The sequence below is a fragment of the Ambystoma mexicanum genome, unplaced genomic scaffold (genome assembly GCF_040938575.1).
Source record: "Ambystoma mexicanum isolate Mex_15411 unplaced genomic scaffold, UKY_AmexF1_1 Mex_scaf48, whole genome shotgun sequence".
NCBI lineage: Eukaryota > Metazoa > Chordata > Amphibia > Caudata > Ambystomatidae > Ambystoma > Ambystoma mexicanum.
Genome location: NW_027182464.1, coordinates 980,388 through 1,124,566, shown reverse-complemented (window position 1 = coordinate 1,124,566; position 144,179 = coordinate 980,388). Strand labels below are relative to the sequence as shown.

General features: G+C 44.5%; 2 long non-coding RNA genes across 5 annotated transcripts; one reads left to right on the top strand and one right to left on the bottom strand.

Annotated features, from left to right (window-relative positions):
• Window positions 1-24,891: 24,891 nt before the first annotated feature.
• Window positions 24,892-71,737, bottom strand: LOC138560710 (uncharacterized). Of its 2 annotated transcripts, XR_011299175.1 has the most exons (6): window positions 71,375-71,737; window positions 66,544-66,724; window positions 58,371-58,489; window positions 57,477-57,711; window positions 32,106-32,241; window positions 24,892-25,115 (listed from the first exon to the last, which is right to left on the bottom strand). It is a non-coding gene; the product is annotated as an uncharacterized lncRNA (long non-coding RNA). The 2 variants fall into 2 exon arrangements; XR_011299176.1 differs by lacking the exon at window positions 66,544-66,724.
• A 51-nt stretch (window positions 71,738-71,788) lies between these two features.
• Window positions 71,789-111,302, top strand: LOC138560709 (uncharacterized). 3 transcript variants are annotated; one of them, XR_011299174.1, is made up of 5 exons: window positions 71,789-72,127; window positions 76,185-76,277; window positions 76,418-76,543; window positions 91,421-91,553; window positions 111,118-111,302. It is a non-coding gene; the product is annotated as an uncharacterized lncRNA (long non-coding RNA). The 3 variants fall into 3 exon arrangements; XR_011299173.1 differs by lacking the exon at window positions 76,418-76,543; XR_011299172.1 differs by lacking the exons at window positions 76,185-76,277; window positions 76,418-76,543.
• The last annotated feature ends 32,877 nt before the right edge of the window (window positions 111,303-144,179 follow it).

The window sequence follows — 144,179 nt, the reverse complement described above, 5'->3', positions numbered from 1 at the left end:
GAGGCATGCTATAAAATGTACCCTTGCGAGAAGGCGGATATTCTTTCCTAAGCGAAGTGCTAGAGTCAAAGTCTAAATGGAATACATTAGGCCCAACTGACATCCCTTTAATTGCTGTGAAAAAACAATGTATAATTACAATACAGTAATCAATGACTGAGGAACAGTTTTACTGGTCTTGTATGCTTAAAAAAACACCATTTGCCACTAAAGATTCTGGAAAAACCCCAGACAGAATCCTAAAGTACACTTGAAAATCAGTGCTCCATTTGTGACCAACTTTTACTGACCAAACATTTGCACTAAGTTTCTTAAAAATATTTATCTCGAGATCCTGAACCCCTTGTTAATATTTATTTAATCCTTGACTGGTCATATCTGCCTGACAAATGTCCTATTGACCACAACCAATGTTTGGCATTAGGCGTTGTGTAAAATATCTTTTGAACAGAGAAAAGAGGCTCCAAATCCTTCCGATTTTCATTTTATATTCCTAACCACTTTTTCACCAATGTAACAGGCCCCAGGTGCTTTAAAATTAACTATTTGCCATTACATGCCAAAATAATTCATAAGAGGTAGGCTCCAAAGCCCTGTTGAAGTAAATCCTACCATGTAATGACCAGCATAAATCAATATTATGTCATTGTATTTCTCCATTAAGTTAGCAACATTTAAAAAATGGATATTTCATAAAATTCAGAGAGAACAAGTCTAAAACAAAAAACTGCTTTTGCATATTCAAACAAGCTATATATAAAGACCTGATAATTACAATACATTATATAAACATAGCTATCATGCATGTCCACACAGAAAATTAACCAAATCTTCATGGGTTCCCATTTTGCAGGCATACTTTGTGCTTCCTCGTGCACAAATTCTTCATTCATTGAGAGGTGGGTAATTGTAAACGCCTTATTAGCATCAGCCTCCAGCATTCGGGGGAATCCATTTCACAGACGTCTTCTTGCCTTCTAATATGTGTGCGGAAGTCTTCATATAAAACTGAAGAGGGCAGTTTATGTGTATTTTGGACATCTGCCTCTCTCCTTATCGGACAAGTTCTTACTTTAAGAGCTATAATCACTTAATGTGCCAAATTTAGTTACGTCCCACCCCACTATCCAAATGGCAAGTGCCCTACATCCCCCCCATCCTGACCCCCCGTACCACAAGTATTTCTCTTTAGCAGGAGAGTCTGAAATCTTGCTTACACTGAAACTCAATTTCTGATTAGCAGAAAATCACTGATGCGTTTTCAAAAAATAGGTACAAAATCATAACTTGGCCGACACGTTCAATCTGAACACCTCTGATTTAGCTAATAAGGAGATACCAGGTGTACCTTGAGCGAGGAACAGGACTTTATTTAGCACCTCTACATGGCACAGCAAATTATTTTGCACCTGTACTCTTGGCACAGGAATTTATTTTGCAACCCCCTCCAGGAAATGACCGTTTGAACAACCCCAGATTTTGCTGCCATATAAAATCGTGGAACAGACCTTTGCCTTATATAATTCCGGGCACTTTTCCAATATGAATGCCCAAAACTTAAATTAAATTAAATCTTAAAAAGCCCTTGAAACCTTAAAGATGGCCTCAAAGCTGTCTTCGTAAAATGATTGACCCAGACTACCTCCTCAACTCTATATTCATTTAGAAACCAGCTACAAGGTTTCCTCAACAAAATCATTTTTTTTTATCACATTTAATTTCAAACGACAGTTCCCAAACTAGTAATTTGTGTATAGAAGGCCATGTTGAAGACCTGCCAGGGGAAAATCCAAAATAGCTGTGTCATCAGCATAAAGAGGCATGCTATAAAATGTACCCTTGAGAGAAGGCGGATATTCTTTCCTAAGCGAAGTGCTAGAGTCAAAGTCTAAATGGAATAAATTAGGGCCAACTGACATCCCTTTAATTGCTGTGAAAATACAATGTATAATTACAATACAGTGATCAATGACTGAGTAACAGGTTTACTGGTCTTGTATGCTTAAAAAAACACCATTTGCCACTAAAGATTCTGGAAAAACCCCAGACAGAATCCTAAAGTACACTTGAAAATCAGTGCTCCATTTGTGACCAACTTTTACTGACCAAACATTTGCACTACGTTTCTTAAAAATATTTATCTCGAGATCCTGAACCCCTTGTTAATATTTATTTAATCCTTGACTGGTCATATCTGCCTGACAAATGTCCTATTGACCACAACCAATGTTTGGCATTAGGCGTTGTGTAAAATATCTTTTGAACAGAGAAAAGAGGCTCCAAATCCTTCCGATTTTCATTTTATATTCCTAACCACTTTTTCACCAATGAAACAGGCCCCAGGTGCTTTAAAATTAACTATTTGCCATTACATGCCAAAATAATTCTTAAGAGGTAGGCTCCAGAGCCCTGTTGAAGTAAATCCGACCATGTAATGACCAGCATAAATCAATATTATGTCATCGTATTTCTCCATTAAGTTAGCAACATTTAAAAAATTCAGAGAGAACAAGTCTAAAACAAAAAACTGCTTTTGCATATTCAAACAAGCTATATATAAAGACCTGATAATTACAATACATTATATAAACATAGCTATCATGCATGTCCACACAGAAAATTAACCAAATCTTCATGGGTTCCCATTTTGCAGGCATACTTTGTGCTTCCTCATGCACAAATTCTTCATTCATTGAGAGGTGGGTAATTGTTAACGCCCTATTAGCATCAGCCTCCAGCATTCGGGGGAATCTATTTCACAGACGTCTTCTTGCCTTCTAATATGTGTGCGGAAGTCTTCATATAAAACTGAAGAGGGCAGCTTATGTGTATTTTGGACATCTGCCTCTCTCCTTATCGGACAAGTTCTTACTTTACGAGCTATAATCACTTAATGTGCCAAATTTAGTTACGTCCCACCCCACTATCCAAATGGCAAGTGCCCTACATCCCCACCATCCTGACCCCCCCTACCACAAGTATTTCTCTTTAGCAGAAGAGTCTGAAATCTTGCTTACACTGAAACTCAATTTCTGATTAGCAGAAAATCACTGATAAGTACAACATCTTAACTTGGCCAACACCTTCAAACTGAACACATCTGATTTAGCTAATAAGGAGATATCAAGTGTACCTTGAGCGGGGAAAAGGATTTTATTTTGCCCCTGTACATGGCACAGGAAATTATTTTGCAACCCCTCCAGGAAATGACCGTTTAAACAACCCCAGATTTTGCTGCCATATAAAATCGTGGAACAGACCTTTGCCTTATATAACTCCGGGCACTTGTCCAATATGAATGCCCCAAACTTAAAATAAATGAAATCTTAAAAAGCCCTTGAAACCTTAAAGATGGCCTTAAAGCTGTCTTCGTAAAATGATTGCCCCAGACTACCTCCTCAACTCTATATTCATTTAAAAACCAGCTACAAGGTTTCCTCAACAAAATCATTTTTGTTTTTATCACATTTAATTTCAAACGACAGTTCCCAAACTAGCAATTTGTGTATAGCAGGCCATGTTGAAGACCTGCCAGGGGAAAGTCCAAAGTAGCTGTGTCATCGGCATAAAGAGGCATGCTATAAAATGTACCCTTGCGAGAAGGCGGATATTATTTCCTAAGCGAAGTGCTAGAATCAAAGTCTAAATGGAATAAATTAGGGCCAACTGACATCCCTTTAATCGCTGTGAAAATACAATGTATAATTACAATACAGTGATCAATGACTGAGTAACAGGTTTACTGGTCTTGTATGCTTAAAAAAACACCATTTGCCACTAAAGATTCTGGAAAAACCCCAGACAGAATCCTAAAGTACACTTGAAAATCAGTGCTCCATTTGTGACCAACTTTTACTGACCAAACATTTGCACTACGTTTCTTAAAAATATTTATCTCGAGATCCTGAACCCCTTGGTAATATTTATTTAATCCTTGACTGGTCATATCTGCCTGACAAATGTCCTATTGACAACAACCAATGTTTGGCATTAGGCTTTGTGTAAAATATCTTTTGAACAGAGAAAAGAGGCTCCAAATCCTTCCGATTTTCATTTTATATTCCTAACCACTTTTTCACCAATGTAACAGGCCCCAGGTGCTTTAAAATTAACTATTTGCCATTACATGCCAAAATAATTCTTAAGAGGTAGGCTCCAAAGCCCTGTTGAAGTAAATCCGACCATGTAATGACCAGCATAAATCAATATTATGTCATCGTATTTCTCCATTAAGTTAGCAACATTTAAAAAATGTATACTTCATAAAATTCAGAGAGAACAAGTCTAAAACAAAAAACTGCTTTTGCATATTCAAACAAGCTATATATAAAGACCTGATAATTACAATACATTATATAAACATAGCTATCATGTATGTCCACACAGAAAATTAACCAAATCTTCATGGGTTCCCATTTTGCAGGCATACTTTGTGCTTCCTCGTGCACAAATTCTTCATTCATTGAGAGGTGGGTAACTGTAAACGCCCTATTAGCATCAGCCTCCAGCATTCGGGGAATCTATTTCACAGACGTCTTCTTGCCTTCTAATATGTGTGCGGAAGTCTTCATATAAAACTGAAGAGGGCAGCTTATGTGTATTTTGGACATCTGCCTCTCTCCTTATCGGACTAGTTCTTACTTTAAGAGCTATAATCACTTAATGTGCCAAATTTAGTTACGTCCCACCCCACTATCCAAATGGCAAGTGCCCTACATCCCCACCATCCTGACCCCCCGTACCACAAGTATTTCTCTTTAGCAGGAGAGTCTGAAATCTTGCTTACACTGAAACTCAATTTCTGATTAGCAGAAAATCACTGATGCGTTTTCAAAAAATAGGTACAAAATCATAACTTGGCCGACACGTTCAATCTGAACACCTCTGATTTAGCTAATAAGGAGATACCAGGTGTACCTTGAGCGAGGAACAGGACTTTATTTAGCACCTGTACATGGCACAGCAAATTATTTTGCACCTGTACTCTTGGCACAGGAATTTATTTTGCAACCCCCTCCAGGAAATGACCGTTTGAACAACCCCAGATTTTGCTGCCATATAAAATCATGGAACAGACCTTTGCCTTATATAACTCCGGGCACTTGTCCAATATGAATGCCCCAAACTTAAAATAAATTAAATCTTAAAAAGCCCTTGAAACCTTAAAGATGGCCTTCCAGCTGTCTTCGTAAAATGATTGACCGAGACTACCTCCTCATCTCTATATTCATTTAAAAACCAGCTACAAGGTTTCCTGAACAACATCATTTTTGTTTTTATCACATTTAATTTCAAACGACAGTTCCCAAACTAGTAATTTGTGTATAGCAGGCCATGTTGAAGACCTGCCAGGGGAAAGTCCAAAATAGCTGTGTCATCAGCATAAAGAGGCATGCTATAAAATGTACCCTTGCGAGAAGGCGGATATTCTTTCCTAAGCGAAGTGCTAGAGTCAAAGTCTAAATGGAATAAATTAGGGCCAACTGACATCCCTTTAATTGCTGTGAAAAAACAATGTATAATTACAATACAGTAATCAATGACTGAGGAACAGTTTTACTGGTCTTGTATGCTTAAAAAAACACCAGTTGCCACTAAAGATTCTGGAAAAACCCCAGACAGAATCCTAAAGTACACTTGAAAATCAGTGCTCCATTTGTGACCAATTTCTACTGACCAAACATTTGCACTATGTTTCTTAAAAATATTTAGCTCGAGATCCTGAACCCCCCTGGTAATGTTTATTTAATCCTTGACTGGTCATATCTGCCTGACAAATGTCCTATTGACCACAACCAATGTTTGGCATTAGGCGTTGTGTAAAATATCTTTTGAACAGAGAAAAGAGGCTCCAAATCCTTCCGATTTTCATTTTATATTCCTAACCACTTTCTCACCAATGTAACAGGCCCCAGGTGCTTTAAAACTAACTATTTGCCATTACATGCCAAAATAATTCTTAAGAGGTAGGCTCCAAAGCCCTGTTGAAGTAAATCCGACCATGTAATGACCAGCATAAATCAATATTATGTCATCGTATTTCTCCATTAAGTTAGCAACATTTAAAAAGTGGATATTTCATAAAATTCAGAGAGAACAAATCTAAAACAAAAAACTGCTTTTGCATATTCAAACAAGCTATATATAAAGACCTGATAATTACAATACATTATATAAACATAGCTATCATGCATGTCCACACAGACAATTAACCAAATCTTCATGGGTTCCCATTTTGCAGGCATACTTTGTGCTTCCTCGTGCACAAATTCTTCATTCATTGAGAGGTGGGTAATTGTAAACGCCCTATTAGCATCAGCCTCCAGCATTCGGGGGAATCTATTTCACAGACGTCTTCTTGCCTTCTAATATGTGTGCGGAAGTCTTCATATAAAACTGAAGAGGGAAGCTTATGTGTATTTTGGACATCTGCCTCTCTCCTTATCGGACAAGTTCTTACTTTAAGAGCTATAATCACTTAATGTGCCAAATTTAGTTACGTCCCACCCTGCTATCCAAATGGGCATTGCCCTACATCCCCCCATCCTGACCCCCCTTACCACAAGAATTTCTATTTAGCAGGAGAGGCCGAAATCTTGCTTACACTGAAATTCAATTTATGATTAGCAGAAAATCACTGATAAGTACAAAATCTTAACTTGGCCAACACCTTCAAACTGAACACATCTGATTTAGCTAATAAGGAGATACCAGGTGTACCTTGAGCGAGGAACAGGACTTTATTTAGCACCTCTACATGGCACAGCAAATTATTTTGCACCTGTACTCTTGGCACAGGAATTTATTTTGCAACCCCCTCCAGGAAATGACCGTTTGAACAACCACAGATTTTGCTGCCATATAAAATCATGGAACAGACGTTTGCCTTATATAACTCCGGGCACTTGTCCAATATGAATGCCCCAAACTTAAAATAAATTAAATCTTAAAAAGCCCTTGAAACCTTAAAGATGGCCTTCCAGCTGTCTTCGTAAAATGATTGACCGAGACTACCTCCTCATCTCTATATTCATTTAAAAACCAGCTACAAGGTTTCCTGAACAACATCATTTTTGTTTTTATCACATTTAATTTCAAACGACAGTTCCCAAACTAGTAATTTGTGTATAGCAGGCCATGTTGAAGACCTGCCAGGGGAAAATCCAAAATAGCTATGTCATCGGCATAAAGAGGCATGCTATAAAATGTACCCTTGCGAGAAGGCGGATATTCTTTCCTAAGCGAAGTGCTAGAGTCAAAATCTAAATGGAATACATTAGGGCCAACTGACATCCCTTTAATTGCTGTGAAAAAACAATGTATAATTACAATACAGTAATCAATGACTGAGGAACAGTTTTACTGGTCTTGTATGCTTAAAAAAACACCAGTTGCCACTAAAGATTCTGGAAAAACCCCAGACAGAATCCTAAAGTACACTTGAAAATCAGTGCTCCATTTGTGACCAACTTTTACTGACCAAACATTTGCACTACGTTTCTTAAAAATATTTATCTCGAGATCCTGAACCCCTTGTTAATATTTATTTAATCCTTGACTGGTCATATCTGCCTGACAAATGTCCTATTGACCACAACCAATGTTTGGCATTAGGCGTTGTGTAAAATATCTTTTGAACAGAGAAAAGAGGCTCCAAATCCTTCCGATTTTCATTTTATATTCCTAACCACTTTTTCACCAATGTAACAGGCCCCAGGTGCTTTAAAATTAACTATTTGCCATTACATGCCAAAATAATTCATAAGAGGTAGGCTCCAAAGCCCTGTTGAAGTGATCTGTAAATCCGACCATGTAATGACCAGCATAAATCAATATTATGTCATCGTATTTCTGCATTAAGTTAGCAACATTTAAAAATATGTATCATAAATCATAGATTCAGAGCGAACAAGTCTAAAACGAAACACTGCTTTTGCATATTCAAACAAGCTATATATAAAGACCTGATAATTACAATACATTATATAAACATAGCTATCATGCATGTCCACACAGAAAATTAACCAAGTCTTCATGGGTTCCCATTTTGCAGGCATACTTTGTGCTTCCTCGTGCACAAATTCTTCATTCATTGAGAGGTGGGTAATTGTAAACGCCCTATTAGCATCAGCCTCCAGCATTCGGGGGAATCTATTTCACAGACGTCTTCTTGCCTTCTAATATGTGTGCGGAAGTCTTCATATAAAACTGAAGAGGGAAGCTTATGTGTATTTTGGACATCTGCCTCTCTCCTTATCGGACAAGTTCTTACTTTAAGAGCTATAATCACTTAATGTGCCAAATTTAGTTACGTCCCACCCTGCTATCCAAATGGGCATTGCCCTACATCCCCCCATCCTGACCCCCCTTACCACAAGAATTTCTATTTAGCAGGAGAGGCCGAAATCTTGCTTACACTGAAATTCAATTTATGATTAGCAGAAAATCACTGATAAGTACAAAATCTTAACTTGGCCAACACCTTCAAACTGAACACATCTGATTTAGCTAATAAGGAGATACCAAGTGTACCTTGAGCGGGGAAAAGGATTTTATTTTGCACCTGTACATGGCACAGGAAATTATTTTGCAACCCCTCCAGGAAATGACCGTTTAAACAACCCCAGATTTTGCTGCCATATAAAATCGTGGAACAGACCTTTGCCTTATATAACTCCGGGCACTTGTCCAATATGAATGCCCCAAACTTAAAATAAATGAAATCTTAAAAAGCCCTTGAAACCTTAAAGATGGCCTTAAAGCTGTCTTCGTAAAATGATTGACCCAGACTACCTCCTCAACGCTATATTCATTTAAAAACCAGCTACAAGGTTTCCTCAACAAAATCATTTTTGTTTTTATCACATTTAATTTCAAACGACAGTTCCCAAACTAGCAATTTGTGTATAGCAGGCCATGTTGAAGACCTGCCAGGGGAAAATCCAAAATAGCTGTGTCATCGGCATAAAGAGGCATGCTATAAAATGTACCCTTGCGAGAAGGCGGATATTCTTTCCTAAGCGAAGTGCTAGAGTCCAAGTCTAAATGGAATAAATTAGGGCCAACTGACATCCCTTTAATTGCTGTGAAAATTCAATGTATAATTACAATACAGTGATCAATGACTGAGTAACAGGTTTACTGGTCTTGTATGCTTAAAAAAACACCATTTGCCACTAAAGATTCTGGAAAAACCCCAGACAGAATCCTAAAGTACACTTGAAAATCAGTGCTCCATTTGTGACCAACTTTTACTGACCAAACATTTGCACTACGTTTCTTAAAAATATTTAGCTCGAGATCCTGAACCCCCCTGGTAATGTTTATTTAATCCTTGACTGGTCATATCTGCCTGACAAATGTCCTATTGACAACAACCAATGTATGGCATTAGACTTAGTGTAAAATATCTTTTGAACAGAGAAAAGAGGCTCCAAATCCTTCCGATTTTCATTTTATATTCCTAACCACTTTTTCACCAATGTAACAGGCCCCAGGTGTTTTAAAATTAACTATTTGCCATTACATGCCAAAATAATTCATAAGAGGTAGGCTCCAAAGCCCTGTTGAAGTAAATACGACCATGTAATGACCAGCATAAATCAATATTATGTCATTGTATTTCTCCATTAAGTTAGCAACATTTAAAAAATTGATATTTCATAAAATTCAGAGAGAACAAGTCTAAAACAAAAAACTGCTTTTCCATATTCAAACAAGCTATATATAAAGACCTGATCATTACAATACATTATATAAACATAGCTATCATGCATGTCCACACAGAAAATTAACCAAATCTTCATGGGTTCCCATTTTGCAGGCATACTTTGTGCTTCCTCGTGCACAAATTCTTCATTCATTGAGAGGTGGGTAATTGTTAACGCCCTATTAGCATCAGCCTCCAGCATTCGGGGGAATCTATTTCACAGACGTCTTCTTGCCTTCTAATATGTGTGCGGAAGTCTTGATATAAAACTGAAGAGGGCAGCTTATGTGTATTTTGGACATCTGCCTCTCTCCTTATCGGACTAGTTCTTACTTTAAGAGCTATAATCACTTAATGTGCCAAATTTAGTTACGTCCCACCCCACTATCCAAATGGCAAGTGCCCTACATCCCCACCATCCTGACCCCCCGTACCACAAGTATTTCTCTTTAGCAGGAGAGTCTGAAATCTTGCTTACACTGAAACTCAATTTCTGATTAGCAGAAAATCACTGATGCGTTTTCAAAAAATAGGTACAAAATCATAACTTGGCCGACACGTTCAATCTGAACACCTCTGATTTAGCTAATAAGGAGATACCAGGTATACCTTGAGCGAGGAACAGGACTTTATTTAGCACCTCTACATGGCATAGCAAATTATTTTGCACCTGTACTCTTGGCACAGGAATTTATTTTGCAACCCCCTCCAGGAAATGACCGTTTGAACAACCCCAGATTTTGCTGCCATATAAAATCATGGAACAGACCTTTGCCTTATATAACTCCGGGCACTTGTCCAATATGAATGCCCCAAACTTAAAATAAATTAAATCTTAAAAAGCCCTTGAAACCTTAAAGATGGCCTTCCAGCTGTCTTCGTAAAATGATTGACCGAGACTACCTCCTCATCTCTATATTCATTTAAAAACCAGCTACAAGGTTTCCTGAACAACATCATTTTTGTTTTTATCACATTTAATTTCAAACGACAGTTCCCAAACTAGTAATTTGTGTATAGCAGGCCATGTTGAAGACCTGCCAGGGGAAAGTCCAAAATAGCTGTGTCATCAGCATAAAGAGGCATGCTATAAAATGTACCCTTGCGAGAAGGCGGATATTCTTTCCTAAGCGAAGTGCTAGAGTCAAAGTCTAAATGGAATAAATTAGGGCCAACTGACATCCCTTTAATTGCTGTGAAAAAACAATGTATAATTACAATACAGTAATCAATGACTGAGGAACAGTTTTACTGGTCTTGTATGCTTAAAAAAACACCAGTTGCCACTAAAGATTCTGGAAAAACCCCAGACAGAATCCTAAAGTACACTTGAAAATCAGTGCTCCATTTGTGACCAATTTCTACTGACCAAACATTTGCACTATGTTTCTTAAAAATATTTAGCTCGAGATCCTGAACCCCCCTGGTAATGTTTATTTAATCCTTGACTGGTCATATCTGCCTGACAAATGTCCTATTGACCACAACCAATGTTTGGCATTAGGCGTTGTGTAAAATATCTTTTGAACAGAGAAAAGAGGCTCCAAATCCTTCCGATTTTCATTTTATATTCCTAACCACTTTCTCACCAATGTAACAGGCCCCAGGTGCTTTAAAACTAACTATTTGCCATTACATGCCAAAATAATTCTTAAGAGGTAGGCTCCAAAGCCCTGTTGAAGTAAATCCGACCATGTAATGACCAGCATAAATCAATATTATGTCATCGTATTTCTCCATTAAGTTAGCACCATTTAAAAATATGCATATTTCATAAAATTCAAAGAGAACAAGTCTAAAACAAAAAACTGCTTTTGCATATTCAAACAAGCTATATATAAAGACCTGAGAATTACAATACATTATATAAACATAGCTATCATGCATGTCCACACAGAAAATTAACCAAATCTTCATGGGTTCCCATTTTGCAGGCATACTTTGTGCTTCCTCGTGCACAAATTCTTCATTCATTGAGAGGTGGGTAATTGTAAACGCCCTATTAGCATCAGCCTCCAGCATTCGGGGAATCTATTTCACAGACGTCTTCTTGCCTTCTAATATGTGTGCGGAAGTCTTCATATAAAACTGAAGGGGGCAGCTTATGTGTATTTTGGACATCTGCCTCTCTCCTTATCGGACAAGTTCTTACTTTAAGAGCTATAATCACTTAATGTGCCAAATTTAGTTACGTCCCACCCCACTATCCAAATGGCAAGTGCCCTACATCCCCATCATCCTGACCCCCCGTACCACAAGTATTTCTCTTTAGCAGGAGAGTCTGAAATCTTGCTTACACTGAAACTCAATTTCTGATTAGCAGAAAATCACTGATGCGTTTTCAAAAATAGGTACAAAATCTTAACTTGGCCGACACGTTCAATCTGAACACCTCTGATTTAGCTAATAAGGAGATACCAGGTGTACCTTGAGCGAGGAACAGGACTTTATTTAGCACCTCTACATGGCACAGCAAATTATTTTGCACATGTACTCTTGGCACAGGAATTTATTTTGCAACCCCCTCCAGGAAATGACCGTTTGAACAACCCCAGATTTTGCTGTCATATAAAATCATGGAACAGACCTTTGCCTTATATAACTCCGGGCACTTGTCCAATATGAATGCCCCAAACTTAAAATAAATTCAATCTTAAAAAGCCCTTGAAACCTTAAAGATGGCCTTCCAGCTGTCTTCGTAAAATGATTGACCCAGACTACCTCCTCAACTCTATATTCATTTAAAAACCAACCAGCTACAAGGTTTCCTGAACAACATCATTTTTGTTTTGATCACATTTAATTTCAAACGACAGTTCCCAAACTAGTAATTTGTGTATAGCAGGCCATGTTGAAGACCTGCCAGGGGAAAGTCCAAAATAGCTGTGTCATCGGCATAAAGAGGCATGCTATAAAATGTACCCTTGCGAGAAGGCGGATATTCTTTCCTAAGCGAAGTGCTAGAATCAAAGTCTAAATGGAATAAATTAGGGCCAACTGACATCCCTTTAATTGCTGTGAAAATTCAATGTATAATTACAATACAGTGATCAATGACTGAGTAACAGGTTTACTGGTCTTGCATGCTTAAAAAAACACCATTTGCCACTAACGATTCTGGAAAATCTCCAGACAGAATCCTAAAGTACACTTGAAAATCAGTGCTCCATTTGTGACCAACTTTTACTGACCAAACATTTGCACTACGTTTCTTAAAAATATTTAGCTCGAGATCCTGAACCCCCCTGGTAATGTTTATTTAATCCTTGACTGGTCATATCTGCCTGACAAATGTCTACCGACCACAACCAATGTTTGGCATTAGGCGTTGTGTAAAATATCTTTTGAACAGAGAAAAGAGGCTCCAAATCCTTCCGATTTTCATTTTATATTCCTAACCACTTTCTCACCAATGTAACAGGCCCCAGGTGCTTTAAAACTAACTACTTGGCATTACATGCCAAAATAATTCTTAAGAGGTAGGCTCCAAAGCCCTGTTGAAGTAAATCCGACCATGTAATGACCAGCATAAATCAATATTATGTCATCGTATTTCTCCATTAAGTTAGCACCATTTAAAAATATGCATATTTCATAAAATTCAAAGAGAACAAGTCTAAAACAAAAAACTGCTTTTGCATATTCAAACAAGCTATATATAAAGACCTGATAATTACAATACATTATATAAACATAGCTATCATGCATGTCCACACAGAAAATTAACCAAATCTTCATGGGTTCCCATTTTGCAGGCATACTTTGTGCTTCCTCATGCACAACTACTTCATTCATTGAGGGGTGGGTAATTGTAAACGCCTTATTAGCATCAGCCTCCAGCATTCGGGGGATCCTATTTTACAGACGTCTACTTGCCTTCTAATATGTGTGCGGAAGTCTTCATATAAAACTGAAGAGGGCAGCTTATGTGTATTTTGGACATCTGCCTCTCTCCTTATCGGACAAGTTCTTACTTTAAGAGCTATAATCACTTAATGTGCCAAATTTAGTTACGTCCCACCCCACTATCCAAATGGCAAGTGTCCTACATCCCCCCCATCCTGACCCCCCGTACCACAAGTATTTCTCTTTAGCAGGAGAGTCTGAAATCTTGCTTACACTGAAACTCAATTTCTGATTAGCAGAAAATCACTGATGCGTTTTCAAAAAATAGGTACAAAATCTTAACTTGGCCGACACGTTCAATCTGAACACCTCTGATTTAGCTAATAAGGAGATACCAGGTGTACCTTGAGCGAGGAACAGGACTTTATTTAGCACCTGTACATGGCACAGCAAATTATTTTGCACATGTACTCTTGGCACAGGAATTTATTTTGCAACCCCCTCCAGGAAATGACCGTTTGAACAACCCCAGATTTTGCTGTCATATAAAATCATGGAACAGACCTTTGCCTTATATAATTCCGGGCACTTTTCCAATATGAATGCCCCAAACTTAAATTAAATTAAATCTTAAAAAGCCCTTGAAACCTTAAAGATGGCCTTAAATCTGTCTTCGTAAAATGATTGACCCAGACTACCTCCTCAACTCTATATTCATTTAAAAACCAGCTACAAGGTTTCCTCAACAAAATCATTTTTTTTTTTATCACATTTAAATTTCAAACGACAGTTCCCAAACTAGTAATTTGTGTATAGCAGGCCATGTTGAAGACCTGCCAGGGGAAAGTCCAAAATAGCTGTGTCATCGGCATAAATAGGCATGCTATAAAATGTACCCTTGCGAGAAGGCGGATATTCTTTCCTAAGCGAAGTGCTAGAGTCAAAGTCTAAATGGAATAAATTAGGGCCAACTGACATCCCTTTAATTGCTGTGAAAATACAATGTATAATTACAATACAGTGATCAATGACTGAGTAACAGGTTTACTGGTCTTGTATGCTTAAAAAAACACCATTTGCCACTAAAGATTCTGGAAAAACCCCAGACAGAATCCTAAAGTACACTTGAAAATCAGTGCTCCATTTGTGACCAACTTTTACTGACCAAACATTTGCACTACGTTTCTTAAAAATATTTATCTCGAGATCCTGAACCCCTTGTTAATATTTATTTAATCCTTGACTGGTCATATCTGCCTGACAAATGTCCTATTGACCACAACCAATGTTTGGCATTAGGCGTTGTGTAAAATATCTTTTGAACAGAGAAAAGAGGCTCCAAATCCTTCCGATTTTCATTTTATATTCCTAACCACTTTTTCACCAATGAAACAGGCCCCAGGTGCTTTAAAATTAACTATTTGCCATTACATGCCAAAATAATTCTTAAGAGGTAGGCTCCAAAGCCCTGTTGAAGTGATCTGTAAATCCGACCATGTAATGACCAGCATAAATCAATATTATGTCATCGTATTTCTGCATTAAGTTAGCAACATTTAAAAATATGTATCATAAATCATAGATTCAGAGCGAACAAGTCTAAAACGAAACACTGCTTTTGCATATTCAAACAAGCTATATATAAAGACCTGATAATTACAATACATTATATAAACATAGCTATCATGCATGTCCACACAGAAAATTAACCAAATCTTCATGGGTTCCCATTTTGCAGGCATACTTTGTGCTTCCTCGTGCACAAATTCTTCATTCATTGAGAGGTGGGTAATTGTAAACGCCCTATTAGCATCAGCCTCCAGCATTCGGGGAATCTATTTCACAGACGTCTTCTTGCCTTCTAATATGTGTGCGGAAGTCTTCATATAAAACTGAAGAGGGCAGCTTATGTGTATTTTGGACATCTGCCTCTCTCCTTATCGGACAAGTTCTTACTTTACGAGCTATAATCACTTAATGTGCCAAATTTAGTTACGTCCCACCCCACTATCCAAATGGCAAGTGCCCTACATCCCCACCATCCTGACCCCCCCCTACCACAAGTATTTCTCTTTAGCAGGAGAGTCTGAAATCTTGCTTACACTGAAACTCAATTTCTGATTAGCAGAAAATCACTGATAAGTACAAAATCTTAACTTGGCCAACAGCTTCAAACTGAACACATCTGATTTAGCTAATAAGGAGATACCAAGTGTACCTTGAGCGGGGAAAAGGATTTTATTTTGCACCTGTACATGGCACAGGAAATTATTTTGCAACCCCTCCAGGAAATGACCGTTTAAACAACCCCAGATTTTGCTGCCATATAAAATCGTGGAACAGACCTTTGCCTTATATAACTCCGGGCACTTGTCCATTATGAATGCCCCAAACTTAAAATAAATGAAATCTTAAAAAGCCCTTGAAACCTTAAAGATGGCCTTAAAGCGGTCTTCGTAAAATGATTGACCCAGACTACCTCCTCAACTCTATATTCATTTAAAAACCAGCTACAAGGTTTCCTCAACAAAATCATTTTTGTTTTTATCACATTTAATTTCAAACGACAGTTCCCAAACTAGCAATTTGTGTATAGCAGGCCATGTTGAAGACCTGCCAGGGGAAAGTCCAAAATAGCTGTGTCATCGGCATAAAGAGGCATGCTATAAAATGTACCCTTGCGAGAAGGCGGATATTATTTCCTAAGCGAAGTGCTAGAATCAAAGTCTAAATGGAATAAATTAGGGCCAACTGACATCCCTTTAATCGCTGTGAAAATACAATGTATAATTACAATACAGTGATCAATGACTGAGTAACAGGTTTACTGGTCTTGTATGCTTAAAAAAACACCAGTTGCCACTAAAGATTCTGGAAAACACCCAGACAGAATCCTAAAGTACACTTGAAAATCAGTGCTCCATTTGTGACCAACTTTTACTGACCAAACATTTGCACTAAGTTTCTTAAAAATATTTATCTCGAGATCCTGAACCCCTTGTTAATATTTATTTAATCCTTGACTGGTCATATCTGCCTGACAAATGTCCTATTGACCACAACCAATGTTTGGCATTAGGCGTTGTGTAAAATATCTTTTGAACAGAGAAAAGAGGCTCCAAATCCTTCCGATTTTCATTTTATATTCCTAACCACTTTTTCACCAATGTAACAGGCCCCAGGTGCTTTAAAATTAACTATTTGCCATTACATGCCAAAATAATTCATAAGAGGTAGGCTCCAAAGCCCTGTTGAAGTAAATCCGACCATGTAATGACCAGCATAAATCAATATTATGTCATTGTATTTCTCCATTAAGTTAGCAACATTTAAAAAGTGGATATTTCATAAAATTCAGAGAGAACAAATCTAAAACAAAAAACTGCTTTTGCATATTCAAACAAGCTATATATAAAGACCTGATAATTACAATACATTATATAAACATAGCTATCATGCATGTCCACACAGAAAATTAACCAAATCTTCATGGGTTCCCATTTTGCAGGCATACTTTGTGCTTCCTCGTGCACAAATTCTTCATTCATTGAGAGGTGGGTAATTGTAAACGCCCTATTAGCATCAGCCTCCAGCATTCGGGGGAATCTATTTCACAGACGTCTTCTTGCCTTCTAATATGTGTGCGGAAGTCTTCATATAAAACTGAAGAGGGAAGCTTATGTGTATTTTGGACATCTGCCTCTCTCCTTATCGGACAAGTTCTTACTTTAAGAGCTATAATCACTTAATGTGCCAAATTTAGTTACGTCCCACCCTGCTATCCAAATGGGCATTGCCCTACATCCCCCCATCCTGACCCCCCTTACCACAAGAATTTCTATTTAGCAGGAGAGGCCGAAATCTTGCTTACACTGAAATTCAATTTATGATTAGCAGAAAATCACTGATAAGTACAAAATCTTAACTTGGCCAACACCTTCAAACTGAACACATCTGATTTAGCTAATAAGGAGATACCAGGTGTACCTTGAGCGAGGAACAGGACTTTATTTAGCACCTCTACATGGCACAGCAAATTATTTTGCACCTGTACTCTTGGCACAGGAATTTATTTTGCAACCCCCTCCAGGAAATGACCGTTTGAACAACCACAGATTTTGCTGCCATATAAAATCATGGAACAGACGTTTGCCTTATATAACTCCGGGCACTTGTCCAATATGAATGCCCCAAACTTAAAATAAATTAAATCTTAAAAAGCCCTTGAAACCTTAAAGATGGCCTTCCAGCTGTCTTCGTAAAATGATTGACCGAGACTACCTCCTCATCTCTATATTCATTTAAAAACCAGCTACAAGGTTTCCTGAACAACATCATTTTTGTTTTTATCACATTTAATTTCAAACGACAGTTCCCAAACTAGTAATTTGTGTATAGCAGGCCATGTTGAAGACCTGCCAGGGGAAAATCCAAAATAGCTATGTCATCGGCATAAAGAGGCATGCTATAAAATGTACCCTTGCGAGAAGGCGGATATTCTTTCCTAAGCGAAGTGCTAGAGTCAAAATCTAAATGGAATACATTAGGGCCAACTGACATCCCTTTAATTGCTGTGAAAAAACAATGTATAATTACAATACAGTAATCAATGACTGAGGAACAGTTTTACTGGTCTTGTATGCTTAAAAAAACACCAGTTGCCACTAAAGATTCTGGAAAAACCCCAGACAGAATCCTAAAGTACACTTGAAAATCAGTGCTCCATTTGTGACCAACTTTTACTGACCAAACATTTGCACTAAGTTTCTTAAAAATATTTATCTCGAGATCCTGAACCCCTTGTTAATATTTATTTAATCCTTGACTGGTCATATCTGCCTGACAAATGTCCTATTGACCACAACCAATGTTTGGCATTAGGCGTTGTGTAAAATATCTTTTGAACAGAGAAAAGAGGCTCCAAATCCTTCCGATTTTCATTTTATATTCCTAACCACTTTTTCACCAATGTTACAGGCCCCAGGTGCTTTAAAATTAACTATTTGCCATTACATGCCAAAATAATTCATAAGAGGTAGGCTCCAAAGCCCTGTTGAAGTAAATCCGACCATGTAATGACCAGCATAAATCAATATTATGTCATTGTATTTCTCCATTAAGTTAGCAACATTTAAAAAATGGATATTTCATAAAATTCAGAGAGAACAAGTCTAAAACAAAAAACTGCTTTTGCATATTCAAACAAGCTATATATAAAGACCTGATAATTACAATACATTATATAAACATAGCTATCATGCATGTCCACACAGAAAATTAACCAAATCTTCATGGGTTCCCATTTTGCAGGCATACTTTGTGCTTCCTCGTGCACAAATTCTTCATTCATTGAGAGGTGGGTAATTGTAAACGCCCTATTAGCATCAGCCTCCAGCATTCGGGGGAATCCATTTCACAGACGTCTTCTTGCCTTCTAATATGTGTGCGGAAGTCTTCATATAAAACTGAAGAGGGCAGCTTATGTGTATTTTGGACATCTGCCTCTCTCCTTATCGGACAAGTTCTTACTTTAAGAGCTATAATCACTTAATGTGCCAAATTTAGTTACGTCCCACCCCACTATCCAAATGGCAAGTGCCCTACATCCCCCCCATCCTGACCCCCCGTACCACAAGTATTTCTCTTTAGCAGGAGAGTCTGAAATCTTGCTTACACTGAAACTCAATTTCTGATTAGCAGAAAATCACTGATGCGTTTTCAAAAAATAGGTACAAAATCATAACTTGGCCGACACGTTCAATCTGAACACCTCTGATTTAGCTAATAAGGAGATACCAGGTGTACCTTGAGCGAGGAACAGGACTTTATTTAGCACCTCTACATGGCACAGCAAATTATTTTGCACCTGTACTCTTGGCACAGGAATTTATTTTGCAACCCCCTCCAGGAAATGACCGTTTGAACAACCCCAGATTTTGCTGCCATATAAAATCGTGGAACAGACCTTTGCCTTATATAATTCCGGGCACTTTTCCAATATGAATGCCCAAAACTTAAATTAAATTAAATCTTAAAAAGCCCTTGAAACCTTAAAGATGGCCTTAAAGCTGTCTTCGTAAAATGATTGACCCAGACTACCTCCTCAACTCTATATTCATTTAGAAACCAGCTACAAGGTTTCCTCAACAAAATCATTTTTTTTTATCACATTTAATTTCAAACGACAGTTCCCAAACTAGTAATTTGTGTATAGAAGGCCATGTTGAAGACCTGCCAGGGGAAAATCCAAAATAGCTGTGTCATCAGCATAAAGAGGCATGCTATAAAATGTACCCTTGAGAGAAGGCGGATATTCTTTCCTAAGCGAAGTGCTAGAGTCAAAGTCTAAATGGAATAAATTAGGGCCAACTGACATCCCTTTAATTGCTGTGAAAATACAATGTATAATTACAATACAGTGATCAATGACTGAGTAACAGGTTTACTGGTCTTGTATGCTTAAAAAAACACCATTTGCCACTAAAGATTCTGGAAAAACCCCAGACAGAATCCTAAAGTACACTTGAAAATCAGTGCTCCATTTGTGACCAACTTTTACTGACCAAACATTTGCACTACGTTTCTTAAAAATATTTATCTCGAGATCCTGAACCCCTTGTTAATATTTATTTAATCCTTGACTGGTCATATCTGCCTGACAAATGTCCTATTGACCACAACCAATGTTTGGCATTAGGCGTTGTGTAAAATATCTTTTGAACAGAGAAAAGAGGCTCCAAATCCTTCCGATTTTCATTTTATATTCCTAACCACTTTTTCACCAATGAAACAGGCCCCAGGTGCTTTAAAATTAACTATTTGCCATTACATGCCAAAATAATTCTTAAGAGGTAGGCTCCAGAGCCCTGTTGAAGTAAATCCGACCATGTAATGACCAGCATAAATCAATATTATGTCATCGTATTTCTCCATTAAGTTAGCAACATTTAAAAAATTCAGAGAGAACAAGTCTAAAACAAAAAACTGCTTTTGCATATTCAAACAAGCTATATATAAAGACCTGATAATTACAATACATTATATAAACATAGCTATCATGCATGTCCACACAGAAAATTAACCAAATCTTCATGGGTTCCCATTTTGCAGGCATACTTTGTGCTTCCTCGTGCACAAATTCTTCATTCATTGAGAGGTGGGTAATTGTAAACGCCCTATTAGCATCAGCCTCCAGCATTCGGGGGAATCCATTTCACAGACGTCTTCTTGCCTTCTAATATGTGTGCGGAAGTCTTCATATAAAACTGAAGAGGGCAGCTTATGTGTATTTTGGACATCTGCCTCTCTCCTTATCGGACAAGTTCTTACTTTAAGAGCTATAATCACTTAATGTGCCAAATTTAGTTACGTCCCACCCCACTATCCAAATGGCAAGTGCCCTACATCCCCCCCATCCTGACCCCCCGTACCACAAGTATTTCTCTTTAGCAGGAGAGTCTGAAATCTTGCTTACACTGAAACTCAATTTCTGATTAGCAGAAAATCACTGATGCGTTTTCAAAAAATAGGTACAAAATCATAACTTGGCCGACACGTTCAATCTGAACACCTCTGATTTAGCTAATAAGGAGATACCAGGTGTACCTTGAGCGAGGAACAGGACTTTATTTAGCACCTCTACATGGCACAGCAAATTATTTTGCACCTGTACTCTTGGCACAGGAATTTATTTTGCAACCCCCTCCAGGAAATGACCGTTTGAACAACCCCAGATTTTGCTGCCATATAAAATCGTGGAACAGACCTTTGCCTTATATAACTCCGGGCACTTGTCCATTATGAATGCCCCAAACTTAAAATAAATGAAATCTTAAAAAGCCCTTGAAACCTTAAAGATGGCCTTAAAGCGGTCTTCGTAAAATGATTGACCCAGACTACCTCCTCAACTCTATATTCATTTAAAAACCAGCTACAAGGTTTCCTCAACAAAATCATTTTTGTTTTTATCACATTTAATTTCAAACGACAGTTCCCAAACTAGCAATTTGTGTATAGCAGGCCATGTTGAAGACCTGCCAGGGGAAAGTCCAAAATAGCTGTGTCATCGGCATAAAGAGGCATGCTATAAAATGTACCCTTGCGAGAAGGCGGATATTATTTCCTAAGCGAAGTGCTAGAATCAAAGTCTAAATGGAATAAATTAGGGCCAACTGACATCCCTTTAATCGCTGTGAAAATACAATGTATAATTACAATACAGTGATCAATGACTGAGTAACAGGTTTACTGGTCTTGTATGCTTAAAAAAAACACCAGTTGCCACTAAAGATTCTGGAAAACACCCAGACAGAATCCTAAAGTACACTTGAAAATCAGTGCTCCATTTGTGACCAACTTTTACTGACCAAACATTTGCACTAAGTTTCTTAAAAATATTTATCTCGAGATCCTGAACCCCTTGTTAATATTTATTTAATCCTTGACTGGTCATATCTGCCTGACAAATGTCCTATTGACCACAACCAATGTTTGGCATTAGGCGTTGTGTAAAATATCTTTTGAACAGAGAAAAGAGGCTCCAAATCCTTCCGATTTTCATTTTATATTCCTAACCACTTTTTCACCAATGTAACAGGCCCCAGGTGCTTTAAAATTAACTATTTGCCATTACATGCCAAAATAATTCATAAGAGGTAGGCTCCAAAGCCCTGTTGAAGTAAATCCGACCATGTAATGACCAGCATAAATCAATATTATGTCATTGTATTTCTCCATTAAGTTAGCAACATTTAAAAAGTGGATATTTCATAAAATTCAGAGCGAACAAATCTAAAACAAAAAACTGCTTTTGCATATTCAAACAAGCTATATATAAAGACCTGATAATTACAATACATTATATAAACATAGCTATCATGCATGTCCACACAGAAAATTAACCAAATCTTCATGGGTTCCCATTTTGCAGGCATACTTTGTGCTTCCTCGTGCACAAATTCTTCATTCATTGAGAGGTGGGTAATTGTAAACGCCCTATTAGCATCAGCCTCCAGCATTCGGGGGAATCTATTTCACAGACGTCTTCTTGCCTTCTAATATGTGTGCGGAAGTCTTCATATAAAACTGAAGAGGGAAGCTTATGTGTATTTTGGACATCTGCCTCTCTCCTTATCGGACAAGTTCTTACTTTAAGAGCTATAATCACTTAATGTGCCAAATTTAGTTACGTCCCACCCTGCTATCCAAATGGGCATTGCCCTACATCCCCCCCATCCTGACCCCCCTTACCACAAGAATTTCTATTTAGCAGGAGAGGCCGAAATCTTGCTTACACTGAAATTCAATTTATGATTAGCAGAAAATCACTGATAAGTACAAAATCTTAACTTGGCCAACACCTTCAAACTGAACACATCTGATTTAGCTAATAAGGAGATACCAAGTGTACCTTGAGCGAGGAACAGGACTTTATTTAGCACCTCTACATGGCACAGCAAATTATTTTGCACATGTACTCTTGGCACAGGAATGTATTTTGCAACCCCCTCCAGGAAATGTCCGTTTCAACAACCCCAGATTTTGCTGTCATAAAATCATGGAACAGACCTTTGCCTTATATAATTCCGGGCACTTTTCGAATATGAATGCCCCAAACTTAAATTAAATTAAATCTTAAAAAGCCCTTGAAACCTTAAAGATGGCCTTAAAGCTGTCTTCGTAAAATGATTGACCCAGACTACCTCCTCAACTCTATATTCATTTAAAAACCAGCTACAAGGTTTCCTCAACAAAATCATTTTTTTTTATCACATTTAATTTCAAACGACAGTTCCCAAACTAGTAATTTGTGTATAGCAGGCCATGTTGAAGACCTGCCAGGGGAAAATCCAAAATAGCTATGTCATCGGCATAAAGAGGCATGCTATAAAATGTACCCTTGCGAGAAGGCGGATATTCTTTCCTAAGCGAAGTGCTAGAGTCAAAGTCTAAATGGAATAAATTAGGGCCAACTGACATCCCTTTAATTGCTGTGGAAAAACAATGTATAATTCCCCAATCTTGTATATCGGACAGACTCTGAGATGTCTGTGTATCACAGTTGGATAACATAATAAACCATTAGCCACCCCAATTAAAATATAAACTACCCACAAGGTGTTTCTATCAAATTAAACGCTTCCTCCAAATCGAAAAAAAACCCACAAATAATCTCCCTCCCTCAACCTTACCGTATTTCTACATTGTACTAAGCCTTCCCCTGTAACCCGCTTGGCAGTTTCAAGATATTGTTACTTTGAGCCCACTCCTTCAGTCTGAGCAACAAACCTTTGGAGAATATCTTACTGGCAACGCCCAGTAAGAGATTGGCCTATTACAGTGGGGGGGGGGGGGAGTGTCTTAGGACTACTTGTCCAAGGAGATGGCACAATGCCTGCCTCGACAAAAAGCATAAAATATTTGGTTTCTTTCAAAAATGTGGCCCTCTCTAAAGGTGCTGTTTTAAAATACTTTCTTCGTCTTTTAGCAATTTTTACATGCCCTTTTAGACATCTGTCCAGCCGTGTACACACAAATCATTCAATCATGGTTCACATCTCTTTTCGAGATTCTACATTCTGCATTGAACCATGGGGCATCCCTTTCTGTAACCTTGTCCTCCTGAACTGGGGGACAGTGTTTACCAATTGCTCTATTCCGGATAGTTCCTGAAACCCCTAGTAAAGTTTATTTAATCCTTGACTGGTCCTATCTGCCTAACAATTTCCTACTGACCCCTTGATGTCCTCATTTCCTGTTAACAACCACTTAATGTTAAAGTCAAAGGCCTACCAAATTTCCTTTACTAAAATTGAATGTGGTCTGTTAAGTATTATTAATTAAAATGTTCTATTAACATTCTTAATTTCACTACATTTCTAATTTGTGTAGCAATATTTGTCTATCAACTGAGTGCAGCTACGTCCCGCCAAAGAATGGATATTGCTCACCATTTCATTTGATATGCACATTTTGCTCATGGCGCACAAAAGGTTGGGGACCCCTGTCATTGGCCATACCCAATAGAACAAAAACATGTAGCATTTAGAAGTTAACCTACAAATTCACCATATCGACTATATAGTTATACACACAAGTGCACTTGCATCTTAAGTTTCATACAGAAGCATGGGAGCTCTAGACACACACACTTAATCTATACATGGTGTCACCACAGTAATCACTATTGAAGATGAGCATTTTACATTTCGTGGTCGATTAGTAATATCGCTTGGATTAGGGTGTAACTAGTTTACAATATGATAGTAAAATACTGCAGGTATAAATTGCTGTGGCTATAAGATGTCTTGAATCAAACAGACTCAGAATGTGTTCAACTTTTTTTTTTATTTACCAAATGCAGTTCAACGGGCATTGATGTATAGTATAAGAATGAACACAGTTTGCAAAAATACAAATACAAAAACAAAGCAACCATTCTGTGTTTCAAAAGGTGGAGCCTTCTTTCTGGCATTGCACATTTTAGTGGCAAGCTTCCTTCTCATCACTCTGCAGTCCATAGTAGGCCAACTGTTGCCCTTGCAGACAGACCTCAAATATTCTACAAAGAAAGATAGAATATATGAATATGAATATAAATGGACATTTGAATAGGCACTCAGACCCCACCCAAAGAGCCACACCCATACAAACACTCCTCCCCCACACACACTCAGCCCCTCACACAGCATCCAGTTTCCCCAGCCCACACACTCAGCACCCATGGCCCAATTCAGCAACCAGCCGCCCACACAGGTGCCTCAACTGCCCCCCACCCTTCTCCCCAATGGCCTCCCACTCATTCGCCCTAAATTCCCACGCCACTCTTCTTCCCCAACTGCTCCTCCGCCCCTCTTCTCCCACCCACACACACAATTTCCCAGCGCATGCACACACTCACCCTACACACACAGCCACACCCGACATACACAGCCCTCCCTCTCTTCTTCCCCAACACCTTCTGCCCCCGCCATCCCACCCCTCCCAACTACCTGTTAGTACACCCCCTCCCCTACAACTGCCCCACCCGTCTGCTCCCCAGACAATACCTCCCACACGTGCACACACAAGTCAGTCCCCCAACACCTAGATCCAAAACACAGTAACCAAGCCCCGATAGACACACCCCAGTAAACAAACTCATTCAGCCCTCACAGCAGACAGCACTCAGCTGCCCCCGTTCTCCATTTGTCATTCTCCGCAGCTGCCCCCCACCCTTCTCTCCAGCCCCTCTTCTCCAATTGCCTCCTTTCCCCACACCCCTCTTCATCCCCAACTATCCTATTGCTCCTCTCTCTCACACACACACAAACACACACACAAAGATGTGCACATGCAGAAACACACACGGCCCCTCAGAGCACCATTTTATGTCTTTGCCGGACGCCCACATTTAATATTCACAAAGAATTGCTGCTCCGTCTTAATGGCTCTTGAAAGGTTTCCCCTCCTTACGTGCATGCACTAACAGGTGGCACAGAGACACACACACACACACACAGCCAGCCAGCCAGCCTTGAGGCATGGGCAGTCTGTGTGGTGGGCCAGGGCCCAGCTGTCAGAGGGACCCTGCAAAGTACCAGTGTCTGCCTCAACTGCTGTGCAACTTCCATGTACGAAGCTCGCTTGAGGCCATGGTTGTCTCCCAACCTCCTGTGGCTCTCTAGAGAGACACCTGTTCCAAGCAGTCCATCAGATGCTGCAGGACTTTTAATGAATGCTCATCACTTTTTCTTCGAGCAGCGCATTAAAGCGGGGGCGATTTACAAATGACGGCCCATTTAAGAGATCATTGTTTTGGAAGAGATGTTCATAATGTTTCTGTGTTAAGAAATGCAAATAGGCATTTGCATTCTGAACGCACACACAAACCACCAGTTAGCTGCCTAAATCTACTCTCTCCTCCAGGTCAATTACTATATATGAAACAAACAGTTTTAAATTACCTACATTCTTTTTTTTTGGTAAAATCTAATGAAAATATCGCATCATATATGAATCCTGCATTTGACTAACACTTAAACACAAACAGGTAACCTTTTTCACACATTACATATAATTCGACATTTTCAAAACTCAAAGGTCATTATTTTGCATTTTGCTGAATTGCTTTCTATTATTTGTAGTCTTACAAGTCAAGAGGGGGGAATAATGCGACAAGTTTACACTTTTTTCTTAATATATTGACGTAATGATTTATATATTTGAATGGGTACCTTACTATGGCCACTGAAGGCATAAATCTTGGGGTCATCTTTGACTCCTCACTCTCCTCACACCTTGAACCTTGCCAAGAAGGCCCATTTTCAACTCTCCCTTCCCTCATCTTCCCCCCCGAAGCTCTGTCTCTAGCGCTCTGGTCCTCTCCAGGCTGGATTACTACAACAGCCTCTTCCTCAACCTGCCCCTTTCTTCACTCTGTCCTCTACGACTAATCCAGAATAGGGCTGCAAGACTTATCCTTAACCTCATGCCTAGGGACTGCATCTCTCTAGCTCTAAAATCTCTCCACTGGCTCCCGGTTGCTGCAAGGAGTAAATTCAAGACCCTTTGCATCATCCAAAAGGGTGCCTGTGGCCGGGGACCACACTACCTGCAGTTCTCTCATGAAATACTCTCCTTCCAGATCCCTTCAATCTTATCACTCCAACTCTCTGCTGGTCAAACATTTCTCCAAGCAGAGAGCTGGGGCAGATACCCCTCCTCAGCTTGCTCCCTCCTATGGAACAGTCTCTGTATCTCTCGCTGTCTTGAACCGGACAACCTTAAGTTCCATAAACAATTCAAGACCGTTCTCTTCTCCTTCCCTCGCTACCTTCTGTGCTAACCATCCCCTCTGTCGCTGAGATTGGCGGCCTGGTCCCTCATGAGTCCAATAGTATTCTGGCCTTCTGCCCAATTGGCACCAGCATCCCCCCTGCACTGCCTTCTGGGCAAATTCCGCCTGTCGGGTTGTTTGCCTCCGGCCTGAACCTGTTGGGCGGTATACCTCCACCCTTGCACTTTCTAGGGAATATTTCACTACAAATTGCTGGGTTAGAAAGGTGAGCACCTTTAATACTTGGCCAGAGTATTTAATGAAAAATGTCCTCAGGTTATTTTGTCTTTTGTCTGGTGCACTTTAAAAGTCAAGTGACCTACATTTGTATCTTTATTTTTTTAATGTACTTATTGAGCACATGTTAGGTTCCTTTACAACAAAAGGTGATTCCAGGTGCACAAGGCAAGGGGTGGGAGGGACAGGGGGAAAACAAATACAACGTTCCCACTAGGCCTTGTGACATTCGTATTTTGCAAGTGCAGTAAGAGAAAGTGCAGGGGGTAGGAGGCAGGTCAGGGAGGATGGATGGGGTAAGGGAGAGGGGGAAGTGCAGGCGGGAGGGGGAAGTGCAGGCGGGAGGGGACCCAGGGGCTGGGCAAGTGCTATAGGGAGCCCAAGAGGTCAAGTGCCTGGGGTACCAGGGGCGAGGGTCAAATAGTGCATGGACAGGGTGGACCAGACTCAGCAGGCTAGTCAAGAAAGGGTGCCCCATATGGTGGTGGCGTCGCCTTAGTGAGGTGGTCTGGTCTTGCTGTAGACCCAGATTCAATGTTTTAGAGTGAAGACTCAGTGTAAAGACACAGTGTACCAGGCCCAAGGCCTTTAGGTAATGACAGTGCAGCCATGCCCACAGCCTTTAGGCAGTGTCACAGTGCCTCGACGCCCACAGACTTGAGTGTGGGCAGGGCCATAGCTTTTAGGTAATAAAACACTGCAGAAAGCGGACAGGCCCACACCATTTACGCAATGACAATGCAGCCAGGCCCAGGCCCAGTATATGAATGAGCATTTAAAAAAGGTAATCAACACTGGAAAAATAGCCTGAGAAAGGGGTATTTCCAATAACTATGTCCACCTTTTAAACCGAACAATGTATAGTGAAATATTCCAAGGAAAACAAAACCCAAAACAGGAGACGTGTGCTTTGATGCCACTTATGTAGTCTTGTAGGTAAACATGTGCACTGGAAACCTGACAACCTGGGATGAAATCCTAGTCGCTGAACACTTGAGTGAGCAAACTTTAATGTGTGCCTCAAAGACATCCAACAGGAGCTGCATTCGCCCTCAATTGGCCCACCCCTTCTCTCCTTAACACCCCCAGTAAGAACGCTCAGTGGGTTGAGCACTCGCTGCTGCGATCTTTGTGTGATCGGCAGGTCCGATTCCCAGCAAGGCAAACTCAGTCTTTCGAGTACCAACTTCGGTTGGGTGATATTGTATGTAAATATGTTCTATGTAAAGTGCTTTGGCGAAAGGGCCATATAATAGCATCATTATTCTCCAACTGCCACCCAATGCCTTCACCCCAACTCCCTTCGTCCACTTCTACCTCAAACACCTCTCCACCTCCCTCAACTGCCCCATTTCACCCCCCAACCGCTGTTTTTCTTCCCCAACTGTCCCATCTTTATCCTCCCAAGTGCCCCCTTCTCTCACAACTGCCCCTCACTCCCTCTCCAACTGCCCTTCTCCCACCATCAGCCCCCAACCCCCACCTCCCTTCTCCCCCATCACCTACCCCATCCTCACCCAGCCCTTTTTTCCCCAAACTACCACTTTTCTCTCAACTATGACCCCACCTCCTAAATGCCCCCACCAACCCCCCCAAACAACCTCTACACCCCCTCTCCCACAATTGGCTCCCAGATCCCCTTCGCTCTCAATTGCCCCCCATGACCAATTGCTCCTTCTCCCTAAATTGCCATCCCATGCTTACTCTCCAACTGCCCCCTTCTCCCACAACTGCCCTCAACCCTACTCCCCAATTGCCCCTCTCCCTCAACTGCCCCAACCATCGCCCCAATTTCACAATCTCCCCTGCTACCCCCCATCAATAGCACCTCCTCCCTCAACTACCCCAGCCCTTCACCACATCTGCCCCTCACCCCTTTTCCCTCACACACCCACGAAGTCCCCTCCACCTCCGCTCTCTCTCTCAACTACCCCTCCATACCCAAATGCCCTGAAGTGGGAGAATGGAAGACCAGGCTCCCGTCCTTCACCTCTCGCGCTTGGCCTAGAGGGTCACGGCCCAGACACCCGCCGCGAGAAGAGTTTGTCCATTTACCAGACGACCAGGTACCCTGGTACAGGAACATACGGATGTGTCCATCTGCCTGCCCAGCAGCCCGCACTGGCCATGCCGACACCTGCGGCTCGGATCAGCTAGACTAAAATCCACACGTCGTTAGAGATGCCATGACGACCTAGACAACGGGAAGCACATCTGTACAAATATACACACTGAACATTTCCACACCAATATACACGAAGAACATACTCAGTGCTCTGACGTAGGCGACAGGCATATTCACGGACGTGCATCTTTATTATTTTTACATAGGCTTTCAGGATGCAGAAACGCAAGACGCGTCATGAACTCATCTATAACGCTTGCTCACGCTTCTCTTGAAACCCGTTACCACCATGAGAGGTATAATGGAAACACGATACTGGTCATGGAAATATATGCAATTATAACCTAAAAGCACCTATGCACCAAACGGACTATTTATGCACCAGGCCCGAGTAGGCCTCAACCAAGAGCTCCCGTGGACATTAACAAAGCAAGAGTCAGGTTGCTGATCCTGCAGAAAGAACCCGGTGGAGCAACCAGCCAAGGTCGAAATGTTGCAAACCCACATTCCAAGAACAAATCATCAAAGGCACGATGTTGCAACCTCGCACTCCGCGCCCCAACGATAAAGTCACGCCGGCAAATTAAACCAGACGCACAGTAGAAAAAACAATATTAATTGTGCAGAATTCTGCCTCTTTCACGGTCCCTCCCCACGTGACCAAGCCGAACCTGACGAGATGCCAAAACCCAGGAGAGAAAAGGCGTCTGGGTCCCTCGCTACGAGACACAGGCCGATACACTTGAAAGGATCAATGGACATCTGCTACAGTGAGAGCGGTCAGCCTTCCACCTATGAATAAATCCTCACATTGTCTGCACGTACCCATATTGAAACATTGTTGCAATCACAGGTACACCGAGAGCTGGGAACAACGGTGGTCCCAGGCTGGGAAGCTCACGAGTGCACCAATCAGAACATGGGGCTCTTATCTCAGACGTCAGTAATATTAGCCAATCCTCAGGAGTCTTCATGTAACAATTCTTATGTATCTAATTGTAGGGACAACCCAGATATACCACCTGACTACACCTTGTCCACTAATATCATTCTCTATATGTGTACTATACTAACCCTACCACTCGAGCAACCAATTAAGAGTGGCGATAGGTTTTTTGTTAACTTTCTGAAGTGACGCAAGTAGCGCGTCATAATGCAGTAAAAAGGGCCTGCGAGCCCCACGATTGTGTGTGTGTCAGGACGAACGCGTACGCTCCTTGACCCATCCCTGCCGTTTTGTCTAAATAAACAGCAGAGTCACCTTGCTCCTTGTGTGTGTCTCATACTCTATCTCATCTGGGATATACGGGAGGAGTTGGGGCCTCCCTGCCCGGAGGTCTGCGGACGGCCCGGCCGACCCCGGCAGAATTTCCCCCCCGACAGCCCCATCTCCCCCAAAAGTGGTTTCTTCCCTAGCTGCCCTGCCCCTCCAAGTGCCCCATTCTCACCCAGGTGACCATCCCTTCTCCAGACCGCCCCTTCTCTCTCCCACACAACTGCCTTCCAATCCCCTTCTCTCCCCTACCCCTTATACTGACCCATCCCCTTCTCCCTCAATTTTCTCCACAGCCCCATTCTCCCCGATTTCCCCCTTCTGCTTCAACTGCCCCTAACCCCCACCTATGGCCCTCAGTAACTACCCCACCCATTCTTCAAGTGCCCCCTTTTCACTCAAGTGCCCATGCCTATTCTCCTCCAATACGAGCCCCTTCACCACAAACTGCAACTCTCCATACCCATCTGCACCAATTCTCCCCTTCTCACCCCATCCACCCTCCATAACTGCTTGCCCTTCGCACCCAACTGCCACTCCACCACCAACTAACCCCTTCTTCGACGAAGGGCCGATAACTCCAACCCAGAAACTGTAAAGGGACTGCTATTACACCGTAGTGGAGTCCTTTTATGAACGACGAGCGGGATGCTATTTAGCAACAATATAGCCAGTTTTGCTGATCAGATTATAAATCAAGGTTATGAATGCAGTAAAACATGCCTGCCAGTGTGTGTTTAAATCTGCTTTCAGTTTTTAACCTTTATTGAGCATCTGAACAGAAAAGGCACAAGATCCCCATTGCTGCACACAGCAAGACGACCTACCCCTCAATCCCCAGAGTAAACGAGCCCTTTGTCTGCCGAAAACAGTATGCCTTACATTGATTCACATCTCTGAATTATCGCTGTAGCTCCAAAACTCCACAAGCACCCAATACCATTCCTTTGTTAACTTAAGCAAGTGAGGAAGCACACGTGGAGCCCATCCAAACAGAAACACCAGTCCCCTATCCTGACTAAATAAGCCTACGAGCTACACAAAATCACTCCTCATGCCCAGTTTCACTCAACTCATCTTTAAAAGGAAAGAAAATTACCTCTGGTTGATCCAAATGTGCGTGCTCCCAAGCCAGACATCTATGATTGCAGTCACCTTTCATCCAGTGTTGCCAATTTAGAAGGAAAAAATAAGCTGAATGCCCCCTCAAAACAAGCCGACTCCAACCAAATAAGCTGAAAAAACAAGTACATCTCTAAAACACTGTGATAGGTCTCAAAAGTAAAACAAATACAATAAAGCAAATATACATAGAGGTAACACAAATATAATGTTAGAACCAAAAGCATTTATTAAAATAGCATTTTATTTTTCTAACAATGATTGTCTATTTTAATTTCTTGTATGCGTATGTGTATGACTGATAAAAGCACATCATTGGCCAGGGTGTTAAGTTTAATAACCAGTGGAGATGAGCAATTAATGGGGAAACTATAAACTGTTGGGTATTTTGTATAGATTTGGGGCCTAGCAGTATTTTCTTACCACCAAAATGAAAATAATATCAGTAATAATCACTCTTTGCATTCAGATTAGATTTGGTATATAGTACTACAGTATACATACATTATTTCTGCACACAGATACATTTCGTGGTATACATTATGTTGGTATGCGTTATTGGTGGTATTTCTGGTGAGCATAATTCCTTTGTTTTATATGTGGCCCCAATATCCAGAACCCCTTATTTTTGCTTAGTTTGTTCGTGTGATCACTAGAGAGGCCTCAGGCTTACATTTCAGGAACACATTTTCAATTGGAGTGCCACCATGGGCTGTCCTCACTGACTTATCAACGGCAGCGAGCTAACATGTGGTATTCATCACCAACTTATCTACATCGGTGAACTATGTCCAGGTCCTCTCTTTCTGCTGACTCATGTACCTCCAGCAGCAGTCTATTTTATTATTATGTTCCGTTCAGAAAACACACACTTATATACTGAATGGAATCATGCACACAGCTATCACTAAGTCTTATTTTTAGCTACCTTAAAAATGACAATTGCACCGTCTAAACCTCTCCCCATATTATCAGTACTGTAATGGTAGATGCACAAAGAAAGGAGAAAAATAAAACACACTACCCGTCTGCTTTCAGATATTTTTGTGTATTATAAAAAATTGCATTTCAACACGATCTTACTCTTTTTACAGATATAAATGGAAATTGCACAGTAACAACCTTATCTGTAACAAAATGAAAAAAGAGCGGCGAGAACCTATTCAATTTGCAACATTAAACATGTTGATAAAACACTGGCGTTCCCTCTTCCACGCTGACTGAATAGTTTCGCACACATACGCACTGCCCCCACACTCTGTAATTTAATTACCAAGCCTGTCCAGCATGTGAAATTCTTCGGCTGGTCGCCTTCTGGAAGAGGTTCAATGAATTCTTCTTAAATCACCCCAGCAAGGACGAGCATCTGCCGTCACTCAAACTGGGCCTTATTGACTGGAATTCCCAGTCTCTGCAGCAGTGCACTGGGATCTGCTTTTTCAATCAGGAAACTCCCCAGCCACCAGCCAGGTCTTTCTCCCAGCTGTGTAAAATGTCTTCTTCCCCGGGGGGAAAAGCTCTGTTACAGCCTACCAAATGAGTTCAACCAATAAAATTCAATCATGTCCTACCCTCCTTCTCTTGAACAATGGCTTGGCTTATACAGTTGCAACTGTAACCAAACTGATTTCCTGCTTATTCGAGTCTTTGCTTCCTGCAAATACTGTGGACAGAGCACAGATAGAAGCAAAGAAAAAAGAAATATGGATGCGTGTTTAAAATGACTTTCAGAGCCTGTCCTTTTCCATCTCATTTTGCACTGGAGAACACATTATATTATTAACGAGTTAGAAATCGTTAGTATTGTTAATGAGGTTAGTTCATTAATCCTCAAATGTGTCTCCTGCAACAGAGGAATTTCAGGTGAAAAAAAAATATATGCTTTTAAATGTGAAAAATTATTTGCATTTTAGATGTAGAAATCGTTTTTGACTGAATAGCCTGTTTTCATTTACATGTCCATGTCACACTGGCAACACATGCCTTGCTGTACCATATTATAGCAATGCACCAAACCCATGCAGTGGTGCTGCATGAAAAAAAATGCTAAATACTCTTACTCTTAAATACTCTTACAAAACCCAATCAACAGAAGTAGAATGGGCAAATAGACAGATGGTGGCATTGTAGAGTGGAGACAGTATAATAATAATAATTTTGCATTTATATAGCGCTACAAACCCTCAGGTATCTGAGCGCTGCTTATTATTACCCACGGTGTGTGGTGCTCATTTATCGACCTCGGAAGGATGAAAGGCTGAGTTTGGCCCTGCCGGGATCCGAACCTGTGTTAGCAAGCTCTGCACGGATGCCAAAGTGAGCACTCTACTTGCTGTGCCACTTGACCGGCTATAGAAAGTACAATCTACCCGGACAGAGGAGATTGTGCCATAATGGAAAGGTGCAAGCATAATAGAGTTCACAAAATGCTGGAGGAATTAGGTCTGTAATACTATGCTGTTTTTACCATACAAACAGCCTTTGTGAGGGCTTAGGTATGTAAAGATCTCAAATTGACCATGGCCATGCGTGATAAAGCCATCCAGACATGTGGTTTTTTTTCTTTGCATTATGGGAACTTTACGTTTTTGATTGAGGAAACTACACGTTACAGAATTCCAAGGAAAACAGACCTTCATGGCCACAGGAAGCTTGAGTGTCTGGGGTATGTCAATCATTCCACAGTTGGTTAGTACTTTTGTGCGAGACACGCCAACTATAATCAACTTTATTCCGATTTCATAGACATTTGTAATGTACACGTTCATTAAGTATGGGGGCCGTCCCCCATAAAAGGAACAAAATGAATGCCTGTTAGTTTGTGGAACAATTACAAGCCAAGAATGGATTTGTAATTGTATATGCCACATTAGCTTTCTGTTATCAGCAAGTCTAGGTGGGTCACTGGGTTTACCATGTATCCTGTGTATTCACATCGGTAATGACACGGACACGCAATGAGGTGTACTGTCAACCAAATGAAAATGTCCCTCAAGTGACACATGAATAAAAAAATGTAAACCGATTGACATTGTGTTTAGAATGCTTTCCAGCTGCATTTGTAGCTCGCGTGTGTTTATTGCAGCGTGTAATTTAATCACTGTATGTTGAAGGGGAAAGCCTTTATCGAGGATGTTTTGAAGATAACAAATAATGCTTGGAGAAAAGCACGTCGAACGTATGACAGACTAAAATGCTGCATGCGCCCAACAGGGCAGTACCTTTCATATTACCACTCTTGCCCTACTGGTCAGACCAGTCTGGTCTCATTATGCTTTTAGCGAGGCATGACTTTATCCTCATGTCTTTGCCCTCTGGGTGTCCAGGCTGCAGTAATTACAACCCCCAGCCTAGGCTTTAGCCACAGGCTCTCCTCAGCCGCTCTGCTAATGTAGCAGCAGGGGTCATTTCATTCAAATGAAGATAAGAAGGCCGACAGTGACGGCACAGGGAAGTAGTTGACTCATTCATGTTATGAAGCAGGGCTGTGAAGTGATTCTGCTTGTTGCGGATTTTGTCTGCTTGAACTAAACAAGTGCAAAAGTAAGCGCTTATTGGGGGTAATAAGCGAACAAAAACCGCAAAGTGCAACCTGCAAAAATGTTAAGGCGACTTTGGGCAAAAAGAAGCCCAAAGTTCCTTATAATAAGCACAGCTGGCAACACTGCTTTCTTCTCTTCCAGGTAGAGACAGCACAGCAGCAACATAAAAGAAAGACCACAGTGCGGCATTTAGGTAGACACAGATGAAAGAATCATTTCCTATATCTGTGCTTACTCTTGGATCTCTATTTGCGCTCAGCTTCTCTCTTTCTGCCTTTGGACTATTGGACTTTGCTCATAGGCCCAGACTGGAAAAACAAAAAAAAGCAAAAAGGTTGCCCTTCTGGTCTAACAAATGCATGCACACCAAGAGCTTTAGATGTCACCATGACATGGTCATCAATATGCCCTTTGCTGTGTATTCTGGCACTTGTTTGTTTTCCCCTTTATACATATAGTTTCACAAAGCAAAAAAATGCAGTGGAAAACCATAGAGCGCAACAAACCATAATTGTATTTTTCGAAGACCTGTAAGACATTTTTAATTATATTTAGATGTGGTTCAGGGGGTCTTTGTGATGTGGTTGTAAATCCTGTGACATAGTTTTGATGTTTCTGTGGTTGTTAATTCTAAAGCACACTTTGGCTCACCTTACGGTAGCACAAGCCGAACGCAAAAGCATGACTCTGCCAGTTGCTTGGGGATGCAGTATTGAAAAGGTAAAGTTTCCAGTACTGTCAAATATTTAAAGGAGTCTCGGGACATTATAATATTATGAGGTCTAGGAATGTATCCACATTTGGTTTCATCCTCGTCTGATGTTGTCCCAGGAAAGGGATAGGACCCGAGCATTATGCACAGCAGAACTGAAAAGCAATGATGTGGTACATGTATGGACATGCCAAAACACACAGGACAATCCTTGTGCATAGATGCTTTTCGGGTCGACGTATGCTTTTGAACCTAAGCACATCTATATAATACATTATGTGTTCGGAAACTATGCATGTTCGCAAAACCTCTTAAATCTCAAATATTCCTCTTACCCTAAAACACAACTTCATACTACATAACTCTAATGCAACACTAGACCCTCACAAACCACCAGGAACTACACACACTTAACAAGAAAACAAACCTTTCACAAAATACATGCACGCCCAAAAAAACATCACCGTTTGTCGGTGTTCCAGAATATACATTGCCACCAATATTCATTCTTGTGTAATGTTGTTCTCAAAAGAGAGCCTTCGTTCCCTGGATAGAAAGCTACAACGCTAAAAACCAATTCCTTTTGCTTTTTGACCCTCTTACCATTCCAGTGGTATATTCCTTTTCTAGAAAGGGTCAGATCGGGCCTAACGGTTTCAGTGGTGCCAATTACTGTCCCACTTTCTTCAGGGCCACAGCATGGATTAACATGCTGCCAAAAAAGAGAGTTTCAAATGTCTGAGCTTCTATCAACCCACCTGTATATAAAGCATAAACGGGAAGGGAGGAATAGGGGGAAGAGACATGCGCTGGTTTTATTCCTATGTTATTTTCCAGCATGCTCTTATTTAGCTTCTGTACATTATGGGGAGGTAGCATTTATTACCCTTATTTTGCTTGTATCAGACTCACTGAATGGATTAGGTGACTGATAGTTTTCACGGATGCGTATATAGTGTTGCATTCCGATGCATCCTGGAATAATACATACAATTCTATCAGTTTCCAGGGAACTGGGGAGGGAATTCAGATATCACGCGTGTCGTTATTGATTTAAATATATTCTCGTGTGTCTTATTTAGAAAATATGTCCAATTGGGAATGTTCACACGATACATCGTTCGGGATCTAAATCCACCCAACACATGGGTGAGGAGGGAGAAGAAAGACAACAGCCACACATCTTACCTGATGGATTAGGTGTCAGTAGGGCGAGAGGTCTGCAAGCGTAAGTGCAGCTGGATACGGAACGGTCTACTGGAAAGCTGTCCGTTCCGAGCAAAAACATCCGCATACGTCCTTGTCGTGCAGGCGCTGCGCCAAGGCCTGCACTGGAAGGCGGACTCGCGGGCGTCAAAGAAAAAGGGCGCCATCTTAGAACGGCATCTAGATACATGCATTCAGCTCCGAAACGCCACATCTCTCAAACGTTTTGCAGAATGCATAGACACGATCATTGTTAACAATGATTTCGTCATTGTTCTTTTTGCGGGTTGAATCACGTACAAGATAATGCTGATTTTTAAATTCATATTTTTAGATTCATTAATCAGGTTGAGAAATTAACCGATTAATTTCCTAATTAGTGGTATCCTATTCAGATAAATGTAAATGTTAAACGCTAGGCCCGAGTTCTCTAGGGGAAAGGAATGTGTATTTGCTGGATTGTCTTTACACATAGTGAAGAGCCTTGCACGAGAACCTCAAACTCCGGCCTCATGGTCTTGGTGTGTATTCCTACTAGAATGCATAGATCCACCTCAGTGTGGCCAGTGTCTACCAATGTGTCTGCTCATTCAGGCCATTACTATCAGTTTTTAAACAAAAGATCCATAATTGTTCTCGTCTATATAGCAAATTGTGTATATACCCGCCTCTCTTGGGAATGGCTAGTTTTTCGATGACCGTCCAAGTAATATAGTGGGGCCATGTTTTTTCAGACCAAAGTGCTCCACCATCGGAGCTGGCTGATTTTTCGTGTGAATGCATGACCGATGCTCTGCCAATCTCGTTTTTAAAATCGGTCGTGTAGTCATACCCACATATCGTAACATACATGGACATGTAATCAGGTATAATACGTTGCCTCTTTTGCAGTTCGTTAGTGTTCGAGTCCATGCAAAATGCCAGCCAATATCAATGGTTACGATCCTGGCTGTGTTTGGAAATGCGCTGCACTATCCGCATGGTGTAAGCCCGGTTGGAGGTAGTTGGTTCCACATGGTGGTTGCTATGCATTCTTTCGGTTCTTTAGACGGATGTATTAGCGCATCTCGTAAGTTCTGCCTCCTCTTCATTGCAAATCCAGGTTTCTCCAGCACAGTGTCACCAAACATTCAAGATGGGCCAAGGATTAAGGATTTCTTTCTTGATTTTATTTACAATTGAGGAAAGAAAACTCAAGACCGCTGTTATTTTATCATTGGGCTCAATCCTTGTGTCCTGTTGTTCCAACTTTGTATCTCTGGGAATATTTTTGGCACTTTTATGGGCTTGTTTAATAGTATGTCTAGGATATCCACAGGCAGCTAGCTTTGTGGCTAAATGGCCCGAATGGCTGTCATAGTCAGTCGTACTAGAGCAGTTCCTTCGGTAACGGAGGAACTGCCCAAAAGGTAAGTTCTTCCTCAAGCTCGGCGGATGGTAACTGTCAAAAAGTAACAGCTAGTTTCGATCTGTAGTTTTGTAAAAACCTTGCTGGTAATTATTCTGTCTCTTATCTCTAGATGCAAATCTAGGAAACGTATGGAGTCTTCACTATGTGTTTCAGAGAAGGTTAGGAATCTTTTCTGTTCATTCAGCCACAACATGAAACTCTTTAGGTCATCTTTGTTGCCATTAAACACCATGACAACGTCATCTTTGTATCTTGACCACATCTCTATTCTTGAGGACCAAGGGTTTGAGGTATTGTAGATCACTTTGTCCTCGAAGTCTGCCACATACAAGTTAGCCAGGTTCAGTGCGAATGTAGCACCCATCACAGCGCCTGAAGTTTTGTTCGAAAAAGGAATCCTCATGTAGAAAGACATTCTTGGTTAATGCAATTTCTGCCAATTGCATAATTAAACTGACTGGTGTGTCCATCGGTGGGTTTTTGTTTGGGAGTACCCTTTCAACCACTTTAAGTGTTGCCATTTGAGGTATCTTGGTGTATAGCGACTATATCTAGAGTAACCAAAAGTTGTGATTCTCGATAAGAATGATCGATTGTTGATCAGATGGAGGACAAACGTCATGCCGTTGAGAAGATTTAATTTTACACACCTCAGGTTTTCTGAAGAAATCGACGAATTGTGACGAAGGTTCTAAAATTGAACCTATTCCCGACACGATAGGTCTTCCAGGTGGAGGTATTTTACCTTTATGTATGTTAGGTAAGGCATAAAAGGTAGGTTTTCTTGGTGTCTTGGGATTCAGGAATTCGTATTCTTTGTTACATATGTGTCCTTTGGCACTTGCTTCCTCTAAAATAGGTATAATTAGTTGACAAATACCTTCAGTGGGGTCGCTTCCTAGTTGTTTGTAACTGGTGCGATCTCCCAGGAGATCTAAGACCAGCTTTCTGTAGTCTACAGTATCCATGATTAAAGTAGCTCCCCCCTTGTCTGCAGCTTTTATTGTAATGTCATCATTCTCAGCCAAAGATTGTAGAGCCACTTTATCTTTTTTTGTGAAGTTGTTCTAACCATGTTCTTGTTCCATTTCTTCCAGTTTTTTGTTACTGCTTTCTCAAAGGTAATTGACTCTGCAGTGATCCCATTTGACACTGGATAATAAGTGGACTTGCCTTTAAGGTTGGTTGCACTCTGTTCACACTTGAAGTGTTTGGTCCACTCCCACTCCCACTCAAACTGCCCAAACTCCCACTGCAAAAGGTCCAGTTATGGGGTCGTCTAGGGCGGAAAGCCTGAGCTCAGTTCTTGTTTTAGTTGTTTAATTGTTGTTGTCCACTTGTCATTGTCGTATTTTTGCTTTGGTCCTCGTAATATTCTTCTGTGGTGTAAGAATACACCTTTTCTTGGGTGAAGGTGGCAAGGTCTTTTTTTCAATTTGAGGACTTTCTTATTGAGGTTGAATTCCTTGAAATCTTTCATCGATGCATCAAGCTCTTCCAGGACTTTTTTGTAGTTAGCAAGGATGTTGGCTGTTTTTAGAGAGTCTGGTTTTTCCTCAATCTCTTTCATGATCTTTTCGGAAACCAATTTTGCTGAGCTGATAAGGACCAGCCAATCTCTGGTGCACTTGTTCGAGATGTAGCTCCAGTCCTTTCTGAATTCAATTTGTTCAAGGAAGATCCATGGTTCGATTCGAATTATTAAACTCATGGGTGCTGTGCTGCATGCGCACAGAGATATTCGGTCATCATCGCTGCGTGAAGCTCAGTCCTAATTAAAAAAACAATTCCAGCACCTCCTGCTCGTTCCATTCGTCCACATTAGTTCCAATTGCTGCAATGTTATCCGTGCCTAGAATTGATGGAATTGCCAAAATGCCTTTCACAGTTTCTTCAGCATATGCCAGATATTGTGGCTCTGCCATCTTGGCTGGCGTTGTATCTCTGTCTATTTAGAAAAAAATGGGATTCTCCAACCTCCTCAAATGATGGAGATGTGTCTCCTGGCGTCTGTATATACAGTAGAATTAAAAAATGCTACACTTAATGTAGGGTAAGTCCACAGCCCAAGGCTGTCAGAAGGACCAAAAACACACGTTTTGGTCTAATCGGGGAGTATACACCTGCCAATTCCCCAAACTTTAGTATCACACAACAGGATCACAGGTTTACAATTTCAGTTATTAAACATTTATACCAAACGTGTAACATTCATCTGACATGCCCTCCAACAAATCTAACTAAGCCCTCATAGAATAGCTACCCCTAGGTTGCGCTGATGGGCCGCTTATCTAGACTGAAGGGATAGGAAAAAAACTGGCCCCATCTAGTTCTAGTCACCATTAATTTTACAAAACACTTTTTCTACATGTGTTCTTTGCTTCGCAAATGAAATTATTCACTTTTATTCTTTCCTTGCTCTGCATTTGCACACCCTAAAAAATCATGCAAAACAAAAGTTTGCTTCGACTAAATTAAAACATCACCGTTTGTCAGTGTTCGAGAATATACGTCGTCACCAATATTCATTGTTGTGCAATGTTGTTCTCAAAACGAGAGCCTTTGCCCCCTGGGTAGAAAGCTACAATGCTAAAAACCAATATCTTTTGCTTTTTGACCCTTTTACCATTCCAGTGGTATATTTCTTTTCTAGAAGGGGTCAGATCGGGCCTACCAGTTTCAGTGGTGTCAATTACTCTCACACTTCATCAGGGGCGCAGCATGGATTAACATGCTGCCAAACAAGAGAGAGTTTCAATTGTCTCTGAGCGTCAATCACCCCACCTGTAGATAATGCATAAACAGGAAGGGGGGGCGGGGGAGAATAGGGGAAGAAACATGTGCCTGTTTTATTCCTATGTTCTTTTCCAGCATTCTCTTATTTAGCTTCTGTACATTATGGGGAGGTAGCATTTCTTAACCTTATTTTGCTTGTATCAGACTTGCCAAATGGATTAGGTGCCCGATAGTTTTCACGGATGCGTATATAGTGTTGCAATCCGATGCATCCTGGAATACATACAAATCTATCGGTTTCCAGGGAACTGGGGAGGCAATTCAGATACCACGCATAACACGTGTCATTATTGATTTAAACTTATTCTGAACTTATATTTATTAATTTTATTTATTAACTGAAGCTACCAACAGCACATCAAAGCTCTTGTGCTTCTCCCACTGCATCCTACAAATAATACCCTCTACCAGCCCTCTTTCCTTTTCTGGTCCGCCACACTGCCGAGAGACCACGAAAGTGGCATGAGTGGGCGATACAAAACCAATTAATATTAACAATAACATGAGAGCAACATAATTAATCCCTTTACCAAAAGCTCATTTTTAGTTTCCAGGCAACATGAGGTTAGTGCGATATTCCAGCTCTTGCAATGAATTTCAGATGCATTATTTTGAAAAACTCTCTGGTTTGTAATACATGCAGCAGATTTTATTTCATGTGGGTTTTTATTTGAGACAAATGTCAGATGGGATTTTTCACCCAACAGTCTCCCATTTGCCCCACTGAAGAAGGGGAGTACTTTGATGGCAAAGCATTCTCACCCAGGGGGTGCATGCTATCTTTACGAGTCTGGCTTCCACTTTGGCCCAACATAATCTCAAGTTTTACCCATGCCACTGTAAGGGAGGAAGGGTCGATTTGCCCCCCTTGTACATTTGGCACAAAAGAGACTTAATACTCATGCAATAGTGGGGAGACGTCCTCCTTGCCCTTCCCTGGTTACAGTGGAAGCGGGGCTATTGCAAGACTCATTAAGACTCCATTTTGTGCATAACTCAACTCCATTTTTGGACTAGGCCACATCCCGAGCCCTGCAAAGCCTCCTCTCCCCTTTTGCAGCGCCGCGCACCGTGCACACAGATAGCCCCCACCTCCTCCTCCAGTGTCTGAGCTACCCAGGCTTCTTTCGCACGGATGCTCTGGAGCAAATTGTTGCAAACGGAAACTGTGTTCTTTTATCCTTCCTCTGAGCTCATTGCCCTGGCCCTGTGCGTGACCGGGGATGAATTTCAATTGTGGCCCATTCGTCTCCACAAACCTGCTCTTGCTCCTCTCACCCCCACCTTTGAAGTTATTGCTGGTTCAACCTTTTGCCCCTCCATGGTCTCTTTGATGTAGCAGAAGTGTGACCCTTCCCCACTGACCACCCTAGAGTGCCCCAAATATAACTAGTTCCATGTCATTATATATCCCGCCAAAAACCAACACCTATCAATTCACTCACTCAAACACTGGGGTGCCATGGCAAATACATCTTAGATCAAGCCCACTGATAACGCACCTGGGGGGCATGGCCCTCGTACCCCTCACGACTACAAAGGCCTAAGGCCGGAATGTGTAAATGTGTGCCTTCAATTTATAGGTGTCCCTACATACTAGTACATGGTTTATATTCTGTATTATTCATTGCATGTCAGGAGATAGCATCTAGCTTAGCTTAGACAGAATTACCTCTTCTTGTGGAACTGACCTGACCTTCACACCACCCAGATGAGCCCAGCTGACCACATGCCGCTCGAAGTAACAGCCTTGCGCCAGCCAATCGTGTGGAGCCGGCCCATATACTGCCATACTGTAACTTTATTGTCCAGGGTGGAGGTCTCGGGAGGATAGCTCAGCAGCAACGTGCCCGTCTTGGAAACACGACGACGCGTAGCAACACAGGTTCGATCCCTGGGTATTAAGCGTGTTATATCATATCACCAATCCCAATGCAACTTGATGTACCTAAAGAGAATCGTCACTAATGACGGCCCTAAAGCATATAATTTACTGTATTCTGTATTGTTGGTCAGAGCGCTCTCGCATGCATTTATCTTTATAAAACTTTACTTTCCTCACACCCGTTCTCCTGGTCTCATTCCCTACTGAGGTGCGTCCTTTATTATTGTCTACAATTGTATATAGGGGAATGAGCACCTTCACCACATTGGGGATTGTTACCGGGTGGACCATCCATTAAGTATATAAGTTCTGGAGACCCTGTGTAGGTTTCTATACATAGTGTGGTGTTTTCATGTGATGTAGAGATTCATTTATATCGAAACATTTATGTAAAGATTATATTGTTTAACCAAGATATATTGTGTGGACAATCTTTTCTTGTGTGCTTGTTGTGGTGGTTGACTTTTACTTAGGCAAGTCGGTTTGGCTTGAGGGTCTCTATTCTGCTGCTAACCACAAGTAGAGGACACACTTGGCTTAGTTCATGATTGGCTGCATGGCCACCTATACCAATATGTTTCGTGAAACATGTGGATTTGTTTTCGCAGGGTGCATGAACTAATTAAAATGATTTCCCTACATATGCGTTAGTCACTACTGAAAGAAAACTTTCTGTGGATTGTATGCTTTTTAAGTGCGATTCCTGTTATATGGTTTAACACTTTTACATTGAGTAATGTCCATATTATGGTTTTTACATGCAAATAAAAAGAATACCAAAAAGGTGTGATTAGCAAAGCATTTTAAAATCTGTCAGCACACGTGCAACATAGCAAAAGCTGAATGACAATCAATATTAGATTGCAAATCATTCTACAAACTCTGATGCTCTGAATTAATCATTAAATCATGCCCAAATCTTCAAGAACAAACATGTTTCATGGCGATGCTCCCGAAGTAATCAGCAGATCATCCCCAAATCATCAGGGACAAACATGGCAATGCTCTTGAAGTAATCAGCAAGTCATCCTAAAATCATCAGGAACAAAGTTGTCTAAAATAGGGATGATGTTGGCGTAAGCAGCAAGTCATCCTAGGCGTGATGCTGGAAATGCATTGGAGGGACAGGGCCTCCCTGTCCTTGTCCTCCCTTATGTGTGTTCTGTTGGGACCCCTGGCAGTGCCGCTCTTCCTCTTTTTTGGTTGTGGTGAACAGAGACCCTTGGGATACCCTTATGGCACCCATGGGTGGGGGGTACAACCCTGTGCCCCTACTGTATGTTTTGGGCACCTGTGTGTTGCTCACAGAGCAGGGTATGGCCTGGTGGCAGTTTCATGCTGATACGACAGGAGCTCAGAGTATCCTCCATTTTGGGATACCCAGGCCCTGCCTTAGGAATCAGTGAATTCCTGAGAGAAGGCAAGGTGGCCCCTGGGGTCTCTTGGTTTCTATTGCCTGTTACATTGTTTTTGCAAAGTCCTGGGAAACCCTGACTCTGTCCCTTCCCCTGACTGGCTGTTGGGTGGAAGAACCATATATGGTATTGTGGGGAAATGCAGGACAGACTGGCTGGAGCGTTCCCAGTGACTGTATATTGTGGGTACATATTTGGGGTGGGACCTGTGTGACATGTGTGACCAATATGCATTCTATATTATGGGTGCCTGGTTTCTGTGTGTGGGACACAATGAATGAGACAGCCCTGCCTGGAACTGACATGAGTGTAGTGTGCTGAAATGCTGGGTGTTTGCCCCAATACACATTCCTTGTTATGGGTGTCTCGGTGAAGTGAATGGCCTGAATGCCCGTGAGCCTGATTGGCTGCCTGCATCAATGCCCTTCTGCACGACTGGCTGACTGAAGCCTGGCTCAGCCTGAGTGAATGAGGGACAGATGTGTACGTCTGTGGACCTCTCACTTACCAGTTTGTTCAGAAGCTGAAGTCGAAACTTGAAGCGGTTATTGGAAACCCAGCTGGAGGAGATTGCTGCTGCATTTCCTTCAATGTAATCCAAAAGCAGTTAAGTTTGTCGAGGACTGATCCGAGAGAGGACCTGGCTAGGACACCTCTCCCCAAGCTACGAGGGACCATCGTGTAAAAACTGCTGTTCTTCATCAAGGTACCCAGGAATCCAGTGCTGTGAGTCTGACATCCAGAGAGAGGGTCCGCTCAGAATCCTAAAGCGAGTGCCTGGACATCAAGGTCGAAGTTCATTGACGTCGACCGGGGTTCGGAAGATCTCCATGATTGCTGCAAGCCGGTTCCAAACGAGTCGCCCAGAAGCGGGGACACCTTGATACTGTGCTGCTCGACGCCCGGAGCCGAGAAAGTTCCACCTTGCCTAAGAACATTTGACAGAGGGCGCCATTGCCATCACTGCCAACCACTTTCTCCCGCCGGAGAAAGTCAAGGTCGCTGGCTACCGAGGAAAGCCTGCCGGTAGGTTTCCGCCACCAGAAGCCGACAAAGACATCCCAAGGACACTGACAGAGTGGAGATCCGTGGTGGTGTCCCGAAGCTATCCCGAGGTACGTTCTGTGGCTGCAGCATCGACAGGCCAGAGGACCGCGACCCCCACTGCTGGGCCTGCATCCATCACCACCAAAGGTCTTTGAAGTCCACAAAGTCTTACTTGCGACACTGAACACTTTTGCATCGAGATCTACCGCACGTCTCACCTTCCCAGGACTTCCACCATCGAAGAAATGACTGTCGACGAACACTGCGAAGGTCGAAGCTGCTGTATCCGCACCAGTGTTCGACTTTTCCTCGAGGTTCTCGACGCCCAGAGGCTCCTGCTTTAAAAAGGGAGACCACCCTCGAAGGATACCATCGAAGAAACTCTTCCAATTCAGGTACATTGGGGTGGTTGAACTTTTTAACCAAGAAGCAAGGCTTATTAAGCATTTAGGGACTGGGCTTGTTAACTCTCATTACAGGTTGCCCAGGTGGGGGTGGGGGAGGGGTGGAATCCTCACTCAGAATTGTGTATCTCTATCCAAAGAAAGCATTCTGCCATTGCTTAACCTGCCATCCTTCCTTATTATCTATGCTGATACACCTTACTGAAGGATTTGTATGCTCTATTATAAATGGCAGCAGTTGATGCATTTTCAAGGAATCTAAAGTTGAAGTGTGGTGCCACATAGAATTGTATATATTTGTCATTATAGAATTACCAGAGTACAAAGTGTGTTATTCTGTATATATCTCTGAACCTTATTGTTTATATAAAGAACTGTCTTAGCACATAACATAGTGTGTGGACATTCCTTTGTGGGGGATTGGGGACTCACTGTACTTAAGAACCAGCATGCATCACCTCCTGAGAGCTTAAGCCTTGGTTGCTCATCCATAGCTACCATATAGAGTACCTTGGTTGGGGTGCTCTGTGCTGAGGCCCTGCCATGTAGAGGGCAGAAGTACGGATACACCCCCTCCAGTCTTTACACTAAGCTCATCCCCAAATCATCACCCAGCATTCTGAGACATTTGTTGATGGCTTTAACAGTGCAATGACATCTGATATGTGAATTTCTTCTAATGTAGTTCCATGACCATCAGATGATTCCAGGATGATCTCTAAAGTCATCCTTTTAGACCAGGCTTGTCAGCTCTTTGGTGTGGGGCACTGAATGTGCTGGGAGATTAAGTAAGTGTGACTCATGTTATCACCTTCGATAATGTAACCAGGACAATCAAATATTTCAATACAGGATCCAAACCCTGTAAAACAGACGTCTAAAGACGATACTCTGCCTCCATCACAGAAGTGTGCCCAACACGCAAGTCACAGATCTACTTCAACAAAACAGAAATTTGGTCCAACCCTTACTGCTCCATACCACCTCCCACCCCTTAAAATTGGCGGTCAGGAGGGGGGGGGGGCGTAGAGAGTTAAGGTACGGTGGGCGAGTAGGGTAGAGAGTGGCAGTATGGTGGATGAGGGTACAGAGTGTGAAGGTAAGGTGGTTGGTAAGGTGGGTCGGTTGGGGAAGAGGGAGTGGAGGCTATAGTGTGTGGGTAGAGAGTGGAAGTAGGGTGGGGATAAGGTTCGAGAGGGTGGAATGGTAGGTGTATGGCAGTAGAGAGTGGGGTTAGGGTAGAGAGTGGGAGTAGGGACGGTGGGTGGAGGTACGATGAGTTGGTGGGGTTAGAGAGAGTGGCGGTATGTTGCGTAGTTCGGGCAGCAAGAGTGGGGTTAGGGTAAGGTAGGTAGAGAGTGGGGAAAGGGTGGGTGGGGATAGAGAGTGGGGTAGAGAAGATGAAGGTAGGATGGGTGGGGGAGGGTAGAGATTGGGTAGGTGAGAGTGAGAGGTTGGGGTAGAAAGTGTGGGGGTAGAGAGAGTGAGGGTCAGGTGGTTGGAAGGGGTAGAAACCACCAACAAAAGCAGCCTTGGGAGGACTGATCTAAAGTAGTCCAAAATAGGCCAAACAAAAGCACACCAGCACACGTAATGGGGGTGTAGTGAGTGCGTGGGAGTGGCATGGGTGAGGATAGAGAGGGTGAGGGGTAGGGAGAGTGGCCATGGGACTGCTGGGTTGTTGTAGCAAGAGCCTCAGGAGTACAACAAAAAACGATTGGCAATCAAAAGTACACACAAATAGCCCAATTGTCAGCAATAAATAGCCCAATATGAAATTACTGCACAGCTGGGAAATGGAAAGCCCTTACAAATGTGTTGATCGGAACACCTATTGTTAGGGAGATTCTCATTGGTTAGAACGGCCAAGAAGTTTGGAAAAAGATTTCAGTGATTTGCAATTTCATGCCAAGGAATTGCCAGATATTCTCAGTTCAGAACCCCCAGTCCGTGTCTCTTTCTCTCTCTTCTGTAGCAATGGCTCAAGCGCCACCAAAATTTGCCAAAACCAAAAAGGTCTTTTATCAAAACAAAGTGTTTCCTTCTAGCAGTAGTTGCCAGTCATAAGTGAATTGCTAATATGTTCAGTTAATTCCTTTTTGTATTTTAATGCCCCCAGCACTGATGTTAATTCCTGCTGTGCAGAGGCATCTCAGCATGAGGTGGGCAAATCTTCTGAATGTACAGATCCCTTTGTGGGGTCGGAATTCAATACCCTGCAGGTATCAGGCTGTAAGACAGCATCCAACTTAAAGCCTTGACTATCTATCTCTCTATCCATCTATCTATCTATGATTGAGTGGGCCTATGTACTCAGGAAGAAAAAGCAGACAACGCGTGAGTGATGATGGCAGTCCATCAGTGCCTATGCGTGACAGGCAACATGGAAAGTTGGGGTTTGGGTAGGTTAGAATTTAAGAACGTCTTTGTGGACTACAAAACTTAAGGGGAAACTTTTACCACCCGTTTTCCACTCCCTAACTGGCCTCCATCTCTTATAGTCTTGCTGTCTTTCTAAAAGAATCATCGTTTTTTTTCTTAATGCCTTCTGTGCTTCTCTTTATAATGCTCATTGATCTCCTATGATGCTCATTGATCTCCTGTCTCACTTTAACTGCTGCAGCTCTGACAGAATGCACCCAGTCTCTCTTTTCAATTGCTATCTGCCCACACTATCACTCTGATCACGCAACCTTCTTGTCTCTTTCCATCGGCTTGTTTCTGCTGCCCTCTTTTCCCTTTCACTTCTGACTCCCAATCATTTTCTGCCTCATCTCATCTTGCCTTGTAAAATGGACAGCTGGCCTTTTCTTTTGATTGCCTGCGGTCTCACAGTTTCTCCATCTTGTTTTTCCTCTCTCCGACATGTCATCAGGGACATTGCTGGAAATGGAAAGAATGTATTGGGGGAACCCTCTCATCCTTGGAAGAGGAGGGAGGAGGGGCGCGGTGTATGACCGATCGGCATAGCCCCTTTCCAGGTCACAATACAGTGTGTCTTCATAGAATCCAATCCTGCTGGCGATTTGCATAAAAGGAAAGAGTATTATTGGAACATAAGACTATCCACAATTTCACATGTACATGACTGGTGTCCCAACCGGTATACATGAAAGCTTTGAAAATCCGCTATTACGCTGAATGAGGCGGAATTACTCACGTGGGAAAACTTGCATCCAGTGTGTTTATTGTTATGAGAAAGCTGCACCTGAAACACACCCTTACGAACGCTTCAGAAGCAAGCATCAGACGGTCGGTGATCGGTGATAAAACATGTCTGCACTTATGGATCATTTTTAAAGAAGGTCGCCTTTCTGAGGCTTAATCTTTGCACCTTCCCAGGTGCAATGCAGAACGCACTGTGAACTCAAATAACTTGTGCGAGCGCTGGTGTCTGTTAAATGGATTTACAAAACACTATAAAGGCGAGGAGAAGGTCAACATGAAAGCGCTTGCTTAGCGCTTTCATGTCAACCCTCTCCTCGCCTGTGTATTGTTTTGGAAATATAAAGGCGAGGGAACGCTGGTGCTCAGAAGGATTATTTTCCTTTCTTCCTAAGGAAAATAATCATTGCGAGCACCAGTGGTAAGAAAATAATTTTTACAAACACTGTCCGTTAAAATTGGAAACATAAGCACAATATCCTCTTACCTAAAGTAGCAGGAGCTATGGAAGACACAGCAGTTGGCACGGCAGGGCCAAGAACTCCAAGATGGCTACGGCAATGTACTTCCTCAAACATGATTGGCTGCTTCTGTACCTCCTTATGATTGGAAGCTAAAGCTGCTTGTCAGCTTCTGGCCAATCATAAAGATTAGCAAACAGCCAATCATTGTTTTTGAATTGGGCCAGCCAGGCGGTGCTTAGTGCAATGGCAGTGTCCCAGTTCTCGGTGCTTAACATCGGTCATGGGTTCCGTCCAGACTCTGTAGCATTTTTCCAGGAAAAAGCATACAGCCCAATGGCACAGCGGCGAATTGGGCCAGGGGTCTAGACAGAGCATCGCTCTGTCTAAACAATTTTTGCCAGAGTGGAGCTGTCTTGTTCCAGCACAAATCCTCCACTGATCAGGGATGCATGGATTACATCGCTAATCTCCAGTACTTCTAGACCTACTATTCCTTGTCCATTACTCTTTTGGTGACCCCTAACTTGCTAGACAGGACTACAATATACATATTCAATCCCTGCACACTAAGGTCTAGACATGATCCAACCGGGAAGAGAACCGCCCCCACTACTTACCAGACATAGTTGTTCTGACCCCATTGCTCCTCCTCTTTTTTCCCAGCATACCAAAGTCTGCAACACGATAAGGGGTGGGAGAACAGGAGAACTTGGCTGGGGAGTAGGAGCCATGGAGATTAGTCAAAGTAATTGATGCTTTACCAGTTTGTCCCATACTATTACTTATGCAGAATACCCAAGCTGAAGTGCCTAGTCCAGGAAAAACACAACAAAGCAAGACACCACATCCCTGCAACACCCATGAACATGTTATAGTTCATGGCACAGGAATCAAAGATGTCATCAGTTACTAGTCTATTGATTTTAAACTGCCCTCACTCCCACTAATGTGACACTACTGTATGAGTGGAAGCCCAAGTGGGTGTCCTACAAATATTAGGACACAAGAAAACTGGACCTAAATTCTCTGATGAAAGTGTGAATAGGCTAGCAACTATGCTAAAGGAACTGAGCTACCAACCCGGGCTAACATTTCTAATGTTGTCTGCCATGCCAGAGGTGACAGAGCAACTGATATTTGTTTAATGAAGTTGTCCTCTTTACGCACATAAACATTATTTTATAGACTTTTAAAAGATTAAGGATTCCACCTCTTCAGAGGATGAAGGAGAGTAAACAGCAGGTTAGATTATCTACTCAAATCTATGAAAAGACGTCAAGGCCTTGTGCTGGACTAAAAACAAGTGGCTCTGGCTTAGTACTCAAAAGTAGCGCTCTGCATAAGTGAGCCCCCAACACCCCAATGCCCAAGGCCAATATGACGGGCACTAAGGATAAACCATAAAAGAAACAGAATAATTGTCAATCAAATCTGGAGGCTCAAAAGGTCCTTCATGAAATTATAAGCCTAAAGGAAGATTAGAGGAGGGGGTTCTTGCCAAAAGGAAACTCTTTGGAAGATGGGAGACACATGAAAACACTTCCTTGAGAGCCCCGCAGTATTCTATAAAAGTCCTGAAGATCACCATCACTGGCTTTTAAGGGAGAAGACCGTCAAGCCCATATCAAAACCATCCAAAAGAAACCACAAGCTATTAGGAACAGAACCTAAGCTACGAGGCTACACTCATGTTGAACGCTCCCCCCTTCCATTGCTTACTACATGAAGACCTCATAGCTGGCTTAAGAGTGCAGAAAGGAAGCTGCTACTCCACTGGAGAGCCGCTTACCATAGCAAATGTCCCTGCACAACATCCAAACTGTTAGTCGAGGGAAGGATACAGAAGTCATCTCCCCTAGGGATTGAATGGGTCAAAGGAGAAAAATGCATTGAATGGTCACAGACATTAGATGATTGGGTGGAAATTGCCTCCTCTTGGTCCAAAAGGGAGCAACATGATTCATCAATTGGCCCACCTCTCGAACCTTCATGCAAGAACCCCCAGGATCAGGGTAAAGAGGAAAGGCATAAAGCAGGACGCTGCGCCAGAGAATAAACAAAGCGTCCCACATCCAAGCCAGAGAACCTGGAGCAGAGAGCCTCACCTGAGCATTTTCCCTGGAGGCAAATAGACGTAGCCTTGGAAAGCCAAACATTTGGCAACTCTCCCTGAAAATCTGTGGGGAGGCAGATTCTTAGAAGGAAATACCCAGCTCAATCTGTCTGTTTTGGAGTTGCCCAAGCCTCTGATATGGAGCTCAGAAACGGAGAAGAAACCTCTCAACCCAATATCCCAGCTGTCAAACCAGATCCGAGGAAGCCTTGGATCCAGAGACACCTTTCTGTTTATATAAATCATGGCTACGAACTGTCTATACTGATAAAGGTCACATCTCCCTGAAACAGGCGACCAAACTCGAAGAGATCCAAACATTTTCAGTAACCCCTTCCAATGAGACGAGTGTCCCTCTAAAAACAGACCACTTTTCTTTAAGCTTGTTCAAATCCAAGAATGCACACCAACCCCATGGACTGACATCGGTCATGATAACCTTTTGAGGTGGGGGTGAGGGGAGGGGAAGATTCCCTTGCTATGGTTTAACAGATCTAGTCACCAACTGAAGACTAACCTCATCAGTCACTAGAGCAAGGACCTCAAAGGCTTGGTCTTGAGACATCTAGTAACCATCAAGGTACATCCTTGGAGGATCTAGTAACCATGGAGGTACATCCTTGGAGGATCTAGGTGAGGTTTGGTCCCCAAAGAAGAATGCTACATCAGCTCCTGAAGCTTGGGTCATTACCTTGCCAAGGGCATCTGGATATCAAACACCTGAACCACTGATCTGAGTGAGAACATGATTTCTTCAAAAGGAAATGCCAGATCTTGACCTGTTCAAAACTGGATCACTATGAAAGTAAGATCAAGAGTTGGAAAAAGGTGATCAGAGAGCAAGAAAATGTAAAGATAATTAATGAAGATGCAGGGGGGCTGAGTGGACACAAGCTAGTGATCCAGGTCTGAGAAGACTGCAACCCCCTTTTCAAGAAGGAAAGCCATTAGAGGGGCCAGCATCTTTGTAAAAACTCTGGGAGCTGGCCAACACAGGAAGGTCTGTGTCTGTCTGTGAATATTAAGAAACACTGGTGACAAGGGTGAATTTGGACCTGAAGGTAAGCACCTGAGAGATCTAATGATGTCAGTTGGATCTCTTCGGGAGGAGAGGTAGAATAATTTGCTGCAGCATCTCCCTTCTAAAGCAAGCTGGAGAAATAAAAATCCCTGAGGTGTGAAACAAATGTAAAACCCCCTGATGTGTTGCCTTCTGTACCCAAACACAGACTAGTAGCTCTTTGCACCACTTCGATGGATGAGGTAGCGGGATCGATGTGATGTGTCGCTTCATTAGAGATAAAATGTAAAGGACGAGTCACAACCAAAGGTCCTGGGGGAGGAAGAGGTTTGAATTCTAGCCCATACCCATCTCAGGAATCTAAGAAGGGGTCTTTCCAGATGCTGGATCAAGAATTCAAACAAGTCCCACCACACCTCCTGACATAATAGTTGGGCCTTGAACAGAGACCTGATCCCCACCTTTGGGCCTTTCACAGAAGCCTATCCTGGGGCTTGTGAGACAATGGTCAAAATGTGATCTCCTTGCAGTGAAGGCTGGTTCAACTGGTTTCTAAATCTGAATGGCAATAGGGTGTGCTGGAGGATAGAGTATTAGTGGCTAGCATTGCTCAAGCTTCTGAATCTCATACTGTAAAAGGAGAGGTGAAGCTTTGTTTTAGTGTCTTAAAGGAAGTACATGAAGTCTGAATATATCATATAATTCATGAGATTTATTGTACTTATACATATCATTAATAAGTTTTAAAATAAAAAAATCCAGTGAAAACAGCAGTCGATTTGACAGCATGTTTCTCTAGCCAAAAGGCTGCTGACAAATACGGACCTAATAAACCTTGTAAAACTGCACACCAGCCTTGAAAAACTGCGAAGGAATATGCAAAGCATGTGCCTACACAACACAGTCATCTAACCTTAACTGGCCCTTCTTTTTCACCCTCAACCTTATATGTGTGATGTCGGTACCATGCAAGAATACAAGGTTATACTATTGAGTGACTTCAGATGCTTCATTTAAGCCACTGTAGCAAAGCATCACCTCTATTTTATACATTAAAGAAATTCAGGAGCTTGTATGAGCCTCTAATACTGGACCCCGCCCCTCCCACAACATTATAGACATTCAATAGGCCAAAGCAGATGTCTTTTCTAGTACTCTGCAAACGCTGGGGAGCCACACATCAAATAGAGAGCAGTACCTCGTTTTCTGACACCAACAACCAAAAGCCTCCTAAAGTTAAAACAAAGTCCAACGTACACAACAGGTCTTAATATTTCAATATACATCTTTTAGGAACCTTGCCACCATGGCTCAATTTTATGAGCTCTTGTCTTGCGATCAGTATGTTAGTTCTCACCCCTTCTTTCCCGCCCAGACAACTCAAGTGACCTTTATTAGTCTCCGATGCTTATACGCTCCTTATTTAAATATTACATTTTGTATGTAATCATGGCAATATGCAGTTTCGTGGCTAACAGTGCCAGTGCTCCTCGGTGCGATTATAGTCTGTGTCAGCTCTTTCACAGAACCTATATGATCACATAGGACGTTTGTATATTGGGTGGCTGCCTTTTGCTACACCGTCGTTTCTGCTAGTGTCCATTTTTGTAGGTCTTTCCACCACATCTCTACCGCAGGGCCTTTCGAGAATTTCCAATCCATTGCTATCTTACGCTTGGCCAATACAAAAGCCAGGTCCTTCATTCTACTCATGTATTGTCTATCCTTGGGACGTGGGAAAATACCCAACAGACAGGGCACAGGGGATTGGACATTCAAAATTATATCACCCTTGGACATTCTACTTGCAATTTCCCTCCAGTATAGTTGTATTTCTGAGCAAGCCCAGAACATAAGCACCATCCCCACATTCTCCTCGTTACATCTGGGGCAATGTTGTTTGCGCCCTTAGAACGGGCACTCTTTCAAGGTGTTAAGTAAGCTCTATGTGTTATGTACAGTTGCAGGAATTATAGCTTACCATTTCCAGAAACATTTTTACGATACCCGATTACTTTCTGCCACTCTGCATCCATGAAGGACTTTCCCCAAGTCTGTCTCCCAACTCAGTCTTACTTTCAATGCACTTGAGAAATATTTAGAAAGAAACAGGTTATAAAGTCTGGACGCGGTATGCCCCTCTTCTGAAATATCGAATATGGCTTTTAAGGCATTGTGCGTGGTTTTCGGTTCACAAATCATAATAAGTACTGACCCTCATGGATACCTATGCATTCTTTCAGCGCCTGGAAGTCCATCAATGTGTAATTTTCAACAGGTCCCCAAACGTGACCACCCCCGAGGATTCCCAGAGTTCGCGTTTACCAGATCGTAATTGCCGTCCATCTGACAGTGCTGCCGCCAGGGGAATCTGTGAGGAAACAGGGTCCTTGGGGTATCTTACAGGCTCTCTGCCACTGCTGAATGCCTAATGTCACCAGATATGGTTGTTGACCTAAATTGGGGATTTGTACCCACAGAATCTCTTTCAGATAATACTGTTTGCAGGTTGCACTAGGTGTGTGTCAAGTGTCGACTCATCTGCCAGCCAGCCCCCTACAAACCGCAAAAAGTAAAGTTCAGATTGAGAGTTTTTAAGACCAACCAACAGTGTCTATTCTGCCATAACAATTGTCTGCACTCTGTGTCTAGCAGGCCAAAGAAGGGATGAAGATATAAGGAACGTTCACAAAATAATGTTACAAAGTCTGGGTAACACTATAGTAACGCAGCCCTACCCATTAACGATAGGGGCAATTGCATTCAGAAATTCATGGACTTCTTGACCCCCCTCCAACTCTTATCAGTGTGTTGTGTTTATGCGGCAGAAACACTTATAAGTACTCGTGGTGGGTATTATGCCTAACAACACACCCAAAATTTTTTCACATAAACAGTGTTAGGTCACCGATTTCTTACCTTTTTAAAGTTACCTATAGTGTAACTCTGAACTGTTTGCCCTCCAACAATCTATATTATCAATCTAATAATCTTCGCTACTGTGGTGACTCGCCCTAGACAAAGCTGATGAGCCTCTTATCTAAGGCTAGGGGATAGAAAAGAGACGTGCCCTATACCTATCTGGGCACAATCACTACTGTTTTGATCCCATCTAAAATGCACAACCCGTGGCAGTTTGCCCCAAGTACATGCGTTAAGCCGTGCAGGTGAAATACAATTATTTATTATTTTCCCTGGATTGGCTACTATAAAAACAAATTTAAAAATGGAACAACACTCATTAATTTAAGAGTTCTGCTTCTTAATGTCCTAAACAGAAAATTACATGTGGAGGCATTATCAAGGCTTTGTATCTCTCTCACACAAGTGAGAGGGATCCACTTGCGACAACCTCTGGACTGCATAACGTGTCCTTTGTTTCAACAGGCCTACCTTTTTCAGTGGTGTGATGGATATACCAACTTCTTCAGGGCCACAGCACTCGCATGGTGCCGTCACAAAAGCCAAATGGAGTGTGTTGGCTGTTCACTGCACCCTACTTGGGTGTCCAGCCAAACAACGAAAAATCAAAGTTATTTCTTTCTACAACGAGGGAAATATTCATATCGTCCTGTTAGCACCTAGTTCGCTGTCGTGTGCCGGCTGTACCTTTGCAGAGCTTCTACTGCTCTCGTCTGCTGAGACTGACCATGTAAGGACACAGAGAGCTAGTACCCCATACAAACAAGCGCCTCTGTAGATCAAAAACACAAAACCATATTGTCAACTGGCAACAAAGCAAGGGATGCCTGAATACAAAGAGAATCACCCATACCATGCCTGCATTAATGCAAATAGAGACTGCACAGAGTCACACCGGGGCAACAATCCCAAACCAGGCTATCCCGTCCTATTTTCCTGACCCAAGAAGGGGGACTGGATGGGCCATGCGTGGGTGGGTAGGTGGGCGGTTGTCTAGAAGATTGGTTGAAGTGAGTGGATGGCCACATTGGTGGTGAATGGCTCTACAGGTGGGTGCATGTAGCAGTAGGTGAATGCTCAGCCTTGTGGATCGATACATGAGAATAAAATGATAGATGGAAAGCAGAGCGTATAAGGAGAATTGCCTTCAGGGTTGCTAGATTGGATGCCCGACAATGTCTTAATTGAAATACTGTATTTGAATTAGGGAAAATGACTCCCAAGAATTGGGCACGTTTAACTCACCAAGTCATTAAAGCTCCATAAAAATGCATACTTGCTGGTCAGGTCCATTTAACCTACAAGGAACATAAATAAATAACAGCTATTCTTGTGCATCAGGACATGGTGTACAAAAGCAGTAACATAGCAATGCAGTTAAAATCCAGAAAAAAGAATAGTAACTTATCTGATGATAAAATGCTTTGTGGTTCACCTCTGCCCGAACAGAAGTGGTTGGCACATTACTTGCCAGATGAACCTATTGAGGAGAAAAGGAAAATATCTTCTATTAGCTTGCATCATGTGTACAGGATACTGCCATTTTACAACCAATGTCCATGCATCAAATACATAAGGCATTACTATGTAGTGCTGGAGTGTCTGTGGGGTTAATCAAGAATGGCCTATGGGCGCTCTGGCATCAGAATAGTTATGATTTAGTCGATCAGTGACTGGGCTAAAGCGTGGAGGGACAGGTAGTGGGACACTAGAGGAGGCATAATCTGGAAAAACTAGTTGGGGATGCCACAGATACTGGGATGCAAATATCCCTTAGAAATCCAGATCTCAAACTGAATGTAGCTATATGCGATAAAACAATCCACTGCTTTTAGTCCAGCCCAAGCCCCCCCTCCCCTGCGTGGCTTACGTCCCGATCCAGCACATAAAATAAATCTCCTACTCCCTCATAATATTCAGCATCATCTGTTGGCCGCGTCCCTCTTTTGTTCTGGAGGTTCCCCCCCCCCCCAGAAGAAAAAAACTATTCTATCCACTTTGATTTATGTCCACTATTGCCAGTTTATTTTTATTCCAAATGGAATGTGTCCTTTGGCAGAGCCTTTCACCCCCATATACGGTGTCCAAATGTATCTCAAATTAAACTTAAAAGAGCATCCTATTGCTGATGTCACTTACATCGTGTCCCTCTATTTTCCGAGGATGTGCCCTTGGAGGGAGCTTGAGTGCTGCTTTTTGAAGTCTCCACTTGTAGAAGCCCTGTAGAATCAGTGTGCTGAAAACATACACCGGGGTCCCTGGAAATTACAAAGACCAGGGAATACATATATGAAATCACAACATCTTCATAATAGAAACCACGTAGCTAACACATTTCAGTTATAAGCACATAGTTAATAACGGAATTTGTCTATTTTGGGGACACAGCCCCCCAAATCATTTATTTCTGTTAACACACCTCTCTCACAACCATGATCTTAAAAATATTTTATTTCTTTGACAACAACATATAGATTTGGATAAAATCCAAGTTGATATACATACGAATCTATTAGAACATAAACACAGACAGTGACACATCTAAACACACACATCAAAAATCATTAAAACATTATCTGGAAAGTTCACGTTTACCTCATCCGTAACAACCAGAAAATGAATAATTTGTTGGAGAGCTACCTATAGGCATTGGTATCGTTTTGGCCATCTTGGAAATGCAAGGTGTGTTCAAAATGCAAAGCTAATGTCTTGGGACAAGAAAAAGTTACATGTTCTAGACAACCACTTTCAAATTTTAGATGACCACATAAATGCAGGAGACCAGGTTACATAATGGATCTATAATGTTATATCTGTGCATAGTAAGCCAAACTAGTAATGTACTGAGGGCATCTAGCAGTCCAATTGATGGTGATATTGCTGTACAGTTCACTAAACTAATATACATCAGGGGTCATAATCAGTCAAATATAAGATGGTCAATCAGATCATTAATCTCCAATTGAGCTGGCCATTCAGACCCTCCAAGTGCGATTTTAACTGGTAGAATCATTTTTGTTCATACCTCGATAAGGACATCTAACGACCCACCTCTGTAAGCCACAATCTTCTCAATAACAGACCACTGAATGTCATCAGGCGTATGTTGATGCTCGCAACAATGTGCCATCAAAGGCGCTGTTATCACCTTGTTCCGAATTCTTGATTTGTGCTCATTTATACAAGTGTGGACTGGCAGTTTAGTTTTGCCAACGTAATATTATAATGTAATATTTGTCACATGGGCATATAATCACATGCACAACGCATGCCGTCTTGCAGTTCGTAAAGTGGCCATCTTTTTCCCCCACCACTTAAAAGATGGTAATTTGCAATGTGGATTGGCAAACAGAGCAACTGCCACATCTATGGTGGCCTTTCACTAGAGCTAATCTCAAGAGGGCACAATGTATCAGCATTAGGTTCCTCTTGTCGAATCAGTGTGCTGAGGTTTGTGGTAAAAATTGGTTTTGAAGCACAAAGGCAAACATGTAACCAATTTTACAGTGCGATCATTGGGACAGATAATATGCACTATGTACCTCTCCAACCTGCTTAGTGACAACTTTGAACAGGCCTCAGATAGGTGACGAAACGGCCAGCCATCTAGGTAATTATAAGTATTGGCAACCCAGCAAAAATGGTGCAATGTCTTGTGTAGGGAGGGCAAATGTTCCCGCCCAAACAAGGTCACAAACAAAATGGCCACCATCAAAAGAGGGAAAAGATGCTACGCTTTTGCCTGTAGCAGACAGAAAAGATACAGAGGTGGCCTGCAGTAAAGGGGTACAGAGGTGGCAAGTGTGTTTATTTGTAAATTTGGTGGTTGTGTGGCAGAAAGGAGATGAAGATCCACTGGTAGTTTGTAAACTTCTCTGTGACCGCTTGAAACGCATGATTTCACCCGTGACAAATACCTGCGTTATAGGCAACTTGATTGGCTGCTGCATCCACTGCAGGTGCAAATTGATAGTATTCTGGATATAAAGTCTAAAGCAATATTTAAATTGATGTCTGTATGGATCATTTAATGATACAAAGCAGATGCTTTAAGTAAGGACTGCAGACTGCCAAACCACTTGGCATCGACTTATCTCTAATGCCAGACTGCAGCTAGGCTTATATTAAGAGCAAGGGAAGGTAACCACTGCAGTAATGCGGGAGCCACCCTAAATGGAGGGCTCTTCAAAATAACAAAGTAAGCAGAGGGAACATTAAGCAGTCAAAGATGGAGGAATTATTTGTTTTGCGCCATACACAAGTGTTTCAGAGCGCTAATGACCAACTACTAATGAGCTCAGATTACAAAGCTAACACTTTGGCATACTGCAATAGAACACAAAGATCAGGAAGTGCTTGGTAACCATGGTTAGAAGAAGTTGTCTTTGGCTCAGCAGCTGGCCGGTTAAGAGCAACTACAGAAGAATTAATAAAGTGGATAAGCCTTAACTTTGCAATGACCGAGGGCGTTATAGGGGAATGGATGGCGTCATCATATACTGTCAGAGACACAAGGATATGAGACTGAGACGACATGTGATATAAAAGGGGTAGTTGAGCCACTTAATGTTATTTAGCTTTTATACTGCACGAGTCATCACCGTAGTTGTCTTAAAGCACTGAATAGCTGTTGGTGAGAGAATTGTAACCCAGCCCAGGATGTTAAAACCAGGCTGCAGTCTGTGGGAGGAAAGGGAAAGAGAAGAAGAGAGTGAGTTGGGGGAAAATGAGTGAACAAAACATAACACAAATTAGGGTTAAATTAAACATGTTAGAAGGAGCGTTTGATCAGGGATGTATGCAAGAGATATGTAGCTGCTAGTTAGACAAGACATAGTAAATCAGAAGAAAGAAAACAACCTTAAGGGCAACACCCTCTTTAGATGGTTCATGATATCTTAAGTGTGTTGAGATTTATGAAGACCATTTATGAATGTGGGATGGCGACATGTGCTCAAGAGTTGCAGATAGTTTGTTGGCTATTTAATTTCAAAGCGCTCCCTTGATAAAAGTTTCTGCAGACTGGAAAGTGTCTCTGTCATGAACCACTCCTGCACTTTCATTGTCATCAACTGCCCGCTTGGGTCTAAGATTACCTGGATCTAGGCATAGGATATGCCCACTCTTTGGATCCTGGAAAGCGGCTTGGCGTTTGCCATGGTCGCGTTCGGCCTCCTGCAGACTCGTAGTAAAAAATGATTACTGATTCAGCTTTTCTGATCTTCGTTTGTGCGTCGTGAGGCTGCCCTGCTTATTGGATTTTCTGTTGCCCGAATTATCGCCTTCTGGACTCTGTTCTTGGTTGTGTGTTTTACTTTTGAATACCTTCGTGTCTCTGACCCTGGCCCGCCTTTTGGTCTTCTCTTCTGCTATCTGATTCTGCAATCGACGCCGCCCGCTCCCTGACGACCCCGGCCCGCCTTGACCATTCTTTTGCCTTACATTCTGGCTCTGATCCCTATGACTGTTACACTCATATCGCCTAGCGATATTTCTGGCGGTCTGAATTACCTTGCCAGCCTGTATGTTACTTGGTCTGTCCTTGACAACCCTAACCCTGCTGGACTCCGCTCTCCATCCCAAGTCTGGGGATTATTTGTCATCCAACTCCCCTTCCATTATCCTGCACACACCTTACCCGATTTCTCCTGGCCCTTATTCTTGGATTCCTCCGGCACTAGGGCTGTGGACGCTATGCTGAGAATAGAGTGCCGCAACCAGATACTAGTGCGACCCTTGTGCTGCCCGGGCTTAGCTCCTGCACGACCTACCTTCCCTCGTTTTACATCTCCCTGCTCTTCCAACCACACCATCTTCTGGGTTACATACCTCCTGGATGTAGTAATCACTGCACCAAAGGTAAGATCCATTCCTAGCCTTGCTTGTGCTCCAAGTAGGATTTATTGTAGACTACTTGTCCAGCCTTTACTCAGTAGTGGGCATCTCCTTCCTTTCCAGTGGCAGTTTCCAATACAGGGACCCGCCTCGGTTCACCACCAAGGTTTACAGGCTCTTTTGATCAGGTTAGTGAGTGGTTACGCATTTGGTGCTCCTTGCTTGTGATTTTGTCTTTTGTTGCAACCCGTTCCTGCTTCCCACTCTCTTATTATTCCAGCCTGGTGTCCTTGTCAGGCGTTTAACATTCTCGCCCTTTCAAGTGATCTGCTCATCTGTCCCTGGATATTCTTAGGGCAGTAGGGTGCATCATTGGGAAGGACTCCCTCTTGGTGAGGAAGTCGGAACCGATCCAAGGCGAAAGCCTTGTCACTGTGTAACACCCAGACTTGTTCCAATCGCTTGTGTTTAAGCTTATCGTGAAACTCTGCGCCATGGGTTGGCTATGTTTTGAGTTATGTCGGCAATACAGCGCGAAAAGGAGAGGGAAAAGAAAACAAGCCATTATCATCCAGAGTCAAAGTCAAAGGCCTCTGGTCTGAAAAGGAAAAATCTAAATTGTTAAAGGACAGGGTCCTTAGTTTTGTATTTATTAACTTTTATATAGCGCTTTACACCAAAGAGCTTTACATAGAACAAGAATACATTGGAAGCAGTAAATTACAATTCATAAGTCAAATAAACAGGTACAGTATGCAGAACAATTTGCCGATATCAATGGGTAAAATCAGAGGAAGGGGAGTAGCAGGGTGGTCAGGGAGGGAGGTTGAAGAAGGTGGGATTTTAAGGAGGATAGGAAGGAAGAGAAGGAGGAGATGGAACGGATAGAGAAAGTTAAAGAGTTCCAGTGAAGCAGGGCGAGGAGCTGAAAGGAACGGAAGCGAGATGGGGTGCAAAGAGAGGGAGGGACAGAGGAGGAAGAGGTCTGCGGAACGGAGGGGGGGGGAGTAGAAAGAAAGAAGGGAGGAAAGGTAGGGAGGGGCAAGATTATAAAGAGATTTAAAGACAAGACAGAGGAAGTTGAATTTAAGTTGAGTGGAAGGAAAGCCAGCCGAGTGAGGAAAGCGAAGAGGAAATGGAGTCGTAGGGAGAAAGGGAACAGAGTGCGGATTGCAGAGCGGTAGAGGGATTTGAGAGGGGCGAGACGAGAGGCAGGGAGGCCAAAGAGGATGGCTGAACAGTAGATGAGACAGGAGAAGATTAAGAGTTTGGTGGTGAGGGATGAGTGGATTTTGGGAACATTAAAGAGATGGAAGTGACAGGCACGGGAGGTTAGAGAGATATGATAGGTAAAGGAAAGGTCAAAGTGAAGGCCCAGATTACGGGCAGAGGCAGAGATGAGTGGGGGGGTAGAGGGGGATGAAGAGTGTTGGCAGGACGGAATACAACTTCAATTTTATCGGTGTTTAGGGTGAGAAAGTGGGAGGACATCCAAGTTTTGATATCAGTGAGACAGGACGAGAGTTTGAGGTGAATATCGGGAGTGAAGCACGAGAAGGAAAGGAAGAATAGGGTGTCCTCAGCGTAGAAATGTTGAGAGATACCAAAGGATGAGATGACAGGTGCAAGAAGAGAGGTGTAGAGTGAGAAGAGGAAGGGGCCAAACACAGAGCCTTGTGGAACACCAAAGTCGAGGGAGTGAATAGGTGATGAGCGGCCACCCCAAGAGACGGCAAAGGAGCAGTTGGAAAGGTAGGAGGAAAACCATTTGAGAACAGAGCCTTTGAGACTGAATGAGGAAAGAGTGTCGAGGAGTAAGGGGTGATCTACACTGTCAAAGGCGGAAGAGAGGTCAAGGAGAATGAGAATAGAAGAATGTTTGGAGTAGCGAGCAGTGAGGAGGGAGTTAAGAACGGAGGCGAGAGCAGTTTCGGTGGAATGCTTGGGTCGAAAGCCAGATTGAGTAGAGGGGAGGCGGTTGGAGACAAAAGCCGAGAGTTGGGAGTACACTAGTTGTTTCAGGAATTTAGGGAGGAATTGTAAGAGAGATGGGGCGAAAGTTCGAGGCCAGGAGAGGGTTAGCGGAGGGTTTTTTTTCAGTATGGGAATGATAGTAGAATGCTTGAAAGAAAAGGTAGCAGTGATAAGGCAAATGATGAAGAAAGAAGGTAAGGTATGAGAAGAGGGTAGATTTGGGGAATTAGCGGATAAGGAAGAGGATCAGATGGGGCAGCAGGGGAGTGAGTTTTGGACAAGAGGAGGGAAATATCAGCGTTAGAGACAAGGGTGAAATTAGACAAGTAGGCGGAAGGGGTGGAGTGAGAAGAATAAGAGGGGGAGAGTAGAATGTTTTGGCGTAAGGTGGGTATTTTAGAGGAGAAGAAGTTTGCAAAGTCAGAGGGAGAGAGGGGAGAGGTGGAAGAGTGGTCAGGGGTGGGGGGGAGAAGACGAGTGAGGGTTTGCAAGATTCATCTGGGATGAGGAAGATTGAGAGTGGAGAAGTTTAGCGAAATAGGAAGGGTTTGCTAAGTTAAGACAGGAGTCAAAGAGGGAGTGGTAAGAGAAGTGCGTGGCTTGGTTGACAGGTGAGCGATGTTTGAGCCAGCGTCTGAGGAAACGGCGCATTGACAGAAGGTGAGAGGAAAGCCAGGGTTGGGCAGGCTTGCGGGAGGGGCGGAAGGGGGAAAGAGGGTAAAGTTGATTGAGACTGGAGGATAGAGAAGAGGATAGACTAGAAGGAGCATCATTAGCAGAGAGAGAAGAAAAGTGAGAGAAAGGGGGGAGGGGGAGGGTGGAGGAGCAGGTTTCGTGGAAGTGAGAGGGGTTAAAATTGCAGAGGTCTCACCTGGAGAAAGAGGTGGAGGGAGGGGGAGTGAGTGAGAAGGGGAGTAAAATGTGGTCGGACAGATAGGTGCGTAGGGACCGAGGAAGGGGTGAAGGAGGAGATGAAGACAAGGTCGAGAGTGGAGCCAGAAGAGCGAGTAGGTGAGGTAGGGAGAGGGGTACGAAGAAAGGAGTAGAGCATAGATAAAAGAGGGGAGGATTGGTGGGTGGAGGAAAGAGGTAGGTTAAATTCACCAAGAACAGTGAGGAGATTAGGGGTGGGGGGATGAGAGACAGGAGGTGGTCAAAATCATTGTAGAAGGAGGAGAGGGGGCCAGGAGGGCGGTAGATAATTAAAGGAAATGGCGTGGGGGTAGGTGACGGTTTTGTATAAGTATTCAAAAGAGGGGAAGACAGGGAGAGGACAGAGATTTGGGGTGATAAAGAAGACCAAGGCCCTCCGTTTTTATTTTTGTTTTAGTTTTGTTAATTATCTTTCAGATACAGTGGGTCCAAGCACCAGTTGTCCAAGAAACCTTACTAAGGTGGGCAAGTTTGGGGTGATAAAGTAACTGGCTTGCATTGCATGAATTAAACAATTAGGTGACAATGTAGACAGTGGAGCCTAAGCAGTTACAGTCATTTAATTAAAGGGGAGAGGGATCCAATCCATTCCTTTGGATGGGACTCAAACATGAATAACAGGATAACAGGAGCAGGGCAAAGAATCTGGCCCTCAACAAGCTGCTTGTCTTTCCCCATGTGGCTGGTAGGAAAGTTATAACTTTCAGACTATTTTCTGTGGGCATAGAGAGGAAACTAACTCGGGGACTCCAACAACCTTTGGGTCACAAAGACCTGTGTGTGTGTGTGTGTGTGTATACTCCTTAGCTCAAAATAAATTTGAAAAAAACTGAAAAAAGTAAAATGATATTTACCCTATTTCTGTTTGTTTGCAATTGGCTGTTCGGGAAGTTATCGATAATGTGAAACAGGTAATGTGAACCAAGGGACAACAACTTGTTCTACATGATGTAGCCATGTGGTGACCAGTTTATTTGGGCATAGTTATGCTGTTCTGTGTATCCCCCCCCATTTGCCTACTGTCATCTGTAAACTAGATAAAAGTCTGCTGTGACTAGAAGCATGCATGGGACAGAAGAACTATCAATTTTCAATGTGTTAGAAATTGCACCGTAACTGATATGGTAGCTCTCTCTAATCTAGTAGCCCCAATATTCCCATCCCAAAATCAACCATCGCTGACGAGCAACTGAGCGAGTCAATGTAGCACATAATTAAAACTTTGTAGAAACAAGAAAACAATATGTATCAAATTCAGCAAAAGACTCAAGTATGTGATGGAAGAGACTTCTGCCGTTTTTCTTTCTTCTTTTCTCCTGTTAGCATTAACCACCCTTTCAGAAGTGAAGGGCTTCCGTTTTTAGTGGGGGCAGACACACTAGATGACAGACTGAAGATTGAAGCACTTACAGCTCCTCAAATGGTTAGTCAGAGAAAAGTCACAGGCTTTGTTAGACACATGGACACTTATGAAGTCACAAATGCACACACAGACAGACAGAGCTGCAAACAGTTGGAGACAAACACAAGCAGAGATTAAACGGTTCTACTACTTCTGAGGTACGCTTACCTTCCCCACCAAATGCTGGCTGCGGCAATCAGTATATCTTCTACTGCGAGACAAGCATGCAGCAATGTTGGCAGACCTCAGGAGGTTGAGTGCAATGGAGAAGCAAACATGAACAGGCAAGAACAAGTGGGACTGCTGAAGGCAGGATGATGCAACTGTCTAGCAGACACATTCGCAAATTCTACATAAAGCGTAAAAAAACAAAGATATTCCAGATGAATAACAGTTCTAAGCGATAAAATAATTAACGCTAAGCCCATAAATCAATATGTTAAAATCATGAGACCGTTATGGTGTGAACAAATAAGGACTAGCATAGGGCACATGCAAGCTCCTTCATACTGGCTTTAGAGGATTCACATTCACCCACAGACATTTCCAACACCTATTGACAAAACAAAAATCCTTCTTTTCAAATACTGTGTTTCACAAGAATCCATGAAATATCCCAAAGTATTAACCAGCCGAGCCATTTCCAGATGCATTGTTTCTCTTTGGGATTAAATGAATATGCTACTACCAGTCAAAAATGTGGGTGCTTTCAGCTAATTAATTATCCCTAGCAGAAGCAATTTTAGTAAATGGTTCCATCTGATATATTATGCTCCAGAAAAAAAATGGATCATAGAACCTATTTGAGGAGAAATATCACTAAACACTGTGGTAGGAAATAAAATGCCTAAAGTTCCCAGGTCAACAAGTATCCTCACCTGGACATCTTTCTACCTCGACGAGTGCCCAACGGCTGTGCCAAATGTACCCCACAATACACTGTAGCTGAGAAAAGAACACCAGATTAGGCCTCAGCCTATCCATATACATGCAACATGTCACACCTACTGTTTTACAACACCATGGTATGCAGATGAAGGGAAGCTTGGTCAAAAGGCGACACCCTTTTTCATGCTCAACCAAGCCTCTCCTGACAGGATGGCAAACTTCACCAAAAACTGACAACCCCTCAAGTAAGTGTCTGGCGTCTATGCCTCTTCTCTTCTCTTACAAATGTCTGACTAAACCAACCAGATTTTGACACCAAATTGCTCTACAACTACACACTTGTGGGTGCCTCCCGACCTAACCACCCTAACCAGCATACTATCTGTCTCCCAATTGGATATTGATCCTACTTCATTGAAACCCACCATCGTGTCACCTTTCCCAGACCACTGGCTACATACTAGTCTTACCTGATGTCTGCTCACTGACATTTTGTCCCGCTTTCCACTTAGAGGGAAAACGGCCTCGAGTGTCCCAGCTCCTCACGTGGAATGTATCCATGCCCAGACCACTGTCATGCCTTGTTTTGAATAAAGCAAAATAATCTATTCTCCGACTCAACATCAAAAGCCACCAATAAGAAAGTTAAATATCAGCTGCTGTACCCAAACACTTAGCCAATCTACACAGACTGCTATCATTGCCACAATTCAGGCAAAGATAAAAACCTAGACCTTTTGTAATTACTACGATTTTCATATTTTTTTAATTGGTGGTTCCCATCCCTTCTTCCCCCTCACTATTACCTCTACCCCAAACCCCTCCCCACATTTATAACCCTTAAACCACAACTACATATATTTTTCAAAGTGATTACTTCGTAGTAAATTACTTCATATTAATTAAGGTTGTTCCAACCACGGGATACCCAGAGAGTGTAACCCTGTTTCCACACAAAATTAACAGAATGTTACCTTGTAACCTAAAACATCAGCATAGAAGGTGGATTAAAAGCTTGACAGATAAATAATAAATACCCATAAACCTTTATAATAATGCAACTCCAAGATCCAAGGAAACGTAAAAGCTAAAACACGTCTTTATCCCTGACTGAACCGGACCTTCAACATCATTATAATTCTACATGACAAAGACTTAAAACTCAAAAGACAGAGCCCTTCCCCCGGCACCCCAAAGGAACACAGCTTGAACTACCACAGAGATGCTGTAGTACCTAATCAGGCACACAAACCACAATGCAGTTATAGCTGCCCAATGGAGTTGACATGTTGGTAGGCTTTGATTGCAAAGTGTTTCATACAGCTGTAATACATTTCAAGTTGCAAGCTACTAGCCAGGCATAAAAAGTGACTTGCCCACTCAATTTTCCACTTAAACAGAGGACACAATTTTTACTGTCAAAATCAAATACCATTAGCCAAAGGCTATTGCAAAGTGCACATTTTCAGGCCTGGAAAGATTGGAAGAGGTTGAGAGAGTGGCGGTTCTTAGATGCGATTATTGCTACCTTACTCTCCCCCAGTTTCACGTTTCTATTTTTGTTGATGTTATATCCCAGGGGAGCAGTGTCCGAAAGGAAAGAGGGTAGGGAAGGGATGGCATTGGAAGCTGGGAGAAAGAGGACTTTAATGTTTGAATAGTTTAGCATGAGGAAACAAAGAGCCATCCTGTGATAAACTGAAGTGAGACAGTTTTCAATCTGTTCTGCGGTGGCTGGGGTGAAGTAGGGAAATAAGAAAAATATTTGTTGGTCTTCAGCAAAAAGGTGATGGTGAAAGCCAAACGATGAGTAGTCTTCCTATGGCAAAGGTATAGAGGGTGAAGAGCAGAGATCCAAGGACTGATCGATGGTGACCGCTGATGGGGAGAGGAGTGGGGTCAGAGGTTTCCGAGTGCCAAGAGATTTTAAAAGGATCGAACTTCCAGGAAAGAGTAGATGAAGGCAAGAGCAGATTTGTGAAAGCCAAGGTAAGAGAGAGAGAGGGGAGGAGAAATGCTTCTAATCAAAGCGTACATTTATCTAGTTTACAGATGACAGTAGGCAAATGGGGGGATACACAGAACAGCATAACTATGCCCAAATAAACTGGTCACCACATGGCTACATCATGTAGATCAAGTTGTCAACAGTGTCAAAAGAAGTCCAAAAGGATGGGTCTAGCAGAGAGTTTGGAGTGGTGAGCCTTAGAGAGAAAGTTGGATACCTGTGTGAGGGCAATGTCTCTGGAGTGTTTACTACAGAAGCCAGATTGAAGACGATCTCCAGGGCCATTATCCTCAAGTGAACCGATCAAAGACCACCCGCTGAAGGACCTTTCAAATAACAAAGAAGGATAGCAACTGGGCAATATGGTCAGCAGAGGGTTTCTTCAACAGGGATAGGACAGTTCCAGATTTGAAGTAGGCAGGGAAGAGTCCAGCGTAAAGAGAGACTAAAGAGCTGAGACGGTTTGGGGAGCAAAACGGTCTGTAGGAGCGCAAGATGGGTTGACATTGCGAAGAACAGATTCTAATCAATAGGAGAGGAAGGGGGAGAAACAGTGCCCCTCGAGGTGCCTTGTAATTGAGGTGAGTATTGGAAACGGCTAAGAGCAGACAGAGCCCTGGTGCTGCTCCTAGTTGCCTCTTTACCTCGGCAGCATGGGCATCAGGTAACCTTAGGAGCATTCACACTAGAAAGCCAGCGTGCAGGGGCCCTCTCCCTCCTCTGTGCTGCAGTGGCAGCCCTGTCAGAGCCCTCAAGTTTTCAAAATCCTCTTGAGTATTAACATAATCAGTCATATCGAATGTGACATACATTTTGAAGCAATACTTTAAACCACCTTTTTTGTTTCATTCTAATATTTTTCATTGGTTTTCATCAAAAATGATTCTTCTCCAAAACACACACAGAACTCGAAGCCCTATTCAAAACCACATGCCCCAACACACACTGCACCCGCTTATCCCCACACTACCCCTATTCGCCCCAACCCAGCAGTCCTAGTCTCCCTGTGCCCCGTTACCCACTCACATCCCCAAATGCTCCTTTTCTCCCCAACTGCCTGCTCTCCCACAAATGCCCCCTTGACCCTCCCAAAAGCCCCCACTTCCCCCAAATGCCAACCCTCATCTCCCCAACAGCCCCCCTTCTCCCACAACCGCCCCTCACCTCTCATCTCCTTCAACTGTTCCTGTCTCCCCGTAAATGCCACCCCCCATCACTCATCTCAACCAACTGCCACTTCACACCCCAACTGCCCCTTCTCCTATCAACTGTCCCCTTTCCCCCAAAATACACCCTACCCCTCATCTTCTCTAAATGCCACCCCACCCCTCAGCTCCAACTGCCTACCTTCTCCCACAAATGCCCCTTCCCATCACCAACTACCTCCTCACCCCTCATTTTACCCAACTGCCCCCTTACCCCTCAACTGCCCGCTCGTTTCCCCCACTCTCCCACTTTTGTCCCCACCCTTCTTCTACCCAACTGCCCCCCAGTCTTCACTCCCAACTTTACCTTCTCCACCCAACTGCACTCCACCGACAACAGGAGCCTGCTCCCCAAACTGCACTTTTACCTCCCACTCCCTTCTCCCCAACTGCCCCCCTTTTCTCGCAACTGCCCCCAAATCCACCTGCCTCCATGCTGCAACAACTGTTGCTTCTCCTTCTTCCTACTGCCCCTGCTCCCCTAACTGCCCCTTTCTCCCTTCCCATCTGCTCCAATTCTCTGCCGCCCAACTACCCCCTCTGACCCAAATGACCCTTATTTCTCCTCCAATTACCAGCATATTGTTCAATGAAAGGCTGGTTCAGGTCCTCTCCCCCAGTCCTAAGCCAAACAATCTTGCATGGAAGTCTTCTAAACCCAGAGCTCTCAACCATCTTGGGGCCATGCATGAGACAGTCATCCAGTCATGTTTTGTTTGGAATTCTGGGACATGCAGTTCATTAATTTCAAAAAGGGGAAAGACTTAAATCACCAGAATCGAAAGGGGAAAAACAGGACTGGATGACCCACTCATGCACAGCCATGGGAACCTTGAGAGCTGTTCTAAATCACAACCACCAGTACCCATAACTTTTTACACCGTCTGCTCCCCCTTACCGATGTTCGTCGGCCAATATCTTTCATGTCTTCCTCGCTGCAGCAAAGGCTTGGCATACCTCTCAACCATTTCTGGCACAAAAGCGAGTGAAAATACCCGATTTTGTTTTTGGCGGGTGAGAGCCCACTGAAATGAATGGGCGTGTAGGAGGCTTGGCGGTGAGGCAGCTCTTTACAAGGCGGGTAACACCCGCCAAAAGCGTGAGTTGAGAGCTATGCTTGGAATCTAGTTCAGCACAATTAAGCACTCAACAGCATCATCCCCATAACATCGTCAAACAAAAGGGCATGTTTTATGAAGCACCAGGAAAACCCTCTCAATCCATACAAACTTGCTGCCAGGAAAGACAAATCAATCGACCGTGTAACGTCGAAAAATGCATTGGTTGCTTGCTGCGCATGCGTAGTAGTGTGTCTGCGCATGCTCATTAATGAATCAACATGAAAGCATTTTCTGACAATTTCGGGCAATAATTTCACCGCTTCATGCCTCCCTCCTTGCACAAGCATCCTACCTTTGAAGCTGGTGAAAGTGGTGAGCTGTTGGGCACAGCAGTCGGACTGGCAACTGCTGAGGGAGGAGAACGGGCCGAGAGCCAACATGACGAGCTCACGTTGGATAGGTGCACCAGAATAGCAGCAGCTCAGCGCTGGAGCCAAAGCGGTGCCCATCAGTGAGAAGGGGGCCGTGAGCGAGAAGGGCACCCTGATTGCAGCATAGCATTTGTATGCAGTGAATGGATTTTATAATGGGTAAGAGTATACTGCTTGGGGGAAGGCTGCATGGGACAGAGCTAAGCTTAATGAAAGGATTAGTGGCTCAAGAATGCTGTAGTGTTTGTAGTAGGTGAGGATTGCAGCATTTTAAGGGCCTCATTGGATGGCAATGCATGAAACGGTGGCTGCATAAGTGCATGCTATACTGGGATTGACTTTGCCACTGATGCAAACGCAATATTCAGGTGGGAAAGGAGAGGGAGAGGTGTCTGCTGCAAAAATAGTGCAGGGGGTCCCGGAGCTCTGCACTTTGAACATTGGTGAGAGGTGCAAGAAGGGTTAATATATTCATGATAATTGACTGGAGCAGAAACTGGAGGAAAAGCTGAAGCGTAAGCATTATATATAGGGTGTGAATTGTTAAAGATGCATTGTATATAAATATGTGCTCTGTAAAGCGCTTTGGGTTTAAGGCGCTATATAAATAACACATCATTATTATTATTATTAACTTGGAATGTTGACATTGGAAGGGAAATAAGACTGAGGAGTCAATATGACAACAACCACTGGACTAATACACATTGAAAGAACACTAAAGGCTCTTGTGCCAGTGCAGATCTTGGAAGAGGTCCCCATATTAACAACACATGCATAATACTTGGAGTTCTGGGGCTAAAGGTGCAATTAAAAAGTGAGACAGCAGTTGCAATGCCCTGCCACCACTGCTGAAGACACAGACTTGTCTTCTAGGACAGGTTAGCAAGTATAACACCACATAGCATGATTCTCCAAACAACATTTTTCATTTCAATAGTAGACATGCCATAAATAAGTATCCAAGAGGGACAATGGAGGGATTGGATGCCCTGATGGCGGCTATACCCGTTAGCACACAGTTTACAAACTCCACACTGGGAGGCACCTCATCGAGTATGGCATATGCGCTACAAGAGCTCTTCCGCCAGATGTCTGCACTCCGTGAAACAGTGGATAGTATCAATACTCACAACTCGGAGATCTATATGGACTTTACGCCCCTTCAGAAGACCCCCAGCAGCAGTCAGGAAGGTTACTAAACATAGAAGAGAGTCAATGGAAAACAGAATAGAAGGCCTAAAACACATGCAGGTACAACTGCAAGAACTGAAAGAAGCCAACACAGAACTAGAACACCACAGCATCATGAGGAACAATATACCTTAAGTGGAGAGGAGATAGGTGCTGATGTGCCATAGAGAGGGAGGCAACAGGGGATGCAGTGGAGTAAGTGACAGAGAGGCGCTCAGGGAACAGGTGAGGTTGCAGAGAGATGCTCAAGGGAAAGAAAGGGGTCAGGGCAGAGGGAGGCACAGTGGGACAAGTGGCGGAGGAGAGGCACAGGGAATGCATTGGGGCGAGTGACAGGCTCAAGGAACAGGTGAGGTTTAAGAGTGATGCTCACGGGAAAGAAAGGGTTCAGGACAGAGGCAAATTGGGACAAGTAGCTGGGGAGTGGGACAGAGGCACAGGGGATGCATTTGAGCGAGTGACAGGCTTAGGGAACAGGTGAGGTTGCAGTGTTGCTTGGGGGACAGAAAGGGATTCAGGGCAGAGGGAGAGGCCCCGTGGGGCAAGTAGCTGGGCAGTAGGGCAGAGAGGCACAGTGAATGCATTGGAGCGAGTGCCAGGTCCAGGGAACAGGTGAGGTTGCAGAGTGATGCTTGGGGCAAATAAAGGGGTTTACGGCAGATGGAGGGGCCCATTGGGACAAGTGGCCGGAGAGAGAGGCACAGGGAATGCATTGCGGTGAGTGACAGGCTCAGGGAACAGGTGAGGTTGCAGAGTAATGCTCAGGGGAAAGGGGTTCGGGGCAGAGGGAGAGGCACAGGGAATGTATTGGAGCGAGTGACAGGCTCAGTGAAGAGGTGAAGTTGCAGAGCGATGCTCCGGAAAGAAAGGGGTTCATGGCATAGGGAATGCATTTGAGCGAGTGACTGGAGCATGTAGTAGTTGAGGTTGCAGAGTAATGCTTGGAAAGAAGGGTTCAGGGCAGAGGGAGAGGCACATTGGGGCAAGTGGCTGTGGAGAGGTGCAGAGACACTCGGCGGAAAAGGCGTTATGGGGCAGAGGAATGGCACAGTGGGGAGAGGGGCTTGGGAAAGGGGAGGGGTGCACAGAGACTGGGGAAAAGGGTTCAGGGGAGTAGGGAGAGGCACATATGTGGTAGTTGCTGGGGAGAGGAGCAGAGGCATCAGATGCATTGGAGCGAGTGACAGTCCCAGGGAAGACGCGAGGAGGCCCAGAGATACGCTTAGAAAGGGAACAGAGATGCGAAAGGGAAAGATGGGTTCAGAGATCGGGGTAGAGTGGCAAAGTTGGGCAAATGGCTGGGGAGAGGGGCAGAGAGGCTCAGGAAAGGGGAGGTGGGAAGAGGAGCTCGTCAGACTGTGAGAAGAAGAAAGATTTGGGAAAGGGCAAAGATATGCGCTTGGTACACTCCCAATTTCAACGGAGTAGAAATCCCACGCGGACACTAAGACCACTACAAGGTCATCACCCATGTGGCAGCTGCGTAGCTTGCCAATTTACTAAAAAGACGAGCAGCTTTCAAATCGGACAACAAAAATGGACACTGAGGGACCTTACTAATTGTAAGAGCCAGAACGTGGTCTATTGTATCGAATGCCCATGCAGCCTTCGGTACATAGTCCAAACCACAAGAGCAATCAATACCAGGATCTCTGAACACAGATCCAGAATTAGATGTAAAAATCTTACAGCACCCCTAGTGGAACTCTACATAGCTGCCAACCATACACCTAACAACATTCTCTGGTGGGTAGTTGAGAAAATCAAGGGAAGCCCTGACACTCAACAAAGCCTCTTGAGAAAGGAATCCCGATGGATCCACCGATTGGACACCTACCATAATGGTTTGAATGAAATCTTCCAGCCAGTAATATAAAAACACACACTAGATTCCTCATGTATCACAAGTGACACACAAACATTGGGATATTAAACCCCAGTCTACTTGTATGTGTACTTCCTTTTTGTACTCTTAAAAGGGGCTGCTGTCCTCCCTAGACCATTTACCATGACCACATGAATATCTTGCCTTATGGTGTTTAACACTCCTCTCTCTGCGATGCCCCCTACAAACACCTTGGTCATTTCCTAGAGTGTCTGGGCACTTCCCCACCATTCGGGCTAATATTCTGTCACTGAGTTTTGGCAATATGCGGCGAGATATTCCTCCTGCAACTTTACAAAGACATGAAACTAATATTCTCCTACACTTTAAATTTGTCCCTTCGTAATTATAGACAACTGTACCTTCTTTTCATATTAACGTCCTCCATTCACTTTTTTCCTCCAGTACTCACCGCGGCCAACTGCCGTCCTTCAAGACTCTCTGTGTGGAAAACGAGACTGGAAACCACTGACTCGTGTTTCCCTGCCGTTCCGAGTGGCTCACACCCTAGGTTGTCATGACTACCACTCTAAACACCATCAGAGCGCATGTGCGCTCACCATAGCAACTGGCACATTAGCAGGTTGACGCTGCACAAACACACCCTTCTTTCCAGGCGGAACGGCCGAGACGACGAGCCTTCAGTTTCTGCCCTGCACAACCTTCTGCTGACTCACGCAGCAGCATTTCATTCCGTGCAGAAGGTAAGCGAGGCGGCCGCCCACAGAGTTTTCCGCCGCACACGCAGAAAAGCGTCTGCTCCCCTTCACATTTAAATGGCCTATCCCTTTTTGTTCTTCCTTTTTCATCCCTGGCACGCGAATCCACGCGGCCATTTGTCCTGCACAACTAGTGCTATTTAACTGGCGTCCCTCTGGCTTTATTAATGAAATTTAGTTTGAACAAATTATGACACCAGATTTGATCGCCATTCAGCATGTGCATCTCCAATACATTAAAGCGACAACTATCAACAATTGGCTTACCTTTTAATAAATATTTTGGAGCACAACATCGCACCAGAAGCAATGCGCCTAGCAGCCCCTTTTAAATTTTATTTTCCTTGTTGTATCACACTTTCAACTCCACTGTACAACGAGGTTCAGGCAATGTTTGCACTTGTTCTTGTCTCCTTAGGAACCATTTACCAGTCAGCATCACCTAACTACCTGTACCTGTCATCAAAACAACTGGACTACACCATAGCAGTGATATTGTATCCAAAACCAGGTACAAATAGAATTTGTTGCAATGTTTCCTTTTGAACTGTATACCACGTGATATACAGTATCAATGTATTTACAGCACCATACAAGGCTTTAGCACTCTACATAAACCAGCCTGCGTTTCTGCTCATTTTTTCTTTATAGAAAATACCCAGATGTGTGTGATTTTGACTAATACACCCTATTGGCCTTGTACATGCCTGCTTCTGTTGCCTGGTATTCATCTCCGTGTGGCCGATACCTGAGCACTTGGGAATGAAGCACCGGCAGGTAAGCCTCCCGACCGGTGCTGAGAGTTTTTAATGACTATACTAATGCCCTACTACCACAGGCATCCGCATCTTCACCCCACTCATTTGATATCCATATATTCTCCACAGGGTCCCCCTATAGGAGCCCTGATGAAGGCGGACCTAATTTATTAGACTACCGCCGAAACGTGAAGAAGATAGGGAACGCATCTGAAGACATACATCCCTACCCTTTGGAACCTAAATCTTTTTGTTCCAACAATCAACCTTCACGTTTTGGGAGCCATGATGCCCAATATTTACTGAACTATTATTTGGCATCTGCTTTTTTCTGCATCCCACCATTTGATACATGTGTTTCTTTAGTGAATTAACTAAATGACACTGTTTTCTTGCTTACTGTTTCTGTTTTTGCTATATGTTATTCTCACATATTCCTTTGTACCTTTTGAATTATTTACTATATGTACCATGTGGATGTATTTATTTCCCTTATATGCCCTTGGTTGAGATTGTAATTACATTGACTTTCTGTTATATGATTTGTTAGAAAATAAATGATTTACATCACCCCCTTTTTTTGAATTTAGAGTTGATTGTCTCTTCATCCTATTCACAGTGTCTATTTACTTGTCAAAAATTGTCATTACCATTTGAATGCTTGCTGTTGAAACATACAACAAGTACACTTCATGAGTGGAAATTCCTCATTTGCGGTTGATTCAGTCTTAGGATTTCCGTATTATGGAAACTTTACTGTGTTAAAGTTAGTTGACAGATTTATAGAATCAGATATCTATTCACCCTACAAGTTTGTGTTCACTTTCCTAATAGAAGAATTTTTAGTAAGGGTACATTTTTATGTTTAGATGTCTCACTTTTGGCCTAGTACCCTTCCTAGCAAGGCCATCCCCTACCAACCCCCAATGGGTTTTTTTGTTTTGTTACCGCAGTGGGAAGAGGGGACAGAGAATGTAAGGGAGTGAAACAGGGAAGAGAGAGGTTTAGGGGCAGATTGGGGCACATTGGGGAGAGAAAGAAAGAAAAGTGCTTAGAGTGACATGCTCAGGAGAACACAATATAGAAAAGGCTTGTAAGTGACATGGGTGTCAAATGGGCCCGGGACACAAAGGGGCTGGTATGGGATAGACGACTATTTAGGGGCAGACGGGGCTATCTTAGGCACTTTTGGGGCATGGATACCTTTTGACGCCCCCTTCCATTGAACCAAAGGAATTATGGGATCCAGAATATATTGGTGAGCCCCTCCCGCCGCAATCACATGTCTTGATAAGTTCTTGCACTGATCAAAATGAGCATGGGTACTCCCCTTACCATCTTCGTTCTTTCTGTAATCGGAATAATAAACAAGTAGCCTTTCAAGGTCAAAATTAGCATCCATGGGCCACTAGCATGTGAGGAGACAGACCCTTTAGCAGAAGACGGCACAGTAGTGTTGGTGAAAAAATGAGGATATCTGTCCAGGATCACTGCATTCTCTGCAGTGAAAGCCAAGATAAAAGCATTCATATTTTTTTCATTGTGATTTGATCAAACATTTGATTTTACACACATTACAAAAAACTAGATATACACTTGAACAGAATTAAAATACACCTTCTTTACCTATTTATAAAACAATACTAAAATAGTTTTAAAAAGGCAAAAGGAACAGATGGGAAGAAAAGAAAGCATTCAGAATACTTTGGTTCCCCAGTCTTGATTTTCGATTACCTGTCAGACTTACTAATAAATTATGCTCATCGTTTGGAGGTTACTGCCTAGGTTTTACCAATCCACATCTGAACAAACAAATTTCTAGACCTTCGCCATACTGCTATATTAGTTTTTATAGTACCCACTATCTGGTGCAGGCCCAGTGCTGATAATAGCACCTGTTGGTGGGTGCTCACCTGGGCTTTTTTGAAACTTTGACATTGAATGATGGTAGATCAACCTCTGGAAAATGTGTGGGGCTAATCCGCACAAATTTTCCTATGCTCACTGCACGACATACACATAGACTTGTGTACTCTAGGTGGACACAGCCTACAGGCACAGTCATCCCTGTCATATTTATTTGAGATCTGACCAGTGGAGTATACAATGCATCTCGGAAAAGGAAGGGGGGCAACATCTTCCTCCTGCCATGGCAAGCCTAAATAACTTTCAAAGGCTCCCTGGATCCGCCCTGTCTGTTTGTTTACCCTCTGCAGTTGGTGACAGCAATTAACCTACTAATAGAGTATACTTCAAACACGCACACATGGGGCCTGGCTGCAGAGGCTAAAACAAAGGAGACGAGAAAACCCTAACAACATTTGATATGCACTGTCAACCTGAAGCCATCTCCCACCTCTCAGTATCAAGGGCCTGGAACTATGTATTTACAGTAGCCATCCCAGCAAGGGGACCCCATTCAGAAGGTAAGAGTATGTGGTTTGGCGGAGAACAAATGTCTGGTCTCATCACAGCTTAAAGGACAACACCAGCCCAGCGAAGAAGCTAGGAGGACTGCATGAACCAGCGTCCGCCTTAAAAGACATTTTTGAGCCAGTTGAGTCTCTCACGCTGCAACTGACTGCACAGCTGACTCTTGTCACACTGCAGTCGCTAACGTCGTCCAAGACACCTCGACAAGTACTTCAGACCCGCCAACCGGCTTTGAGACACTGATAAGCTCTTTGCCTGGCCTATGCTCCCTCCCCTCATTGGTTGCCTGGACCCTGATAGCCCAATCAGTGCAACCGGGAGGGGGAAGCCAGCACACCAACCAAGGCCCACGACGAAGGCCCCTGTCTGCTTCCTGTCCGCTACCAGCACGCTACTTGGGGTCCTCTCTGTACCCTAGCACCTTGACTTCAATGATACTGCCACCTCACTCGCAAATAAATCCGGAATGCCCTGACATTGTCACCTCCTGAACTATGGGTTAGTGCCCTCCTTTCTGGACTCCTTCCTACCCCCTTTTATTGACTTTCACGGTCCCTTCTGCTTGTTTCTCCTATGTTTACATCCTGATTTGCACTACCTTTCTTGGCCCTTTGCTAACACCTGAGCCCTATCGTAAATTCAGACCTTGCTGTTTTTGCTTTTTGGTTTAAAAGTCAAATCTTGCTATACTTTGCTAACTTGCTCTGCCCTTTGCCTGTAACTGTTGCTTCTCTGTACTTGCCTGCCCAGTGACTTTGCTGCTCTTTTTGATCCACTAAACCTGCCTTCCCCCCTGCTTCTCCCTGCTTTCCTTACTACCACTCCCATGGCACTTTCTGTTTCTCCTATCTTTTCAAACTGCTTCTCCATTGCCTATCCTTCCCTTCTCAATAAGTCTGGTAGGATGAAAATCAAAAAGGATATCATGGCCTCCAACCCAGGTCTCCCCATCGCTGATACTTATTCTAGCACTTCCTCCAGACAGACCCTCACTGACATCCTCTTTGTCGTTCTTTCACCAGATCTATGGACTCTTCATATGATCTCTGTCCAGTCTCCTCCTCCTCCCATTAATGTCTACCTTAATGGCACCGTCATGCTCCAAGGCCCTCAGGCTAATCTCCTCCTCTTTGATAGGCGTTTCCACCACCTCATCAATTTCCTTTCATCTCCTGCTGTCCCCTCCTCTCTCCCTTTGGCTACTGTGTGGGAGGAAAGGTCTTTTAGGCCCCCTCCCCTCCTTTCCTGTCCCCGTGCACACGATACTCGTCCCACGGCTGCCCATGCGCCTGTTGCCAGAGGTGCCGGACAGCCTAGGAACGACACATATAGGTGCAACATCCATAAGAGGGCTGAAGGAGGTTGATTACTGACTCCATTTTGTTCTGAACCTCAACTCCATTTTGTATATGCTAAAAGCAGGCTCTACAGCAAAGCCAGCATGCAGGCTTGCAGCTCTCCCCTGAGCCGTGCACAGTTGGTCAACTACTCTCCCCACACCCCCACCTACTCCATTCTGGTGTCCCTGAAGCTGCCCTGTTGTCACAGAAGACTGGGCACGAACGGTTACAAACTGAACACAGTATCTCTCGCCTTCCTTCTTACCTCACTGCCCTGTTAACGACCGGGCCAGAGCCTGGGCCTGGAAAAAAACATTAATTTCCACAAACATGCCTCCTTACTTGCAGATGTGACCCCATAAAATATATAATGTGTATAACCCTGTCAGGAATCAAGGCTGGCAAAGGCGTGGAGTGTGTAAATACGCCTATTGAGACATTATGGGCTGAATTGGATATGAAAACTACAATTCCCAGCATCCTTGGTGGTTCTGGGTAGTTCGGCCTGTGCGCGCCTTGTCAGCTGCAATGCATTAAGAATCAACGCAGCTTAAAGGCAGGCAACAGCTACCGGCAGGTGTGGCTTATTGTTTTTTCATTGTGCGGCGGAAGGCAGACGGCCGCGTTCGGCCGCAAGGAGTTGGAATTCGCGTGCTACCGAGGCAAGGCACGCTCGGGAGTTTACGCGTTCATTGTGCAGCATGAAGCAGGAGGGGCGCTGAGTCACCGGCAATACAATGCTTGAAGTTCTTCGTCTGGGAAATTCCTCAGGGTTTCCCAGACTCCAGTTAAGTACTCATGAGGGCAATGCGGGACACTATTGGCAAAACGGCTTGAAGTGATTGTTCTGCTATTTTCATTTGTGTCTGGGAGGTCCCGAGGGGCCCCCAGATCTAAGATAAGTAACGACCGCCTTTCTTGTATTTGACATATTGGGACTAAGTGTCTTGGTTACGCATGTGGCACATGAATATATATTGTGTATTTGGGTCATTCCGGACTTATTGCAAATGGACCATAACTCTTCCCTAGTGAATGAAACTAATGGAAGTGTATTTCTGTTGTACTGTTTAATCATTTCTGGGAAGTTTTCTCTTATGTGTTCATATTCCTTGCTTATGTGTTGTTTCAGTCAGAGTCTGATGTAAGCAGAGTCTGATGTACGCATATTAAGGTGTACTACTCAGGAGTTAAACACATGTCGGGAGTACTGGTGAAAGTAATGTTTGTTGTATGTTAAACAGAGTAGGTTTTTTTTCCTGGTGCTTCCCTGTTCCCATCCACTGTAGGAGTTCCTCATCCTCTTACCGGTTTACCTAAATTCCCGTCCCTATCCACAACCTCTCGCTAACCCCTCTTCCCCCCATAGGCTGCCATGTGGTGACCTGTTATCTAAATCAGGCGCCTGTGCCAACCACGGTGGGAGGGTCGAGTTCATTCGGCTTCCGTGGTTCGGGGGAGAGTGTCGATCTCTCTTCCCACCAGTGACTGCGATTGTGACAAACCCCCCAACCTCGTACCCCTTTTGATGTGGCAGATGCATGCCCCCTGACTGTGTGCGCCACCCTGTTTCACCTACAACGCTAATCCCACCCGAGCCTATAGATTCTCGCCTGTGTTAACGGGTAATTGTCAGGCTTTATCTTCAATCAGGATGTTGTCCGCGGAAGCTGCTGAACCCCCGCACTCCCCTTTTGGATGCTAACCTCTTAACTGGTAACAAACAGTTCAGTTGAGAGCATCCCCAAGGGAATGGGACAAAATAATAAACTTCAGGTTTTGCTCAGCTTCTTTATATCTCTTAACCTGTAGATAAAATAACAACAAATACACTTTAGTTACTAACCTTTCTTTTCCTAGGCTCTGACTTATCGAATCGAGTAAATAAACACGCCACCATACCTGAATATCCTCTATTGATAACTTAGAGGAAGTGTTTGTTTTCTTACTGAAGGAAAAAATAGAGTCTCTGATGCTCTTACTAACTTCTTCATTTCAGAATTGGAAAACTGCTATCTTTAGCTCACTCTCTCAGTTCCATGAATTAATCTTCTAGCAGTTCAAATTCCAAAACACACACACGCCCATCTGGAAATGCTAGGTCTGTCTTTTGTGTGAATCTCTAGCTTTAACACAAATTCCAAATATGACACTCTTGCTTCTTCCTTTTAGAATTGTTTGTGCATGTGGAAAGAAAGGAGTGCAATTGGATCTTTTGCTTGCGTAAAAATATCGCTCTTCAAGGAAGCGTTCACTTGACTAGAGTAATGCGCATGCATGAAGATATTCCTTTTCCTTCTAAAATGGTGTGCGTATAGGAACAGAAAATAGAGTTCAGAAATGGCATATGCGCATGCGTAGTAGATCAGTATTTCTCCCTCCTTAATTTTATTTGTTAAAGTAGGAAAGAGGAAATTACTGAGCTCCGGACACTGATCCTTGAAGAGGCAGCTTAATGAGGTACGCGCGCCAGGTTAGAATGTTAGTAAATAAAACATAACGTTTTCAGGATCGCGTATCTATAACACTGTAACTTACATAGACAGTGTAAGATTTCGAGTGCTAGCCCGGCGTTAAAAGAAAGCACTGTTACCGTAAGAAGGAACAGTGCTCAATAATTTTTATACGGCCGGAAAAAAACACACAGCGCTGAAAAGATGAACAGGCTTCCACACACCAACTTGCCACGCGCTAAATATGTTGCGAAGTTCATTAAATAAGAGTACTGTTTAAGAAATCCAAAAATAAAATCTGAAAAGAACAAAACTAACTACTCTTTAAACAAAGAATAAGAAAACAGGAACTAGTTAATAAATTGTATAGAAATATAACTCCTTGAATTTCACAAAGTTCTGTTAAAAATTATAAAGTCACTTAACTTGCTTCTTTCTTTTACCGGAACGTTTCTGACTTTCCTCTTTAATTCTCCAACACTTTCCTGATCCAAATAACAAATCCTAGGCACAAGGGCCTAGCTAAAGTTTCTAAATCTTCAGAGCTTCAAACATAAGACCTTCCTGCTGGGCTGATAACAATGAAAGGCAGTTTAGAAGGTTCTAACAATGCCTTTCTTTTACTTCTGACCAATCACTGATCCTTTTGGAAGTCTCCATTTTGGCTTAAGAAGCTCTCCACAATCTGCACTAAAAGTTAAGTCCCAAACCATAATTTATGTTAATCATACCATCATTCCACCACATTCAACCAAACTCCATGAAACCTGACAGTAATGAAGCTGTCCCTATGAGATGTAACAGAACAATCAACAAATAGCACGTTCGTTGCAATCAATTTTAGATAGGCTATCATGATCCACATGCTTGTGTTCTATGATACAGGTTACCTGTCTTCCAGTACCAGATACCTTTGCAGACGTATAAGATATTAGGCAACTCGTGTTATGATATAAAATGTATGGTCCGCATGCTTAATTGTTTTCTTGGTACTGTGTATTCACGCATATATATATTGAAATGTAAAGAGACTTATGTGTGCACCATAAAACGTGCAGCCACATGGCTAATGTAAATAAGAGCAATTCTGTAGCACAGTGACCATTGTAAAAGTGAAGATATAGCCCACGATATAGGCAGAACCTGCTTTCTACGTGTTATAAATGAAGTGACAGTAAACATGTACGAACCCCATTCTAATGGTCTGCTTATAACTCCACTAATCGAACTGAGCCAAATCCAAAGAGCCAAAGGCCCTTCACTCCCCTCTCCAGCAGCGTCGCGCACGACGAGTGCCCAGCCCCCACCCCTCCCTCTTCATGATGGAACTATGGCTAAAGGCCCATATCTCACTGAGGCCTTAATGCAACAAATGTAGTCTCTCATTTTTCCGATGAGCCTGCACAGAGTGTTCACCCCAATGCCTTCCGATAGAAGATGACCCCCATACCTTTTTCTCCTTTCAGGGCACATGACAAATGTATGTATATATAACATGAGAAATATATGATCCTCCCCCCAACTATCATGGTGTCAATGGTTATTTTTTATGGATGTTTTTATTACGTGCTTTGAAGGAGTGTTTAGATTAGAGAGTTATTATCCATCATCTTATCCGGAGCCACATAACCTTCACCTCACACTGGCCAGCCCGGCTGAGGCATGTGATGTTCGCCTTCCCGCCAAGGAACTATCCAATCATCTGAAGGCGGCGCCTATGAAACTATACTGGATTTGTGGCTCATGAAATGAATGTAATTTCTGTACCTTATCTGATGTCATCATCTTTTTAAAGTAATGTCAGAGTAATGTTGGGCAGAGCGCTCTCTGAGTTTGCAGACTTCTCTGCTTGCTCTATTTTTTACTTTTACTTTCACCCGCACTTGGTCTTGGTCTCATTCCCTCCTGGGTGTGTCCATTATTGACTCTCACTGGAGAGTTTGAATTACATTTTTGGGGACTGTTCACTTTCACTGCCTTGCCCTCTCTTTACTCCTCCTCTGTCCCGCCTGGGGCTCCTTCTCCTTCTTAGGGCGTACCTCTGATTTGTACCCCTCCGTGGAAGGTCTTTAAGGCTGACATCCTTCTTCATCTTGCCACTCTCAACTCTCGCTCTGCTGTCAAACACTCCTCTGACATCTGACACCTCCTTGAAGAACTTGACCTCGATGTCCTCGGTCTTACCGAGACATAGTTCACGGCCAGCTCTCACAAGTTTTGGCACTCTCCTCCCTGATGGTTACAAGATCCTCTCCGCACCTAGGTGTAGCCCTGATCTTTCTTGAGTGGATTCCCGTCTCTATCATTCCTACTCAGACTTTCTCCTTTTTTGAATGCCTTTTCTGCAGCCTCTCTCTCTCTCCTAGCTGTTCCCTTACTGTGGCTACTATCGGCCGGCCTCCTGGTCAAATGACCTAATTTCTCTCTGAGTAAGCACATCTCTCCTCCTCCCTCCTGGCCTCAACCACTTAACTTCTCCTCCTTGCTGACCTCAATATCCATCTAGACTCTCCTTGTTCCTCCTCTGTACTCTTCTGTGACCTCTGCAACTACCTCTCCCTTTCTATCCTCCCCTCTGGCACGACTCACTCTGCAGGGCACACACTTGATGTCTTGATCTCCTCTGACCTCCCCCTCTCCATCCCTCTGACCACTCCTCTCTCCTGGAGCGATCACTCCCTCCTCTCCTCTCCTCTCATCTCTCCCTCTCTGTCCCCCAGGCCAAGCCTACCCCAATACTGCCTCCTAGCTTCTTGGACATCCAGCCCATGGAGCGTGTGTCATTGAAGGCTTTTGCCGCCACCTTCTCTTCACCCTCCTCCACCTTAGGCTGACTCCCCTCCTGACACAGCCCTGTCTCCGCTCTACTCTTCTGTTTCTGATACTCTTGATGCTGTTGCCCCTGTCATGAGGATCCGCTTGAACTCCAAAGCCAAATGTAATTCTTGGTATGACACTGACCTAGCTACACTTAAACGTACGTGTAGGGCGGCTGAGAGGAAATGGAGGGCTTCTCGTTCATCCTCTGACAACTGGCATGTCGCCTGCTTCAAATGCAATGTCGACTCTGTCCACACCAAGAAGAGAGCCCACATTGAAGCATGTGTCTCTGCGGCATCTAATAACTTGGCCAAACTCTTTAAAATCTGCAAGGAGCTGGCCAACCCTGCAGCAGTCTCGACTTCCTCCTGTCGCCTCACAGGCCCTTTGCAATGCCCTTGCCTCACACTTCATCTCAGAAAGCCAGGACATGCTGTCCACCCTCTCCTCCTCTCCCATCTCCTTCTGTGAACACTGACCCTCTTTCAGGCACCCCCACCCTCTTTCTCGTCCATTCCTCTGTTCTCCCCTGACAAGGTCGCTAGACAAGTCCGATCTATGAAAGCCTCATCAACACAGGTTCATCCCTGTTCCTCTAAAACCATCAAGGACCACATTGATGCCCTCGCTCCGGCCCTTGCTGATTTCTGCAACCACTCCTTTGCCTCAGGAGCCTTACCCTCCCTTCTGAAGCATTCTCTTGTGCATCCTCTTGCCTAGATATCTTCTGCCAGGCTATCCCCTAGTCACATGTTCCATCAGCCGCAGTATCTTGTCTAGATTGGCAAAGGGTAGGAGCACAGGAAACCATAGGGCGAATAACAACTGAAAGAGGTTGGGAGGAGGAAAGAGTGAGGTGTTGGTATCAAATACCTAAGCGCTTACACCATTTTCCATGCATTGGCATTGTGATGAAATTCTTGCAATATTTGCTAGAATTTGATTTAATTTGCCCAGTTCCTCATTCCACTTCCAATTGATTGCCACCTCATGTCCTTGTGCTACCATCATTTGTCAAATACTTGTGTGATATGATTAGGCTCTCGCATATTTCAGTTGGACTTTAACAAGGCTGCATCATCCTATGGCAAAGACATTCCCATCATTGCTATGTAATGCCAACTAGAAACCTACGTCTACGAACAAATCATGGAAAATGTAGAAAACTATTGGTTATTAGATCAAGCACAAGTACCTTCAGACCCATGACATAAACGGAAACTGCACTACTATTTATATGGGATGATCTAAAGGTCAATGCAGACTCCAATGCCAATCAAAGCAGACTCCAATGCCAACTCCGCACTAACACTACTCGATCTTTCAGCAGCCTTCGACACAGGCAACCACGACATACTCCTCAAAAGACAAGAAGATATTGGGATCAGGAACACAGCTCTCCTCAGGCTAAAATTCTTCTTAACAGAAAGAACAGAACTTGGATAGCACCATTCAAGTCAGCACCTCATAAAACATGTGGAGTCCAACAGGGCTCATCGCTGTCGCTGCTACTCTTCAACTCATACATGTACCCCCTGATGAACCACATCAAAAACTTGGCTGACCTGCTACAACTACACAGTTGCCACTCAAATCATTTATAAAATCAACTCCAGCGAATAACAAAACCCAACACCCACCAACTGCTTCATTGAACTAAACCAGTGGAGCACTGACAGCCTTAAACTCAACCCAGACAAAACTGAAAATCGTGATCTCACCCAACGACCTATTGAACAACCAAGCTGGGAAACCCACCAGAACCATCCAAAGTGGTCACAAATCTTGGAATCCTAATGGACAACAAACTAACACTAGAGCCACAAGTCAACGCAGTAGTTAAGAAATGCTTCTACCTACACACGATCAAGAAGATGCACCCTTTCTCCTTCACTCACGGAACATTTGCTGTCATCCCTCTCGTCTTGTCAAGAATAGACTACGCCAACAGCATCTATCTCAGAATGCCAGAATACATTATGAGGAAGCTACAAGGAATACAGAACCCAACAGCAAAACTTCTCCTTAGACTCACTAAAAGAGATTACTAAAAGAGAACACATCACCCCAGCCCTAAGAACACTCCATTATTAGTCAAAAACCAAATCTTCTTCAAAACTCTGCATAACACACAGTGATCCACAGCCAAGGAGTGGAGTTCATACAGGAAAAAATCACCATCTACAAACCAACACAAACACTAAGGCCTAGCAATGACATTCGCCTCGGACTGAAGCAATAGGCAAACCAATTCGGTGGATCCGTATTCTCCTGCATTGCAGTGAAACTCTGGACCTCACTTGCAAAGGAAATGTGAAAAACAGACCATCACCCAAAATTCAGGAAACTATTAAAAACCTGGCTCTTTAATGCACCAAAATGAAGAAAGAACACCAGAGAGCTAAATCGGGCCACTGCAACGCAAGAGAAATCTACGAAACTGGACCCCCCGAAGAAAAGAATCTGACCCTGAACTGAATAGGAACAAGGCCAACTGAATAGGTCAGGGGTGCACAACTGATTTTGACAGAGGGCCGAAAGTACCTTACATGAGGGCTATAGTGGGCCGAAAAGTAAATGTAGGCGGGGCGGTAGGCGGGGCGTGGCAGGAGGCTTTTTAAACCCCCAATTTGTACTAAACACATGGAAAAAGAATGTTTGAGGGTTAACGATTTTTATTTGCATTTCAAACTTACATTTTGTACTACACATTTTCCATTGTTATAATTTGTTTCTATTTAGTTATTGTATCTCGCCCCCAACCAAACACTATTCCCCAGGGCCCCCTCACCCCAACCAAACATTATGCCCCATGGCCCCCTCACCCCCAACCAAACACTATGCCCCATGTCCCTCACCCCCAACCAAACACTATGCCCCATGGCCCCCTCACCCCCAACCAAACACTATGCCCCAGGGCCCCTTTACCCCCAACCAAATACAATGCCCCATGGCCCCCTTACCCCCAACCAAACATTATGCCCCATGGCCCCCTCGCCCCCAACCAAACACTAAGCCCCATGTCCCCCTCACCCCCAACCAAACACTATGCCCCATGGCCCCCTTACCCCCAACCAAACACTATGCCCCATGTCCCCCTCACCCACAACCAAACCTCCCAACTCAGCACACACACAAACATGCACCCATACAGACCCAAACCCCCCACCCCCCAACTCAGCACACACACAAACATGCACCCATACAGACCCAAACCCCCCACACCCCAACTCAGCACACACACACTCAAGCATGCACCCATACAGACCCGAACCCCCCACCCCCCCAACTCAGCACACACACAAACATGCACCCATACAGACCCGAACCCCCCCACCTCCCCAAATCAGCAAACTCTCAAACAAGCACCCATACAGACCCGAACCCCCACCCCCCAACTCCGCACACACACACAAACATGCACCCATACAGACCCAAACCCCCCACCCCCCAACTCGGCACACAAACATGCACCCATACAGACCCTAACCCCCCACCCCCCAACTCAGCACACACACAAACATGCACCCATACAGACCCGAACCCCCCACCCCCCAAATCAGCACACACACAAACATACACCCATAAAGACCCGAACCCCCCACCCCCCCAACTCCAAACCCCCCACCCCCAACTCAGCACACACTCAAGCATGCACCCATACAGACCCGAACCCCCCACCCCCCCAACTCAGCACACACACAAACATGCACCCATACAGACCCGAACCCCCACCCCCCCAAATCAGCAAACTCTCAAACAAGCACCCATACAGACCCGAAACCCCGCCCCCCAACTCAGCACACACACACAAACATGCACCCATACAGACCCGAACCCCCACCGCCAACTCAGCACACAAAAAACATTCAAATACAAACATTCACACACCCCCCCACATCTCAACATACACACAAAATACATTCAAATACAAACATTCACACACACCCCACATCTCAACATACACACAAAATACATTCAAATACAAACATTCACACACCCCCCACATCTCAACATACACACAAAATACATTCAAATACAAACATTCACACACACCCCCCAAATCTCAACATACACACAAAATATATTCAAATACAAACATTCACACACCCCACCACATCTCAACATACACACAAAATACATTCAAATACAAACATTCATACACATCCGACACACCCCCCCACCCCGCATCTCAACATACATACAAAATACATTCAAATACAAACATTCATACACACCCCTCACCCCCGCATCTCAACATACACACAAAATACATTCAAATACAAACATTCATACACATCCGACACACCCATCCCACCCCAGCATCTCAACATACACACAAAATACATTCAAATACAAACATTCATACACATCCGACACCCCCCCACCCTCGCATCTCAACATACACACAAAATACATTCAAATACAAACATTCATACACATCCGACACCCCCCCCACCCCCGCATCTCAACATACACACAAAATACATTCAAATACAAACATTCATACACATCCGACACTCACCCCCCCCCCCGCAACATACACACACAAACATAAAGCAAAACAAACCCGACACACAAACACAAACAGAGCACTTACCGGAGACGTGCTGGAAGGCAGGTAAGCGGCAGGTAAGCTGGAACGCTGGAATCGTACTACGGCTGGCGTGGTCCAAGGCTATCAAGCCTTATGGACCACGCCAGCCATAGTGCTGGCCCTCCATTGGTGCAGCACACACGCATTATGTGGCTCGTAGGAGCGACGTGGTGCGTGTGTGTGCTGAGCCAATGAGGGCCAGTGTTTTCACCGGCCCGGAAGACAACAAAGACTTTCCTAATGGAGGGTGGCCGCGGGCCGCCCTCCATTAGGAAAGTCTTTGTGCCTCGCGGGCCGGTCAAAAGGGCATGGCGGGCCGCAACTGGCCCGCGAGCCGTATGTTGTGCACCCATGGAATAGGTGAACCAAACTAAAAAAAATAAGTTAAAAAAAACCCTGACTAGCCCTGATAAAAGCTTGCTAACACTCTGCATACCCACCACCCAACACAAAAGTAACATTGTGCAGATCTTTGCCACAAACACCCAAACTACAGGTACTCTACCAACTCTCCACAGCACTCGTGAAGCACCTAAAACACCCGTATGCAACCACTCGCAAGCCATCAGAGAAATTTCAGTCAAAAAAAATCATACTGGCACACAGTGATCAGTTTTTCCAAACTGAAGCTAGCAACAGCACAACAAAGCTCTCTTGCATTTTTACCTCTCAACCAAACTAACCACATCAACACCCCCTTTCTTTCAGATCCCCAACTTTTGACCACTGTTGCCATCCTATTTTATGTAATAGCTGCAATTTTTGGTTGACATTTTGCCTTCTTACCTGCAATTGCTACAAATGTGTCTTTTCTAATTGTTCTTTTTGGTTTATGAATGCATGTTTATGTTGTGACTCCTCTCCGTAATTGCTCCATGTGTGTGATTGACACATATTGGGCCTCATTAAGAGTTTGTCAGTCTGGAAAAAACGGTACTGTTAAGCTTGCCGGTACCGTTATTTCCGGACCAGCAAATTATGAGTTCTGCGAGCGGGTGCCCTTCAGCCCGCCAGGTCTCACCTGGCGGGCGGAACGGAACATGCTCGCAGACCTTGACGGATGCACTGGCACTGTTGCACACAATGCCAGTGCATCCGTGCTCCCCATTCCCATTGAGTCCATAATGACCCCCATTGTGTTGTTAAATGGCTTCATTAATTGCTACATTTATTTTGGTATTTCAACAACTATTCAAATGCTCTCATTAGGACTAAAAGTGTTAATACAACTCATCATTTCTGTATTCTTACAGACCAGTGAAGTCTCCAAAATGTCTGTGCCAGTTCAGAGAATGATCTGCAGCCTCAGCTCTCTATCCCGACCATGGAAGACAACCAGCCAGCTACCAGAGCAAGATGCCAGAATGTACAGACCTTACACCCGAGGTATGACTTGGCAGCACGGATGTAATACACTAATGCAATATATAGTGCACACAGGGAGCAAACCAGCTATATATAGGGCAATGAGAGAACAGGGAACATTTACTTATAATCTATTATTGAATTAATTAGTGAAATGTTCCTAATTTTGCAATACTTTCATGTTCTGAGGGCTTCAAAGGCCAGTAACGCTCTGGTGTGTGACTTACATGGCCGAGTGAACCAAGGGCCTCAACGTCGTACCCCTGTGCCGTTGATGGGCTGGTGACGGGCAATTGTTTTACAGCTTTGTAAACTTTTAAGCAAAATTAGGAGACGTTTTCAACTTCCTAAATCACAAAGTCTTTCGAGATGGGTTTACAGGCGCACAAAGGTTAAACCTGAGACGTTATACATCCAATTTCTTTCTAAAACGTGGGTATATTTGCATGTTTAATGTGTGACAATCACAATTCATGGTGAGTTCCAATTTTGCGTACACTTTTACTGGTGTGTGTTATGTGCGGCCTATCGACAAACTCCTAATGAGGCCCTATGTGTTTAAGTAAGTTACTGGAAAATTCCTGGAAATCTGCTCTGCCGAAAGACTTGGGGTTACCAGTGTTTTAGCTGCGCCCACACATGTGAGGTACCGTTTTCTTCAGGACACCTGTGGGAACGCGGGAAGGTACACCATCCCCTTTGGTTTTACGGTAGTCCATAGTGCTCAAGTGCCATCTCCGGGCTTCGTTATTCTTGGTAGCATGAGTCAGTGCTGCACCGCGTGGTTCTGTTCAGTCCTCGGGTCACCTCCGCTGTACTAGCTCGATCAGAGGCTATCCTCAAGAGGCGCCTGTTCCTTGGACACCAGGCACCCCTCGATCCTTCCTGTAGGAACTCCAATAACCTTGACCAGTCTGTGCGGAACACTCTTGTATGCTCTCCCAATATCTCTCTATTTTGGGGCAGTCCCACCATATGTGGCTCCACGTTCCCTCCCCTCCAAATTCCCTCCAATAGAATGTTGATTCCCCTGGGTAAATTTTGTGCAGTCTTTAGGGCGTTGGGTGCCAATGGAAAAGCAGTTTAACCCAGATTTCCCGAATTTGGAGGGATCTCGTGAGCTTGGGAATGCTCGGCCATAGTTTCGACCATTTGCTCTCTTCTATTGAGTGTCCCGTGGATAATTTAAATTTTTTCATATAGGGCATCAGAGGGGAATCTTCACCCGCTTTTAGGTGCACGTATATGGACGCGACCACCCGGCTGTGTCGACTGGATCCATATTCAGGTATTTTTCAAAGGGCGTTAGCTAGCGTGTCCCTGCTTTCATGGAGGGGTGGAGTAACCAGTGCCTCAGTTGTGCATAGCGAAATCTCTCCCTCTGCCCCATTTCGAAGTCTGCAGTATATTGGTCGAATTGTTTGACCTGGTTCCACGCAAACATATCTCTGATCTTTTGGCATCCCCCTGCTGCCATTTGGTGAATGCAGCGGTTTTGTGTCGCAGGGTGAATTGTGGATTGTCCAATAACGGCGTGATGGGTGAGCGGTGATGTGTCCCCTCTTCGTTGCTTCATCCTATGTGTCGCCCACCAGAGCCAGGATTGTGCTACAGTACATCCGGGGTGGTCTATCTTGTTTGGGTTTCCATAGTATATCTTCCAAGTTTTCCACTGCTACTGATTGGTCCATTGGCCTCCATATCTTTCCCCTATTTTCATTCTGCCAACCCCGGATAACTCTAATCTGGGCTGCCAGATAGTAGGCTTTAAGGTCTGTTTCCCCCAACCTGCCTTTACCAGTAGGCATTTCCATGACTCTAGCAGCCACTCTCGGTACTCTATTGTTCCATAGGAATCTGCTCGTCATTTTTTTTGCAAAGACCTGAATAGGGCGGGCGGTACCTGGACAGAGAGGGCTGAGAAGTAGTATAACAGTTGGGATAGGATGACAATTTTTATAACATTTATTCGGCCTAGCAGTGTTATGAATAGAGGCCCCCAGTCTATAATTTTCGGTCTGATCCTTTCTAGGAGGGGTGGATAATTTGCTTGATACAGTTGTTCGACCGATTTGGCAGCAGGTCGTTGGTTTCTTTTCAGGTTTGGGTTTATGGGTGCGTGATCTGAGTGTATGATAGTCTTGAGCGAGATTGTCATGACCCTTACCCCAGGCCCTCACTGGCAAGTCTGCCTTCCAGTTAGGGCCAGGTCAAAGGCCTTAAAACCTCATCCAAAACGTTCTTGGAGTCTTTGGCGCCAGGCTCAAAACCATCATGAAGACCAACATTAGAATGGGACTATTTACTTGGGACTATTTAACTTGGGGGGGTTCAGCCAACATGGAGGCACACACATAGCTCAGCGACAAGGAACTGAGCTATGCGGTCTAGTCTTTTGGGTGTGGCAGGCCTGGGACTATCTTACCTGGACTACTTTGGGTGTGGCAGGCTTGGGACTATTTTACCTGGACTCCTTTACCTGAGACTATTTAAACCGCACCCAAACAGCAGAACACGCTTCGCGTTATTCTGCTGTGGGAAGCGTAACACTCAACGTGTCCAGTTCTTTGATGCCAGCTTACCTGAACCCAAGGACCTGCAGAGAGAGAAAGAACACTACAATTCTTACCTGGAATAGTATCTTGTCTTCAATCCATCGCCGACTTCAGTTCCACTCACCTGAAGGTACGAACTCCATCATCCGGCACTGCATGCATCCTGTAATACCATAACCTGGAAAGAGGAGAAAGAAAGACAGCATTATTAAGTGTTTACTCACGTTTCCTTCCCAACGAAGAGAGCCACACAATTCTTACCTGGATAGTTATCTCCTGGTCAGTATCATTGCTGGAACATTACGCCGCTCGGCGAGGAACATCGCGACCTGAATGGAGAGAAAAGACACAGGTTAGCAAAATAAAAGGCAAAACGGCGCTGCGCATCGCGCATTACTCACCGGACAGCATCGCACACACCGCGCTATCGCCTACCGGCCCATGCTCATCTTCAAACTGCATGACAACACCAAAATACCTCTCCATACCTAAAAGGAAAGAAGCAAGACATTATTATTCGAACTAAGAGGAACATAAGAACTGCATATAAAGACTGTAAAGCAGCAAACCTACGGAGACGCAGCAGGCCTGGATTGCACCAGTGAAGTAACTTGGTCGCTGCTCGCCTCCCCCACATCTACGTGCCACTGCCACGAGGAGCAGGACAGATAATCCACCTTTTACATTATTAAGGTGAGGAGAAGGCCTAAGGGGGAGGAAGGAGTTGAGGCCGGGGGAGGTGGGAAAACATAAAGACAATCTGGTATTGAATCCACCTCTCCTATATTGCAGACCCATCTTTAACCAGAGGCCTTACCAAGGGACCGGGAGAGGGTTTGAGAGTGCAAATCATCCAACCAGGGCTGGGTGGTGTCCCCAGGGATACCAGGTGAGCGTAACAGTTCCCTGTTGTGTGGCCCAGCAGACTTCTGGAGAGCCACACGTAATCTATCCTGGAGTGCTTGCAGTGAGCTTGCCAGTAGAAGGTGTACCCCTCCTTTTCTCCCTTCAAACGCCCTCCACAGCATCTACCAAGGCCAGGGTTTCCCTTGTGCCCCCTGTGCTATTGTGGTTCTGTCCTTAGAGGGGTCCCACACTATGTTAAAATCCCCTGTTAGGATAATTGGCATTCCAAGTGATATACAATTGGTGTCAAGGAGTTCTCCCTTTCTCACCTGGGTCCGAAGTTTGCCGGTGTCTTCGATCGCTGCCTTCTTGCGAACGCTCCTCGTCTTGAACAGAGCTGCTTGAGTCTCGTCTGGTTCCAGGTTGCGTTTAGTTCCGGGAGCGCTGAGTCCAGGAATCCGGGAGTCTGGGAAAGGCTAGAAGAGTTGAGAACCAGGAAGGGGGAAAGGGGTCAGGAGCGGGTAATAGCACTGGGACAAAAGGAAACAATACCGCAAGCTACGAACACACGTCTGGGGCTAATCTGCAATAGCATTGAGATGCGCGGAGCCGCGGAAGGCGCGGTCTATAAATAGATCACGCCGCCTTCAGCGCATGGAGCGAGCAAGGGCTCCATCTCTGGACGGCCATGTTGGAAGTAGTACGGAATGTAAGCCCCGTTGAGACAAGGACCAGGAGGTCCAAAAGGGGCGTGATCTGAAGTTCATGACAATTAGTACTTCCACTGATTGAATGTCACTGTTCATGCTGTTGCTTTGTTTGTCTTCTGTTTCTCCTGGCTGAGGTCAGGTTGTCACATCCTGGCCCTCACACACTCCTGGGCTCTTACTCTATGCCCAGGGGAACGAGCAACTCATTAGGCTCACTAAAGGGATTGCAGCGTCTTTGGGCTAGTTTGTCATTACTCTGTCTACCTGGTGTGAAGACTAAACTGCATGCTAGTGTTGGAAGGGCGTGGCTAGCAGCAGAGCGATGAAAACGTGAGTCTCCCAGTTCTCTCAACCACCGACAAACATCCTGTAAAATAGCTTGTAAACCCTGAGGGGAAAACCATCCCTGTGAAGCAACAAACAAGTGGAGAACATTTGGGCGAAGAAAAAGGAATAAAAAATCAGTTCCACCAGCAAGATACAAGCCGCGGAAGAAATCGGCGTGTTATCGAGGTAGGAACGCCAAGATGGCCGCAGACTGAAGCACAACCCTCGAGAACCAAGTGTATCAAGGAGGCACCGCCTGGAAACTCAGTGTGCACTATAACAGGCCATTGAGCGCATAAAGGTAGGCAGCCGAGACCCATAGAACACGGAAAACTTATCTGCCGACCGAGGCGGCCCAGCAGGTGCGGAAGTGCTAGGTGAAGCACGCAGCGCTCCACGTGAAGGAGCAACGATCCAAAAGAAATACCCTACAGGCAGACCTGCACGGAGCGCCCAGCCAGTCCAGTGCGGGCAAAGGAACACAGAAGATCGATCACCTGGTGGGGGTGACGCTGCCCACAGTGTCCATCCGCGAACTGCGGATACAAAGGTGGGGGCCTGCCTGGTGGGCATCGGAAATGGTGTGAGATGCGCACGGCACTGGCCATCCCAACCAAGCTGCGTCCACAAGAGTGCTCAAACCTACCGGCGAAAGAAGCCGCCCTGCCGGCGGGAATCCAAGAGTGGCCTGAACAAGCATTGTGGCTCATGGCGTGCTGAAGCACAGACGGCTCCACAGGCGGACCCGACCTGTAATCTTCTCCCGGAGTTCGCTGCATCCGCCCTACATCCGCCTCCTGCCATATCCCGAGGACACCCGATGCTGGATGTCCACAGCAGTGCATGGGTGAAGCGGCTCGATCGGAAGAGGAGTGCGGACCCGGTAAGTGAACCCTCAATACTGCAGTGAAACTAGTACAGACAGTTTGGTAAAAGAGGTGCTCGTATCCCTCCACCCTGAACTCCCCCGCCACCGAGCAGAGATCCCAAAGAGACACCATCACACACTCATATTCCTAGCAGGAAAGCTGCACTTTTGACCTCACAGCAGCAATACCATAGTAGATCAAACATAAGCCGCAGCATAGACAGGGGACACCTACTGGTGCAACAATAGAGGTCAACATCAGAACAAAACCACTGTCAGTATCACTCAAGGCAAGAGACAAAACTGTGAGGTAGAGTGAACAAAACTACCACTGGCACTACCAAACGTGATTGCACCTCCGATAACCTGCCCCCATCAGCACCAACACGCAACACTGAGTGGCAAAAGGTCGCTGACACAAAGAAACAGGGGAGTGCAAGGCCACCTAAGCCGCAACACGAAAAGAGAACGCCAGCTAAACAGCCTATCACACTATAGCAGCCAGACAGGGAATCTGTTGACGGATAGAAACTTACTCCCACACTGCACACAGAGATACATGACCGGCTGACCATGTTGGACGAGTTGTGCCTCCGGTGCACACCACGTTAGGGCAAAAGGGAAAGCAATAGAAAAGACATCTACCCTACAGGACCCCTGGGCGCTTCTGGCAATAGACTTTGAGAAAGCCTTTGACTCTCCATTGGGAGGCACTCTGGGAGATAATGCATCGCATGGGCTTCGGTGAATACTATATGAGCTGGATACGACTCCTCTACAGCTCCCCCGAAACCGAAACCAGAGTGAATGGGTGGCCATCGAGACCCTTTACACTTGGGAAAGGGCCCTGGCAATAGAACCTCTAGCCGCTCTGTTAAGAAATACACAAACATGGAAAGGTTTCCGGTGGTCAGCCGAGTGGGAAGACAGTTTCCCTATATGCAGACGACCTGTTGACCTACCTGAGTGACCCAGTGAACTCATGTCCAATTGTGACACATCTCCTGGAGCGATCTGGGGCATTCAGTGCACTTCAGGTCAACTGGTCCAAATCAATACTGTTCCCAATCAGACGTGAGGGAGATAGAATCCCAGTAGACTCTCCCTACAGAATGGAAACTAGCCACTTTCGCTATCTAGGTATAGAAATAACCCAATGGCTAGACGAATACGTGGCCAGGAATCTGCACCCAGTCACAGAGAGATTCAGGGAAGATGTATGCCACTGGATCTCTTTGCCCCTGACCCTGCTAGGCAGAGCGTCACTATTTAAAATGATGACCCTGCCCCGCTTTCTATACATTCTCCAGAATGTGCCACTGTATATTCCAACACAAGAATTTCATAAGATCGAAAACGTAATCGGGAAGCTGCTGCAGAGCGATGGACGCCCACGTATAGCGCTACAAACGCTGCAACGATCCATATGGGAAGGAGGCATAGGACTCCCCCGGCTACAAACGTATTATTGGGCAAGCCAGATGGCAACAGTCAACGACATGCTACATGGGGATAAAACACTACCACACATCAGGGGCGACATAATGGGGAATCCAAGAACCGCCCCACTGGAAGGCCTTTACCAAATAACAAACTTCTCCCCACGGAAAATGGCAACACAAAAAACACTAATCTGGACAAAAAAAAAGCACATAAATACATTGGTTGGGACAAAAAAATCACCCCGGTGCAACCCCTGTGGGCAAACGAGAACCTCCCAGAGGTAGGCTCCCTAGATGGCCAAGCTGAGAACACGTGGGGATAATGAAGGTTGAAGACTTTATATTGAGTGGCAAACTGATGCCCTTTGAAGATCTCGCCTCCAGCTTCAATCTTTCTGCTACTGAGCGATACAGACACAAGCAGCTACAACATGCACTACAGAACCACCTCCCAGCCTTATCCGATATGCCTGACTGTACCCCAATAGATAGAAATATAGTTCTAGAAAGTATTGACACTAAAATCACCTCTACTATGTACAGTGCACTAACCTCCTTTGGCACGCCTGAGTTACTAAGCTTGACAGCGAAGTGGGAAAAAGATGTAGGTGAAATCCTGCCGGAAGACTGGGTCACAATTATAATGTACCCACGTGAAACGGCAATATCATCTAGACTCTGGCTTGTCTAGTTCAAGATACTGCATAAGGTGTACTACCTGAGAGTAGCGCTCCATCGATGGGGTAAAATTGCAGACTCAAAATGCCTGAGATGCCGCACCGAAGAAGGTACATTCTATCACATACTCTGGGACTGCCCCAACATCCAACAATACTGCAAGCAATGCTGTGATGAACTTTCAAAAGTCCTGGGGCGAACGATCCCAAAGGCAAGGACACGATACGAAAAAGCCTTCTTCTCGACCGCAACTGCACTGATCAAAAGGAACATAGCACAGTTATGGGCAGCTGGAGTGACCCTGCAATATGAACAATGGGTCACAGATGTAAATATGTGCATATCAATGGAGCAGCAAGTTTATAATGGCAGAGGATACTCAGAGAAAGCCGAAAAATCTGGCAAAAATGGGAAGACTTGCAATAGATTGTTACCAACAGACTGATACACGCCCATAAGACTGTTGTGATATGGTTAACAACATAGTAATATGATGAATATGATTGGTTAACCTGGATCCATGTCTTGGTTGTGAGTTATTGTAGTTTGACTCCCTTGGAGGCCAAGTTGTGTTATGTAATGTCTAAATAAAAGACCAATAAAATGTTTTATAAAAAAATAAAACTGCGTGCTTGTGTTGGAACAACCAGTAATGTAAAGACTGTTAAGCAAAAAGAGAAATCTAATGTGCTTAATGTAAGATTAAAGAAAAAATCTACTTATGTGAGTTACGCAACTAATGTTTCCTAGGAGACGCTTACACATAGCAAAAGAATGCAGTACTAAATGAACAGAGCACTAACACTCAGACATGTTGATTTCAGCCTTTGTTTCTTTAGTGCGTGCCTTCACCATCTACTGAAATGGCACTTGTAACGTCATGCAAGCACAGAACTGACAATCCCGCATAGATCTACAAGCTAGAGCTAAGTAGCCCTGTCTATTCATCAGTGCATAACGTGTGTACATACCAATGTAACTTGTATGAGTCACAACTGTCTCTGTGCACTGAATGGCCATAATTAATGTGTTATATTCATGCTGCACAGTAGTGAAGCACGCACTGGGTAAGGTGTTGGGCAGTCTCTTGTCTCAACATAGTGTCGAGGTAATGAAGTGTGTGTGTAATGCACGCAGCCTCATGAGCACAGAGATTTATCAGCAGTCATGGGATCATTGGAGGAGAAGCAGAAATTGTCGAGGAGCATTTCTCCAGTATGGAATCTGGCATGGATTCTGATGCTTGTAAATATTCCCCATCATCAGGCTGGAAATCCCTGGTAAAAGAAAAAACTGTTTAACTTTCGTTTATGAACAGTCTTTCTCCTTTAAGCCATTCACTGAGCTCTGGGTCATACTGCCGACAGCCAATAGCTGCCCTCTCTCTAAGCCCCTCCTCTTGCAGCCATCTTCACATTTTTTACTGCACATTCAAGTGTTGGGAGTCCTCGTGTTTCGCTCTTAGAGCCTTCTGCTTTTTTTGCGCTTTTTGACTCGGAAAACTCTATTTTTGTTCAATCGAGCCTGTGTGCTCCATCATTTCTTCATCCGATTAACGGGAATCTGTTTTTTGGCTCTCCCCTTCGGACTGAAGTTGACGACCAGAGTCTTTGCAAAGTGCCTGGCTCGGCTGGCATCCCATCTGTGACTAAAGGGAATACATGTGTACCCATGCAACCACTTGAGGAATTACTGGACTCCCTTTGGATCCAGGTATACGGAAGCTTCAAGGACAGGATCGTGCTTGATGAGGAGTTCTGTCGAGGGAAAAGGTGGTGGGGTGTGCGCCCCAACATCGCCAGGGACATAGACTTCAGAGCCCGCCGTACCAGGAGACGGTCACATCGAATGCTTCCATGGAGGGATGGGGAGACCACAACGGACGTCTCCATGCCAGAGGCCTGCGGCTACCGGAGAAGACACTAAACATCAACGTCCTGGAACTACGGACAGTGTTTTAGGTCCTCAAGTCATTTCTTCTGTCCCTTAAGGGCAAGTGGTGAGAGTCTTCACAGACAATACCACCACAATGATTTACATCCAGAAGCAGGGGAGCACGAGATCCCCGGCGCTCTCCAGGGAGGCGCAGGAATTGTCAATGTACCTTCACCAAGGGGATGATTCTCATTCCTTTTCACCTGGCGGGAGTGAAAAACATTGACTCCCTCAGCAGGGAGCTGCACTCTTGCCACGAGTGGGAGCTTCTGCAGGGTGAAGTGGAAAACCTCTTCTTCAGGTCGGGCAGTCCCCACATGAACCTGTTTGCGACAGCGACGAACACCAGGTTCACCATCCGCTTCCCCCAGCCGGTTAGCATGGGGAAGGCATTCACCTTCCCTTTGGGAAGGCCTGTTCCTGTATGCGTTCCCTCCGTTACTGCTGCTACTACAAGTCATCCGTCAACTCAAACAGTGCCGGTTCAGGATGATCCTCGTCGCACCAGTGTGGCCGAAGCAAATCTGGTACCCGGACCTTTTCAGCATGTTAGCGTCCCCTCCAGTCAAACTACCATTGGTCGTGGATCTTCTCGCCAGGGAAGGAAGCGCATTCCTACACCAAGTCGCTGAACCTGAAGCCCTGGCTCCTGCAGCATTTGAGTACGGTGGTTAGGAGCTGCCTGCGGACTACAGGGTGGTCCTCACCAAGGCCAGGGCGTCATGGACTCTGAAGTGTTACAGACACAAATGGAAATGTTTCGCGACTTGGTGCCGATCGCAGAAGATTAACCCTCTGAGGGTCACGAGGCCCCACAAGTCCTTCCAACTTGTTGTCGTTGGCTATGTCAGGGCTGGCGCACGTCGCCATCCTGGTGCATCTGGCGGCTATCTCCCGCTTCACCAGGGCTCCAGGACAGTCTTTGCTTTATTCGCACCATCTAGTCATGGAGATCATCAGGGAACTGTTCCAATCGTTCCCGCCGGTGAAGGCGCTGCCCTGGCGTGGGAACACAATGTGGTGCTGACTAGGCTCACAGGGCCCCTTTCGAGCCTCTGCATAAAGCTCCGCTCAAGTTCCTGTCTTGGAAGACAGGTTTCCTCATAGCCATTACCTCTGCCAGGAGAGTAGGTGAGATCCATGCCCTGTCCTGCAAGCAGCCTTATTTCATTTTCTGCGAGACAAGGGTGGTGCTGCGGACGCACCCCTCCTTCATGCCCTTTTCCATCCGAATTTCATGTCAACGAACCCTTGGTGTCGCCTGTGTTTTTTCCGACGCCTTCGTCGCCGGCTCAAAAGACTTTGCACTCACTGGATGTGGCTCAAGGGCTGACGTTTTATGTGGCCCGCATGAAGAGTTTTTGGAAGACTTCTCAGCTTTTTGTTAACTTTGGTCCTGTGAACCATGGGAAGGCCTTGTCCAAGGCTTCCATCTCCCATTGTCACTGATTGGCAAACCAACCACTGGCTGGCCGTCCGAGAGCCCACTCCACCAGAGCGATCGCGCAACGACGACGTTCCTGTCTGTTGTGCCCCTGCTAGACATCTGCAGAGCTGCTACGTGGAGGTCTACCCACACCTTCACGAAATTCTACTGCGTTGACAGGGATTTCAGAGAGGAGTCCAGAGTTGGTCAATAGCTTGAAGGTGAGGAGGTAAGAGTAATTCCTTCTGTTGAGCCTTGCCACCTCACGTGGGCGTGTATGTATGTACTGCTATGTATTCTTTATTCATGTGCATGTGAATGCATGCTAGACCCCATTCTGGAGAAGAAACGAGTTACTTACCTGTAACTGTTGTTCTCCAGCATGGGTCTGGCATGGAATCACATGTGAACCCTCCCTCCTGCCCCTCTGGGGCTCTTCTTGGTCATACTACTACTTTACATGCTACCAAATCTGAGGATGGCTGCCAGAGGAGGGGCTTAGGGAGAGGGAAGTCATTGGCTGGGGGCAGTATGACCCATAGCTCAGACATTGGTTTATAGGAGAAGGACAGTTTATAAATAAAAGTGAAACTTTTTTTTCTTATACTGAGGATTCCCAGCCCGACAACAGGGAATATTCATGAGCATGTGATTCCGTGCCAGACCCATGCTAGAGAACAGTTACAGGTAAGTAACTTGTTCCTTACCCTACTTCCCCCTTGCTTTCCACTACCTAACTCTCTTTCCGGTTACCCTACCTCCCTGTGCCTATCCAATCCAACAGACCCTAACCCTCTTTCCTGAGGGGTTACAGTGGTTTGTGTACTACTATAGTGCAGGTGCCAAAACCCTACGGGGATGCACGTGTTTGTGCTGCCCCTGCAAAACAGTCAGAGGACCCGTGAAACCTGGAGACACAGATTTGTAATGCTAGTGTATAAAATGTGAGGCAGAATAACCTGGCGTCGATGCGCAGCCATTTTGAACACTCCTCTACCAGCTGCCTACATTGCCTACAGTGGTGGCAAGGATCAACTGCAAGACCCTCTGCATTGTCCACAAGGCTTTCTGGGGCCTGGGACCGCACTACCTCAAACTCTTTCTTCCTAAACATGTCCCTTCTCGAACTCTCCGCTCATCCAACTCCAACTCTCTGAGGGTCAGTCGCTTTTCAAAGCAGAAAGTTGGGGGCAGATCTCTTTCTTTGGCTGGGGCCTCCCTAGCTCTCTCAAACTTGAGCAGAACCACCTCCGGTCCCGGAAGCAACTCAAGAGCTTCCTCTTTGCTTCTGCTTTCTCTCTTCCTCTGCCCTGCTGATGACCCATCTGAACTTGGGCCCAGGTCCCTGCCTGTCCAGTTGCACCTTGCACTGCCTTTTGGCTGCCCCAGCACTTGGGGTGTCATGATCCATAGAACGCGTCCCTTTTGGACTTCCTGGTCCCTGACACAACGGGACTTGCACTCCTTAGTACTTCCAACATGGCCGTCTAACGTGGAACGCTCTCCACTAGCCTCCACGTCAGACGTAGCACATTCTATAAAGAGACCGCGGCTCTGTGCGTCTCAACCCTACCGCTTGTAGTGGCTAGACGTGTGCTCCGTAGTTCGCTGTAACTAATCTCTTGTTTCCTGGTTCCCGGACCCTCGATTGCCCCTCTACCTATCCTTCCTCCTTATTCTGCCTTGATTCCCGGATCTCGTGTACCGCCTCCGAGTACACCTCCCTCGTTTCCTGCACTTCCCGGAGATTCCAAGTACCCCTGGACGTTGAACGCTGAACGCACGCTGGAACCAGTAGACGCTCGCTCGGGCTTGTACAAAACCCGATCCGTACGCAAGAAGACTCCTTCCAAGAATTCCAGCAAACATCGAAGTCCGGTGAGAAAGGGGGAAATCTGTGACAGATTGAGACGCCAAATGACCGAAGTCGAAACGGACATGGAGGAGGCCGTTCAGGATCTCATGCATGGCATGCAAGAATTAATGACCGAGGTGCAGAATCTGAAAGCAGAGAATGCCGCATTAAAACAATTAGTTTTGTCCCGTGATTCCGATATAAAGGAAAGCGTACTACTGGGCGGCATAGTTGATAAATACAATGGGTCTGCAAAAACCTTTCGTGGATTCCTTGACTCTTGTTTAGTCCACTTTACCTTTAAGCCCTACTACTTTTCTACCCCCAGGGCTAAGGTGAGCTTTATAATTTCGCACCTTTCCGGGAATGCACTAACCTGGCCCACACCTTTCGTCAATTCTGGAGATGCCCTCCTGGATGACTACGACAGATTTCTACAGGCTCTTAAGAACATGTTTGACTGCCCAGAACAGGTCTATAGCGCCCAGGAACGTCTACTTGATTTCCAACAAGGTTCCCAGGACATGCTTACCTATGTAACACGCTTTAAACAATTGGCCAAAGAAGCGGATTGGACCTCAGAAGCATGCTTTACTCTTTTTCGAAGAGGGCTAAATGAAGACATCAAAGATGAACTAGCCAGAGTGGCTCGCCCAGGTTCATTCCAGGCCCTTATGGACCTCGCTATGCAGATAGACTTTCGTATCCAGGAAAGGAAGGCAAAGAAGAAGAAAACCAAGATGCCCTTCCAGAACATTCCCATAGAGACCTCCTCGAAGTCTGACTCTACTCCTGCCTCTGTAAATGAACCAGAACCCATGCAACTAGGGGCTTTCTGTGGACCCATATCCCCGCAAGAAAGGATGCGAAGGATCCACACGGGGTTATGTATGTATTGTGCCTCGGATAAACATCTAGTTGGAGTTTCCTCTAGCCCCTCCACGGCGTTCTGGAAACACCAGCTCCCGATCCTAGATGGAGCAAGGCTTCTGGAGAGAGATGTTTGCCGCACATCTATTCCATCCTTGAACTCTCGTGGACAGAACAATCTAGTGATATTACCGGCCTTTCTACCACCATCCAAGAAGGAGACCTACCCCATTTTGGCTTTGGTGGATTGTGGAGCCATGGGGATATTCATAGACCAAGATTGGGGCTTTAACCACCACATTCCATATGAAACTCAAGGCATCATGCAACCTGTGGAGGCTATCGACGGAAGGCCTCTTTCTTCAGGACGCATAACCCTACAGACCAAAGAGATCCAGCTCTCGATAAACCATCATCGAGAGGTGATCAAATTTGACATCATAAAGTCAGCTCATTACCCAATGGTACTGGGTATGCCCTGGTTACAGAAGCACAACCCATACATCAACTGGGCAGCAGGATCTTTGTTTCTTGGTTCAGAGTATTGCATGTCTCACTGTCTATTCCTGGATTCCTCGTCGACATCTTCTGAAAGCATGCCAACAGACCAGCAAGGCCCATTCATGGTTTCAAATATCATCCAGGTTCCTAGGGCCTATCAGGATTACACTGACGTGTTTTCAAATGCCATAGTTCAGGCCCTACCCCCCCACAGACCTGAAGACTGCGCTATTGATACTGAACCCTCAGCAGTGATTCCCTTTGGAAGGATGTTCATTTTATCCGAACCAGAAAAGAGTGCCCTCCGAGAATACTTTGATACCAACCTTGAAAATGGCACTATACGACCATCCAAATCTCCAGCTGGAGCTTCGTTGTTTTTTGTCCCCAAGGAAGACACTAAAGAGCTTAGTCCTTGTCTTGATTATCGTGGGTTAAATCGATGCACCCTCGAGGACCGCTACCCATTGCCCTTGATCTCAGATATCCTGGAAGCGGTGAGAGGAGCTGTAGTTTTCACGAAATTGGATCTCAGGGGTGCCTACCACCTGATCCGTATTAGGGAAGGAGACAAATGGAAAACAGCCTTTAGAACACCCTTTGGTCACTTTGAATACCTGGTCATGCCCTTCGGACTCGCTAATGCCCCTGCGGTCTTCCAACGTTTCATGGACAGGGTGTTTTCCGACATGCTGTTCCTCTTTGTCATAGTTTACCTGGACGATATCTTGATATACTCCAAGGACCATCTAAGGCATGAAGAACATGTTAAGACAGTCTTACAACTGCTACGTGAACACAAGCTCCTAGGTAAACCCTAGAAATGCTTTTTTCATGTCTCTGCTGTTAACTATCCAGGATTTGTCCTTAGTCCAGAAGGAATTGGAATGGACCACTCAAAGGTAAAAGCCATACTATCCTGGCCTGTTCCCACTACCATGAAACAGATTCAATCCTTCCTGGGACTTGCCAACTTTTATCGGAAATTCATACCTTCCTTTTCTGAGATAGTCCAACCGATCATTACATTGTTGAAGAAAGATACTCCCTTTCTCTGGACATCAGCCCAAGATAAAGCATTCCAACGATTGAAAGCAGAGTTCACACAAGCCCCCATCCTGGCTCAAACTGATATTAATCGACCTTTCCTAGTGGAGACGGATGCCTCTAACTATGCCATAGGAGCAGTGCTAAAACAGGAATTCGAGGACAATTTAAAACATCCGATTGCTTATCTTTCACGAACCCTGACTCCCAGCGAGACTCATTATTCCGCCTTGGAAAAGGAGCTATTAGCCATCCGTCAAGCCTTCACAGAATGGCGTCATCTACTTCTGGGAGCAAAACATTCTGTTCAGGTCCGTACGGACCATCGAAATCTTCAGGTTCTGCAACCTCTGGAATGTAGGAACAGTCGTCAAGCCTGTTGGGCCTTCTTCTTTGCCCAGTACCAGTTCCACATCCATCATGTCCCCGGAACACAGAATATAATTGCTGACGCCTTATCCCGACGTCCCGACTACGAAACTCTTGAAGATCGATCCTTCCCGAAGATGTTTCCCCACACAATTTTTGTAGCCCAAGCAATCAGCCTCCTGGAAGACATTTGGATGCAAACCCAGTCCTCTGAGATCTGGAGGGACTTTACGGGGAAGAATCGATGGAATCTTAGAACAAGGGACGGGTATCTGTTCAAGGATAATGGCCTGGTCATTCCCACACAGAAACTACAACAACGGATAATAAACCTCTGTCACAATACCCTTCACTCAGGACACCGTGGCATCACCAACACCCTCCGTCTAATACAAAGACAATTTTGGTGGCCAAAAATGAAAAATGACGTTCAACTGTGCATTCAAGCCTGTGCAGTCTGCAATCAAAACAAGCATGATAACAAGAGACCGGCGGGTCTCCTACTTCAACCTACACTACCGACAAGGCCCTGGGAATTCATCGCTACAGACTTTATTGTGGAATTGCCACCTTCCAGAGGTTACACGACTATCATGGTCACCATTGATTTATTCACCCATATGGCTCATTTTACACCATTGTACAAGTTGCCATCTTCTTCAGAACTCGCTGGCATCTTCCTGGAACACATATTTTGACTTCATGGACTCCCTTCCAAGATCGTATCAGACAGAGGTCCTCAATACATCTCTCAATTCTGGAAACACTTATGCCGTATACTAGGAATCCAACGTGCCCTCTCTTCAGGTTATCATCCATAGACTAACGGGGCTACCGAACGTGTGAACCAGACCCTGGAGCAATATCTTTGTTGTTTCGCCACCAAGGTACAGGACGATTGGTCACTGTTAATACCTGTGGCTGAATTCGCCTACAACAATTGTGATCAGTCGGAGGTCAAGACCAGCCCTTTTTTTTGCAGCCAAGGATTCCACCCTTCGGTTCTACCTTCCATTCTCCCACATCCCACACCAGTACCAACAGTCGACTCCTGGATTGAAACTCTCATCAACGTACACAAGGAAGCCAAAGAACACCTAGAAAGGGCCCAAACTCACACCAAGTATTATGCAGACTCCAAGAGAAGACCAGGACCTTCTTATGCAGTGGGTGATAAGGTCTGGCTGCCCTTGAAACTACTGCCTCGACATCTACGACCAAACAAATTGGCTCCCCGGTACTATGGCCCCTTTTCCATAAAGGAAATCATAAACCCAGTGGCCTTCCGGCTCAAATTGCCAGACTCCTGGAAGAAGATTCATCCAGTTTTCCACACTTCTTTATTAAAACCTTACATCCAGTCCTCCCAGAAGTCCTTCAGACCCAACCCCGTGGTTGTGGACAAACAACTGGAATATGAAGTATCGAGAATATGCGCTTCCAGGTATAAACGGGGTCAACTTCAATACCTGGTTGAGTGGAAGGGATATCCTCCTAGTGAACACACCTGGCAACCATTTTCAAATCTGAATACCCCCCGATTACTCAGAAGGTATCATCTCATACACCCGGGCAAACCTGGTGGGACAGGTTTTCAGAGGAGGCATGCCGTCTTGATCCATAGAACACGTCCCTTTTGGACTTCCTGGCCCCTGACACAACGGGACTTGCACTCCTTAGTACTTCCAACATGGCCGTCTAACGTGAAACGCTCTCCACCAGCCTCCACGTCGGACGTAGCACATTCTATAAAGAGACCACACCCCCGCCGCCCTGCGCGTCTCAACGCTACCGCTTGTAGTGGCTAGACGTGTGCTCCGTAGTTCGCTGTAACTTCTTGTTTCCTGGTTCCCGGACCCTCGATTCCCCCTCTATCTTTCCTTCCTCCTTATTCTGCCTTGATTCCCGGATCTCGTGTACTGCCTCCGAGTACACCTTCCTCGTTTCCTGGACTTCCCGGAGATTCCAAGTACCCCTGGTTGTTGAACGCTGAACGCACGCTGGAACCAGAAGACGCTCGCTCGGGCTTGTACAAAACCCAATCCAACGCAAGAAGACTCCTTCCAAGAATTCCAGCAAACATCGAAGTCCGGTGAGAAAGGGGGAAATCTGTGACATAGGGTCTGTATCTGTAACCCTACATCCCCTTCGCTCTGCACTTATGAGCCACCCGTTGGCTGCACTTTTGATTACCTGCACTGAGCTACCCGCTGACTGCACCTTTGATTACATGCACTTCTCCCCTTCCCTGCACTTGCATGATCTAAATGACAAGGCCTAGTAAGATCGTTGTTTTGTCCTCCCTCTGTTTCCCCCCTTCTTGTCTTGTCTGGCCTAGAAACACTTGTGTATAGGTGCGTTATGAATTCCATATCATATCATATCATATGCATTAAAATACAAGCTTACCTGAAACAACACAACATCCTCAGCCCTCACCAGTCAGGCTTCAGACCTGTCCATGGCACAGAATCCACCCTCCTTGACCTGAAAAACCAACTCAACGATATGCACGACACTGGCAACCTAGCCCTCTTCCTTCTTCACGACTTATCAGCAGCGTTTGACCTGGTCAACCACCAAACACTCTGCCACCACCTCACTTCAGCTGCCAACATTTCTCCCAAGTCCACCAAATTGATTGCCTAATCTCTTGCAGGCAGACAGCGTCTATGCTGGAAGCACTGCTGCCCATCCAACTCAAGTTCCCTGCAGGGTCCCTCAAGGTGCATGCGTCTCTCCAACATTTTACAACATTTATACAAAACCACGCTCTGGGCATATCTTATACCAACTATGCCGATGATACCCAAATCCTCATTCCCGTCTCAGGGATTTATGACCAAGACTCTAGCTACATCAACAGAAGGTATGACACTATCCAAGCATGGTTGGCCACCAGGTTGGCCTGGGGCATAAAATGTTCTCGGGCACCAATGAAAAAGTGACCCACAGTTGCAAATGGCAATTCATTCCTTTTGTAACAGACTGGTTGAATTGTACGCAAGGGGGAGTTTTTTGATACAATGTGATGCAAATTGTGAAATTAAAGAATATGTATTCAGGAACAATGATCAAATCTACTAGCTGCATAAAATATAGATTGTTTATACAATGATGACTTTCCTGGACGTTAGTCTGGAAAATCTGAATTCTGAAAGCTCAATTTCGCCGTCTTTAATCACCTGGGGAGAAGAAGTGGGAAGAGCATGATGGTCACACCTACGCACAAGGGCAGAGTGTGCCTTGACTCCCCTGAATTCTTCAGTAGCAAGGAACATTTCCAAGGATGAGTTCAAAACCCTAATTGACAGCAGACCACTGAGGTGATGATGGATGGTCATGTTAATTGTTGGGAAGCTGTGGTTAAGAATAGCTTATCTGCACATGGACGCTCAGCCTGCGAGCTGCTAACGTAGGTTGGGAGGGTACTGACGGAGGTTGGAAAGTAACCGATGATAAGAGGACCGCATGATCAAGGGTCCTATAGTTGTGTAGCCAAATAGACGTTGTATATTTAGTGACATTCATAGTGACATATTTTAGGGAAGGGCTTAGTTGCCCCACCTGATAAGCCTATCACTTTATCTCACTGCCCAAACAAGTATGGATCGTATACCTAGATGATTAGTTTAGACCCTATCGCATTCACCCGTAGGTATTAAAATTTTGCCACGTAGGATGACGTTAGTGATACACAGGTTAAAAATCATCAATGACGAATATTTACTATAAAGGTGTCATTTCTTTAATGAAACGCTTTGAGAGTGTGATGAGAGACGTCTGCTGATGTCCGTTGTCCTCCCTGTTGTAGATAATTGATATTAAAACAGTTATCCTTTGCCAACTACCTGAGTTGTTTCGATTATTGATGTTTGAATACAATTCTGCATCCCCATCTATCTCAAGGGTATTGCTATCTCATCTCAAAGGGCTGGAAGGTCCAGTTCACTCTGACATGTACATTGTAATTTTGAATTTCACATGACTATTATAAATATATGTACCTTGATGCACCATTTGCTGTATAGGAGCATTATAAATACCCAATAAATTATTGATTAATATGTTCATGCGGTCACACGTTACATTTTGGTGGCTATTGTATGCATCCCAATCCTTGAGCCTTACGTTTTTCATCTCTTTACACTTCCAGAGAAGTCATCCTCATTGGAGCATTCAGCGTTGGCTTGTGTGGGTGACCTGAATTTCGCACCAACCTCCTGAGTGCCATTGCTTCGAAGTTGTCCCAAAAACAAATGTTCTTGCTGACTTTTGCAATTTATTTTCTGTTAATACATATTTCATTGTAAAGAATAAAATGATCAGCGTAAAACTTGATTGCTTCTCTACTACTTTGCTTCTTTGTGTTAACATTGATCAAATCAGCGTAACTTCAAATGGCCTTCGACTATACGGAATGTGGGCCAATAAAGCAAATGGGGGCTTGTACATCTATGCTTGCTGACGGGAGCAACAGGGTGGGATGGAACCTCACATACTGTTCAGTATGAACTCTTTTGTGTGCCTTGAAACTTCATCCTGGAGAACTCTTTGGTAGTGCTAAAGAAGATATAAATCATAAGCTATACAGTATATATAATTTGAATCAGTTTTATGACACTCAACATTTTTGACTGGGGTGTATGTCTAGGCAAACTGCCAACACTCTTGGGCCCCTATTGTTATGTTATTTGGCATTTATATAGCGCTCTATATCATTAATAGGACCTCCATGTGCTGGTAGGTTGAACGCCCTCTGGGACCAGAGTCCAGGTCAGTTGAGAGATTAAGTGTCGTACGGTGCATGGGTGCACCAGTTATGTGTGGAGCTGATGTAATTGCCTGATGGTAGCTGCATCCTAGCATTAGGTGGGGTGTTGATGATATCAGTTGAAAGTGTGCAGTCTGGTGGGTGGACACCCAGACTGGATTCTGGCTGTGTTAGGCCTGTAGGACGCTTATGTGTGCAGCTAGGCCGGTTTGTCATGGGATAGAGCTGCATTTTATTAGAGTGATGAGGTGTTTGTGGGGTAGTGGTCATATGTGAGAAGCTAGGCCGAATTGATCGAGGGGTATAGGTGCACTCTAATTGTGTGATGGTGCAGAGAGTAAGCATACTGATATGATGTTTCATGCACACAGCACCTAAGCGCAATGCACTTCAGAGGCGTTCAATGACAAGGGAGGGAAAGAGAGAGGAAGCAAATACACTCCCACAGGGCATGAACAGCACAAATGTGAAGATTAGCTACTGCACTCGTTCTAGAGACACCTAGACAGTGCAGGTGCTAGGGCACAGACAGGAGGACATGCCTGGGAACTGTAAATGAGTATGGGAAGGGTTGGGTACACAGCAGCATCGCAGGGGACCGAGGGTAGAGGCAAACGGCAACAGCCCGCAGGGGGCCAGAGGGTACAGATAGACATCACGGGGCCAGGGGGGCTGGGGGTATACAGCGACATCAAGGGTGACCAGAGGGGGCTGGGGGCACACAGCAACAACATGGGAAACGAGAGGGGCATGGGGTAATCGACAATATCTTCGGCGACCAGGCGAGAAGCTGGGGGCATCACACTGGACCAAAGGTTGTTGGAGGGGCAGTGACGAGATGGGTACCAGAGGGTCTGGGCACACACTGAAACGTTGGGACCTAAGGGGTTGTGGGCACACAGTGACAACGAGGGTAATAAGGGCGGGGGTGCACAGTGACAACTGGCAGATAGTTGGTCAAGAAACTCGTATCATTTAAGACTAGTGATCTGACCAATCAGGGAGGTGGGCGGCTGGGAGATGGGTGGGGATCAGGAAGAGGAAGCGGGTGGGGAAGGCAGGGAGAGGGATTCACTGAGGCACGGAGCACAGATTAATACAATTAAATAGGAAAAACAGGCTCGGAGGAGCTTTTAGATGCTTTCCACTCACCTCGCTTTCACGAAGCGATTACTACCCAAAGCAAAGACATTGGGTTATAACTATATTTTCGCTGTGTTGCAACTAACCAACGATCCACGATTATTCGCAGATAAGGCTGCCACTCCGTCCATGTTACCAAAATTGAACCAGGTTTATAATTTGCTTATGTTTCCAATCTGTTCAGATTCCTTATGGTGTAATAGAGGCTGTGGGGTTGTTTGATGGTTTAGAAACCGATATTCATCCCTGCACCACTGGTGCACCGGAAGTTGACACAGTGTGCCTCATATCCGAAACAGAACGGCTCTCCTAATTGGCTAATAGTCACCAAAGAGCTATAAACCCAATCAGAGGGGTTGGCTAGCCAACTATGATTCTATGAAGGCCACTTGCCTTCGGAACTTATACAGTTGTGTCCTGCTGGGAGCAGTTAATGATCATCCGGTAAAGGAGTGCTTCAGTCGGAAAGGGTTTTGAGTACAGAGGCAGTCAGGCAGATACGATGTGGCCTTGAGGGATGAAAGGATGGCAGTGAGTGTCTTCAATTGTCCAGATAGCTGTGGTTTTGCGAGATGGGATGTGTAGTGTGCAGTCAGTTGTAACGTCGGTTTCAGCATGAGTGTAATTGGTTCAGTGAGGGGAGGCGGAACAGGACTTCTCGTCAATGGTGTGATAATTGCACGAGAGGGAAGCCGCACTTTTCACCTGGTATGGGATACTTAGCAACACTTTATGCGCCAGGTTCCCATCCAATCCCCAGGCGGTGTTTGAGCATGAATCCAGAGAACCCACAACCAGCCCTCTGCAAGAATGTTTTATATGTTACCCATACCCTGCTTCAAGTACTCCCAGGCCGTTGGATAGGGTAAGAAAGTAAGGGAGTGTGGGCTCATTTGGAGCCATGTCTTGCATGATGTCCATGTTCTAATACCTGATGGGGGTGGCCTACCTATGAACATTTTAAAAATGGTGTGGCTTGCTAACTAAGTGCATATCACAACACAGTGTGCTTGCTATATTCCTTAAAGTATCAGAAATCAATGCTCAATATCATTGTTTGTTGTTTGGTTTACTATTTATAATGCGCAACAGACCCGGGGGTATCGGCGCGCAGCAGTTACAAGGATATGCGAAGCTTAGTTATAAAAATTGTTGTATAAGATACCTTACTTACAAAGCATTAATTACAGGAAGGGTATATACAAATGTTGCAGACAGCTTACAGATAAGGTATATACAAATGTTTACGGATAATACAGGGTATGCATAGATATTTACAGATATTGCAGGCAGTATGTTAAAGAGTTGTGGTTGCCACCGTGGGGGTAGCCAGTAGTGAGACGCGAGGAGGGATGCATTACATACAAGGCATAAAATGTCAATTGTTTACCGTTAGCAGAATGTCATTGCTAGTTGCAATACAGGATTCAGTATCATACATTTAGTGGTCATTGGATTTCAGCCACAGGATGAAGTTGTAAAATGTTGGTAAGATTGGTCTATTCTCAGTGTAGGAGGCAGGGAGTTCCATACTTTGGCCGCTTTCACAGGGAAGCTGTTGCCTCCAATTGAGGAAAGTTTGAATCTGGGGATGGACAGGCGATCTGTTTACTGATCTGGATAGTCTCAGGGAGGTCTGTTTGTGGAATCTCTCAGCAAGGTAGATGGGGTAGCTTTGTTAAGAGATTTGTGGGTGAGCGACAGGGTTTTTAGAAGGATTTTGTCGTTGGTCCGGAGCCAGTTGTTCTGACGACTGCTCTCGGAGATGTGATCTCTTCTGGAGATGCCTAATGCCGCTCTGCGTGCATTATTTTGATGGGTTTGGATTCTTCTGATGGTGGATTTAGTCGAACCTGGGTAGGGACGTTGCAGTAGTCCAGGCGGGACAGGATGAGGGCTCTGACCAGGATGGTGCAGCTACTGTTGGAAAGAAATGGCTTACCGGTTCGGATAAGTTTACACGCATAAGCCGTAAAAGACGCTAGTGAATTAACCTGTTTGGCAAATGAGAGAGTTGAGTCCAGATAAAAACCTAGTCTTTTTACCTTGTGTTCTACCTTAATGTTATTGCCGAATGAGGAATAGTCAGGTCCTAGTTTTTTTTAGGTTAGAGGGGGTGCCCAGGATGATGAGTTCTGTTTTATCATCATTCGGGCATAGACCATGCGTGGTCATCCATGCCTGGATGATGATGTACACTCTGTTCACCAAGGCCACATCCTTGTCATAATCCCCTGAAAGTGGGAGGAGGATATGGGTATCAACTACATAGTTGGTGTAGGTGATACCGAGATGATCCAGATCATCGAAAAGGGGCTTGGTGAAAATGTTGTACAGTGTGGGCGAGACACAGGATCCCTGAGGCGCACCGCAGGTGATGTGTATGGGGTCAGCTGCTGCTAGAGGCGAGAGGACCCTCATTGTTCTGCCGCTTAGGAAGGATCTGATCCATGTGATAGCATTGTTGGAGAAGTGTGCTGCTGTGTCGAGGTGGTTGCATAGGATTGTATGGTCGACCAAGTCGAACGCAGCCGAGAGGTCCAGAAGGAGGAGCAGAGCTGATTTACCATCATACCTAAGCTCATCGACTTGAGTGATAAGTCATTACTTATTGGACCCTCACAAAAGGGTTGTTGTTTTATTAGCAGGTTCATTAGCATTCCATTACGTAGGTTGGGCACGACTAACCCTTCAAAGGCACTACTCATCTTCTCTGTCAGGCCCTGAAAGGGAGGCCCGGGCAATTCAGGCACTTTCATCTGCCTGCAGCACCTAAGCAGCTAGTATTGTTTGCAAAGAGCCTCTCCCTCCATCCAGTGCCTTATGAGTGGGAAAGCAGCCGGAGCCAGCCCTGAGCCTTGAAGGTACAAGCGTAGAGGAGAGCAACAGGGGGACAGCAGGAGCCTTGAAGGGGCAAGCGTATAGGAGAGCAACAGGGGGAACGCAGGAGCCTTGAAGGGGCAAGTGTAGAGGAGAGTAACAGGGACACAGCAGAAGCCTTGAAGTGGCAAGCGTAGAGGAGAGCAACAGGGGGACAGCAAGAGCACCCGTGGAGCCTCATAAGGACTTCGACAAGGGCAACCCCGATGAGTGCAAAAGGTGAGGCCCCTCCATTAAAGCGAACACACAGAGGTACTGTAGGACATAGCAAGGGAGGGAGGAGGCTCCGGGCCACAGAGCAGTCAACTATACCCAGAGGACTACCTCACAACCCCGACCACACCACCCATCCAGGAGAACATTGAGGCCAGGAAGGGCGAAGGCACCGCAACCTGGAGGCCCCGGCGAGATCCGATCAAGGGCCCACAAGAGTGACGCAAGACACCCCGGTTCCCCAGAGCAGGATAAAGGAGCTAAGGTGGAGCTTCCAGGGGGGGCAGCACACCTAACCAGACAAACGGTGGCAACCACAGGAGATGAAGCCTCTAATATCAAGAGGGGCAAAGCTGATACCCCAGGCGTGGGGGATCGCTGGGACATGTTGCCCCCTAAAAGCGGGGGAAGTAAAGGACTAGGGGCCCTGCAGACCTGGTTCAGGAGAGAGACAACCTGCCAGGTGTAGCCCCCTGGACCTCCACGAGGAGAGAATCCCAAGTAGCTGCAGAACAGAGGTCCCACAAAAGGAGGCCCAGGGGAGAAGGAGGGGGACCGACCAGCACCTCATCACCACAAGACTGGACCTCGAAGACGAAGGCTCGAGGGGTCTGAGAGGCCCAGAACCAGAATAAAAGCACCACTTTAAGGCAAAATGAAAGCCCAGGGAGGGCAACCACCACAATAGATAACACCACAGAGGGCGGGGGGAGGGTCTTCGAATTGAAAATGGGCCCGGACAAGCCTGCGGGTTATACAGCTGGGGAAAGCAAAAGAGACAATACTGTTGGGTTAAAATTTACCTTTATAAAACAATCATCACATTACCAGTAAAAATGTGTAAACTAAGCAAAAACAGTCTTAATACTCTAAAAGAATAAAAGAAAAATGAAAGGACGCAATAACCGCAAATCCACAGCGGATTTGCCCCCAGATTTTGCTGCCCCTATCTAAATGATGCAACATAGGGTTAAAAATTCTGAGGCACAACTCAGCTTAAATTGGCACAATTCCTCACACGGCTTTGCAGGGCAGCAGAAAATGCCATTTTACGTGCCGTCAGATTTTGCTTAGGCTGCCATCAGAATTTGCTTAGGATGCCGTCAGATTTTGCTTAGGCTGCCTAAATACTGCAAAATGGGGTTAAAAATGCTGAGGCACAGCTCCAGTTGCCCGGGAAGGGTGGCTCCAAGCCACCAAATGGTTAAGTTGGCACAATTCCTCACAGGCGGCTTTGCAGGGCAACAGAAAATGCCATTTTACGTGCTGTCAGATTTTGCTTAGGCTGCCATCAGAATTTGCTTAGGCTGCTGTCAGAATTAGCTTAGGCTGCCTAAATGATGCAAAATAGGGTTAAAAATGCTGAGGCACAACTCCAGTTGCCCTGGAAGGGCGGCACCAAGCCACCATAGGGTTATATTGGCACAATTCCTCACAGGTGGCTTTGCAGAGCATCAAAAAATGCCTTTTTACTTGCTGTTGGATTTTGATTACCTTGCCATTAGATTTTGCAATCGCACCATAAATGACGCAACATGGGGTTCAAAATTGCCACCAAAGCGTTAATGCTGCACTGCCCTGTACAACACAGGGTTAAAATTGATAACTTGGGGTTAGTAAAAAAATTGGGTACAAATTGCTAACATAGGGTTAATGCTGACTGCCCCGTACAACATAGGGTTAAAATAGATAATATGGGGTTAAAACAAAACTTGGGGAAACATTTGTAACATAGGTTTAATGTAGCGCTGCCCCATAGAAGATGAAACATTTTCTGACGAGTAAGCAAACATTACATTGGTAACATATGGTTAATATAGCGCTGCCCCGAAATAGATAATATGGGGTTAATACAAAATTTGGGGAAACATTGGTAACATAGGGTTAATGTAGCGCTGTCCTATAGAAGATGAAGCATTTTCTGACAGGTAAGCAAACATTGGTAACATAGGGTTAATGTAGCGCGGCCCCGTAAATCAGAAAGCATTTTCTGACGGGTAAGTAAAATCCGATGTTGCATGTACCGTCGAATTTTGCTTTGCGATTGGATTTCGCGCATGCACAGTAGCACCCTAAGCATTTTTCGACGATGAGCATTTTTCAACTATACACCGGCGCATGTGCACTTCGAGTTGCTGGAATCCCGCAGGCATTCTGGGAGCTGCATGAAGTGGGTGAAACGTGCTGGTCAATAATTCGGCCATGTTTAAAATTGTAATGCATTGCGCAATAGCTGGGAGATGTCACTTTACAAATCTTTTACTGAGCAGCATTGCCGCTCAGAAAATAAATGTGCTGTAAACAAAGTCAGAGAAATTCTTTCTCCTTAAAAGTGTAGATATAAACCTACATGCTCTGTTGCTCAACTCTCAGACCTGTCTCTGTAAAATCATCGTTTCATTTTAGCTCCAAAGCGAACTTACATTTGAATGAATAAGGTTATTTATTGGAAATGTCAATTTCCTTCCCTATATGTTTTAGAGCAGAAAGGATGATTTCCTCTTCAATTATGGCATTTAAAGCAAATTTTAGAGCATAGTTCTAACAGGTTTTTTGTTGCTTTCGAGTCACTTAATGTTGATATATGTATATGTCTCCCGATCATGGTACACAGATGGAAAATTAGCTCAACAGTTTGAGTGACTGCTTCTTAGATCCCATGTATTACTCAATGCATGTAAACTCTATGGCTTTTCTGTGATTTCCTCTGAATACTAATAGATGGTAACTGTACTGTATTCGCGCCATCCCACTTTCGTTGCCAATGTACTGTATTCACTCAGTGCGGGAGGGCGTGCTGGGTCGGCTGTGTCGGTAGCACACATACAACACACCCGGACACCAGAGAGATTACACACCACACAACGGGTCACATGACCCTTCACACGTGTCAGCACATCTGATAATGGTCAGATAGCATAACAAGTAGAGTGTTTGCTTTGATATCCGTGCAAAGCCTGCGGACGAAGGTCAGAATCCCACCAGGGCCAAAATCAGACTTTCATCCTTCCGAGGTCAATAAATGAGTACCACACACTGTGGGTAATAATAAGCAGTGCTCAGATGCCTGTGGGTTCATAACACAATATATATGCAAGTTATTATTTATTACTTTGGAAGATGCTTATCCAGTCTTGGTTTTAAATTGCATCCTGGAATCATTCGTTTTGGGATTGCAATGGGGAAATACAGGACTACAAATCCCAGAAGCAAAGTTTAAACCAGGAACATTATCTAAATGGAATGAGGTATGTTGGCATATGGATCATTTTAAAAAAAAAACTCTTTGGGGGATTACTCTGGCCCCATACTTGCTTGGGAGATCCAACCTCACCATAGCACTCCCACAATTCAACCTCGCCCTAGAGTCCCACTACTCAAACGCACAAAAGCATCCAATACCACCACACAACCTAAACCAAGCACAAAGTCTCAATTTACTCTCTTTACGCTACACGTTCCTTCCATAAACTTCAGTGGACTTGCCCTGGGAAATCTTCGCAAATGGTCTTAAATGCATTACCCTACATTGACATCAGTTGAATCACCCACACACACCTGTCAAACGCACCTGATGTCACTTTCTTGGTGGGTCAATAAATTTAGAGGTATTACAGCATGTCCACCACCCAAGCAGCCCACCCAGCCTGAAACTCAACATCACCCCAGAATTACCACCACCCAATCGGACTCCAGCATGACCAACATGAAACTTCTCCCAGCACCACACCATCACTCAGAATCAGCCATCATCTAACTTAACCCCAGTTCTACCTCACAATTTAAACTCACCTAGCACACAACCCCACCTTGCAGCCTCCTCCCAGCACCTCACTGCACCACCACAACAAACACTCTCAGCCTCACCTCAGCACATGTACCACCAGACCTAATCCAGTACATCACCCTAGTGCCTCCACCACCCAACCCCATCAGAGCCACCTCACCCAATTCCCCCACCATCAAACACTTGCAATACCCCACCCAAACACCCACCCAGACATCCCAGCATCTCACCACAGCACCCGCACTACTCAACATTCAATCAGCCCTTTGTCCCCGCAAACATCACCATAGCACCTTATCACAGTGCCCCATCACCCAACCTCCCCAAGCACATCACAACAGTTCCGAAGCCACTCAACCTCCCTGGCATCTGTTTTTTGTATTTGCATTTATTTAAACAACAGATATGTCAATTTCGATCAGAAATGACTTACAATAACATATTTAGAGATTATGAGGTCATTCCCCATAAGGGTGTTTGTACAATAGCACAAAGACCAGAACAAGTAGCCAGTTTATGAGGGTGTGAAGAAAGTGGGACATAGACGAAGCGCAAAACAATACATGACATTATTAAGTGATACTGGGGGTAGTGGTGGGGCCAGGTAGCGAGGATGGAGCAGAGTTCCGTGGGAGTTTCCTCTTTGGCAAGTAAGTGAAGAAGTGAAGTTTAAGCTAAGCTGTGAAGAGGTCCACAGACGGGCAGGCTTTGATTGCGATGGACAGTGGGAACCAGTGGGATGGGGCAAGCAGGAAGAAAGAGCAGAAGCGTGAAGGAGGTACAGAGTTCATGGGGCAGTGAGGTTGAGTGCAGAGGAGTACAGTGCAGTGCATTGTGCATATGACACCTAACCTCACTCTATGACCTTACATCACCCCAGCACCTAGCTCTATGGCCCCCGGTAGCCTGCACCCAGTAGCCCATCACTCACTATGAGACATTAACTTTGAGTGTGAGAATATGAATAAAAAAGAATTGGCAGGATTTCAATCTAATGGATCCTATATCATGGGTAAAATGCCAGTGTGTATTGCATGTGAAGTTAAATTTGCAGTGTGCTGTGTACGCGCTCTTGATTCCCCAGCAGCAGCTCCTGTCAACCGGGTGATGCCCGTCACGCAGGAGCTGGATTTAGCTCCTGCTTATCAACTCTGAATTTCAAACCCTGAAGTAATACTTAAAACATTAGAACATTATGATAAAACAAAGGGAATTCCTATAGTACTCTTTTGAAATGTATCCAGGTGAGAAAGGATGCATATTTTGCCATACGATAAATAAAAGGAGTTGCTTTGACCCTTTAATAATAAACGCTGCATTGCCCAAATCACTGAAGATGCACGTTCTGTGTGGAAAATCCACTTCCTCGATCAGGAAAACCTTTAGTCCATGATGCCTTCTTTGACCTCACACTAATTTTGGCCTGGCAGACCTGACTCTCGTGGATGGTACTAGTCTTTTCCTGTAAAGCCAGATTCACGGTCCAAGGTGTTGCAGGGTTCAAAATAGCTCTATTTAGCTCCTGCTTCTATCCTAGGAGAGCCTGGTTAGGTTGTAAGCAACAGCTACCAGGTGCTACTTTTGGCCCCCCAGATAAACCAGTCCCTTACAAACATGCATATGTAATATTAACTTTGAGTATTTGACAATATTAATAAAGAAGAATTAGGACATATCTAGTACACATGTAAACATAATGGATCATATTTGATGGGTAAAAAGTTAGAGTGTGCATCCTATGTGGAAGTAAGATACATGGTGTATTGAGAGCTTGCTCCTTGTTTCCCAGCAGTAGCTCTTGCCTTCTTCTGTGATGCCTGACACCCAGGAGCTGGTTTAGCTCCTGCTGATACATTTCGAACCCTGCATATCATTACATTTTGACATATCATGATATGACATGACATAACATGCCATGGCACACACTGACAAGTGACATGGTATCATCCTATCTCTCGACAAGGTTCTGAGTTACTAATGTCTCAAGCTTGCATGCTGCAGCTTGGCAGAACATTGTTACTGACATTCAATTCACTCTCTCACCATGAGGAATGCTTCTGTCTCCTCCATCACACACAATGCTATTTCAGGAGCCATCCGCTATGATGTTTGTATGCAGTTGGGGAAAGTGCTGATTGGGGTTAGCATAGGATGCCAGTAGATCTGGGAGGGCTAGTGATCTCATGGCTGCGGCCAAGCCAGGGCCCAGCTAAGGGGTCTGGCTTGGCTCATATGGCCAAAGACGACCGGCGCAGGTCGTTGCCATGCTGCTGGGCTCGCTGCTGTTTCTTCCGTTCTCGCTCTGCTGGGCATACACGGCACTCTGCTTCTCACTTCCCCAGTCGCTGGACTCACTGGCTCTATCCTGCTACTGGGCTCTTCTGATCTTCCTCCATTCCTTCCGTGTCACCAGCACTCCTGCCGCTGCAGCAGGACCCACCGCTATATTGCTGGCAGACGTCCGCCCTTCATGTTGCTGGCCTCGTGCGGCCGCGTTTCTCCACACTGCAGGGCTCGTCTGTCTTAGTTCCGCCTGCTGGGTGCTTGCAACCCACCACTGTGCTGGGCTCCGTAGCGCTGGTACGGCATCGCCCACCGCCCTGTCCACACTGCGGGATGCTCCTCACCCGATGTTCTGCTGGGCCCTGAAACTGGGGCTTGGCGTCGCCCACCTCACTGCGGGGAGTGTTGTATCCATCCTTCTTCTGCACAACGTGGCTGTTCGTATGCCTCGTCACCAGTTGTTGGCCTTCCCTCAGGCCAGATCACGCACTCTCAATGACACGGCTGGAGCCTACACATGTTTCACCTTCCCTTTATTGCTCCTCTAAACAACTGCCCTTTTCCCTCTCCCGCCCCTCCCCTTTCCCTCCCACTGTTCTGTGTCTTCCTCTCCTTAAAGGTGCTCTGCCCTTTATTCACTCGTAACAGGTGTAGGGGCGCAAAGAAAGGGGTCAGGCTTGGCCACAATAAAAAAAGGGTCTGGCTGAGTGGCACATAGAAAAAAGGGTGGCGGCATGGGGGAAGAAAGAAACGACTGGTGGGGGGCAGAGAAAAGGTACTGGCTGTGGTTCAGGTAAAAAGAGCTGCCAGGAAACATATGAATTGGGCTAGAGGGATTTTTTTGTGGATGTCGGCGCAAGAGCAGAGGGGTGGATGGCGGCACTCAGGCGAGGTGGGGTAGATTTGTTATTTGTAGTGCGGGAAAGGGGTATTAAGTCAAAATACATTTTTAAACTTTATTTAAATTACAGGTTAGCAGGTTAGGGAAGAGCAGAGGCTCACAAAATATTGGAAATGTAGCGTCTCAGTTAACAGCTTTTCCGCTTACTATATCCGCACACTAACAGTACATCTTACATGGTACATCTCATACCTTTCTGTTTCTCTTCCAGCGAGATAGTCCGTAAATGGGCCCCACATGTCTTTTGGTCTACTCATCGTGTGGACTGATCCGAGTATATCCCTCCTCCAATTCACTTACATAGGTCATTTCTCGCAGCCAATCCTGAAAGGTTGGTGCTCTCCTGGATTTCCATTTCAACATTATACATTTTTTGACTAAGATACATCCCATGTTAAACAATCTTCCTATCTTAATGGATACCTATGTCTCCCAGTAGGTATTTCAATGGTGTAAGCAGGGGGTAACCCTGGTCATATCATGCAATGCTTCTGATCTCTCTCCACAGAACTGTGCAATATTTGGGCAGTCCCAGTACATGTGCACTGAATCTGCCCCTTCTCTACCACATTTCATACATTCACTTGGTGCACCAGGAAAGAATCGCAACTCCCTAGCCGGGGTATAATGCAGTTGGTTCAGAATCTTAAACTGTATTAGTTTAAGACAAGCATTTAGAGAAACTTCCTTACTCAGCAAACAGTATTGCTATTTACTGTCGTCTATAATTATTGCTATGTCTTTTTCCCATTTAAGTTTAGCCTTATTTGGTTGCTTCTGGCCCCCCTGAATCACCTTATACATTCTGGAGACCAGTCCCCTCGGCGTCCCTTCTGCCATTACTATGTCTTTGCATGTACAGGACTCAGGTTGTTGCGGGAAGGATAGCCATCTGTGGCACACCGCTGCCCTCACTCGAAAGTATTGTAGTAACCGCAAAGGGTTGTTCCCTAATTTCTCTCTGAACTCCTCTATGGTTACAAAAGTCCCTCCCGGAAACAGGTTGCCTAATCTCATGGTTCGTTCCCTCAGGGTCCCAGGCTTTCTTTATATCCATATCATACGTCGGGTGAACCCCAGGCAATTCCACAGTGTTATTTCACTGTTATATGGTGTATCTACATTCAATCTCTTATGTATCCGCCTCCAAGCGTCAACTTTCGTTCGAACCGGGTCAAACACACATTATTCTATATATCTGGCATCAAGTATCACGGCCCTAAGGCTGCAGGGGATGCGTCATATTGTTCCAGTGCTATGTGGGCTGGGGCGTTCAAATATCAATGTCTCGAATGTTGCACCTGCGCCACCAAGTCGTATAGCTTGAAGTATGGGGCGGCGAGGCCACCGCGTTTGTATGGTTCTGTCAGGCCCTCCCAGCTTATCCTGGGTACCTCATTTCCCCATGCATATCGTATTACCATTGACTTGAGACTAGTAAAGTATTTGCGACTGGGCCATATTGGGATCGTGGTAAAATAATATAGTAGCTTGGGCACCACTAGCATTTTTAATAGAGAAAATTTCCCATACAGGTATAAGGTGAATTTGGACCATGCTGCCAATTTTGTTGTTAACACAGTAAGATAGGATTCATAATTATCCTCATGTAGTGGCTGTTGCTTGTGGGAAACTAGCACTCAAGGTATTTAAGCCTAGTCTGGGTCCACCTGAATCCCATCAGATTCGTAGGTGCAGTTGTGCTCTCGGTTAGTGGAAATAGTTCAGATTTCGCATTGTTGATCTTGTATTCTGAGTGTGTAGTAAATTCGGCTACTTCTGCCATGACCAGTTGAAGGTTTTCCTCAGTGTTACGTATATATTGCAGTGTATAGTCTGCATATATGGCGATTATCTGGGGGTCCACCTTTATATGTATACGTCTATGTGTGTGTCGTTCGCATATCCTCTGGGCCAGAGGTTCTATTGTGAGTGCTAAAAGTAAAGGGGAAAAGGGACACCCCTGCCTAGTCCCTTGGGCTAACTGAAATGATTGAGATAGGATCCCGTTTGTGCGTGCTCTGGTGGTTGGATTTGTGTACAGCAACCGTATAAATATGATGAAGTTATCTCCCAGCGTGCAGTGTTTAAGTACACCAAATAGAAAATTCCAGGACACTGAATCAAATGCTTTCTCGACATCGAGTGACGTCACTTCTGCTCTAGCTCCTGGATAAATCTGCAAAATGATCTCAAATAATCATCGCAGGTCCAGTGCCGTTGACCGCGAGTGGATAAAACCTGATTGATCAGGATATACCAATTGCTGCATATGAGGGAGAAGCCTGTTCGCCAACTGTTTTGGCAAAAATGTTGGCATCCGTATTGGGCTAGGGGGCGGTAAGACGCCATATCATTTGGTGGGCATCCTGGTTTTGGTAGCACAGTAATAACTGCCTCCATTAAGGATGAAGGGAGCTGCCCATTCTAAAGTGCCTCTTCCCAGACTCTTAGGAGTCTCGGGCTAGGATTTCCTTATATGTTTTATATAGTTCGATGCCCAGTTCATCTGGGCCTGGGGCCTTTCACAAGGACAATGGGCCTCATTACAACCTAGGCGGTAGAGGGTTAACGGCACCGGTAGAGCTGCCAGCGCCGTTAACCCTCTACCACCTCATTACGGGGCCTGCTCGCGGGTCCCGCTAAGGACGTCTAGTAAAACCAGGCGTCCTTCATGGGACCCGCTAGCAGACCAGGATGCTAACAATGGGCCTGTCATTAACGGGCCTGTTGTTAGCATCCTCCCCATTCTCATTGAGCCCTATGGGGGCTCAAATGGGAATGGGGAGGTACCGGGTGCGGGTCCCGGGAAAGGGAATTACTGGGCCCTCCAAGGTCAGAATGGCCCGGTAATTCCCTATTCCTGGAACCCGGACCCGGTAACCGGTATGGGGGTAGCCATGCCGCTAAAAGCGGCATGGCTACCTCGATACTCGTAATGAGGCCTGATGTCTGTATTGACTCTACAATTTCCTCTAACTCGATTGGCCTATTGATTTCCTCTCTCGCATTCACTGTGAGGACAGCGACAGGACTCTCCACTAAATACTGTTCTATTACTTCCCATATGCTTGTGTCCGCGTTGGCGTATAATGACTTGTAATATCTCCAGAACTCTTTGTTATTTGCCTCAGCAGCAGTTATCAATTGACCTGAAGACCCAGTGACACCAGTAATAATTTATACTCCTCACTCGCCCCTAAACACCCTTGACAGCAACTTCCCCGGTCGGTCTCCCTCCCCATATTTCCAGGCCTGGGCCGGTTTGGCCATATATTGCACCTCTCGGTCTGCCAGGTCACGGAACTTCGTCAAGTTCTCTCAAATCACTCCCAGAAGAGCCCTATCTTTGGTGGTACCGTATTGATTCTCTAGTTGATGTATCTCCGCATCAACTACCCCTAGTTCTTGCCTTGTTGTTTTCAGTACCCCAGTGGTGGTCGAGATCATTGCGCTGCGTAGCCACACATTAAACGTCTCCCATACTGTGGCATATTCAGATGTTGTGCCCTCTTTTGTCTAAAAAAAAAACCCTAGCCTCTCTTGTAAGGACGTGACATGTAAACGATCTTGTAGTACAGCCGGTGTAATTCTCCACATAGGCCGAGGCCTTGGTATTTCCCTTAGTAATAGATTCATCACTACTGGTGAATGGTCTGAAAGAGTATACAGCAAGATCTTGCTGTAGTCTAGATGCCCATTCAGTGGAGATTAGCCACATATCAATTCGGGACATTGCATTGTGCACCGAGGAGTAGTATGTGTATTCAGCGGTGTCTGGGTACTCATTCCTCCACACATCAATCACCCCTAGTTGACCCATTATTTGCATGGCCATCTGTGCAGCGTTGGAAAGTTTCCGATGGGTGGTGCTTGTCCTGTCCCTACCAATATCTAAAACTGTGTTGAAGCCCCCCCGCCCCATAAGATTGGGATCGCAACTTCCCTGGCCAGTTTCTTGGCTATCTCACTATACAAACTTGGTTCCTCTATATTGGGCCTGTATGAATTTACTCGTATAATTTTCCTCCCAGCCAATCCTCCAGTCACTATTAAGTACCTCCCTTCTGGGTCTACATGTACCTTTTGGGAGTTAAAGGGCATTGTGCGGTGTACCAGTATCATCACCCCTCCAGCCTGTGACGAGTAGGATGTGATAAATCTCTGTAGCCCCACTTAGGGGCAAAGGTCTAGTTTAGTATTCCAGTAGCATGCTTCTCTTGCAACATCAATATTTTGGGTGAGTGGCGGTCGATGTATGCCAATATTCTCCTGGCTTTAATAGGGTTATTAATGCCTCTCACATTCCATGAGATCAGGCCTATTGATTCACCCATGCGTTGTGCTATCAATTATCAATAACATTACTGTGCTGAATATACCATCGATTTTGCCTGCATAATCTTCTCTAATCTTGTATCATTCTGCCGCCTGCCAACCTGCATTTAAAAAATGTGAACATTTCACAACTCCTGTCCCCTCCCCCAACCATGTTCCCTAATTTGCATAACCTCTCCCTCACCACCCACCCCAACTCGATGGTTCTGTGAGCAGTACATGCTTCCTTCAGCGTGCCCAGCGCTCACGCTCCCTGATTTTCAAGGTCCAACATTTGTGCTGCGTGCCACTTTTCCCTATATAATTCTTCACCGATTATCTGCATGTTCGGAGTCGTGGGTTACAGGTGATCTTATTTCGTCGTTGTGTAAGTTCCCAATCTCTCGGATGGGGCTTTGGTTGTTTCTGTGATCCTGTGGTGGAAGAAGGATAGACACCTCTATGCATGAGACGTCTTCTGTTGGATTTTTGAAAAAGTGTGCACAACCTCCGTGCTGTATTCTAAGTTTAGCTAGAAACATCAAAGCATATGGGATGTGTTTTGCTCGCAGTGCCCTTTTCACTTGGTTGTATGATCTCTGTTGTGTCTGGACCCAAGCCGAGATGTCCGGGTATATGTGAACGGTGCTGTATTCGAATGTAGTGACCCCTTCTCTCTGGATAGTTTAAGGATAAGGTCCCTGCCTCTGTATTGAGCAGTCTTGTAATTATGTTGTACGGTGGGACACCAGGCCTGGGGAGTGGAGAGAGGGTACAATGCATGCGTTCCACCAGGAAATGTGAAGAGGATGGTGCTGTTCCGAAAAGGGTTTTGAAGACGTTCTCTGTAATTGGTTTCATCAGACCTTTGCATCCTGCTTCTGGGATCCCCACAACACGGATATTGTTGCACTGTGACCGTGACTCCAGGTACTCACATTTTCTGCAGGTCTTGCGTAGTTCAGTTTTCAATTCCGCAATGTCGTGTTTATGTTGGCCCATTGTATCTTCTACTGCTCCAATTCTGGTTTCAGCCTCGGTTATACGCCCACTCTCTTTTTCAACTTTAGCCTTCAGTGAGTCACAATATAATCTAACTTGCCATTCACTGACAGCAACCCATTCTGCATAGCCAGCATCAGCTGGTCATCTCAGGCTTCTCTTGACATTGTATCTGTGCTTCCCCCAGCTCCCTGGTCAGCCAGCACTGTGGTATTTGGCATGGTATTTCTGTATGAGTCTATTGGGCCCCGCTTCTTCTTGTCGCCCTTCGTCATATGTTGTCTCTGATCTTCTCTGTTGATGTGGTTGGGTCGTGCTCAACGTCTGGCTGCTTCACCTGTATCAATCCCCCCTTTTTGTTGGTATTCAGGAGGGCTTCAGTGGTCAGAGTTCCCTATTCTTGCCACCAGTACTGCCATGGTGCGTTGCGCACACTGGAAGGCCACACACACTATCTAGTACTGTCAGGCGAGTTGCACTGTGTCACAGTATCTAACTTGGTGTCTAACGCTCACGTTCCGGTGCCTCACACAATTTCAACCTTTAGGGCACCAGGAAGACCTTCTGCAATAAGGAGTGACTCTGAAGGGTGGGGATTTGCCAGGACTTAATTAGTTTTCTCAGTAAGAGTTTGTAGGCAATTGTGTTATCGCACCCCCAACAGAGCACCAGGGCGCATCCCCGTGGGTCCCTCCTCAGGTAGTGTCATTCAGCGGGAGACCAGGGGATTACGGCGTTGCGTAGGCCATTCAGTCATTCAGTAAAAGTTTTCGTGCAACAGGGTTACTTTTTACACCAGACCGCCTACTCGCGGGCCACAGCGTTATGGCCTCTCCAACTTGTCCCACTGGACATTAACCCAGTTCCCAGCACATTGCCATGTTGCCTTCTCACAAATTGAGAACTGAGCCTTGCCCCTGCATTCTGAGTATGTGATGGCCAGTCTATGGGTTATATAAATCAGTTACCCTGGGGTCAAGTTAATGCTGCTATTCACTGCATGCTCCATGTAAGGGTGTTCCAAGTCTTCCGGCACAGCATGAAGCGGAGTACAGCAAACCCAGCACATATAGTTATTGCAGCACTTCACTGCATGTTTTATTCACTTTAATGAAGGCAGTGGTGCGCTGTCCCCAATGCACGTTGCTCCCGCACCCAGTTGCCGTGTTTGCTTACTGGCAGTAGTGTGGCCATACTTATCTCCAGCCCATCAGGGTGTAGGCCGTTGTCAGCGCAGCCTCTGTTCGTTGGCCGCAGAGCCGGTACTTCGTCTCTGTCCACCGCCGGACAGGACCACAGCCAATGGTCAGAATGGATTGGGGTTAAGATGGACAGTACGTCCCTGCCGAATTCCCCCTCAGCCGGTCCAATCAGGGTATTGATGTTGCCCCCTAACAGCCTCTTGCCGTGGCCTTAATGTTCCCACTGCACAGCAGGCAATTCATCCCTCACTCGCCCAGACACACCAGAGGCGCTCCATAGCCCCGCAATTACGTGGCATGCCGGGGTTGCCTCTCGGAGACTCGGGAATCCAGAGGTCCGTTGTGACTTTAGGGTGTGGCGTGCTTCGGACTGGCGCCGACTAGGCTGTCACACCTGTGGAGATCCTTCTGGGGGTCCACTTCACGCAGACAACGCAGGACTCTTCAGTGTTATTTTTGCTCCCCGCCTCTCCCCGAAATCCATCGGTTCTTGGCCACAATGATCTCTGCACTTTTAGCTTGTAGTGTCAGTGTTCCAAGCATGAATTGACGCTACATAGCAGGATATTTTATTTGTTCAGCATGATACCTCGGGAGGATAGCTCAGGGGCCTTGGAAGCAAGACGACAGAGAGCAACACAGGTTCGATCCCTAGGTCAGTGCTTAGAAACCTCTGGGTATTAAGCATGTTATAAATAACCTATCATATCATATTATACCAGGGCCGGAGCAACGCCTAGACCACCATTCCTCTCTGCTGCTCAACAGCGCCCCCCCAAGATACTTTTTTCTAAAGATCTTTTACAAAAAACATTGATTTAGAAAGACCGCTCTGTGACCACACAGAACGGTCTTTCTAAATCGAACTGTTAGCCCTTGCAACGCACACCAGTGCGCGGAGTGGCTAACAATCACGGCGAGACAGAGGACGAGCCGTGGGAGTGTCAGTGAGTGTGTGTAGTGAGTCTGTAGTGTGCGCGTTGTGTGTGTGTAACAAAACAGGAAATTAAAATGTATGTGTATGCGGTGGGGGTGTGGGGGAGTGAGGCGGCAAAGAGCGAAGGGGGCTCGTCGGGTGAAACCCCACGAATTTGGGAAGAAAAGCCTTGGTCATGTCCTTTTTCTGCTTTCCGAGGGCTGCAAAAAATCGACCGAAATAAATGTGTCTTTTTTATGTGCGACCTTAAGAAAGTGGAAAAATTACATAGAACCGGGAAAGGGGCCAGAGGCATACGTTATGGGTAGGAAAATGGTGCTGATTGCACAATTGGCGAGTTGTGGGGCAGATTATTTGATGGTCGCGTGGGTAAGGGGAGAGTGAATTGGAGCTGTGGCACAGTGAATGGGAAGAGATAGAGGCACAGTGCCACTGGTGCGGGAGGTGGAGTGCAAACAGTGACACACTTACCTGGTTCAAAGTCGCCATTCCTCCTCCACACAACAGGATATATTTGCACACCCTATCCCGCCCCAGCCAATCAATGACAGGCGGAGGGTCAGCACAGGAAATCAGGCAACGGCGCTACTGTATGTGAAGTCACGTCAGGGAAGCACTTTTAAAAAAATCGTTTAATGGGTCACTGGTATCACGGTAGCAGGTGGGGTTTGTGGCTTCATGTAGGCACTGAACCGAAAGGAGGGTCAGGGCAGAGCCTCATTTTTTACCTTAGCTGGCCCGGCCTCCCCGCGCTCGCCAAGCTCTAGACTCAAGTCTAACGCCAGCCTATATCACCCCTTCAGATGGTGGAAGTAAAGTGGGGGTGAGTGTATGCACTGGCTATGTGATCCTGGAGCAACCATCACTTGCTTTTGCTACTGCCACAAGACCAGTATCTGTACTGAGTGAACCAGTCACTGCACCACCAACACCATCTACATTAATAGAAAATCATGTTTTGAATGGGTTCATCCATAATATTATACTTTTGCTTAGAAAAAGACAACAGGCGAACATTTCACTATGTTTAACAATATGCCTAAAGATGTTGTCCCTTACTGCAATTAGCATCAACAAACTCTGTGACAATGTCCCTGCAGAAGACTTCTAGTTACGTCCATATATGACAGCGGAAACCTTTGGGTCTTTAGATGTTTTGGAATACAACTCCCATCAGCATTAACTAGCAAAGTGAATGGTGAGGGATGATGGGAGTCATAGTCTAAACTTCAGTAGAACCGCAGATTGCAGACATAGAGTATCAGATCAAAGATGGAAAATTGAAAGTTTGTTGAATTATCTTTAGGTAATGGAAACAGCAGATTATTTGTAGAGAACTTCACCATCTCATTAGAAAGTTCAAGTGAGAATGCACGTAGCAGTTCAATATGTACATTTGATCTATATGGTTACCGTACAATGCATTCCTTATTCAAAGGCAGCAGTACTCTATGTCAGGTTGGGTCATATTCAAAGTTTTGTCTATGCTGAAAGTGGCAAGTTAGTGTTTCCCGGAGTGCTGTGTGTGCACAGTACGGTGACCGAGGATAAGGGTGCAGAGTCCTGGCAGTTGTGCGTTTGCGTGCATCTTCAACTGGATCCTCCATCACGTGGGCAAGTATGACAGCTTGATCAAGCGGGTTTACCATCCGAGGGCACAGAGAGTTCATGCTTTGTAGCCTTGTCTTTGAATCAGAGGATCTGTTACAAGCATTGGCAAAGTCGATAGGGGTGGCTTTGTAAATGTAGATGGAATGATGATTTTTGTAAACACTCACAGGGTGAAAACAAGATGTATTTTAACAAAGTCAAAGCTCTTGCAGAACATGTACTTGATTGTAATGAAAACAAGACTACTGAAAGTGTGTTAATGGACTCCATGGAGCCATAACAAATGTATGTGGGTGAAAGTGCATACTTGCAGGTAAGAAGGTGAAGGGGGAGACAGTGGAGAGGGACTGAGGGAGTGACAGAAAGCAAGAGATGAAGGAAAGAACAAAGGAAAAAGAGCAAGAGAGCGGGAGGAGCATGAGACTGGGGAAGACAGGGGTAGCAAGAAAGAGAGCCATAGACAGAGAAAGAGAGGGAGAGAGAGGGGGGATCATGAGACATGGGTACAGATGGGGGGAGCAGGACAGAGAGAGAGACATGGACAGAGCGAGCGTGCTTGAGGGGGTAAAAGGTGTACAGAGTACTGGCAGACCCAAAATGAGAGATTTGTCTATGAAACGTGTTGTAATTTAACAGTACACCATACATTTTGCTCACAGACCATAGATTCCACTAAAAACGTTTCTACTGTGCCTTGTTGAAAATTCCTATCTTCTTAACAACACCTTTTCTGCAACTCCTTAACACAATGTCTTAGTTATGTTAATGTTAAAGATCATTTATACTGTGCATTATCACCACTGGAGTGTGCGGGGGATGGATAGTAGGGTAGGTTGAATAGGTAGAGCGAGAGTTGTGATGTTCTGTAGACATCTTCCGTTCAGTGTCACCCTTCGCTGAGCTTCGGTGCGATTTATGGCTCAGTAAATTACCATGTGCTATTGTGCAATGATATCTGTGGTTTGTTTGTTGTTGCAGTGTGTTGAAGTGTGTGCGGATAGCTGTGCAGAGAGGTGGTTGTGTTTTTTTTGCGTTTGAGAGTGTGTGCAGATCTTGAAGATTTTAGGGTTGGGTTCTTTTTTTTTTAACCTTGTTGCTTCAGACGGTTGTGCTCATCGTGTCTGTCTGTGCTGTGTGCTGGGCGCTATCAGTTGCTTGTGTGGCCATTGTATTGAATCGCAAAGCACACACTGAAAGACTGCCCAGTGCTGCAGCTCATAGCCTAATAACAGCTCAACTAGAACATTTATGTCAAGAAAAAAATGCGTAAAGCTGTGAAACCCCTTCCTGTGACAGCTTTTGTTCCAGGGAAAGGCTGCAGTATAAAGGCTGTGAAAATGAAAGTGTTCTATCAGCCAATGAATACCATGCACAGCCTATACACGGCAAAAAAGAAGCCTTCCTGCTAGCTGTGCCTTCAACATGAGAAGTATTCTCAAACACTCTTACTCATGTGGTCTGAAAAATTGTACATCTTGCAAGGCCTGGCTTCGTAATTTCCGTGTTGGTATGGACGGCTTTGGGGGAGCCATCCGCCACGTAATGAGCAAAGGAGCCCGATCTGATACACCCTAGCTTTGTATTCTGCATCTGTGAATTCGCCAACTGACTCAACCCCCGTAATGGAATAATCCAGTCTGCTATAAACTGTATGTGGGGCGTAATAATGTGAATAATCTCAGGATGTCGGGTGCAGGGTTCTCCAAATATCTGTCAATTCAAAGAATTGCGTGAGGGTATGTAGTGTTTTGGCTGGAGGGGCAGGCTTTTTTTATTTTATTGTTGGATCGGTCTACCAGAGGGTTCAGCATACAGTTGTGGTCACCTCCCCATATCAAAATGCTGCTCCTAAAGGGACCGAGTCTGGAATAAAGTAACCGAAAAAAGGAAGTGGCGTCATGATTGGGGGGAAATGTATTAATGATGCATATTTCCTTGTTCTCTAGAAACCCATACATGAGTGCCATCCTCCCTTCCTCGTCTGTCTTTGCCTGAATGACCCTCAAGGGTACCCTTAGTGAAACCCAAATAAGGACCCCCCCTGGAATATGCTGAATATGCTGAGCCCACCAAGTGTCCCCCCCCATTTCCTCTCTAGTGTGTCTTGTCTGCTTGCAGTAAGATGTGTTTACTGCAGTACGGCAATGTCTATCTTGTATCTGTGCAAATAAATCAGCACCCTATTTCTTTTAATCTAACTGTTGAGACCTCCAACATTCCAGCTCACCATTTTTATATTCCTAGCCATGTTTCCTTTCTGGGTATGTCAGACCCACCCCCACAAATCTGTGGTCTGGAACCAATACAGCGTCTTTTGTGAACTCTCGGGCATCTAAGCAGTAACAAAGGCCATGCAACTAAACTTTTCAAACTTTTTGAAACCACCATACCACTCCCCTAACCCCCAACTCCCAACAATCGCCCAGCTTTACCAAGCATGCTCAGGTTTGTCCGCTTCCCACAGTCACACCCCGGAGTATGACAACTAGGTGAATGGTGCTCAGTGGATGGATACTTTAGTATCTTATAGTATAACTGTGGAGGGCTGGTAGCACCAAGGGCTGTAATCGCTACCTGAGCATTACAGTTTCTTCTTCTGGAATCTACCCTCTTGTAGTGCCTCAATTCTGAAAAGTAGCTAATGGGAATTTGGCCACATGCCTCCATTAACCCTGGATATAGAGGAATGCGACAAAAAAAATAAATGACGGAGTGTTTCTTCAATACGGCTCAATACGGCGGGACGAGGATCGTTCTTGGAGGAGGAAGTCTTTTGTAGGGAACCAAACACATATGTCAACATCTCTACGATCCGCTTACATATCTGTTGGTGTTGCAATCCTCTCGCTGTCCATCCATTCCTGAGCCTCCTCTGGACTGTCGAAAAAGAGTAATTGGCCATTCGATAGAACATTTAAATGGGCTGGGTAGGTGAGCATGAATTTGAGGCCAGTGTAAGGAACTCATAGTGACAACAGTAAAGACAGACACAAGTGATCACGATTCAAGGGTGTTTATTTTAAACAGTATGCAGGTTGGAAAAATGCCTAATCTAACCTAAATCTAAGATGGGGCAAGCTTAGACCATCAAATAAAAAATAAGGCAGTCCTTGTGGTGTTTAGTCAAAGAAAAAGGGCCTATACTAAAAGAAAACTATTGCCAGTCCTTACAACTAATATAGAAAGAATGTGGGATAAGGTTTATAATAACGAAAGAAGTGTTCACAAATAATAAGTCAGGATGAGTTAGCCAGGTTCTCCCTTCCCCACATTTTGAGCATGGGATAGATTGACACTTCTGAGCATAGCACACGCTCAAGCTTTCCTAGCATGAGCTGACAGTTCCGTTTTCAGCTATCAGGTTCTTCGATGGTTATGTCTCTTTTAGGCAAAACGTCTCTTTCCCTCGATGACCTGATGTATTCAATATAACAAAAAGAAAGTTCCTTTCTTATGGTACTTTAGGGTGATGGTGGCTCACCCCTGGGTACCCTTCTTCAGGTGCCGAACCTCCCTCAGTCTGGTTCACTATGGTTCTTGTTCCTTTTAATTCACTAGTTTTTGGGTGATGACTTTTGACCCTAGGACCTCCCTCCTTCGGGCTCAGACCCTTCTTGACCGCCTGCCTCCCTCTGCCGCTACACACGTTAGCTATTATCCACTGTCTTACAATTCCTTTCTGGGAGGTTCCGCGGGTCTGGATCGGAAAGGGAAAGGTCGCTTCTCTCCTTGTCACCCCTTCAATTCTCGCCGCCTTACTCCTCCTCTTGAATTACCATGCTGGATTAGCTGTCTAGTTGTGCGGTCTTCCTTGCTCGTAGTGTGCTCTCGTGCTCCACCTTTTCTCCCTGTGGGGAAGAGAAAGGGCTGTCAGGTGTGCGTGGTTCTGGTCAATTGCCTGACTTTGTCTGACCCTCTTATAGGGATATGTTAGGTAAACGGCTCTGGTGTTAGTCCGTTGTCTTTCATGGTGTGTGAAAGTGTTTGTGTCGGAAGGGGGGGCAGTGTTTCTGAATATCCTACTCTTCCATGCACCAGTGTCATATGCATTGTCTCAGAGGGAAAGGTAGGTCCCAGTAAAGGAACCATTGACAGTAGCACCACTCTTTTGTCCAATGCATACCCGACTGTCACTTCCTCTGCTGGCTTAGTGGATCCTGTGGGGATGGAGAGAAGAGTGACAATTTGTTGAGTCTGGCAATCTGTCCTCTGAACCAATCCTGGTATAGAGTCTGGAAATAAATCTGTGAATGGAACTTCTGTCCGGCGTCATCTTCTCTTGGAGAACCACGCCCTCCAGACCCGGATGATTGGCAAGTCCTCCTTAGCAAAACAAAATGGGATGAGCTGTAGCATGACCTTCTGAAATCTCAGGATCATGCCAGACTCAAGTCTAACTTGTTATAAGAAAAAAACGTCTCTTGAAGATGATCTTTGCCCAGATATTTCTCCCTGAGTTCCCCATCAGATTCCTGGACGCATCACTCGTGTTTGTTCCTCTTTGGAGAAACCATCTCTTATAGAGATTTCCTCTCAATGGAATAAATCTTCTCATCTGATAAGCTTGACCGCAGAGGCTGCTAATGAGAATGAAATCTCCTTCTATATCTATGACAGGAGGGAGTCCCAGAGGAGCGAGAGGAAGATATTGAAGAGTCCCTTCCCCAGCATCAATGCTTTCTCTTATCCGAACGCTTTGTCATACTGAAAACCAGATTTCCAAAAAACACACATACAACACCACAGAAAACCTTACCATTTGCCACTCATTGGAAATGATTCTGTGGGTTATCTATTTTCCAACAGGGCATCGCGCACATGCACTTCTTCCTCTTCAAGTTGAAACTGTTATCTTCCATACATGCTCCCAAAACTAAAAGAAACTGAAGAGTGCGATGACCCATTGAGCAACAGACATATATTGACCGAATATACTACAATGGCACTTCCATTTCCATGCATGCAAGTCCAGCCAAGAATCGACACTCTGGCCCACCAAAGCCTCAGTATGGATCAAAGTCCAGACAGGGGTTGAGGAAAGCAGTACTTTGCTCCTCTCAAAACCCTCTGATGGATGGCAAGGAGGCTGTGGTCAGAGGGAGCCACCAACATTGGAGATCCAAGTCTGGAATTGGACCAAACTACAAACAAAAAACCTGTCTGCAAAAGGAAAGCCACAGGTGGAGCAAGGGGTACGGGTCGGAGTCTTTTTCTAGTTGGAGTCTATTTAGATCCTTTGGTCACTCCACAGGTGCAAGGTCTGCTGTTTTCATCTGCACTACCACTGGAGAAGGTCCATTGTGCTGGTGTATTCCACTTTTTGTTCTTGTTGTTATTTTTTCTAGGATACCAATTTCTCTTATTCTGGTAAGGCAATTTTTGTCCCACTGATGGCTGTGGGTCGTCATAGTAGCTGTCAACTATATAGGGGTAGATCTTTTCATGCGAGAAAACCGAGATATCTTTTTTATTTCAGAATTTTTTTGTTTGTTTGAATTGAATTCTTTGAAATCTTTAATCAAAATGTCAAGGTCAAGGTCTTCTAATTTTTTCTTGAAGTTCTCAAGGACTTCTGATGATTTAAGTAGGTCGATCTTAGATTTGATTTCTGTCATCAGTTTGATTGTAACCATTTTGGCTGTATTAATTATTCAAATCAGCCAGTCTCGTGTACATTTGTTGGCTATGTAACTCCAATCCCTACGGAATTGGATCTGGTCTAAAAAGATTCTTGGTTCAATTCGGATGATAAGACCATCTGGAGCTGTTTGTGCATGTAGATATTCGGTCATAATAAGACCATGAAGCGCTGTTCTAATCTAATTTTTGAGCCTTGATGTGCAGTGGGCCGTGCTTGGCTGGGTCTCAGCTGCTTTGCCTGACCTTCGGACCATCCGCGCGTTAACATATGCATGCACACGTGACTTGGTCCCTTACGGTCTGCCTGACTCCCGGGCCAATCACGCGTACAATGAGACACGCTATCGTGACATGCTGAGCATGTCACGTGATACAGAAAAGAAACCCTGCCTTTCCTTTTTCAAAATACGGCGAGCGCAACACGGTTGTGGTCACGCTCGCATCGGGCGCATTGGCTGGAATCTACGACACACCTAGGAAGGTGCATGCTAGTAAGTGTGGGGGACCCTTCAAACTTGGAACAATAACAATGTTTTCACCTATTCTAATGGGAAAGCATTCCCATTAGAGGAGTAATCCATTCAGGAGTAAGACATCTTTTGCTCCCTTTGTTGTTCTCTCCAACACCTGCCAAAATCTACTAGAAGTACCAACCTATCATTGGTACTATGATCAGTCTGTTGTGGACAGCGGCACAATTGGAATTTAGTGCCCTAAAATGTTTTATAATTCTGCATTTATCCACAGATCAGCAGTATGTGGACTGGTCAGTCAAGTTGTGCCACCTTCTGAGGCATTTCCTTTTTTCAACTTTGAGGGAAGCAAATACAGGGTGAGTGCATCTCGGATACTTGCAAATGAATGACCTTCATTTACCCAAGACCATTCAAATCAATACCTAGCATGTAGCATGCTGTATCCTATACTTTGGATACAGATGCCATGAATGTTACATAACGAGGAGATTGAGAGTTACACACTATGATTGAATGATGAAGTGGTGTCTTCACAGCCGATGATTGTATAGATGAATGACACGCATTGTTGTGTTGATTCATAATCCAATACATGGAATTTAGCAGCCGTTTAGTGACTGTGGTTTACTTTGTTTTGATCCCACAGGCTCCCTCCCAGACTGTTCCAGTCCTATGACACCTACGGCAAGGTGGTAAAATACAACTCCATCTACCGTATTTTTGTTTCTCATAACTGGTTTCCGAATTTGAAATACACCAGCTTTGAGGAAGCTTAGATGGCCTGATGAATGTGGCTTTATCAAAGTTAGGCTACTGAAACTGGTCGACAGTGTTTGCTACATCTAAAAAGGCGCCAATTAGCTTATTTTTGATAGCTTGAGCAAACCTTTTTATATTGTCTCACTCCCCTTTAGTAAAAACGAGTCCTGATGGGAAGTGGTGACTGTATTGTCTTTGTGTTTTAGCAAAAGGAATTTATCCTTTTCCCCTGTATTTGTGTCATTTTAACCCTAGCAATCCAGGGTCAGTGTGACAATCTATGGGTTATTTAAGGACTGTCTACCCCATTAGATGCCACACAAGTGTTTAAAAAGGAAAAATATATCCTTCTTACCTTCCCTGGTGGGCTTTTTCTTTTACTTGTAGTCTCTTCCAATCCAAATACATCTGGAAGAGAGTGGTACAGGACTTACAAGGCTGAACGTGTTACATACTATATAAGTTGGTAATTTTACTCTTATTCTCTCACTATTAGACAGGCGTTGTAACACCGCAAGCTAGTTGAGAGTGCACAGTAGGCAGGGATAGTATTTTCTTCGCTCTATCCTTGTGTCTTCTGCCACAGCCTTGTCTCCATTCTAGCTTAAACTGTTGCCCCTATAATAGGACTGACATGTGAGCCAGCACATCCGTCCCTATTGTATCTCTTCCACAGGCAGTGACCCAGGGTTCTATGTGATTTAACCGAGGAGAAATCATCGCATCCGATTTCGTCGATTTTCTTTTTTCTTTTATTCAATTTGGCTGCAAATGTGTGTGGCGTAGAGATCTGGGCACCCTCTCACTTCCCCCACCTTAATTATTACCTTTACTCCCCTCCCACATACATTTGCAACCAAATTCATTTTAAAAAATGGGACGGATTCTAAGTCGACAAATTCTCCTGCGACAAAACCTCCCTATGCCGTGATGTCACCGAGAATGATAACGAAAAAAAATCAAAGTCATGGTTCTCTCCCAGTTTAGCCTTACAGAGGAAAAGTGATAGGGTAATGGAAAGAAAGTGGAGGAAACATAGAACCCCATACCGGGCAATTAATGTCAAATCTGCATTGAAAGAATACAAAGCAAAATTTTCAAAGCCAAGTCAGAGTTCCTACAGAAAACAATTGAGGCAGTTAATAGTCTCCCAAGATAATTGTTCTCAATAGAGTCTAATTTCTGTCATCCAAGCAGTAATTCTTCTTCCATTGAACCCTCATTATTTAACTAATTAACTAGTGCATTTAACTTGTTCTTTATGAACAAACTTTAATTCAGGAGAAGATTGTTCAGAATAGGCAATCTGCTCCGAAATCAGCTATCATCTCTTCTCTCCAGGCACCGCCATCCTATTGCATCATCATAGTAGATAGATGGTTTGCAGTGTATGGCCCCAGATTGTGAAATAGTCTTCCTGGGACCTCAGGAAAAAGGAATCACTTTTTCAGTTTCGTAAAGCACTCAACACATATATTTTGAAATGATTACAGTTTGAAATTGTGGGAGGCTGGTTGATATGCTCATGTTTGAAAACTAGCAGACTCCTTCTTTTTATTCAGAACAATCTGCCCCTATATGCGGTTAAGTCTGTTCAGTTGAGCTATACCAACATCCCAATCCAATCCAGTAATCTATTTATTTTCCTATATTCACTGCCTCTTCTCATCCTATTTCTCTTTCTAAAATCACCCTTTTGTAGTTCCCCGGTACTTGCTCCTTGTCTTCGACAAATATTATACACCCTATATGTCTTCTATAATCTCCCCTTTCTCGAAACCATATCCTTTATCATTCTACAATCTCTTCTCTTTATCTTCTTGTAATTTGTCCCCTCAACCTTCTGCATTTTCCACTTCTCATCCTTGCGACTTCTCCTCTTATTACTTCTTCTCTTCCCTCAAGATCCTCTGTTGTAACCATGATTTTCTCTGCTTCTTTAATATCTTTCTACCTGTGATGTCCATTATTCTAATCAATAACTTCCCTTCTGTCCATAACACCCCTATTCTCTTCCTATTATGGCTTCTCTCCTACATTTTCCCTTTCTCGTCTTTCAAGTCTTTTCTTTCCACTCTTATAATCTCTTCACACCTCTGCCCCCCAATGTAGCATCTAATCTTCCTTCTGATAACTCACAATGTCCTCTCTTCCTCGCTCCTCCAACAATTATTCTCTTTTCTCCAACGTCTTTCCTCTCCCCTACCTGTAATAGCTTATAGCTTTCTTCATTCTGTATCACCCATGCTGCAGACTCTTTCTTTTATTGATCCACCATCCTTTAATCTTTCACCTGGATCATTTCTGTGGAATCTCTGAACTTTGCAATCAGTCCAATTTATCAAAATGTGACGTTTTCTTCCATCCTCCTTTTATAATGTCTCCTGAGTACATTCCCCCACACTTTCATAATATCCCACATCCGGAAATGTCTAGATTAGTCCTGGCCATCCTCATTACAGTAGAACGCCTCCCTCGTCTGAGTACTCAATAATTAGGATCTGCTGCCTCCGTCTGGAACCCTTTCTCCAAGCTTTTTGTTAACCTCTCTGTGGGTCCACTTAGGCCCTCCCCAATCTGCACCTTACTCCAGCTTCATAGGGCAACTTTATCACTGAGGCGCTTCCTGTCATAACCTGGAAAACCCATCACCGTTGCAGGAAGGGAGGAAGGGATGGGGGTAATGTGATGAGGGAGAGGGTCCAGTGCAATGAGAATGATCATAATAGAAGTAATCTAGGCATTACTCTGGGACCTCTTCCCTCATCATACTCCTCTCTATTTGAGGTTAATATCAGTATGAATGCCATGCCACCTGAAAGAAAACTCAAGACAGTAATACTCCAGACACCCATACATTTCATCCAGAATTTAATAATGTGCAAATGAGTCAGTGATACAAGCCTAAACACACCATGTTTGCCCCAGGCAGAGCTACACTTGCAAAAACCAACCTGTACCTGATAATGTGTCATACAAAGTGGCAGAGAAAACCCTTGTAGCTGCCATGAAGATATCCATTACAGGCACTTCCAAGGCCATAGTCCAAGAGGTGTGGCCACAGCATGAAGAACAACCTTGAATAATCACAGCCAATAGTACACCAGCCAGACCGCAAGCCATTTCGGTAAGCATCTTGATCCAAAGATGTCCCCAAGGGATTCAAACATCTACATCAGCTACTAAAGATCACAAAGAGATCATCACATTTGTGACCTGCCTCAGTCCTCTTCAAATAAATCAACACAGTGTGCTTCACGTCTAGTAAATGAAGACATATCTCAAAGGTAACAGAATACCAGAAACAGGCACCTCCTGTTCCAATGAAAAGAAGAGCAAATTGTTGGCAGGTAAGTGGGACCAGTGTGTACAACCAAGGCAAAACAAGGTTTACGGAAGGATGTAAACACAAAGGTGGCCAATGTGCCAATGCTTTAACATATCCTAGTCTTTGCAGAGTTGAGATAGGTATCAAAACAATGTTTTGCAAGTCAACAAATTAATCGTGGAATTCTGGAGAACTCAAACATGGTACCCTGAATAGGTTCCCAAGGAGGGAGACAATTTTAGCAAGGGGTTTACAGGAGAACAAAGTTCTTAAACAGCTTGTTACCAATTAACTTAAAAAACAGAACTGACTAGCCCCTCCAAGGAGAGCCAAAAAGCATTGATTGCAGAAGACTGAACATCAATACAGGACATTTGCAGCCAGAAACTCTAACACCAGGATCACGATTGGCTAGAAAAAACGCTCTTCAAATCCACACCACCTCTGAAATTAACACCAGTGATAGCAATAATTCCTTGTTGTCCGACAATTAATTTTGTACTGCACTGTTGTCTCCTGTGACAGCCCAAAAACTTGACACGCTTTTGCTGAACAGCCAATCCAAGAGATTGCACTGGGCTCCTTTCTGTGTTGACAGCACTGGGAATGACAATGGGTGCAGAACCAACGTCAACATTCGCCCTATCAAAGATGCCAAATTCAAGTGTCAGGAGCAAAGACCTCCTTATCCAAAATGGAACCACAATAATCAAATCTGCACACTCCTTCTTGTATTTCATAGGGACCTTGTGGATGAGGGGACATTGATAAAATGCATGCAGTAGACCCTTGGAACAACAAACAGTCATCACACAATGCCCACAAGGATCCTTGGTAAAGGCCATCAGAGACATTAATAATGCCTTGGCGTTCCTTCGAGTTCAAGGACTAAGCATGGTTCACACCTGCTGCTGTTTTGCTTGGATGTTCCTCGCTCTACAGGTTGCACCCAGCCTATTCTGCTGGAATTGATTGCGGCCACATGTGGGGATGGTTTGTCAAGGGATATACATTTCTCGAGGTAGCCTGGAGGATGCCATTAATCAAGTGCTTGTTTTATCTAGGTTGTTACCTGGATCTGGCATTCTTAATTTAAAAGTGCTGAATCCCAGTTTCGTTGAACATGGTTCACTCAAGGTTTCATGTACAACTCATCTCAAGCACCAGGAAAACTGAAGACGTCATGTCCCTTTGCCCTGTCACCCACTTTCTTGCTGATAAAAGTTCAAGTTGTACTAGACTGACGCATTGATCTTAGCTTCGTCGTAGGTTGTTTTGGAAAATAAATATCACCCAGGTTCATGCAAAGGCTGTCTCCTATGAAGATGAGATCCTAGCATGGTGTCATGTTGGATTTCTTGACATTGATCAGGAACCATATGTGTTGTATAACAAGATGGGATGAGATGTGGTTGAACTAATAATCCAAGTAAGGATGGTGAATAATCCCCATAGTTGATACCACCATCTATGTGAAAATATCAGAGGGAGATAAGTCCAAAATGAAGCGCTGCAAACTGGTAATGCTGATCTGATACTGTAAACAGGAGAAACACCTGGATACTCCGAACTACTGAGATGTGATAGTATGCATCCTATGTATCAATGGATGTCATGAATTCTCCAAGTCGTACCCGCTAGATAACATTCCTATGCATTTCCATTTTGAACTTTAATTTCGCCATCCAACAAATAAGTCCCTGGAGATTCAGAATCATTTGAAATCTCTGAGATCTTTGGGGCCAGAAATACAAAAGAAGAAAGTTTCTATGTAGGCTTTATAGACTTTTCCACTGCCTTGAACATGGTAGACAGGAACATATTGTGGAAAAAACTATTTGATTGGAGCATCCCAACAGGCCTCGTAAACATGATCATGGCCCTTTAGCAGAACAAGCCAGTAAGAGTTAGATTAAAAGACGCCTTTAACAGTTAGATTAGATCATGCTAGGCCTTTGGCTGAAG